Source organism: Ranitomeya imitator, chromosome 3, assembly GCF_032444005.1.
Source record: "Ranitomeya imitator isolate aRanImi1 chromosome 3, aRanImi1.pri, whole genome shotgun sequence".
Classification (NCBI taxonomy): Eukaryota; Metazoa; Chordata; class Amphibia; order Anura; family Dendrobatidae; genus Ranitomeya; species Ranitomeya imitator.
The window spans coordinates 314,181,739-314,316,570 of NC_091284.1; positions in this window are offsets into that span (position 1 = coordinate 314,181,739).

The following is a 134,832-nucleotide window of genomic DNA, read 5'->3' on the forward strand; positions in this document are numbered from 1 at the left end:
CCCGCACTTGTGCCCCGGCCTTAAGCCTAGCCCGCACTTGTGCCCAGGCCTTAAGCCTAGCCCGCACTTGTGCCCAGGCCTTATGCCTAGCCCGCACTTGTGCCCCGGCCTTATGCCTAGCCCGCACTTGTGCCCCGGCCTTAAGCCTAGCCCGCACTTGTGCCCCGGCCTTAAGCCTAGCCCGCACCTGTGCCCCGGCCTTAAGCCTAGCCCGCACTTGTGCCCCGGCCTTAAGCCTAGCCCGCACTTGTGCCCCGGCCTTAAGCCTAGCCCGCACTTGTGCCCCGGCCTTAAGCCTAGCCCGCACTTGTGCCCAGGCCTTAAGCCTAGCCCGCACTTGTGCCCAGGCCTTAAGCCTAGCCCGCACTTGTGCCCAGGCCTTAAGCCTAGTCTGCACTTGTGCCCAGGCCTTAAGACAAGCCCGCACTTGTGCCCCGGCCTTAAGCCTAGCCCGCACTTGTGCCCCGGCCTTAAGCCTAGCCCGCACTTGTGCCCCGGCCTTAAGCCTAGCCCGCACTTGTGCCCCGGCCTTAAGACTAGCCCGCACTTGTGCCCCGGCCTTAAGACTAGCCCGCACTTGTGCCCCGGCCTTAAGACTAGCCCGCACTTGTGCCCCGGCCTTCAGCCTAGCCCGCACTTGTGCCCCGGCCTTCAGCCTAGCCCGCACTTGTGCCCCGGCCTTCAGCCTAGCCCGCACTTGTGCCCCGGCCTTCAGCCTAGCCCCGGCCTTCAGCCTAGCCCGCACTTGTGCCCCGGCCTTAAGCCTAGCCCGCACTTGTGCCCAGGCCTTAAGCCTAGCCCGCACTTGTGCCCCGGCCTTAAGCCTAGCCCGCACTTGTGCCCCGGCCTTAAGCATAGCCCGCACTTGTGCCCCGGCCTTAAGACTAGCCCGCACTTGTGCCCTGGCCTTAAGCCTAGCCCGCACTTGTGCCCCGGCCTTAAGCCTAGCCCGCACTTGTGCCCCGGCCTTAAGCCTAGCCCGCACTTGTGCCCCGGCCTTAAGCCTAGCCCGCACTTGTGCCCCGGCCCTAAGCCTAGCCCGCACTTGTGCCCCGGCCTTAAGCCTAGCCCGCACTTGTGCCCAGGCCTTAAGCCTAGCCCGCACTTGTGCCCAGGCCTTAAGCCTAGCCCGCACTTGTGCCCAGGCCTTATGCCTAGCCCGCACTTGTGCCCAGGCCTTAAGCCTAGCCCGCACTTGTGCCCAGGCCTTAAGCCTAGCCCGCACTTGTGCCCAGGCCTTAAGCCTAGCAAGCACTTGTGCCCAGGCCTTAAGCCTAGCCCGCACTTGTGCCCAGGCCTTAAGCCTAGCCCGCACTTGTGCCCCGGCCTTAAGCCTAGCCCGCACTTGTGCCCCGCCTTCAGCCTAGCCCGCACTTGTGCCCCGGCCTTCAGCCTAGCCCGCACTTGTGCCCCGGCCTTCAGCCTAGCCCCGGCCTTCAGCCTAGCCCGCACTTGTGCCCCGGCCTTCAGCCTAGCCCGCACTTGTGCCCAGGCCTTCAGCCTAGCCCGCACTTGTGCCCCGGCCTTAAGCCTAGCCCGCACTTGTGCCCCGGCCTTAAGCCTAGCCCGCACCTGTGCCCCGGCCTTAAGCCTAGCCCGCACCTGTGCCCAGGCCTTAAGCCTAGCCCGCACCTGTGCCCAGGCCTTAAGCCTAGCCCGCACCTGTGCCCAGGCCTTAAGCCTAGCCTGCACTTTTGAGCCCCTTGAAAGCTTGTTTGTTTTTGTATTCAGCTTCATGTTGGTTATGCACATAGGGCCAGCTTTACGCTCTTCGCTCTTGTCCTGTCTGAATGCGCATGCACGACTGTAATTGGGGAAGAAGGCATTACCCATTTACGGAGGACAGACAAGAAGTGCCTGGTCGCTTGGAGCATGGGGTTATGGAGAGGCTCCGCACTGTACAACAAAGGATCTAGTCCTAAATGTCCAAGAACAGAGTAGAGGGGTGAAAGCTAGCTCTTCACCCCTATGGGTGCCTAACCCTTTATGCAAAGAGTGCAAAGAGTTAGCTGTATGCCTTAAGCCTAGCCCGCACTTGTGCCCCGGCCTTAAGCCTAGCCCGCACTTGTGCCCAGGCCTTAAGCCTAGCCCGCACTTGTGCCCAGGCCTTAAGCCTAGTCCGCACTTGTGCCCAGGCCTTAAGACAAGCCCGCACTTGTGCCCCGGCCTTAAGCCTAGCCCGCACTTGCGCCCGGCCTTAAGCCTAGCCCGCACTTGCGCCCGGCCTTAAGCCTAGCCCGCACTTGTGCCCCGGCCTTAAGCCTAGCCCGCACTTGTGCCCCAGCCTTAAGCCTAGCCCGCACTTGTGCCCCGGCCTTAAGCCTAGCCCGCACTTGTGCCCGGCCTTAAGCCTAGCCCGCACTTGTGCCCCGGCCTTAAGCCTAGCCCGCACTTGTGCCCCGGCCTTAAGCCTAGCCCGCACTTGTGCCCAGGCCTTAAGCCTAGTCCGCACTTGTGCCCAGGCCTTAAGCCTAGTCCGCACTTGTGCCCAGGCCTTAAGACAAGCCCGCACTTGTGCCCCGGCCTTAAGCCTAGCCCGCACTTGTGCCCGGCTTTAAGCCTAGCCCGCACTTGTGCCCCGGCCTTAAGCCTAGCCCGCACTTGTGCCCCGGCCTTAAGCCTAGCCCGCACTTGTGCCCCGGCCTTAAGCCTAGCCCGCACTTGTGCCCGGCCTTAAGCCTAGCCCGCACTTGTGCCCCGGCCTTAAGCCTAGCCTGCACTTGTGCCCCGGCCTTAAGCCTAGCCCGCACTTGTGCCCCGGCCTTAAGCCTAGCCCGCACTTGTGCCTCGGCCTTAAGCCTAGCCCGCACTTGTGCCCTGGCCTTAAGCCTATCCCGCACTTGTGCCACGGCCTTAAGCCTAGCCCGCACTTGTGCCCCGGCCTTAAGCTAAGCCCGCACTTGTGCCCCGGCCTTAAGCTAAGCCCGCACTTGTGCCCCGGCCTTAAGCCTAGCCCGCACTTGTGCCCCGGCCTTAAGCCTAGCCCGCACTTGTGCCCCGGCCTTAAGCCTAGCCCGCACTTGTGCCCCGGCCTTAAGCCTAGCCCGCACTTGTGCCCCGGCCTTAAGCCTAGCCCGCACTTGTGCCCAGGCCTTAAGCCTAGCCCGCACTTGTGCCCAGGCCTTATGCCTAGCCCGCACTTGTGCCCAGGCCTTAAGCCTAGCCCGCACTTGTGCCCAGGCCTCAAGCCTAGCTCGCACTTGTGCCCAGGCCTCAAGCCTAGCCCGCACTTGTGCCCAGGCCTCAAGCCTAGCCCGCACTTGTGCCCAGGCCTTAAGCCTAGCCCGCACTTGTGCCCAGGCCTTAAGCCTAGCCCGCACTTGTGCCCAGGCCATAAGCCTAGCCCGCACTTGTGCCCAGGCCTTAAGCCTAGCCCGCACTTGTGCCCAGACCTCAAGCCCAGCCCGCACTTGTGCCCAGGCCTTAAGCCTAGTCTGCACTTGTGCCCAGGCCTTAAGCCTAGCCCGCATTTGTGCACAGGCCTTAAGCCTAGCCCGCACTTTTGCCCCGGCCTTAAGCCTAGCCCGCACTTGTGCCCCGGCCTTAAGCCTAGCCCGCACTTGTGCCCCGGCCTTAAGCATAGCCCGCACTTGTGCCCCGGCCTTAAGCCTAGCCCGCACTTGTGCCCCGGCCTTAAGCTAAGCCCGCACTTGTGCCCCGGCCTTAAGCCTAGCCCGCACTTGTGCCCAGGCCTTAAGCCTAGCCCGCACTTGTGCCCAGGCCTTATGCCTAGCCCGCACTTGTGCCCCGGCCTTATGCCTAGCCCGCACTTGTGCCCCGGCCTTAAGCCTAGCCCGCACTTGTGCCCCGGCCTTAAGCCTAGCCCGCACCTGTGCCCCGGCCTTAAGCCTAGCCCGCACTTGTGCCCCGGCCTTAAGCCTAGCCCGCACTTGTGCCCCGGCCTTAAGCCTAGCCCGCACTTGTGCCCCGGCCTTAAGACTAGCCCGCACTTGTGCCCCGGCCTTAAGACTAGCCCGCACTTGTGCCCCGGCCTTAAGACTAGCCCGCACTTGTGCCCCGGCCTTCAGCCTAGCCCGCACTTGTGCCCCGGCCTTCAGCCTAGAACGCACTTGTGCCCCGGCCTTCAGCCTAGCCCGCACTTGTGCCCCGGCCTTCAGCCTAGCCCGCACTTGTGCCCAGGCCTTAAGCCTAGCCCGCACTTGTGCCCCGGCCTTAAGACTAGCCCGCACTTGTGCCCCGGCCTTAAGACTAGCCCGCACTTGTGCCCCGGCCTTCAGCCTAGCCCGCACTTGTGCCCCGGCCTTCAGCCTAGCCCGCACTTGTGCCCCGGCCTTCAGCCTAGCCCGCACTTGTGCCCCGGCCTTAAGCCTAGCCCGCACTTGTGCCCAGGCCTTAAGCCTAGCCCGCACTTGTGCCCCGGCCTTAAGCCTAGCCCGCACTTGTGCCCCGGCCTTAAGCATAGCCCGCACTTGTGCGCCGGCCTTAAGACTAGCCCGCACTTGTGCCCCGGCCTTAAGCCTAGCCCGCACTTGTGCCCCGGCCTTAAGCCTAGCCCGCACTTGTGCCCCGGCCTTAAGCCTAGCCCGCACTTGTGCCCCGGCCTTAAGCCTAGCCCGCACTTGTGCCCCGGCCTTAAGCCTAGCCCGCACTTGTGCCTCGGCCTTAAGCCTAGCCCGCACTTGTGCCCTGGCCTTAAGCCTATCCCGCACTTGTGCCACGGCCTTAAGCCTAGCCCGCACTTGTGCCCCGGCCTTAAGCTAAGCCCGCACTTGTGCCCCGGCCTTAAGCTAAGCCCGCACTTGTGCCCCGGCCTTAAGCCTAGCCCGCACTTGTGCCCAGGCCTTAAGCCTAGCCCGCACTTGTGCCCCGGCCTTAAGCCTAGCCCGCACTTGTGCCCCGCCTTCAGCCTAGCCCGCACTTGTGCCCCGGCCTTCAGCCTAGCCCGCACTTGTGCCCCGGCCTTCAGCCTAGCCCCGGCCTTCAGCCTAGCCCGCACTTGTGCCCCGGCCTTCAGCCTAGCCCGCACTTGTGCCCAGGCCTTCAGCCTAGCCCGCACTTGTGCCCCGGCCTTAAGCCTAGCCCGCACTTGTGCCCCGGCCTTAAGCCTAGCCCGCACCTGTGCCCCGGCCTTAAGCCTAGCCCGCACCTGTGCCCAGGCCTTAAGCCTAGCCCGCACCTGTGCCCAGGCCTTAAGCCTAGCCCGCACCTGTGCCCAGGCCTTAAGCCTAGCCTGCACTTTTGAGCCCCTTGAAAGCTTGTTTGTTTTTGTATTCAGCTTCATGTTGGTTATGCACATAGGGCCAGCTTTACGCTCTTCGCTCTTGTCCTGTCTGAATGCGCATGCACGACTGTAATTGGGGAAGAAGGCATTACCCATTTACGGAGGACAGACAAGAAGTGCCTGGTCGCTTGGAGCATGGGGTTATGGAGAGGCTCCGCACTGTACAACAAAGGATCTAGTCCTAAATGTCCAAGAACAGAGTAGAGGGGTGAAAGCTAGCTCTTCACCCCTATGGGTGCCTAACCCTTTATGCAAAGAGTGCAAAGAGTTAGCTGTATGCCTTAAGCCTAGCCCGCACTTGTGCCCCGGCCTTAAGCCTAGCCCGCACTTGTGCCCAGGCCTTAAGCCTAGCCCGCACTTGTGCCCAGGCCTTAAGCCTAGTCCGCACTTGTGCCCAGGCCTTAAGACAAGCCCGCACTTGTGCCCCGGCCTTAAGCCTAGCCCGCACTTGCGCCCGGCCTTAAGCCTAGCCCGCACTTGCGCCCGGCCTTAAGCCTAGCCCGCACTTGTGCCCCGGCCTTAAGCCTAGCCCGCACTTGTGCCCCAGCCTTAAGCCTAGCCCGCACTTGTGCCCCGGCCTTAAGCCTAGCCCGCACTTGTGCCCGGCCTTAAGCCTAGCCCGCACTTGTGCCCCGGCCTTAAGCCTAGCCCGCACTTGTGCCCCGGCCTTAATCCTAGCCCGCACTTGTGCCCAGGCCTTAAGCCTAGTCCGCACTTGTGCCCAGGCCTTAAGCCTAGTCCGCACTTGTGCCCAGGCCTTAAGACAAGCCCGCACTTGTGCCCCGGCCTTAAGCCTAGCCCGCACTTGTGCCCGGCTTTAAGCCTAGCCCGCACTTGTGCCCCGGCCTTAAGCCTAGCCCGCACTTGTGCCCCGGCCTTAAGCCTAGCCCGCACTTGTGCCCCGGCCTTAAGCCTAGCCCGCACTTGTGCCCGGCCTTAAGCCTAGCCCGCACTTGTGCCCCGGCCTTAAGCCTAGCCTGCACTTGTGCCCCGGCCTTAAGCCTAGCCCGCACTTGTGCCCCGGCCTTAAGCCTAGCCCGCACTTGTGCCTCGGCCTTAAGCCTAGCCCGCACTTGTGCCCTGGCCTTAAGCCTATCCCGCACTTGTGCCACGGCCTTAAGCCTAGCCCGCACTTGTGCCCCGGCCTTAAGCTAAGCCCGCACTTGTGCCCCGGCCTTAAGCTAAGCCCGCACTTGTGCCCCGGCCTTAAGCCTAGCCCGCACTTGTGCCCCGGCCTTAAGCCTAGCCCGCACTTGTGCCCCGGCCTTAAGCCTAGCCCGCACTTGTGCCCCGGCCTTAAGCCTAGCCCGCACTTGTGCCCCGGCCTTAAGCCTAGCCCGCACTTGTGCCCAGGCCTTAAGCCTAGCCCGCACTTGTGCCCAGGCCTTATGCCTAGCCCGCACTTGTGCCCAGGCCTTAAGCCTAGCCCGCACTTGTGCCCAGGCCTCAAGCCTAGCTCGCACTTGTGCCCAGGCCTCAAGCCTAGCCCGCACTTGTGCCCAGGCCTCAAGCCTAGCCCGCACTTGTGCCCAGGCCTTAAGCCTAGCCCGCACTTGTGCCCAGGCCTTAAGCCTAGCCCGCACTTGTGCCCAGGCCATAAGCCTAGCCCGCACTTGTGCCCAGGCCTTAAGCCTAGCCCGCACTTGTGCCCAGACCTCAAGCCCAGCCCGCACTTGTGCCCAGGCCTTAAGCCTAGTCTGCACTTGTGCCCAGGCCTTAAGCCTAGCCCGCATTTGTGCACAGGCCTTAAGCCTAGCCCGCACTTTTGCCCCGGCCTTAAGCCTAGCCCGCACTTGTGCCCCGGCCTTAAGCCTAGCCCGCACTTGTGCCCCGGCCTTAAGCATAGCCCGCACTTGTGCCCCGGCCTTAAGCCTAGCCCGCACTTGTGCCCCGGCCTTAAGCTAAGCCCGCACTTGTGCCCCGGCCTTAAGCCTAGCCCGCACTTGTGCCCAGGCCTTAAGCCTAGCCCGCACTTGTGCCCAGGCCTTATGCCTAGCCCGCACTTGTGCCCCGGCCTTATGCCTAGCCCGCACTTGTGCCCCGGCCTTAAGCCTAGCCCGCACTTGTGCCCCGGCCTTAAGCCTAGCCCGCACCTGTGCCCCGGCCTTAAGCCTAGCCCGCACTTGTGCCCCGGCCTTAAGCCTAGCCCGCACTTGTGCCCCGGCCTTAAGCCTAGCCCGCACTTGTGCCCCGGCCTTAAGACTAGCCCGCACTTGTGCCCCGGCCTTAAGACTAGCCCGCACTTGTGCCCCGGCCTTAAGACTAGCCCGCACTTGTGCCCCGGCCTTCAGCCTAGCCCGCACTTGTGCCCCGGCCTTCAGCCTAGCCCGCACTTGTGCCCCGGCCTTCAGCCTAGCCCGCACTTGTGCCCCGGCCTTCAGCCTAGCCCCGGCCTTCAGCCTAGCCCGCACTTGTGCCCCGGCCTTAAGCCTAGCCCGCACTTGTGCCCAGGCCTTAAGCCTAGCCCGCACTTGTGCCCCGGCCTTAAGCCTAGCCCGCACTTGTGCCCCGGCCTTAAGCATAGCCCGCACTTGTGCGCCGGCCTTAAGACTAGCCCGCACTTGTGCCCCGGCCTTAAGCCTAGCCCGCACTTGTGCCCCGGCCTTAAGCCTAGCCCGCACTTGTGCCCCGGCCTTAAGCCTAGCCCGCACTTGTGCCCCGGCCTTAAGCCTAGCCCGCACTTGTGCCCCGGCCTTAAGCCTAGCCCGCACTTGTGCCCCGGCCTTAAGCCTAGCCCGCACTTGTGCCCCGGCCTTAAGCCTAGCCCGCACTTGTGCCCAGGCCTTAAGCCTAGCCCGCACTTGTGCCCAGGCCTTAAGCCTAGCCCGCACTTGTGCCCAGGCCTTATGCCTAGCCCGCACTTGTGCCCAGGCCTTAAGCCTAGCCCGCACTTGTGCCCAGGCCTTAAGCCTAGCCCGCACTTGTGCCCAGGCCTTAAGCCTAGCAAGCACTTGTGCCCAGGCCTTAAGCCTAGCCCGCACTTGTGCCCAGGCCTTAAGCCTAGCCCGCACTTGTGCCCCGGCCTTAAGCCTAGCCCGCACTTGTGCCCCGCCTTCAGCCTAGCCCGCACTTGTGCCCCGGCCTTCAGCCTAGCCCGCACTTGTGCCCCGGCCTTCAGCCTAGCCCCGGCCTTCAGCCTAGCCCGCACTTGTGCCCCGGCCTTCAGCCTAGCCCGCACTTGTGCCCAGGCCTTCAGCCTAGCCCGCACTTGTGCCCCGGCCTTAAGCCTAGCCCGCACTTGTGCCCCGGCCTTAAGCCTAGCCCGCACCTGTGCCCCGGCCTTAAGCCTAGCCCGCACCTGTGCCCAGGCCTTAAGCCTAGCCCGCACCTGTGCCCAGGCCTTAAGCCTAGCCTGCACTTTTGAGCCCCTTGAAAGCTTGTTTGTTTTTGTATTCAGCTTCATGTTGGTTATGCACATAGGGCCAGCTTTACGCTCTTCGGTCTTGTCCTGTCTGAATGCGCATGCACGACTGTAATTGGGGAAGAAGGCATTACCCATTTACGGAGGACAGACAAGAAGTGCCTGGTCGCATGGAGCATGGGGTTATGGAGAGGCTCCGCACTGTACAACAAAGGATCTAGTCCTAAATGTCCAAGAACAGAGTAGAGGGGTGAAAGCTAGCTCTTCACCCCTATGGGTGCCTAACCCTTTATGCAAAGAGTGCAAAGAGTTAGCTGTATGCCTTAAGCCTAGCCCGCACTTGTGCCCCGGCCTTAAGCCTAGCCCGCACTTGTGCCCAGGCCTTAAGCCTAGCCCGCACTTGTGCCCAGGCCTTAAGCCTAGTCCGCACTTGTGCCCAGGCCTTAAGACAAGCCCGCACTTGTGCCCCGGCCTTAAGCCTAGCCCGCACTTGCGCCCGGCCTTAAGCCTAGCCCGCACTTGCGCCCGGCCTTAAGCCTAGCCCGCACTTGTGCCCCGGCCTTAAGCCTAGCCCGCACTTGTGCCCCAGCCTTAAGCCTAGCCCGCACTTGTGCCCCGGCCTTAAGCCTAGCCCGCACTTGTGCCCGGCCTTAAGCCTAGCCCGCACTTGTGCCCCGGCCTTAAGCCTAGCCCGCACTTGTGCCCCGGCCTTAAGCCTAGCCCGCACTTGTGCCCAGGCCTTAAGCCTAGTCCGCACTTGTGCCCAGGCCTTAAGCCTAGTCCGCACTTGTGCCCAGGCCTTAAGACAAGCCCGCACTTGTGCCCCGGCCTTAAGCCTAGCCCGCACTTGCGCCCGGCCTTAAGCCTAGCCCGCACTTGCGCCCGGCCTTAAGCCTAGCCCGCACTTGTGCCCCGGCCTTAAGCCTAGCCCGCACTTGTGCCCCGGCCTTAAGCCTAGCCCGCACTTGTGCCCCGGCCTTAAGCCTAGCCCGCACTTGTGCCCGGCCTTAAGCCTAGCCCGCACTTGTGCCCCGGCCTTAAGCCTAGCCTGCACTTGTGCCCCGGCCTTAAGCCTAGCCCGCACTTGTGCCCCGGCCTTAAGCCTAGCCCGCACTTGTGCCTCGGCCTTAAGCCTAGCCCGCACTTGTGCCCTGGCCTTAAGCCTATCCCGCACTTGTGCCACGGCCTTAAGCCTAGCCCGCACTTGTGCCCCGGCCTTAAGCTAAGCCCGCACTTGTGCCCCGGCCTTAAGCTAAGCCCGCACTTGTGCCCCGGCCTTAAGCCTAGCCCGCACTTGTGCCCCGGCCTTAAGCCTAGCCCGCACTTGTGCCCCGGCCTTAAGCCTAGCCCGCACTTGTGCCCCGGCCTTAAGCCTAGCCCGCACTTGTGCCCCGGCCTTAAGCCTAGCCCGCACTTGTGCCCAGGCCTTAAGCCTAGCCCGCACTTGTGCCCAGGCCTTATGCCTAGCCCGCACTTGTGCCCAGGCCTTAAGCCTAGCCCGCACTTGTGCCCAGGCCTCAAGCCTAGCTCGCACTTGTGCCCAGGCCTCAAGCCTAGCCCGCACTTGTGCCCAGGCCTCAAGCCTAGCCCGCACTTGTGCCCAGGCCTTAAGCCTAGCCCGCACTTGTGCCCAGGCCTTAAGCCTAGCCCGCACTTGTGCCCAGGCCATAAGCCTAGCCCGCACTTGTGCCCAGGCCTTAAGCCTAGCCCGCACTTGTGCCCAGACCTCAAGCCCAGCCCGCACTTGTGCCCAGGCCTTAAGCCTAGTCTGCACTTGTGCCCAGGCCTTAAGCCTAGCCCGCATTTGTGCACAGGCCTTAAGCCTAGCCCGCACTTTTGCCCCGGCCTTAAGCCTAGCCCGCACTTGTGCCCCGGCCTTAAGCCTAGCCCGCACTTGTGCCCCGGCCTTAAGCATAGCCCGCACTTGTGCCCCGGCCTTAAGCCTAGCCCGCACTTGTGCCCCGGCCTTAAGCTAAGCCCGCACTTGTGCCCCGGCCTTAAGCCTAGCCCGCACTTGTGCCCAGGCCTTAAGCCTAGCCCGCACTTGTGCCCAGGCCTTATGCCTAGCCCGCACTTGTGCCCCGGCCTTATGCCTAGCCCGCACTTGTGCCCCGGCCTTAAGCCTAGCCCGCACTTGTGCCCCGGCCTTAAGCCTAGCCCGCACCTGTGCCCCGGCCTTAAGCCTAGCCCGCACCTGTGCCCCGGCCTTAAGCCTAGCCCGCACCTGTGCCCCGGCCTTAAGCCTAGCCAGCACTTGTGCCCCGGCCTTAATCCTAGCCCGCACTTGTGCCCAGGCATTAAGCCTAGCCCGCACTTGTGCCCCGGCCTTAAGCCTAGCCCGCACTTGTGCCCCGGCCTTAAGCCTAGCCCGCACTTGTGCCCCGGCCTTAAGCCTAGCCCGCACTTGTGCCCAGGCCTTAAGCCTAGCCCGCACTTGTGCCCAGGCCTTAAGCCTAGCCCGCACTTGTGCCCCAGCCTCAAGCCTAGCCCGCACTTGTGCCCGGCCTCAAACCTAGCCCGCACTTGTGCCCCGGCCTTAAGCCTAGCCCGCACTTGTGCCCCGGCCTCAAGCCTTAACCGCATTTGTGCCCCGGCCTTAAGCCTAGCCCGCACTTGTACGCCGGCCTTAAGCCTAGCCCGCACTTGTGCCCCGGCCTTAAGCCTAGCCCGCACTTGTGCCCCGGCCTTAAGCCTAGCCCGCACTTGTGCCCCGGCCTTAAGCCTAGCCCGCACTTGTGCCCCGGCCTTAAGCCTAGCCCGCACTTGTGCCCCGGCCTTAAGCCTAGCCCGCACTTGTGCTCCGGCCTTAAGCCTAGCCCGCACTTGTGCCCAGGCCTTAAGCCTAGCCCGCACTTGTGCCCAGGCCTTATGCCTAGCCCGCACTTGTGCCCAGGCCTCAAGCCTAGCTCGCACTTGTGCCCAGGCCTCAAGCCTAGCTCGCACTTGTGCCCAGGCCTCAAGCCTAGCCCGCACTTGTGCCCAGGCCTCAAGCCTAGCCCGCACTTGTGCCCAGGCCTTAAGCCTAGCCCGCACTTGTGCCCAGGCCTTAAGCCTAGCCCGCACTTGTGCCCAGGCCATAAGCCTAGCCCGCACTTGTGCCCAGGCCTTAAGCCTAGCCCGCACTTGTGCCCAGACCTCAAGCCCAGCCCGCACTTGTGCCCAGGCCTTAAGCCTAGTCTGCACTTGTGCCCAGGCCTTAAGCCTAGCCCGCATTTGTGCACAGGCCTTAAGCCTAGCCCGCACTTTTGCCCCGGCCTTAAGAATAGCCCGCACTTGTGCCCCGGCCTTAAGCCTAGCCCGCACTTGTGCCCCGGCCTTAAGCATAGCCCGCACTTGTGCCCCGGCCTTAAGCCTAGCCCGCACTTGTGCCCCGGCCTTAAGCTAAGCCCGCACTTGTGCCCCGGCCTTAAGCCTAGCCCGCACTTGTGCCCAGGCCTTAAGCCTAGCCCGCACTTGTGCCCAGGCCTTATGCCTAGCCCGCACTTGTGCCCCGGCCTTATGCCTAGCCCGCACTTGTGCCCCGGCCTTAAGCCTAGCCCGCACCTGTGCCCCGGCCTTAAGCCTAGCCCGCACCTGTGCCCCGGCCTTAAGCCTAGCCCGCACCTGTGCCCCGGCCTTAAGCCTAGCCAGCACTTGTGCCCCGGCCTTAATCCTAGCCCGCACTTGTGCCCAGGCATTAAGCCTAGCCCGCACTTGTGCCCCGGCCTTAAGCCTAGCCCGCACTTGTGCCCCGGCCTTAAGCCTAGCCCGCACTTGTGCCCCGGCCTTAAGCCTAGCCCGCACTTGTGCCCCGGCCTTAAGCCTAGCCCGCACTTGTGCCCAGGCCTTAAGCCTAGCCCGCACTTGTGCCCAGGCCTTAAGCCTAGCCCGCACTTGTGCCCCAGCCTCAAGCCTAGCCCGCACTTTTGCCCGGCCTCAAACCTAGCCCGCACTTGTGCCCCGGCCTTAAGCCTAGCCCGCACTTGTGCCCCGGCCTCAAGCCTTAACCGCATTTGTGCCCCGGCCTTAAGCCTAGCCCGCACTTGTACGCCGGCCTTAAGCCTGGCCCGCACCTGTGCCCCGGCCTTAAGCCTAGCCCGCACCTGTGCCCAGGCCTTAAGCCTAGCCCGCACCTGTGCCCAGGCCTTAAGCCTAGCCCGCACCTGTGCCCAGGCCTTAAGCCTAGCCTGCACTTTTGAGCCCCTTGAAAGCTTGTTTGTTTTTGTATTCAGCTTCATGTTGGTTATGCACATAGGGCCAGTTTTATGCTCTTCGCTCTTGTCCCGTCTGAATGCGCATGCACGACTGTAATTGGGGAAGAAGGCATTACCCATTTACGGAGGACAGACAAGAAGTGCCTGGTCGCTTGGAGCATGGGGTTATGGAGAGGCTCCGCACTGTACAACAAAGGATCTAGTCCTAAATGTCCAAGTACAGAGTAGAGGGGTGAAAGCTAGCTCTTCACCCCTATGGGTGCCTAACCCTTTATGCAAAGAGTGCAAAGAGTTAGCTGTATGCCTTAAGCCTAGCCCGCACTTGTGCCCCGGCCTTAAGCCTAGCCCGCACTTGTGCCCAGGCCTTAAGCCTAGCCCGCACTTGTGCCCAGGCCTTAAGCCTAGTCCGCACTTGTGCCCAGGCCTTAAGACAAGCCCGCACTTGTGCCCCGGCCTTAAGCCTAGTCCGCACTTGTGCCCGGCCTTAAGCCTAGCCCGCACTTGTGCCCCGGCCTTAAGCCTAGCCCGCACTTGTGCCCCGGCCTTAAGCCTAGCCCGCACTTGTGCCCCAGCCTTAAGCCTAGCCCGCACTTGTGCCCGGCCTTAAGCCTAGCCCGCACTTGTGCCCCGGCCTTAAGCCTAGCCCGCACTTGTGCCCCGGCCTTAAGCCTAGCCCGCACTTGTGCCCAGGCCTTAAGCCTAGTCCGCACTTGTGCCCAGGCCTTAAGCCTAGTCCGCACTTGTGCCCAGGCCTTAAGACAAGCCCGCACTTGTGCCCCGGCCTTAAGCCTAGCCCGCACTTGTGCCCGGCCTTAAGCCTAGCCCGCACTTGTGCCCCGGCCTTAAGCCTAGCCCGCACTTGTGCCCCGGCCTTAAGCCTAGCCCGCACTTGTGCCAGGCCTTAAGCCTAGCCCGCACTTGTGCCCCGGCCTTAAGCCTAGCCCGCACTTTTGCCCCGGCCTTAAGCCTAGCCCGCACTTGTGCCCCGGCCTTAAGCCTAGCCCGCACTTGTGCCCCGGCCTTAAGCCTAGCCCCCACTTGTGCCCCGGCCTTAAGCCTAGCCCGCACTTGTGCCCTGGCCTTAAGCCTAGCCCGCACTTGTGCCCCGGCCTTAAGCCTAGCCCGCACTTGTGCCCCGGCCTTAAGCCTAGCCCGCACTTGTGCCCCGGCCTTAAGCCTAGCCCGCACTTGTGCCACGGCCTTAAGCCTAGCCCGCACTTGTGCCCCGGCCTTAAGCTAAGCCCGCACTTGTGCCCCGGCCTTAAGCTAAGCCCGCACTTGTGCCCCGGCCTTAAGCCTAGCCCGCACTTGTGCCCCGGCCTTAAACCTAGCCCGCACTTGTGCCCCGGCCTTAAGCCTAGCCCGCACTTGTGCCCCGGCCTTAAGCCTAGCCCGCACTTGTGCCCCGGCCTTAAGCCTAGCCCGCACTTGTGCCCCGGCCTTAAGCCTAGCCCGCAGTTGTGCCCCGGCCTTAAGCCTAGCCCGCACTTGTGCCCAGGCCTTATGCCTAGCCCGCACTTGTGCCCAGGCCTTAAGCCTAGCCCGCACTTGTGCCCAGGCCTCAAGCCTAGTCCGCACTTGTGCCCAGGCCTCAAGCCTAGCCCGCACTTGTGCCCAGGCCTCAAGCCTAGCCCGCACTTGTGCCCAGGCCTTAAGCCTAGCCCGCACTTGTGCCCAGGCCTTAAGCCTAGCCCGCACTTGTGCCCAGGCCATAAGCCTAGCCCGCACTTGTGCCCAGGCCTTAAGCCTAGCCCGCACTTGTGCCCAGACCTCAAGCCTAGCCCGCACTTGTGCCCAGGCCTTAAGCCTAGTCTGCACTTGTGCCCAGGCCTTAAGCCTAGCCCGCATTTGTGCCCAGGCCTTAAGCCTAGCCCGCACTTGTGCCCCGGCCTTAAGGCTAGCCCGCACTTGTGCCCCGGCCTTAAGCCTAGCCCGCACTTGTGCCCCGGCCTTAAGCCTAGCCCGCACTTGTGCCCCGGCCTTAAGCCTAGCCCGCACTTGTGCCCCGGCCTTAAGCCTAGCCTGCACTTGTGCCCCGGCCTTAAGCCTAGCCCGCACTTGTGCCCTGGCCTTAAGCCTAGCCCGCACTTGTGCCTCGGCCTTAAGCCTAGCCCGCACTTGTGCCCTGGCCTTAAGCCTATCCCGCACTTGTGCCACGGCCTTAAGCCTAGCCCGCACTTGTGCCCCGGCCTTAAGCTAAGCCCGCACTTGTGCCCCGGCCTTAAGCTAAGCCCGCACTTGTGCCCCGGCCTTAAGCCTAGCCCGCACTTGTGCCCCGGCCTTAAGCCTAGCCCGCACTTGTGCCCCGGCCTTAAGCCTAGCCCGCACTTGTGCCCCGGCCTTAAGCCTAGCCCGCACTTGTGCCCCGGCCTTAAGCCTAGCCCGCACTTGTGCCCAGGCCTTAAGCCTAGCCCGCACTTGTGCCCAGGCCTTATGCCTAGCCCGCACTTGTGCCCAGGCCTTAAGCCTAGCCCGCACTTGTGCCCAGGCCTCAAGCCTAGCTCGCACTTGTGCCCAGGCCTCAAGCCTAGCCCGCACTTGTGCCCAGGCCTCAAGCCTAGCCCGCACTTGTGCCCAGGCCTTAAGCCTAGCCCGCACTTGTGCCCAGGCCTTAAGCCTAGCCCGCACTTGTGCCCAGGCCATAAGCCTAGCCCGCACTTGTGCCCAGGCCTTAAGCCTAGCCCGCACTTGTGCCCAGACCTCAAGCCCAGCCCGCACTTGTGCCCAGGCCTTAAGCCTAGTCTGCACTTGTGCCCAGGCCTTAAGCCTAGCCCGCATTTGTGCACAGGCCTTAAGCCTAGCCCGCACTTTTGCCCCGGCCTTAAGCCTAGCCCGCACTTGTGCCCCGGCCTTAAGCCTAGCCCGCACTTGTGCCCCGGCCTTAAGCATAGCCCGCACTTGTGCCCCGGCCTTAAGCCTAGCCCGCACTTGTGCCCCGGCCTTAAGCTAAGCCCGCACTTGTGCCCCGGCCTTAAGCCTAGCCCGCACTTGTGCCCAGGCCTTAAGCCTAGCCCGCACTTGTGCCCAGGCCTTATGCCTAGCCCGCACTTGTGCCCCGGCCTTATGCCTAGCCCGCACTTGTGCCCCGGCCTTAAGCCTAGCCCGCACTTGTGCCCCGGCCTTAAGCCTAGCCCGCACCTGTGCCCCGGCCTTAAGCCTAGCCCGCACCTGTGCCCCGGCCTTAAGCCTAGCCCGCACCTGTGCCCCGGCCTTAAGCCTAGCCAGCACTTGTGCCCCGGCCTTAATCCTAGCCCGCACTTGTGCCCAGGCATTAAGCCTAGCCCGCACTTGTGCCCCGGCCTTAAGCCTAGCCCGCACTTGTGCCCCGGCCTTAAGCCTAGCCCGCACTTGTGCCCCGGCCTTAAGCCTAGCCCGCACTTGTGCCCAGGCCTAAAGCCTAGCCCGCACTTGTGCCCAGGCCTTAAGCCTAGCCCGCACTTGTGCCCCAGCCTCAAGCCTAGCCCGCACTTGTGCCCGGCCTCAAACCTAGCCCGCACTTGTGCCCCGGCCTTAAGCCTAGCCCGCACTTGTGCCCCGGCCTCAAGCCTTAACCGCATTTGTGCCCCGGCCTTAAGCCTAGCCCGCACTTGTACGCCGGCCTTAAGCCTAGCCCGCACTTGTGCCCCGGCCTTAAGCCTAGCCCGCACTTGTGCCCCGGCCTTAAGCCTAGCCCGCACTTGTGCCCCGGCCTTAAGCCTAGCCCACACTTGTGCCCCGGCCTTAAGCCTAGCCCGCACTTGTGCCCCGGCCTTAAGCCTAGCCCGCACTTGTGCCCCGGCCTTAAGCATAGCCCGCACTTGTGCCCCGGCCTTAAGCCTAGCCCGCACTTGTGCCCCGGCCTTAAGCTAAGCCCGCACTTGTGCCCCGGCCTTAAGCCTAGCCCGCACTTGGGCCCAGGCCTTAAGCCTAGCCCGCACTTGTGCCCAGGCCTTATGCCTAGCCCGCACTTGTGCCCCGGCCTTATGCCTAGCCCGCACTTGTGCCCCGGCCTTAAGCCTAGCCCGCACCTGTGCCCCGGCCTTAAGCCTAGCCCGCACCTGTGCCCCGGCCTTAAGCCTAGCCCGCACCTGTGCCCCGGCCTTAAGCCTAGCCAGCACTTGTGCCCCGGCCTTAATCCTAGCCCGCACTTGTGCCCAGGCATAAAGCCTAGCCCGCACTTGTGCCCCGGCCTTAAGCCTAGCCCGCACTTGTGCCCCGGCCTTAAGCCTAGCCCGCACTTGTGCCCCGGCCTTAAGCCTAGCCCGCACTTGTGCCCAGGCCTTAAGCCTAGCCCGCACTTGTGCCCAGGCCTTAAGCCTAGCCCGCACTTGTGCCCCAGCCTCAAGCCTAGCCCGCACTTGTGCCCGGCCTCAAACCTAGCCCGCACTTGTGCCCCGGCCTTAAGCCTAGCCCGCACTTGTGCCCCGGCCTCAAGCCTTAACCGCATTTGTGCCCCGGCCTTAAGCCTAGCCCGCACTTGTACGCCGGCCTTAAGCCTGGCCCGCACCTGTGCCCCGGCCTTAAGCCTAGCCCGCACCTGTGCCCAGGCCTTAAGCCCAGCCCGCACTTGTGCCCAGGCCTTAAGCCCAGCCCGCACTTGTGCCCAGGCCTTAAGCCTAGTCTGCACTTGTGCCCAGGCCTTAAGCCTAGCCCGCATTTGTGCACAGGCCTTAAGCCTAGCCCGCACTTTTGCCCCGGCCTTAAGCCTAGCCCGCACTTGTGCCCCGGCCTTAAGCCTAGCCCGCACTTGTGCCCCGGCCTTAAGCATAGCCCGCACTTGTGCCCCGGCCTTAAGCCTAGCCCGCACTTGTGCCCCGGCCTTAAGCTAAGCCCGCACTTGTGCCCCGGCCTTAAGCCTAGCCCGCACTTGTGCCCAGGCCTTAAGCCTAGCCCGCACTTGTGCCCAGGCCTTATGCCTAGCCCGCACTTGTGCCCCGGCCTTATGCCTAGCCCGCACTTGTGCCCCGGCCTTAAGCCTAGCCCGCACTTGTGCCCCGGCCTTAAGCCTAGCCCGCACCTGTGCCCCGGCCTTAAGCCTAGCCCGCACCTGTGCCCCGGCCTTAAGCCTAGCCCGCACCTGTGCCCCGGCCTTAAGCCTAGCCAGCACTTGTGCCCCGGCCTTAATCCTAGCCCGCACTTGTGCCCAGGCATTAAGCCTAGCCCGCACTTGTGCCCCGGCCTTAAGCCTAGCCCGCACTTGTGCCCCGGCCTTAAGCCTAGCCCGCACTTGTGCCCCGGCCTTAAGCCTAGCCCGCACTTGTGCCCAGGCCTTAAGCCTAGCCCGCACTTGTGCCCAGGCCTTAAGCCTAGCCCGCACTTGTGCCCCAGCCTCAAGCCTAGCCCGCACTTGTGCCCGGCCTCAAACCTAGCCCGCACTTGTGCCCCGGCCTTAAGCCTAGCCCGCACTTGTGCCCCGGCCTCAAGCCTTAACCGCATTTGTGCCCCGGCCTTAAGCCTAGCCCGCACTTGTACGCCGGCCTTAAGCCTAGCCCGCACTTGTGCCCCGGCCTTAAGCCTAGCCCGCACTTGTGCCCCGGCCTTAAGCCTAGCCCGCACTTGTGCCCCGGCCTTAAGCCTAGCCCGCACTTGTGCCCCGGCCTTAAGCCTAGCCCGCACTTGTGCCCCGGCCTTAAGCCTAGCCCGCACTTGTGCCCCGGCCTTAAGCCTAGCCCGCACTTGTGCCCAGGCCTTAAGCCTAGCCCGCACTTGTGCCCAGGCCTTATGCCTAGCCCGCACTTGTGCCCAGGCCTCAAGCCTAGCTCGCACTTGTGCCCAGGCCTCAAGCCTAGCTCGCACTTGTGCCCAGGCCTCAAGCCTAGCCCGCACTTGTGCCCAGGCCTCAAGCCTAGCCCGCACTTGTGCCCAGGCCTTAAGCCTAGCCCGCACTTGTGCCCAGGCCTTAAGCCTAGCCCGCACTTGTGCCCAGGCCATAAGCCTAGCCCGCACTTGTGCCCAGGCCTTAAGCCTAGCCCGCACTTGTGCCCAGACCTCAAGCCCAGCCCGCACTTGTGCCCAGGCCTTAAGCCTAGTCTGCACTTGTGCCCAGGCCTTAAGCCTAGCCCGCATTTGTGCACAGGCCTTAAGCCTAGCCCGCACTTTTGCCCCGGCCTTAAGCCTAGCCCGCACTTGTGCCCCGGCCTTAAGCTAAGCCCGCACTTGTGCCCCGGCCTTAAGCCTAGCCCGCACTTGTGCCCCGGCCTTAAGCTAAGCCCGCACTTGTGCCCCGGCCTTAAGCCTAGCCCGCACTTGTGCCCAGGCCTTAAGCCTAGCCCGCACTTGTGCCCAGGCCTTATGCCTAGCCCGCACTTGTGCCCCGGCCTTATGCCTAGCCCGCACTTGTGCCCCGGCCTTAAGCCTAGCCCGCACCTGTGCCCCGGCCTTAAGCCTAGCCCGCACCTGTGCCCCGGCCTTAAGCCTAGCCCGCACCTGTGCCCCGGCCTTAAGCCTAGCCAGCACTTGTGCCCCGGCCTTAATCCTAGCCCGCACTTGTGCCCAGGCATTAAGCCTAGCCCGCACTTGTGCCCCGGCCTTAAGCCTAGCCCGCACTTGTGCCCCGGCCTTAAGCCTAGCCCGCACTTGTGCCCCGGCCTTAAGCCTAGCCCGCACTTGTGCCCCGGCCTTAAGCCTAGCCCGCACTTGTGCCCAGGCCTTAAGCCTAGCCCGCACTTGTGCCCAGGCCTTAAGCCTAGCCCGCACTTGTGCCCCAGCCTCAAGCCTAGCCCGCACTTGTGCCCGGCCTCAAACCTAGCCCGCACTTGTGCCCCGGCCTTAAGCCTAGCCCGCACTTGTGCCCCGGCCTCAAGCCTTAACCGCATTTGTGCCCCGGCCTTAAGCCTAGCCCGCACTTGTACGCCGGCCTTAAGCCTGGCCCGCACCTGTGCCCCGGCCTTAAGCCTAGCCCGCACCTGTGCCCAGGCCTTAAGCCTAGCCCGCACCTGTGCCCAGGCCTTAAGCCTAGCCCGCACCTGTGCCCAGGCCTTAAGCCTAGCCTGCACTTTTGAGCCCCTTGAAAGCTTGTTTGTTTTTGTATTCAGCTTCATGTTGGTTATGCACATAGGGCCAGTTTTATGCTCTTCGCTCTTGTCCCGTCTGAATGCGCATGCACGACTGTAATTGGGGAAGAAGGCATTACCCATTTACGGAGGACAGACAAGAAGTGCCTGGTCGCTTGGAGCATGGGGTTATGGAGAGGCTCCGCACTGTACAACAAAGGATCTAGTCCTAAATGTCCAAGTACAGAGTAGAGGGGTGAAAGCTAGCTCTTCACCCCTATGGGTGCCTAACCCTTTATGCAAAGAGTGCAAAGAGTTAGCTGTATGCCTTAAGCCTAGCCCGCACTTGTGCCCCGGCCTTAAGCCTAGCCCGCACTTGTGCCCAGGCCTTAAGCCTAGCCCGCACTTGTGCCCAGGCCTTAAGCCTAGTCCGCACTTGTGCCCAGGCCTTAAGACAAGCCCGCACTTGTGCCCCGGCCTTAAGCCTAGTCCGCACTTGTGCCCGGCCTTAAGCCTAGCCCGCACTTGTGCCCCGGCCTTAAGCCTAGCCCGCACTTGTGCCCCGGCCTTAAGCCTAGCCCGCACTTGTGCCCCAGCCTTAAGCCTAGCCCGCACTTGTGCCCGGCCTTAAGCCTAGCCCGCACTTGTGCCCCGGCCTTAAGCCTAGCCCGCACTTGTGCCCCGGCCTTAAGCCTAGCCCGCACTTGTGCCCAGGCCTTAAGCCTAGTCCGCACTTGTGCCCAGGCCTTAAGCCTAGTCCGCACTTGTGCCCAGGCCTTAAGACAAGCCCGCACTTGTGCCCCGGCCTTAAGCCTAGCCCGCACTTGTGCCCGGCCTTAAGCCTAGCCCGCACTTGTGCCCCGGCCTTAAGCCTAGCCCGCACTTGTGCCCCGGCCTTAAGCCTAGCCCGCACTTGTGCCAGGCCTTAAGCCTAGCCCGCACTTGTGCCCCGGCCTTAAGCCTAGCCCGCACTTGTGCCCCGGCCTTAAGCCTAGCCCGCACTTGTGCCCCGGCCTTAAGCCTAGCCCGCACTTGTGCCCCGGCCTTAAGCCTAGCCCCCACTTGTGCCCCGGCCTTAAGCCTAGCCCGCACTTGTGCCCTGGCCTTAAGCCTAGCCCGCACTTGTGCCCCGGCCTTAAGCCTAGCCCGCACTTGTGCCCCGGCCTTAAGCCTAGCCCGCACTTGTGCCCCGGCCTTAAGCCTAGCCCGCACTTGTGCCACGGCCTTAAGCCTAGCCCGCACTTGTGCCCCGGCCTTAAGCTAAGCCCGCACTTGTGCCCCGGCCTTAAGCTAAGCCCGCACTTGTGCCCCGGCCTTAAGCCTAGCCCGCACTTGTGCCCCGGCCTTAAACCTAGCCCGCACTTGTGCCCCGGCCTTAAGCCTAGCCCGCACTTGTGCCCCGGCCTTAAGCCTAGCCCGCACTTGTGCCCCGGCCTTAAGCCTAGCCCGCACTTGTGCCCCGGCCTTAAGCCTAGCCCGCAGTTGTGCCCCGGCCTTAAGCCTAGCCCGCACTTGTGCCCAGGCCTTATGCCTAGCCCGCACTTGTGCCCAGGCCTTAAGCCTAGCCCGCACTTGTGCCCAGGCCTCAAGCCTAGTCCGCACTTGTGCCCAGGCCTCAAGCCTAGCCCGCACTTGTGCCCAGGCCTCAAGCCTAGCCCGCACTTGTGCCCAGGCCTTAAGCCTAGCCCGCACTTGTGCCCAGGCCTTAAGCCTAGCCCGCACTTGTGCCCAGGCCATAAGCCTAGCCCGCACTTGTGCCCAGGCCTTAAGCCTAGCCCGCACTTGTGCCCAGACCTCAAGCCTAGCCCGCACTTGTGCCCAGGCCTTAAGCCTAGTCTGCACTTGTGCCCAGGCCTTAAGCCTAGCCCGCATTTGTGCCCAGGCCTTAAGCCTAGCCCGCACTTGTGCCCCGGCCTTAAGGCTAGCCCGCACTTGTGCCCCGGCCTTAAGCCTAGCCCGCACTTGTGCCCCGGCCTTAAGCCTAGCCCGCACTTGTGCCCCGGCCTTAAGCCTAGCCCGCACTTGTGCCCCGGCCTTAAGCCTAGCCTGCACTTGTGCCCCGGCCTTAAGCCTAGCCCGCACTTGTGCCCTGGCCTTAAGCCTAGCCCGCACTTGTGCCTCGGCCTTAAGCCTAGCCCGCACTTGTGCCCTGGCCTTAAGCCTATCCCGCACTTGTGCCACGGCCTTAAGCCTAGCCCGCACTTGTGCCCCGGCCTTAAGCTAAGCCCGCACTTGTGCCCCGGCCTTAAGCTAAGCCCGCACTTGTGCCCCGGCCTTAAGCCTAGCCCGCACTTGTGCCCCGGCCTTAAGCCTAGCCCGCACTTGTGCCCCGGCCTTAAGCCTAGCCCGCACTTGTGCCCCGGCCTTAAGCCTAGCCCGCACTTGTGCCCCGGCCTTAAGCCTAGCCCGCACTTGTGCCCAGGCCTTAAGCCTAGCCCGCACTTGTGCCCAGGCCTTATGCCTAGCCCGCACTTGTGCCCAGGCCTTAAGCCTAGCCCGCACTTGTGCCCAGGCCTCAAGCCTAGCTCGCACTTGTGCCCAGGCCTCAAGCCTAGCCCGCACTTGTGCCCAGGCCTCAAGCCTAGCCCGCACTTGTGCCCAGGCCTTAAGCCTAGCCCGCACTTGTGCCCAGGCCTTAAGCCTAGCCCGCACTTGTGCCCAGGCCATAAGCCTAGCCCGCACTTGTGCCCAGGCCTTAAGCCTAGCCCGCACTTGTGCCCAGACCTCAAGCCCAGCCCGCACTTGTGCCCAGGCCTTAAGCCTAGTCTGCACTTGTGCCCAGGCCTTAAGCCTAGCCCGCATTTGTGCACAGGCCTTAAGCCTAGCCCGCACTTTTGCCCCGGCCTTAAGCCTAGCCCGCACTTGTGCCCCGGCCTTAAGCCTAGCCCGCACTTGTGCCCCGGCCTTAAGCATAGCCCGCACTTGTGCCCCGGCCTTAAGCCTAGCCCGCACTTGTGCCCCGGCCTTAAGCTAAGCCCGCACTTGTGCCCCGGCCTTAAGCCTAGCCCGCACTTGTGCCCAGGCCTTAAGCCTAGCCCGCACTTGTGCCCAGGCCTTATGCCTAGCCCGCACTTGTGCCCCGGCCTTATGCCTAGCCCGCACTTGTGCCCCGGCCTTAAGCCTAGCCCGCACTTGTGCCCCGGCCTTAAGCCTAGCCCGCACCTGTGCCCCGGCCTTAAGCCTAGCCCGCACCTGTGCCCCGGCCTTAAGCCTAGCCCGCACCTGTGCCCCGGCCTTAAGCCTAGCCAGCACTTGTGCCCCGGCCTTAATCCTAGCCCGCACTTGTGCCCAGGCATTAAGCCTAGCCCGCACTTGTGCCCCGGCCTTAAGCCTAGCCCGCACTTGTGCCCCGGCCTTAAGCCTAGCCCGCACTTGTGCCCCGGCCTTAAGCCTAGCCCGCACTTGTGCCCAGGCCTAAAGCCTAGCCCGCACTTGTGCCCAGGCCTTAAGCCTAGCCCGCACTTGTGCCCCAGCCTCAAGCCTAGCCCGCACTTGTGCCCGGCCTCAAACCTAGCCCGCACTTGTGCCCCGGCCTTAAGCCTAGCCCGCACTTGTGCCCCGGCCTCAAGCCTTAACCGCATTTGTGCCCCGGCCTTAAGCCTAGCCCGCACTTGTACGCCGGCCTTAAGCCTAGCCCGCACTTGTGCCCCGGCCTTAAGCCTAGCCCGCACTTGTGCCCCGGCCTTAAGCCTAGCCCGCACTTGTGCCCCGGCCTTAAGCCTAGCCCACACTTGTGCCCCGGCCTTAAGCCTAGCCCGCACTTGTGCCCCGGCCTTAAGCCTAGCCCGCACTTGTGCCCCGGCCTTAAGCATAGCCCGCACTTGTGCCCCGGCCTTAAGCCTAGCCCGCACTTGTGCCCCGGCCTTAAGCTAAGCCCGCACTTGTGCCCCGGCCTTAAGCCTAGCCCGCACTTGGGCCCAGGCCTTAAGCCTAGCCCGCACTTGTGCCCAGGCCTTATGCCTAGCCCGCACTTGTGCCCCGGCCTTATGCCTAGCCCGCACTTGTGCCCCGGCCTTAAGCCTAGCCCGCACCTGTGCCCCGGCCTTAAGCCTAGCCCGCACCTGTGCCCCGGCCTTAAGCCTAGCCCGCACCTGTGCCCCGGCCTTAAGCCTAGCCAGCACTTGTGCCCCGGCCTTAATCCTAGCCCGCACTTGTGCCCAGGCATAAAGCCTAGCCCGCACTTGTGCCCCGGCCTTAAGCCTAGCCCGCACTTGTGCCCCGGCCTTAAGCCTAGCCCGCACTTGTGCCCCGGCCTTAAGCCTAGCCCGCACTTGTGCCCAGGCCTTAAGCCTAGCCCGCACTTGTGCCCAGGCCTTAAGCCTAGCCCGCACTTGTGCCCCAGCCTCAAGCCTAGCCCGCACTTGTGCCCGGCCTCAAACCTAGCCCGCACTTGTGCCCCGGCCTTAAGCCTAGCCCGCACTTGTGCCCCGGCCTCAAGCCTTAACCGCATTTGTGCCCCGGCCTTAAGCCTAGCCCGCACTTGTACGCCGGCCTTAAGCCTGGCCCGCACCTGTGCCCCGGCCTTAAGCCTAGCCCGCACCTGTGCCCAGGCCTTAAGCCTAGCCCGCACCTGTGCCCAGGCCTTAAGCCTAGCCCGCACCTGTGCCCAGGCCTTAAGCCTAGCCTGCACTTTTGAGCCCCTTGAAAGCTTGTTTGTTTTTGTATTCAGCTTCATGTTGGTTATGCACATAGGGCCAGTTTTACGCTCTTCGCTCTTGTCCCGTCTGAATGCGCATGCACGACTGTAATTGGGGAAGAAGGCATTACCCATTTACGGAGGACAGACAAGAAGTGCCTGGTCGCTTGGAGCATGGGGTTATGGAGAGGCTCCGCACTGTACAACAAAGGATCTAGTCCTAAATGTCCAAGTACAGAGTAGAGGGGTGAAAGCTAGCTCTTCACCCCTATGGGTGCCTAACCCTTTATGCAAAGAGTGCAAAGAGTTAGCTGTATGCCTTAAGCCTAGCCCGCACTTGTGCCCCGGCCTTAAGACAAGCCCGCACTTGTGCCCCGGCCTTAAGCCTAGTCCGCACTTGTGCCCGGCCTTAAGCCTAGCCCGCACTTGTGCCCCGGCCTTAAGCCTAGCCCGCACTTGTGCCCCGGCCTTAAGCCTAGCCCGCACTTGTGCCCCAGCCTTAAGCCTAGCCCGCACTTGTGCCCGGCCTTAAGCCTAGCCCGCACTTGTGCCCCGGCCTTAAGCCTAGCCCGCACTTGTGCCCCGGCCTTAAGCCTAGCCCGCACTTGTGCCCAGGCCTTAAGCCTAGTCCGCACTTGTGCCCAGGCCTTAAGCCTAGTCCGCACTTGTGCCCAGGCCTTAAGACAAGCCCGCACTTGTGCCCCGGCCTTAAGCCTAGCCCGCACTTGTGCCCGGCCTTAAGCCTAGCCCGCACTTGTGCCCCGGCCTTAAGCCTAGCCCGCACTTGTGCCCCGGCCTTAAGCCTAGCCCGCACTTGTGCCCCGGCCTTAAGCCTAGCCCGCACTTGTGCCAGGCCTTATGCCTAGCCCGCACTTGTGCCCCGGCCTTAAGCCTAGCCCGCACTTGTGCCCCGGCCTTAAGCCTAGCCCGCACTTGTGCCCCGGCCTTAAGCCTAGCCCGCACTTGTGCCCCGGCCTTAAGCCTAGCCCGCACTTGTGCCCCGGCCTTAAGCCTAGCCCGCACTTGTGCCCTGGCCTTAAGCCTAGCCCGCACTTGTGCCCCGGCCTTAAGCCTAGCCCGCACTTGTGCCCCGGCCTTAAGCCTAGCCCGCACTTGTGCCCCGGCCTTAAGCCTAGCCCGCACTTGTGCCACGGCCTTAAGCCTAGCCCGCACTTGTGCCCCGGCCTTAAGCTAAGCCCGCACTTGTGCCCCGGCCTTAAGCTAAGCCCGCACTTGTGCCCCGGCCTTAAGCCTAGCCCGCACTTGTGCCCCGGCCTTAAACCTAGCCCGCACTTGTGCCCCGGCCTTAAGCCTAGCCCGCACTTGTGCCCCGGCCTTAAGCCTAGCCCGCACTTGTGCCCCGGCCTTAAGCCTAGCCCGCACTTGTGCCCCGGCCTTAAGCCTAGCCCGCACTTGTGCCCCGGCCTTAAGCCTAGCCCGCACTTGTGCCCAGGCCTTATGCCTAGCCCGCACTTGTGCCCAGGCCTTAAGCCTAGCCCGCACTTGTGCCCAGGCCTCAAGCCTAGTCCGCACTTGTGCCCAGGCCTCAAGCCTAGCCCGCACTTGTGCCCAGGCCTCAAGCCTAGCCCGCACTTGTGCCCAGGCCTTAAGCCTAGCCCGCACTTGTGCCCAGGCCTTAAGCCTAGCCCGCACTTGTGCCCAGGCCATAAGCCTAGCCCGCATTTGTGCCCAGGCCTTAAGCCTAGCCCGCACTTGTGCCCCGGCCTTAAGGCTAGCCCGCACTTGTGCCCAGACCTCAAGCCTAGCCCGCACTTGTGCCCAGGCCTTAAGCCTAGTCTGCACTTGTGCCCAGGCCTTAAGCCTAGCCCGCATTTGTGCCCAGGCCTTAAGCCTAGCCCGCACTTGTGCCCCGGCCTTAAGGCTAGCCCGCACTTGTGCCCCGGCCTTAAGCCTAGCCCGCACTTGTGCCCCGGCCTTAAGCCTAGCCCGCACTTGTGCCCCGGCCTTAAGCCTAGCCCGCACTTGTGCCCCGGCCTTAAGCCTAGCCTGCACTTGTGCCCCGGCCTTAAGCCTAGCCCGCACTTGTGCCCCGGCCTTAAGCCTAGCCCGCACTTGTGCCTCGGCCTTAAGCCTAGCCCGCACTTGTGCCCTGGCCTTAAGCCTATCCCGCACTTGTGCCACGGCCTTAAGCCTAGCCCGCACTTGTGCCCCGGCCTTAAGCTAAGCCCGCACTTGTGCCCCGGCCTTAAGCTAAGCCCGCACCTGTGCCCCGGCCTTAAGCCTAGCCCGCACCTGTGCCCAGGCCTTAAGCCTAGCCCGCACCTGTGCCCAGGCCTTAAGCCTAGCCCGCACCTGTGCCCAGGCCTTAAGCCTAGCCTGCACTTTTGAGCCCCTTGAAAGCTTGTTTGTTTTTGTATTCAGCTTCATGTTGGTTATGCACATAGGGCCAGCTTTACGCTCTTCGCTCTTGTCCTGTCTGAATGCGCATGCACGACTGTAATTGGGGAAGAAGGCATTACCCATTTACGGAGGACAGACAAGAAGTGCCTGGTCGCTTGGAGCATGGGGTTATGGAGAGGCTCCGCACTGTACAACAAAGGATCTAGTCCTAAATGTCCAAGAACAGAGTAGAGGGGTGAAAGCTAGCTCTTCACCCCTATGGGTGCCTAACCCTTTATGCAAAGAGTGCAAAGAGTTAGCTGTATGCCTTAAGCCTAGCCCGCACTTGTGCCCCGGCCTTAAGCCTAGCCCGCACTTGTGCCCAGGCCTTAAGCCTAGCCCGCACTTGCGCCCGGCCTTAAGCCTAGCCCGCACTTGCGCCCGGCCTTAAGCCTAGCCCGCACTTGTGCCCCGGCCTTAAGCCTAGCCCGCACTTGTGCCCCGGCCTTAAGCCTAGCCCGCACTTGTGCCCCGGCCTTAAGCCTAGCCCGCACTTGTGCCCGGCCTTAAGCCTAGCCCGCACTTGTGCCCCGGCCTTAAGCCTAGCCTGCACTTGTGCCCCGGCCTTAAGCCTAGCCCGCACTTGTGCCCCGGCCTTAAGCCTAGCCCGCACTTGTGCCTCGGCCTTAAGCCTAGCCCGCACTTGTGCCCTGGCCTTAAGCCTATCCCGCACTTGTGCCACGGCCTTAAGCCTAGCCCGCACTTGTGCCCCGGCCTTAAGCTAAGCCCGCACTTGTGCCCCGGCCTTAAGCTAAGCCCGCACTTGTGCCCCGGCCTTAAGCCTAGCCCGCACTTGTGCCCCGGCCTTAAGCCTAGCCCGCACTTGTGCCCAGGCCTTAAGCCTAGCCCGCACTTGTGCCCAGGCCTTATGCCTAGCCCGCACTTGTGCCCAGGCCTTAAGCCTAGCCCGCACTTGTGCCCAGGCCTCAAGCCTAGCTCGCACTTGTGCCCAGGCCTCAAGCCTAGCCCGCACTTGTGCCCAGGCCTCAAGCCTAGCCCGCACTTGTGCCCAGGCCTTAAGCCTAGCCCGCACTTGTGCCCAGGCCTTAAGCCTAGCCCGCACTTGTGCCCAGGCCATAAGCCTAGCCCGCACTTGTGCCCAGGCCTTAAGCCTAGCCCGCACTTGTGCCCAGACCTCAAGCCCAGCCCGCACTTGTGCCCAGGCCTTAAGCCTAGTCTGCACTTGTGCCCAGGCCTTAAGCCTAGCCCGCATTTGTGCACAGGCCTTAAGCCTAGCCCGCACTTTTGCCCCGGCCTTAAGCCTAGCCCGCACTTGTGCCCCGGCCTTAAGCCTAGCCCGCACTTGTGCCCCGGCCTTAAGCCTAGCCCGCACTTGTGCCCAGGCCTTAAGCCTAGCCCGCACTTGTGCCCAGGCCTTAAGCCTAGCCCGCACTTGTGCCCCAGCCTCAAGCCTAGCCCGCACTTGTGCCCGGCCTCAAACCTAGCCCGCACTTGTGCCCCGGCCTTAAGCCTAGCCCGCACTTGTGCCCCGGCCTCAAGCCTTAACCGCATTTGTGCCCCGGCCTTAAGCCTAGCCCGCACTTGTACGCCGGCCTTAAGCCTGGCCCGCACCTGTGCCCCGGCCTTAAGCCTAGCCCGCACCTGTGCCCAGGCCTTAAGCCTAGCCCGCACCTGTGCCCAGGCCTTAAGCCTAGCCCGCACCTGTGCCCAGGCCTTAAGCCTAGCCTGCACTTTTGAGCCCCTTGAAAGCTTGTTTGTTTTTGTATTCAGCTTCATGTTGGTTATGCACATAGGGCCAGTTTTACGCTCTTCGCTCTTGTCCCGTCTGAATGCGCATGCACGACTGTAATTGGGGAAGAAGGCATTACCCATTTACGGAGGACAGACAAGAAGTGCCTGGTCGCTTGGAGCATGGGGTTATGGAGAGGCTCCGCACTGTACAACAAAGGATCTAGTCCTAAATGTCCAAGTACAGAGTAGAGGGGTGAAAGCTAGCTCTTCACCCCTATGGGTGCCTAACCCTTTATGCAAAGAGTGCAAAGAGTTAGCTGTATGCCTTAAGCCTAGCCCGCACTTGTGCCCCGGCCTTAAGCCTAGCCCGCACTTGTGCCCAGGCCTTAAGCCTAGCCCGCACTTGTGCCCAGGCCTTAAGCCTAGTCCGCACTTGTGCCCAGGCCTTAAGACAAGCCCGCACTTGTGCCCCGGCCTTAAGCCTAGTCCGCACTTGTGCCCGGCCTTAAGCCTAGCCCGCACTTGTGCCCCGGCCTTAAGCCTAGCCCGCACTTGTGCCCCGGCCTTAAGCCTAGCCCGCACTTGTGCCCCAGCCTTAAGCCTAGCCCGCACTTGTGCCCGGCCTTAAGCCTAGCCCGCACTTGTGCCCCGGCCTTAAGCCTAGCCCGCACTTGTGCCCCGGCCTTAAGCCTAGCCCGCACTTGTGCCCAGGCCTTAAGCCTAGTCCGCACTTGTGCCCAGGCCTTAAGCCTAGTCCGCACTTGTGCCCAGGCCTTAAGACAAGCCCGCACTTGTGCCCCGGCCTTAAGCCTAGCCCGCACTTGTGCCCCGGCCTTAAGCCTAGCCCGCACTTGTGCCCTGGCCTTAAGCCTAGCCCGCACTTGTGCCCCGGCCTTAAGCCTAGCCCGCACTTGTGCCCCGGCCTTAAGCCTAGCCCGCACTTGTGCCCCGGCCTTAAGCCTAGCCCGCACTTGTGCCACGGCCTTAAGCCTAGCCCGCACTTGTGCCCCGGCCTTAAGCTAAGCCCGCACTTGTGCCCCGGCCTTAAGCCTAGCCCGCACTTGTGCCCAGGCCTTAAGCCTAGCCCGCACTTGTGCCCAGGCCTTATGCCTAGCCCGCACTTGTGCCCAAGCCTTAAGCCTAGCCCGCACTTGTGCCCAGGCCTCAAGCCTAGTCCGCACTTGTGCCCAGGCCTCAAGCCTAGCCCGCACTTGTGCCCAGGCCTCAAGCCTAGCCCGCACTTGTGCCCAGGCCTTAAGCCTAGCCCGCACTTGTGCCCAGGCCTTAAGCCTAGCCCGCACTTGTGCCCAGGCCATAAGCCTAGCCCGCACTTGTGCCTAGGCCTTAAGCCTAGCCCGCACTTGTGCCCAGACCTCAAGCCTAGCCCGCACTTGTGCCCAGGCCTTAAGCCTAGTCTGCACTTGTGCCCAGGCCTTAAGCCTAGCCCGCATTTGTGCCCAGGCCTTAAGCCTAGCCCGCACTTGTGCCCCGGCCTTAAGGCTAGCCCGCACTTGTGCCCCGGCCTTAAGCCTAGCCCGCACTTGTGCCCCGGCCTTAAGCCTAGCCCGCACTTGTGCCCCGGCCTTAAGCCTAGCCCGCACTTGTGCCCCGGCCTTAAGCCTAGCCCGCACTTGTGCCCCGGCCTTAAGCCTAGCCCACACTTGTGCCCCGGCCTTAAGCCTAGCCCGCACTTGTGCCCCGGCCTTAAGCCTAGCCCGCACTTGTGCCCCGGCCTTAAGCATAGCCCGCACTTGTGCCCCGGCCTTAAGCCTAGCCCGCACTTGTGCCCCGGCCTTAAGCTAAGCCCGCACTTGTGCCCCGGCCTTAAGCCTAGCCCGCACTTGTGCCCAGGCCTTAAGCCTAGCCCGCACTTGTGCCCAGGCCTTATGCCTAGCCCGCACTTGTGCCCCGGCCTTATGCCTAGCCCGCACTTGTGCCCCGGCCTTAAGCCTAGCCCGCACCTGTGCCCCGGCCTTAAGCCTAGCCCGCACCTGTGCCCCGGCCTTAAGCCTAGCCCGCACCTGTGCCCCGGCCTTAAGCCTAGCCAGCACTTGTGCCCCGGCCTTAATCCTAGCCCGCACTTGTGCCCAGGCATTAAGCCTAGCCCGCACTTGTGCCCCGGCCTTAAGCCTAGCCCGCACTTGTGCCCCGGCCTTAAGCCTAGCCCGCACTTGTGCCCCGGCCTTAAGCCTAGCCCGCACTTGTGCCCAGGCCTTAAGCCTAGCCCGCACTTGTGCCCAGGCCTTAAGCCTAGCCCGCACTTGTGCCCCAGCCTCAAGCCTAGCCCGCACTTGTGCCCGGCCTCAAACCTAGCCCGCTCTTGTGCCCCGGCCTTAAGCCTAGCCCGCACTTGTGCCCCGGCCTCAAGCCTTAACCGCATTTGTGCCCCGGCCTTAAGCCTAGCCCGCACTTGTACGCCGGCCTTAAGCCTGGCCCGCACCTGTGCCCCGGCCTTAAGCCTAGCCCGCACCTGTGCCCAGGCCTTAAGCCTAGCCCGCACCTGTGCCCAGGCCTTAAGCCTAGCCCGCACCTGTGCCCAGGCCTTAAGCCTAGCCTGCACTTTTGAGCCCCTTGAAAGCTTGTTTGTTTTTGTATTCAGCTTCATGTTGGTTATGCACATAGGGCCAGTTTTACGCTCTTCGCTCTTGTCCCGTCTGAATGCGCATGCACGACTGTAATTGGGGAAGAAGGCATTACCCATTTACGGAGGACAGACAAGAAGTGCCTGGTCGCTTGGAGCATGGGGTTATGGAGAGGCTCCGCACTGTACAACAAAGGATCTAGTCCTAAATGTCCAAGTACAGAGTAGAGGGGTGAAAGCTAGCTCTTCACCCCTATGGGTGCCTAACCCTTTATGCAAAGAGTGCAAAGAGTTAGCTGTATGCCTTAAGCCTAGCCCGCACTTGTGCCCCGGCCTTAAGCCTAGCCCGCACTTGTGCCCAGGCCTTAAGCCTAGCCCGCACTTGTGCCCAGGCCTTAAGCCTAGTCCGCACTTGTGCCCAGGCCTTAAGACAAGCCCGCACTTGTGCCCCGGCCTTAAGCCTAGTCCGCACTTGTGCCCCGGCCTTAAGCCTAGCCCGCACTTGTGCCCCGGCCTTAAGCCTAGCCCGCACTTGTGCCCCAGCCTTAAGCCTAGCCCGCACTTGTGCCCGGCCTTAAGCCTAGCCCGCACTTGTGCCCCGGCCTTAAGCCTAGCCCGCACTTGTGCCCCGGCCTTAAGCCTAGCCCGCACTTGTGCCCAGGCCTTAAGCCTAGTCCGCACTTGTGCCCAGGCCTTAAGCCTAGTCCGCACTTGTGCCCAGGCCTTAAGACAAGCCCGCACTTGTGCCCCGGCCTTAAGCCTAGCCCGCACTTGTGCCCGGCCTTAAGCCTAGCCCGCACTTGTGCCCCGGCCTTAAGCCTAGCCCGCACTTGTGCCCCGGCCTTAAGCCTAGCCCGCACTTGTGCCAGGCCTTAAGCCTAGCCCGCACTTGTGCCCCGGCCTTAAGCCTAGCCCGCACTTGTGCCCCGGCCTTAAGCCTAGCCCGCACTTGTGCCCCGGCCTTAAGCCTAGCCCGCACTTGTGCCCCGGCCTTAATCCTAGCCCGCACTTGTGCCCCGGCCTTAATCCTAGCCCGCACTTGTGCCCCGGCCTTAAGCCTAGCCCGCACTTGTGCCCTGGCCTTAAGCCTAGCCCGCACTTGTGCCCCGGCCTTAAGCCTAGCCCGCACTTGTGCCCCGGCCTTAAGACTAGCCCGCACTTGTGCCCCGGCCTTAAGCCTAGCCCGCACTTGTGCCACGGCCTTAAGCCTAGCCCGCACTTGTGCCCCGGCCTTAAGCTAAGCCCGCACTTGTGCCCCGGCCTTAAGCTAAGCCCGCACTTGTGCCCCGGCCTTAAGCCTAGCCCGCACTTGTGCCCCGGCCTTAAACCTAGCCCGCACTTGTGCCCCGGCCTTAAGCCTAGCCCGCACTTGTGCCCCGGCCTTAAGCCTAGCCCGCACTTGTGCCCCGGCCTTAAGCCTAGCCCGCACTTGTGCCCCGGCCTTAAGCCTAGCCCGCACTTGTGCCCCGGCCTTAAGCCTAGCCCGCACTTGTGCCCAGGCCTTATGCCTAGCCCGCACTTGTGCCCAGGCCTTAAGCCTAGCCCGCACTTGTGCCCAGGCCTCAAGCCTAGTCCGCACTTGTGCCCAGGCCTCAAGCCTAGCCCGCACTTGTGCCCAGGCCTCAAGCCTAGCCCGCACTTGTGCCCAGGCCTTAAGCCTAGCCCGCACTTGTGCCCAGGCCTTAAGCCTAGCCCGCACTTGTGCCCAGGCCATAAGCCTAGCCCGCACTTGTGCCCAGGCCTTAAGCCTAGCCCGCACTTGTGCCCAGACCTCAAGCCTAGCCCGCACTTGTGCCCAGGCCTTAAGCCTAGTCTGCACTTGTGCCCAGGCCTTAAGCCTAGCCCGCATTTGTGCCCAGGCCTTAAGCCTAGCCCGCACTTGTGCCCCGGCCTTAAGGCTAGCCCGCACTTGTGCCCCGGCCTTAAGCCTAGCCCGCACTTGTGCCCCGGCCTTAAGCCTAGCCCGCACTTGTGCCCCGGCCTTAAGCCTAGCCCGCACTTGTGCCCCGGCCTTAAGCCTAGCCTGCACTTGTGCCCCGGCCTTAAGCCTAGCCCGCACTTGTGCCCCGGCCTTAAGCCTAGCCCGCACTTGTGCCTCGGCCTTAAGCCTAGCCCGCACTTGTGCCCTGGCCTTAAGCCTATCCCGCACTTGTGCCACGGCCTTAAGCCTAGCCCGCACTTGTGCCCCGGCCTTAAGCTAAGCCCGCACTTGTGCCCCGGCCTTAAGCTAAGCCCGCACTTGTGCCCCGGCCTTAAGCCTAGCCCGCACTTGTGCCCCGGCCTTAAGCCTAGCCCGCACTTGTGCCCCGGCCTTAAGCCTAGCCCGCACTTGTGCCCCGGCCTTAAGCCTAGCCCGCACTTGTGCCCCGGCCTTAAGCCTAGCCCGCACTTGTGCCCAGGCCTTAAGCCTAGCCCGCACTTGTGCCCAGGCCTCAAGCCTAGTCCGCACTTGTGCCCAGGCCTCAAGCCTAGCCCGCACTTGTGCCCAGGCCTCAAGCCTAGCCCGCACTTGTGCCCAGGCCTTAAGCCTAGCCCGCACTTGTGCCCAGGCCTTAAGCCTAGCCCGCACTTGTGCCCAGGCCATAAGCCTAGCCCGCACTTGTGCCCAGGCCTTAAGCCTAGCCCGCACTTGTGCCCAGACCTCAAGCCTAGCCCGCACTTGTGCCCAGGCCTTAAGCCTAGTCTGCACTTGTGCCCAGGCCTTAAGCCTAGCCCGCATTTGTGCCCAGGCCTTAAGCCTAGCCCGCACTTGTGCCCCGGCCTTAAGGCTAGCCCACACTTGTGCCCCGGCCTTAAGCCTAGCCCGCACTTGTGCCCCGGCCTTAAGCCTAGCCCGCACTTGTGCCCCGGCCTTAAGCCTAGCCCGCACTTGTGCCCCGGCCTTAAGCCTAGCCTGCACTTGTGCCCCGGCCTTAAGCCTAGCCCGCACTTGTGCCCCGGCCTTAAGCCTAGCCCGCACTTGTGCCCTGGCCTTAAGCCTATCCCGCACTTGTGCCACGGCCTTAAGCCTAGCCCGCACTTGTGCCCTGGCCTTAAGCCTATCCCGCACTTGTGCCACGGCCTTAAGCCTAGCCCGCACTTGTGCCCCGGCCTTAAGCTAAGCCCGCACTTGTGCCCCGGCCTTAAGCTAAGCCCGCACCTGTGCCCCGGCCTTAAGCCTAGCCCGCACCTGTGCCCAGGCCTTAAGCCTAGCCCGCACCTGTGCCCAGGCCTTAAGCCTAGCCCGCACCTGTGCCCAGGCCTTAAGCCTAGCCTGCACTTTTGAGCCCCTTGAAAGCTTGTTTGTTTTTGTATTCAGCTTCATGTTGGTTATGCACATAGGGCCAGCTTTACGCTCTTCGCTCTTGTCCTGTCTGAATGCGCATGCACGACTGTAATTGGGGAAGAAGGCATTACCCATTTACGGAGGACAGACAAGAAGTGCCTGGTCGCTTGGAGCATGGGGTTATGGAGAGGCTCCGCACTGTACAACAAAGGATCTAGTCCTAAATGTCCAAGAACAGAGTAGAGGGGTGAAAGCTAGCTCTTCACCCCTATGGGTGCCTAACCCTTTATGCAAAGAGTGCAAAGAGTTAGCTGTATGCCTTAAGCCTAGCCCGCACTTGTGCCCCGGCCTTAAGCCTAGCCCGCACTTGTGCCCAGGCCTTAAGCCTAGCCCGCACTTGCGCCCGGCCTTAAGCCTAGCCCGCACTTGCGCCCGGCCTTAAGCCTAGCCCGCACTTGTGCCCCGGCCTTAAGCCTAGCCCGCACTTGTGCCCCGGCCTTAAGCCTAGCCCGCACTTGTGCCCCGGCCTTAAGCCTAGCCCGCACTTGTGCCCGGCCTTAAGCCTAGCCCGCACTTGTGCCCCGGCCTTAAGCCTAGCCTGCACTTGTGCCCCGGCCTTAAGCCTAGCCCGCACTTGTGCCCCGGCCTTAAGCCTAGCCCGCACTTGTGCCTCGGCCTTAAGCCTAGCCCGCACTTGTGCCCTGGCCTTAAGCCTATCCCGCACTTGTGCCACGGCCTTAAGCCTAGCCCGCACTTGTGCCCCGGCCTTAAGCTAAGCCCGCACTTGTGCCCCGGCCTTAAGCTAAGCCCGCACTTGTGCCCCGGCCTTAAGCCTAGCCCGCACTTGTGCCCCGGCCTTAAGCCTAGCCCGCACTTGTGCCCCGGCCTTAAGCCTAGCCCGCACTTGTGCCCCGGCCTTAAGCCTAGCCCGCACTTGTGCCCCGGCCTTAAGCCTAGCCCGCACTTGTGCCCAGGCCTTAAGCCTAGCCCGCACTTGTGCCCAGGCCTTATGCCTAGCCCGCACTTGTGCCCAGGCCTTAAGCCTAGCCCGCACTTGTGCCCAGGCCTCAAGCCTAGCTCGCACTTGTGCCCAGGCCTCAAGCCTAGCCCGCACTTGTGCCCAGGCCTCAAGCCTAGCCCGCACTTGTGCCCAGGCCTTAAGCCTAGCCCGCACTTGTGCCCAGGCCTTAAGCCTAGCCCGCACTTGTGCCCAGGCCATAAGCCTAGCCCGCACTTGTGCCCAGGCCTTAAGCCTAGCCCGCACTTGTGCCCAGACCTCAAGCCCAGCCCGCACTTGTGCCCAGGCCTTAAGCCTAGTCTGCACTTGTGCCCAGGCCTTAAGCCTAGCCCGCATTTGTGCACAGGCCTTAAGCCTAGCCCGCACTTTTGCCCCGGCCTTAAGCCTAGCCCGCACTTGTGCCCCGGCCTTAAGCCTAGCCCGCACTTGTGCCCCGGCCTTAAGCATAGCCCGCACTTGTGCCCCGGCCTTAAGCCTAGCCCGCACTTGTGCCCCGGCCTTAAGCTAAGCCCGCACTTGTGCCCCGGCCTTAAGCCTAGCCCGCACTTGTGCCCAGGCCTTAAGCCTAGCCCGCACTTGTGCCCAGGCCTTATGCCTAGCCCGCACTTGTGCCCCGGCCTTATGCCTAGCCCGCACTTGTGCCCCGGCCTTAAGCCTAGCCCGCACTTGTGCCCCGGCCTTAAGCCTAGCCCGCACCTGTGCCCCGGCCTTAAGCCTAGCCCGCACCTGTGCCCCGGCCTTAAGCCTAGCCCGCACCTGTGCCCCGGCCTTAAGCCTAGCCAGCACTTGTGCCCCGGCCTTAATCCTAGCCCGCACTTGTGCCCAGGCATTAAGCCTAGCCCGCACTTGTGCCCCGGCCTTAAGCCTAGCCCGCACTTGTGCCCCGGCCTTAAGCCTAGCCCGCACTTGTGCCCCGGCCTTAAGCCTAGCCCGCACTTGTGCCCAGGCCTTAAGCCTAGCCCGCACTTGTGCCCAGGCCTTAAGCCTAGCCCGCACTTGTGCCCCAGCCTCAAGCCTAGCCCGCACTTGTGCCCGGCCTCAAACCTAGCCCGCACTTGTGCCCTGGCCTTAAGCCTAGCCCGCACTTGTGCCCCGGCCTCAAGCCTTAACCGCATTTGTGCCCCGGCCTTAAGCCTAGCCCGCACTTGTGCCCCGGCCTTAAGCCTAGCCCGCACTTGTGCCCCGGCCTTAAGCCTAGCCCGCACTTGTGCCCCGGCCTTAAACCTAGCCCGCACTTGTGCCCCGGCCTTAAGCCTAGCCCGCACTTGTGCCCCGGCCTTAAGCCTAGCCCGCACTTGTGCCCCGGCCTTAAGCCTAGCCCGCACTTGTGCCCAGGCCTTAAGCCTAGCCCGCACTTGTGCCCAGGCCTTATGCCTAGCCCGCACTTGTGCCCAGGCCTTAAGCCTAGCCCGCACTTGTGCCCAGGCCTCAAGCCTAGCTCGCACTTGTGCCCAGGCCTCAAGCCTAGCTCGCACTTGTGCCCAGGCCTCAAGCCTAGCCCGCACTTGTGCCCAGGCCTCAAGCCTAGCCCGCACTTGTGCCCAGGCCTTAAGCCTAGCCCGCACTTGTGCCCAGGCCTTAAGCCTAGCCCGCACTTGTGCCCAGGCCTTAAGCCTAGCCCGCACTTGTGCCCAGACCTCAAGCCCAGCCCGCACTTGTGCCCAGGCCTTAAGCCTAGCTCGCACTTGTGCCCAGGCCTCAAGCCTAGCCCGCACTTGTGCCCAGGCCTCAAGCCTAGCCCGCACTTGTGCCCAGGCCTCAAGCCTAGCTCGCACTTGTGCCCAGGCCTCAAGCCTAGCCCGCACTTGTGCCCAGGCCTCAAGCCTAGCTCGCACTTGTGCCCAGGCCTCAAGCCTAGCTCGCACTTGTGCCCAGGCCTCAAGCCTAGCTCGCACTTGTGCCCAGGCCTCAAGCCTAGCTCGCACTTGTGCCCAGGCCTCAAGCCTAGCCCGCACTTGTGCCCAGGCCTCAAGCCTAGCCCGCACTTGTGCCCAGGCCTTAAGCCTAGCCCGCACTTGTGCCCAGGCCATAAGCCTAGCCCGCACTTGTGCCCAGGCCTTAAGCCTAGCCCGCACTTGTGCCCAGACCTCAAGCCCAGCCCGCACTTGTGCCCAGGCCTTAAGCCTAGTCTGCACTTGTGCCCAGGCCTTAAGCCTAGCCCGCATTTGTGCACAGGCCTTAAGCCTAGCCCGCACTTTTGCCCCGGCCTTAAGCCTAGCCCGCACTTGTGCCCCGGCCTTAAGCCTAGCCCGCACTTGTGCCCCGGCCTTAAGCATAGCCCGCACTTGTGCCCCGGCCTTAAGCCTAGCCCGCACTTGTGCCCCGGCCTTAAGCTAAGCCCGCACTTGTGCCCCGGCCTTAAGCCTAGCCCGCACTTGTGCCCAGGCCTTAAGCCTAGCCCGCACTTGTGCCCAGGCCTTATGCCTAGCCCGCACTTGTGCCCCGGCCTTATGCCTAGCCCGCACTTGTGCCCCGGCCTTAAGCCTAGCCCGCACCTGTGCCCCGGCCTTAAGCCTAGCCCGCACCTGTGCCCCGGCCTTAAGCCTAGCCCGCACCTGTGCCCCGGCCTTAAGCCTAGCCAGCACTTGTGCCCCGGCCTTAATCCTAGCCCGCACTTGTGCCCAGGCATTAAGCCTAGCCCGCACTTGTGCCCCGGCCTTAAGCCTAGCCCGCACTTGTGCCCCGGCCTTAAGCCTAGCCCGCACTTGTGCCCCGGCCTTAAGCCTAGCCCGCACTTGTGCCCAGGCCTTAAGCCTAGCCCGCACTTGTGCCCAGGCCTTAAGCCTAGCCCGCACTTGTGCCCCAGCCTCAAGCCTAGCCCGCACTTGTGCCCGGCCTCAAACCTAGCCCGCACTTGTGCCCCGGCCTTAAGCCTAGCCCGCACTTGTGCCCCGGCCTCAAGCCTTAACCGCATTTGTGCCCCGGCCTTAAGCCTAGCCCGCACTTGTACGCCGGCCTTAAGCCTGGCCCGCACCTGTGCCCCGGCCTTAAGCCTAGCCCGCACCTGTGCCCAGGCCTTAAGCCTAGCCCGCACCTGTGCCCAGGCCTTAAGCCTAGCCCGCACCTGTGCCCAGGCCTTAAGCCTAGCCTGCACTTTTGAGCCCCTTGAAAGCTTGTTTGTTTTTGTATTCAGCTTCATGTTGGTTATGCACATAGGGCCAGTTTTACGCTCTTCGCTCTTGTCCCGTCTGAATGCGCATGCACGACTGTAATTGGGGAAGAAGGCATTACCCATTTACGGAGGACAGACAAGAAGTGCCTGGTCGCTTGGAGCATGGGGTTATGGAGAGGCTCCGCACTGTACAACAAAGGATCTAGTCCTAAATGTCCAAGTACAGAGTAGAGGGGTGAAAGCTAGCTCTTCACCCCTATGGGTGCCTAACCCTTTATGCAAAGAGTGCAAAGAGTTAGCTGTATGCCTTAAGCCTAGCCCGCACTTGTGCCCCGGCCTTAAGCCTAGCCCGCACTTGTGCCCAGGCCTTAAGCCTAGCCCGCACTTGTGCCCAGGCCTTAAGCCTAGTCCGCACTTGTGCCCAGGCCTTAAGACAAGCCCGCACTTGTGCCCCGGCCTTAAGCCTAGCCCGCACTTGTGCCCAGGCCTTAAGCCTAGCCCGCACTTGTGCCCAGGCCTCAAGCCTAGTCCGCACTTGTGCCCAGGCCTCAAGCCTAGCCCGCACTTGTGCCCAGGCCTCAAGCCTAGCCCGCACTTGTGCCCAGGCCTTAAGCCTAGCCCGCACTTGTGCCCAGGCCTTAAGCCTAGCCCGCACTTGTGCCCAGGCCATAAGCCTAGCCCGCACTTGTGCCCAGGCCTTAAGCCTAGCCCGCACTTGTGCCCAGACCTCAAGCCTAGCCCGCACTTGTGCCCAGGCCTTAAGCCTAGTCTGCACTTGTGCCCAGGCCTTAAGCCTAGCCCGCATTTGTGCCCAGGCCTTAAGCCTAGCCCGCACTTGTGCCCCGGCCTTAAGGCTAGCCCGCACTTGTGCCCCGGCCTTAAGCCTAGCCCGCACTTGTGCCCCGGCCTTAAGCCTAGCCCGCACTTGTGCCCCGGCCTTAAGCCTAGCCCGCACTTGTGCCCCGGCCTTAAGCCTAGCCTGCACTTGTGCCCCGGCCTTAAGCCTAGCCCGCACTTGTGCCCCGGCCTTAAGCCTAGCCCGCACTTGTGCCTCGGCCTTAAGCCTAGCCCGCACTTGTGCCCTGGCCTTAAGCCTATCCCGCACTTGTGCCACGGCCTTAAGCCTAGCCCGCACTTGTGCCCCGGCCTTAAGCTAAGCCCGCACTTGTGCCCCGGCCTTAAGCTAAGCCCGCACCTGTGCCCCGGCCTTAAGCCTAGCCCGCACCTGTGCCCAGGCCTTAAGCCTAGCCCGCACCTGTGCCCAGGCCTTAAGCCTAGCCCGCACCTGTGCCCAGGCCTTAAGCCTAGCCTGCACTTTTGAGCCCCTTGAAAGCTTGTTTGTTTTTGTATTCAGCTTCATGTTGGTTATGCACATAGGGCCAGCTTTACGCTCTTCGCTCTTGTCCTGTCTGAATGCGCATGCACGACTGTAATTGGGGAAGAAGGCATTACCCATTTACGGAGGACAGACAAGAAGTGCCTGGTCGCTTGGAGCATGGGGTTATGGAGAGGCTCCGCACTGTACAACAAAGGATCTAGTCCTAAATGTCCAAGAACAGAGTAGAGGGGTGAAAGCTAGCTCTTCACCCCTATGGGTGCCTAACCCTTTATGCAAAGAGTGCAAAGAGTTAGCTGTATGCCTTAAGCCTAGCCCGCACTTGTGCCCCGGCCTTAAGCCTAGCCCGCACTTGTGCCCAGGCCTTAAGCCTAGCCCGCACTTGCGCCCGGCCTTAAGCCTAGCCCGCACTTGCGCCCGGCCTTAAGCCTAGCCCGCACTTGTGCCCCGGCCTTAAGCCTAGCCCGCACTTGTGCCCCGGCCTTAAGCCTAGCCCGCACTTGTGCCCCGGCCTTAAGCCTAGCCCGCACTTGTGCCCGGCCTTAAGCCTAGCCCGCACTTGTGCCCCGGCCTTAAGCCTAGCCTGCACTTGTGCCCCGGCCTTAAGCCTAGCCCGCACTTGTGCCCCGGCCTTAAGCCTAGCCCGCACTTGTGCCTCGGCCTTAAGCCTAGCCCGCACTTGTGCCCTGGCCTTAAGCCTATCCCGCACTTGTGCCACGGCCTTAAGCCTAGCCCGCACTTGTGCCCCGGCCTTAAGCTAAGCCCGCACTTGTGCCCCGGCCTTAAGCTAAGCCCGCACTTGTGCCCCGGCCTTAAGCCTAGCCCGCACTTGTGCCCCGGCCTTAAGCCTAGCCCGCACTTGTGCCCCGGCCTTAAGCCTAGCCCGCACTTGTGCCCCGGCCTTAAGCCTAGCCCGCACTTGTGCCCCGGCCTTAAGCCTAGCCCGCACTTGTGCCCAGGCCTTAAGCCTAGCCCGCACTTGTGCCCAGGCCTTATGCCTAGCCCGCACTTGTGCCCAGGCCTTAAGCCTAGCCCGCACTTGTGCCCAGGCCTCAAGCCTAGCTCGCACTTGTGCCCAGGCCTCAAGCCTAGCCCGCACTTGTGCCCAGGCCTCAAGCCTAGCCCGCACTTGTGCCCAGGCCTTAAGCCTAGCCCGCACTTGTGCCCAGGCCTTAAGCCTAGCCCGCACTTGTGCCCAGGCCATAAGCCTAGCCCGCACTTGTGCCCAGGCCTTAAGCCTAGCCCGCACTTGTGCCCAGACCTCAAGCCCAGCCCGCACTTGTGCCCAGGCCTTAAGCCTAGTCTGCACTTGTGCCCAGGCCTTAAGCCTAGCCCGCATTTGTGCACAGGCCTTAAGCCTAGCCCGCACTTTTGCCCCGGCCTTAAGCCTAGCCCGCACTTGTGCCCCGGCCTTAAGCCTAGCCCGCACTTGTGCCCCGGCCTTAAGCATAGCCCGCACTTGTGCCCCGGCCTTAAGCCTAGCCCGCACTTGTGCCCCGGCCTTAAGCTAAGCCCGCACTTGTGCCCCGGCCTTAAGCCTAGCCCGCACTTGTGCCCAGGCCTTAAGCCTAGCCCGCACTTGTGCCCAGGCCTTATGCCTAGCCCGCACTTGTGCCCCGGCCTTATGCCTAGCCCGCACTTGTGCCCCGGCCTTAAGCCTAGCCCGCACTTGTGCCCCGGCCTTAAGCCTAGCCCGCACCTGTGCCCCGGCCTTAAGCCTAGCCCGCACCTGTGCCCCGGCCTTAAGCCTAGCCCGCACCTGTGCCCCGGCCTTAAGCCTAGCCAGCACTTGTGCCCCGGCCTTAATCCTAGCCCGCACTTGTGCCCAGGCATTAAGCCTAGCCCGCACTTGTGCCCCGGCCTTAAGCCTAGCCCGCACTTGTGCCCCGGCCTTAAGCCTAGCCCGCACTTGTGCCCCGGCCTTAAGCCTAGCCCGCACTTGTGCCCAGGCCTTAAGCCTAGCCCGCACTTGTGCCCAGGCCTTAAGCCTAGCCCGCACTTGTGCCCCAGCCTCAAGCCTAGCCCGCACTTGTGCCCGGCCTCAAACCTAGCCCGCACTTGTGCCCTGGCCTTAAGCCTAGCCCGCACTTGTGCCCCGGCCTCAAGCCTTAACCGCATTTGTGCCCCGGCCTTAAGCCTAGCCCGCACTTGTGCCCCGGCCTTAAGCCTAGCCCGCACTTGTGCCCCGGCCTTAAGCCTAGCCCGCACTTGTGCCCCGGCCTTAAACCTAGCCCGCACTTGTGCCCCGGCCTTAAGCCTAGCCCGCACTTGTGCCCCGGCCTTAAGCCTAGCCCGCACTTGTGCCCCGGCCTTAAGCCTAGCCCGCACTTGTGCCCAGGCCTTAAGCCTAGCCCGCACTTGTGCCCAGGCCTTATGCCTAGCCCGCACTTGTGCCCAGGCCTTAAGCCTAGCCCGCACTTGTGCCCAGGCCTCAAGCCTAGCTCGCACTTGTGCCCAGGCCTCAAGCCTAGCTCGCACTTGTGCCCAGGCCTCAAGCCTAGCCCGCACTTGTGCCCAGGCCTCAAGCCTAGCCCGCACTTGTGCCCAGGCCTTAAGCCTAGCCCGCACTTGTGCCCAGGCCTTAAGCCTAGCCCGCACTTGTGCCCAGGCCATAAGCCTAGCCCGCACTTGTGCCCAGGCCTTAAGCCTAGCCCGCACTTGTGCCCAGACCTCAAGCCCAGCCCGCACTTGTGCCCAGGCCTTAAGCCTAGTCTGCACTTGTGCCCAGGCCTTAAGCCTAGCCCGCATTTGTGCACAGGCCTTAAGCCTAGCCCGCACTTTTGCCCCGGCCTTAAGCCTAGCCCGCACTTGTGCCCCGGCCTTAAGCCTAGCCCGCACTTGTGCCCCGGCCTTAAGCATAGCCCGCACTTGTGCCCCGGCCTTAAGCCTAGCCCGCACTTGTGCCCCGGCCTTAAGCTAAGCCCGCACTTGTGCCCCGGCCTTAAGCCTAGCCCGCACTTGTGCCCAGGCCTTAAGCCTAGCCCGCACTTGTGCCCAGGCCTTATGCCTAGCCCGCACTTGTGCCCCGGCCTTATGCCTAGCCCGCACTTGTGCCCCGGCCTTAAGCCTAGCCCGCACCTGTGCCCCGGCCTTAAGCCTAGCCCGCACCTGTGCCCCGGCCTTAAGCCTAGCCCGCACCTGTGCCCCGGCCTTAAGCCTAGCCAGCACTTGTGCCCCGGCCTTAATCCTAGCCCGCACTTGTGCCCAGGCATTAAGCCTAGCCCGCACTTGTGCCCCGGCCTTAAGCCTAGCCCGCACTTGTGCCCCGGCCTTAAGCCTAGCCCGCACTTGTGCCCCGGCCTTAAGCCTAGCCCGCACTTGTGCCCAGGCCTTAAGCCTAGCCCGCACTTGTGCCCAGGCCTTAAGCCTAGCCCGCACTTGTGCCCCAGCCTCAAGCCTAGCCCGCACTTGTGCCCGGCCTCAAACCTAGCCCGCACTTGTGCCCCGGCCTTAAGCCTAGCCCGCACTTGTGCCCCGGCCTCAAGCCTTAACCGCATTTGTGCCCCGGCCTTAAGCCTAGCCCGCACTTGTACGCCGGCCTTAAGCCTGGCCCGCACCTGTGCCCCGGCCTTAAGCCTAGCCCGCACCTGTGCCCAGGCCTTAAGCCTAGCCCGCACCTGTGCCCAGGCCTTAAGCCTAGCCCGCACCTGTGCCCAGGCCTTAAGCCTAGCCTGCACTTTTGAGCCCCTTGAAAGCTTGTTTGTTTTTGTATTCAGCTTCATGTTGGTTATGCACATAGGGCCAGTTTTACGCTCTTCGCTCTTGTCCCGTCTGAATGCGCATGCACGACTGTAATTGGGGAAGAAGGCATTACCCATTTACGGAGGACAGACAAGAAGTGCCTGGTCGCTTGGAGCATGGGGTTATGGAGAGGCTCCGCACTGTACAACAAAGGATCTAGTCCTAAATGTCCAAGTACAGAGTAGAGGGGTGAAAGCTAGCTCTTCACCCCTATGGGTGCCTAACCCTTTATGCAAAGAGTGCAAAGAGTTAGCTGTATGCCTTAAGCCTAGCCCGCACTTGTGCCCCGGCCTTAAGCCTAGCCCGCACTTGTGCCCAGGCCTTAAGCCTAGCCCGCACTTGTGCCCAGGCCTTAAGCCTAGTCCGCACTTGTGCCCAGGCCTTAAGACAAGCCCGCACTTGTGCCCCGGCCTTAAGCCTAGTCCGCACTTGTGCCCGGCCTTAAGCCTAGCCCGCACTTGTGCCCCGGCCTTAAGCCTAGCCCGCACTTGTGCCCCGGCCTTAAGCCTAGCCCGCACTTGTGCCCCAGCCTTAAGCCTAGCCCGCACTTGTGCCCGGCCTTAAGCCTAGCCCGCACTTGTGCCCCGGCCTTAAGCCTAGCCCGCACTTGTGCCCCGGCCTTAAGCCTAGCCCGCACTTGTGCCCAGGCCTTAAGCCTAGTCCGCACTTGTGCCCAGGCCTTAAGCCTAGTCCGCACTTGTGCCCAGGCCTTAAGACAAGCCCGCACTTGTGCCCCGGCCTTAAGCCTAGCCCGCACTTGTGCCCGGCCTTAAGCCTAGCCCGCACTTGTGCCCCGGCCTTAAGCCTAGCCCGCACTTGTGCCCCGGCCTTAAGCCTAGCCCGCACTTGTGCCAGGCCTTAAGCCTAGCCCGCACTTGTGCCCCGGCCTTAAGCCTAGCCCGCACTTGTGCCCCGGCCTTAAGCCTAGCCCGCACTTGTGCCCCGGCCTTAAGCCTAGCCCGCACTTGTGCCCCGGCCTTAAGCCTAGCCCGCACTTGTGCCCCGGCCTTAAGCCTAGCCCGCACTTGTGCCCTGGCCTTAAGCCTAGCCCGCACTTGTGCCCCGGCCTTAAGCCTAGCCCGCACTTGTGCCCCGGCCTTAAGCCTAGCCCGCACTTGTGCCCCGGCCTTAAGCCTAGCCCGCACTTGTGCCACGGCCTTAAGCCTAGCCCGCACTTGTGCCCCGGCCTTAAGCTAAGCCCGCACTTGTGCCCCGGCCTTAAGCTAAGCCCGCACTTGTGCCCCGGCCTTAAGCCTAGCCCGCACTTGTGCCCCGGCCTTAAACCTAGCCCGCACTTGTGCCCCGGCCTTAAGCCTAGCCCGCACTTGTGCCCCGGCCTTAAGCCTAGCCCGCACTTGTGCCCCGGCCTTAAGCCTAGCCCGCACTTGTGCCCCGGCCTTAAGCCTAGCCCGCACTTGTGCCCCGGCCTTAAGCCTAGCCCGCATTTGTGCCCAGGCCTTATGCCTAGCCCGCACTTGTGCCCAAGCCTCAAGCCTAGCCCGCACTTGTGCCCAGGCCTCAAGCCTAGTCCGCACTTGTGCCCAGGCCTCAAGCCTAGCCCGCACTTGTGCCCAGGCCTCAAGCCTAGCCCGCACTTGTGCCCAGGCCTTAAGCCTAGCCCGCACTTGTGCCCAGGCCTTAAGCCTAGCCCGCACTTGTGCCCAGGCCATAAGCCTAGCCCGCACTTGTGCCTAGGCCTTAAGCCTAGCCCGCACTTGTGCCCAGACCTCAAGCCTAGCCCGCACTTGTGCCCAGGCCTTAAGCCTAGTCTGCACTTGTGCCCAGGCCTTAAGCCTAGCCCGCATTTGTGCCCAGGCCTTAAGCCTAGCCCGCACTTGTGCCCCGGCCTTAAGGCTAGCCCGCTCTTGTGCCCCGGCCTTAAGCCTAGCCCGCACTTGTGCCCCGGCCTTAAGCCTAGCCCGCACTTGTGCCCCGGCCTTAAGCCTAGCCCGCACTTGTGCCCCGGCCTTAAGCCTAGCCTGCACTTGTGCCCCGGCCTTAAGCCTAGCCCGCACTTGTGCCCCGGCCTTAAGCCTAGCCCGCACTTGTGCCTCGGCCTTAAGCCTAGCCCGCACTTGTGCCCTGGCCTTAAGCCTATCCCGCACTTGTGCCACGGCCTTAAGCCTAGCCCGCACTTGTGCCCCGGCCTTAAGCTAAGCCCGCACTTGTGCCCCGGCCTTAAGCTAAGCCCGCACTTGTGCCCCGGCCTTAAGCCTAGCCCGCACTTGTGCCCCGGCCTTAAGCCTAGCCCGCACTTGTGCCCCGGCCTTAAGCCTAGCCCGCACTTGTGCCCCGGCCTTAAGCCTAGCCCGCACTTGTGCCCCGGCCTTAAGCCTAGCCCGCACTTGTGCCCAGGCCTTAAGCCTAGCCCGCACTTGTGCCCAGGCCTTATGCCTAGCCCGCACTTGTGCCCAGGCCTTAAGCCTAGCCCGCACTTGTGCCCAGGCCTCAAGCCTAGCCCGCACTTGTGCCCAGGCCTTAAGCCTAGCCCGCACTTGTGCCCAGGCCTTAAGCCTAGCCCGCACTTGTGCCCAGGCCTCAAGCCTAGCCCGCACTTGTGCCCAGGCCTCAAGCCTAGCCCGCACTTGTGCCCAGGCCTTAAGCCTAGCCCGCACTTGTGCCCAGGCCTTAAGCCTAGCCCGCACTTGTGCCCAGGCCATAAGCCTAGCCCGCACTTGTGCCCAGGCCTTAAGCCTAGCCCGCACTTGTGCCCAGACCTCAAGCCCAGCCCGCACTTGTGCCCAGGCCTTAAGCCTAGTCTGCACTTGTGCCCAGGCCTTAAGCCTAGCCCGCATTTGTGCACAGGCCTTAAGCCTAGCCCGCACTTTTGCCCCGGCCTTAAGCCTAGCCCGCACTTGTGCCCCGGCCTTAAGCCTAGCCCGCACTTGTGCCCCGGCCTTAAGCATAGCCCGCACTTGTGCCCCGGCCTTAAGCCTAGCCCGCACTTGTGCCCCGGCCTTAAGCTAAGCCCGCACTTGTGCCCCGGCCTTAAGCCTAGCCCGCACTTGTGCCCAGGCCTTAAGCCTAGCCCGCACTTGTGCCCAGGCCTTATGCCTAGCCCGCACTTGTGCCCCGGCCTTATGCCTAGCCCGCACTTGTGCCCCGGCCTTAAGCCTAGCCCGCACTTGTGCCCCGGCCTTAAGCCTAGCCCGCACCTGTGCCCCGGCCTTAAGCCTAGCCCGCACCTGTGCCCCGGCCTTAAGCCTAGCCCGCACCTGTGCCCCGGCCTTAAGCCTAGCCAGCACTTGTGCCCCGGCCTTAATCCTAGCCCGCACTTGTGCCCAGGCATTAAGCCTAGCCCGCACTTGTGCCCCGGCCTTAAGCCTAGCCCGCACTTGTGCCCCGGCCTTAAGCCTAGCCCGCACTTGTGCCCCGGCCTTAAGCCTAGCCCGCACTTGTGCCCAGGCCTAAAGCCTAGCCCGCACTTGTGCCCAGGCCTTAAGCCTAGCCCGCACTTGTGCCCCAGCCTCAAGCCTAGCCCGCACTTGTGCCCGGCCTCAAACCTAGCCCGCACTTGTGCCCCGGCCTTAAGCCTAGCCCGCACTTGTGCCCCGGCCTCAAGCCTTAACCGCATTTGTGCCCCGGCCTTAAGCCTAGCCTGCACTTGTACGCCGGCCTTAAGCCTAGCCCGCACTTGTGCCCCGGCCTTAAGCCTAGCCCGCACTTGTGCCCCGGCCTTAAGCCTAGCCCGCACTTGTGCCCCGGCCTTAAGCCTAGCCCACACTTGTGCCCCGGCCTTAAGCCTAGCCCGCACTTGTGCCCCGGCCTTAAGCCTAGCCCGCACTTGTGCCCCGGCCTTAAGCATAGCCCGCACTTGTGCCCCGGCCTTAAGCCTAGCCCGCACTTGTGCCCCGGCCTTAAGCTAAGCCCGCACTTGTGCCCCGGCCTTAAGCCTAGCCCGCACTTGTGCCCAGGCCTTAAGCCTAGCCCGCACTTGTGCCCAGGCCTTATGCCTAGCCCGCACTTGTGCCCCGGCCTTATGCCTAGCCCGCACTTGTGCCCCGGCCTTAAGCCTAGCCCGCACCTGTGCCCCGGCCTTAAGGCTAGCCCGCACCTGTGCCCCGGCCTTAAGCCTAGCCCGCACCTGTGCCCCGGCCTTAAGCCTAGCCAGCACTTGTGCCCCGGCCTTAATCCTAGCCCGCACTTGTGCCCAGGCATTAAGCCTAGCCCGCACTTGTGCCCCGGCCTTAAGCCTAGCCCGCACTTGTGCCCCGGCCTTAAGCCTAGCCCGCACTTGTGCCCCGGCCTTAAGCCTAGCCCGCACTTGTGCCCAGGCCTTAAGCCTAGCCCGCACTTGTGCCCAGGCCTTAAGCCTAGCCCGCACTTGTGCCCCAGCCTCAAGCCTAGCCCGCACTTGTGCCCGGCCTCAAACCTAGCCCGCACTTGTGCCCCGGCCTTAAGCCTAGCCCGCACTTGTGCCCCGGCCTCAAGCCTTAACCGCATTTGTGCCCCGGCCTTAAGCCTAGCCCGCACTTGTACGCCGGCCTTAAGCCTGGCCCGCACCTGTGCCCCGGCCTTAAGCCTAGCCCGCACCTGTGCCCAGGCCTTAAGCCTAGCCCGCACCTGTGCCCAGGCCTTAAGCCTAGCCCGCACCTGTGCCCAGGCCTTAAGCCTAGCCTGCACTTTTGAGCCCCTTGAAAGCTTGTTTGTTTTTGTATTCAGCTTCATGTTGGTTATGCACATAGGGCCAGTTTTACGCTCTTCGCTCTTGTCCCGTCTGAATGCGCATGCACGACTGTAATTGGGGAAGAAGGCATTACCCATTTACGGAGGACAGACAAGAAGTGCCTGGTCGCTTGGAGCATGGGGTTATGGAGAGGCTCCGCACTGTACAACAAAGGATCTAGTCCTAAATGTCCAAGTACAGAGTAGAGGGGTGAAAGCTAGCTCTTCACCCCTATGGGTGCCTAACCCTTTATGCAAAGAGTGCAAAGAGTTAGCTGTATGCCTTAAGCCTAGCCCGCACTTGTGCCCCGGCCTTAAGCCTAGCCCGCACTTGTGCCCAGGCCTTAAGCCTAGCCCGCACTTGTGCCCAGGCCTTAAGCCTAGTCCGCACTTGTGCCCAGGCCTTAAGACAAGCCCGCACTTGTGCCCCGGCCTTAAGCCTAGTCCGCACTTGTGCCCGGCCTTAAGCCTAGCCCGCACTTGTGCCCCGGCCTTAAGCCTAGCCCGCACTTGTGCCCCGGCCTTAAGCCTAGCCCGCACTTGTGCCCCAGCCTTAAGCCTAGCCCGCACTTGTGCCCGGCCTTAAGCCTAGCCCGCACTTGTGCCCCGGCCTTAAGCCTAGCCCGCACTTGTGCCCCGGCCTTAAGCCTAGCCCGCACTTGTGCCCAGGCCTTAAGCCTAGTCCGCACTTGTGCCCAGGCCTTAAGCCTAGTCCGCACTTGTGCCCAGGCCTTAAGACAAGCCCGCACTTGTGCCCCGGCCTTAAGCCTAGCCCGCACTTGTGCCCGGCCTTAAGCCTAGCCCGCACTTGTGCCCCGGCCTTAAGCCTAGCCCGCACTTGTGCCCCGGCCTTAAGCCTAGCCCGCACTTGTGCCAGGCCTTAAGCCTAGCCCGCACTTGTGCCCCGGCCTTAAGCCTAGCCCGCACTTGTGCCCCGGCCTTAAGCCTAGCCCGCACTTGTGCCCCGGCCTTAAGCCTAGCCCGCACTTGTGCCCCGGCCTTAATCCTAGCCCGCACTTGTGCCCCGGCCTTAATCCTAGCCCGCACTTGTGCCCCGGCCTTAAGCCTAGCCCGCACTTGTGCCCTGGCCTTAAGCCTAGCCCGCACTTGTGCCCCGGCCTTAAGCCTAGCCCGCACTTGTGCCCCGGCCTTAAGCCTAGCCCGCACTTGTGCCCCGGCCTTAAGCCTAGCCCGCACTTGTGCCACGGCCTTAAGCCTAGCCCGCACTTGTGCACCGGCCTTAAGCTAAGCCCGCACTTGTGCCCCGGCCTTAAGCTAAGCCCGCACTTGTGCCCCGGCCTTAAGCCTAGCCCGCACTTGTGCCCCGGCCTTAAACCTAGCCCGCACTTGTGCCCCGGCCTTAAGCCTAGCCCGCACTTGTGCCCCGGCCTTAAGCCTAGCCCGCACTTGTGCCCCGGCCTTAAGCCTAGCCCGCACTTGTGCCCCGGCCTTAAGCCTAGCCCGCACTTGTGCCCCGGCCTTAAGCCTAGCCCGCACTTGTGCCCAGGCCTTATGCCTAGCCCGCACTTGTGCCCAGGCCTTAAGCCTAGCCCGCACTTGTGCCCAGGCCTCAAGCCTAGTCCGCACTTGTGCCCAGGCCTCAAGCCTAGCCCGCACTTGTGCCCAGGCCTCAAGCCTAGCCCGCACTTGTGCCCAGGCCTTAAGCCTAGCCCGCACTTGTGCCCAGGCCTTAAGCCTAGCCCGCACTTGTGCCCAGGCCATAAGCCTAGCCCGCACTTGTGCCCCGGCCTTAAGCCTAGCCCGCACTTGTGCCCCGGCCTCAAGCCTTAACCGCATTTGTGCCCCGGCCTTAAGCCTAGCCCGCACTTGTACGCCGGCCTTAAGCCTGGCCCGCACCTGTGCCCCGGCCTTAAGCCTAGCCCGCACCTGTGCCCAGGCCTTAAGCCTAGCCCGCACCTGTGCCCAGGCCTTAAGCCTAGCCCGCACCTGTGCCCAGGCCTTAAGCCTAGCCTGCACTTTTGAGCCCCTTGAAAGCTTGTTTGTTTTTGTATTCAGCTTCATGTTGGTTATGCACATAGGGCCAGTTTTACGCTCTTCGCTCTTGTCCCGTCTGAATGCGCATGCACGACTGTAATTGGGGAAGAAGGCATTACCCATTTACGGAGGACAGACAAGAAGTGCCTGGTCGCTTGGAGCATGGGGTTATGGAGAGGCTCCGCACTGTACAACAAAGGATCTAGTCCTAAATGTCCAAGTACAGAGTAGAGGGGTGAAAGCTAGCTCTTCACCCCTATGGGTGCCTAACCCTTTATGCAAAGAGTGCAAAGAGTTAGCTGTATGCCTTAAGCCTAGCCCGCACTTGTGCCCCGGCCTTAAGCCTAGCCCGCACTTGTGCCCAGGCCTTAAGCCTAGCCCGCACTTGTGCCCAGGCCTTAAGCCTAGTCCGCACTTGTGCCCAGGCCTTAAGACAAGCCCGCACTTGTGCCCCGGCCTTAAGCCTAGCCCGCACTTGTGCCCAGGCCTTAAGCCTAGCCCGCACTTGTGCCCAGGCCTCAAGCCTAGTCCGCACTTGTGCCCAGGCCTCAAGCCTAGCCCGCACTTGTGCCCAGGCCTCAAGCCTAGCCCGCACTTGTGCCCAGGCCTTAAGCCTAGCCCGCACTTGTGCCCAGGCCTTAAGCCTAGCCCGCACTTGTGCCCAGGCCATAAGCCTAGCCCGCACTTGTGCCCAGGCCTTAAGCCTAGCCCGCACTTGTGCCCAGACCTCAAGCCTAGCCCGCACTTGTGCCCAGGCCTTAAGCCTAGTCTGCACTTGTGCCCAGGCCTTAAGCCTAGCCCGCATTTGTGCCCAGGCCTTAAGCCTAGCCCGCACTTGTGCCCCGGCCTTAAGGCTAGCCCGCACTTGTGCCCCGGCCTTAAGCCTAGCCCGCACTTGTGCCCCGGCCTTAAGCCTAGCCCGCACTTGTGCCCCGGCCTTAAGCCTAGCCCGCACTTGTGCCCCGGCCTTAAGCCTAGCCTGCACTTGTGCCCCGGCCTTAAGCCTAGCCCGCACTTGTGCCCCGGCCTTAAGCCTAGCCCGCACTTGTGCCTCGGCCTTAAGCCTAGCCCGCACTTGTGCCCTGGCCTTAAGCCTATCCCGCACTTGTGCCACGGCCTTAAGCCTAGCCCGCACTTGTGCCCCGGCCTTAAGCTAAGCCCGCACTTGTGCCCCGGCCTTAAGCTAAGCCCGCACCTGTGCCCCGGCCTTAAGCCTAGCCCGCACCTGTGCCCAGGCCTTAAGCCTAGCCCGCACCTGTGCCCAGGCCTTAAGCCTAGCCCGCACCTGTGCCCAGGCCTTAAGCCTAGCCTGCACTTTTGAGCCCCTTGAAAGCTTGTTTGTTTTTGTATTCAGCTTCATGTTGGTTATGCACATAGGGCCAGCTTTACGCTCTTCGCTCTTGTCCTGTCTGAATGCGCATGCACGACTGTAATTGGGGAAGAAGGCATTACCCATTTACGGAGGACAGACAAGAAGTGCCTGGTCGCTTGGAGCATGGGGTTATGGAGAGGCTCCGCACTGTACAACAAAGGATCTAGTCCTAAATGTCCAAGAACAGAGTAGAGGGGTGAAAGCTAGCTCTTCACCCCTATGGGTGCCTAACCCTTTATGCAAAGAGTGCAAAGAGTTAGCTGTATGCCTTAAGCCTAGCCCGCACTTGTGCCCCGGCCTTAAGCCTAGCCCGCACTTGTGCCCAGGCCTTAAGCCTAGCCCGCACTTGCGCCCGGCCTTAAGCCTAGCCCGCACTTGCGCCCGGCCTTAAGCCTAGCCCGCACTTGTGCCCCGGCCTTAAGCCTAGCCCGCACTTGTGCCCCGGCCTTAAGCCTAGCCCGCACTTGTGCCCCGGCCTTAAGCCTAGCCCGCACTTGTGCCCGGCCTTAAGCCTAGCCCGCACTTGTGCCCCGGCCTTAAGCCTAGCCTGCACTTGTGCCCCGGCCTTAAGCCTAGCCCGCACTTGTGCCCCGGCCTTAAGCCTAGCCCGCACTTGTGCCTCGGCCTTAAGCCTAGCCCGCACTTGTGCCCTGGCCTTAAGCCTATCCCGCACTTGTGCCACGGCCTTAAGCCTAGCCCGCACTTGTGCCCCGGCCTTAAGCTAAGCCCGCACTTGTGCCCCGGCCTTAAGCTAAGCCCGCACTTGTGCCCCGGCCTTAAGCCTAGCCCGCACTTGTGCCCCGGCCTTAAGCCTAGCCCGCACTTGTGCCCCGGCCTTAAGCCTAGCCCGCACTTGTGCCCCGGCCTTAAGCCTAGCCCGCACTTGTGCCCCGGCCTTAAGCCTAGCCCGCACTTGTGCCCAGGCCTTAAGCCTAGCCCGCACTTGTGCCCAGGCCTTATGCCTAGCCCGCACTTGTGCCCAGGCCTTAAGCCTAGCCCGCACTTGTGCCCAGGCCTCAAGCCTAGCTCGCACTTGTGCCCAGGCCTCAAGCCTAGCCCGCACTTGTGCCCAGGCCTCAAGCCTAGCCCGCACTTGTGCCCAGGCCTTAAGCCTAGCCCGCACTTGTGCCCAGGCCTTAAGCCTAGCCCGCACTTGTGCCCAGGCCATAAGCCTAGCCCGCACTTGTGCCCAGGCCTTAAGCCTAGCCCGCACTTGTGCCCAGACCTCAAGCCCAGCCCGCACTTGTGCCCAGGCCTTAAGCCTAGTCTGCACTTGTGCCCAGGCCTTAAGCCTAGCCCGCATTTGTGCACAGGCCTTAAGCCTAGCCCGCACTTTTGCCCCGGCCTTAAGCCTAGCCCGCACTTGTGCCCCGGCCTTAAGCCTAGCCCGCACTTGTGCCCCGGCCTTAAGCATAGCCCGCACTTGTGCCCCGGCCTTAAGCCTAGCCCGCACTTGTGCCCCGGCCTTAAGCTAAGCCCGCACTTGTGCCCCGGCCTTAAGCCTAGCCCGCACTTGTGCCCAGGCCTTAAGCCTAGCCCGCACTTGTGCCCAGGCCTTATGCCTAGCCCGCACTTGTGCCCCGGCCTTATGCCTAGCCCGCACTTGTGCCCCGGCCTTAAGCCTAGCCCGCACTTGTGCCCCGGCCTTAAGCCTAGCCCGCACCTGTGCCCCGGCCTTAAGCCTAGCCCGCACCTGTGCCCCGGCCTTAAGCCTAGCCCGCACCTGTGCCCCGGCCTTAAGCCTAGCCAGCACTTGTGCCCCGGCCTTAATCCTAGCCCGCACTTGTGCCCAGGCATTAAGCCTAGCCCGCACTTGTGCCCCGGCCTTAAGCCTAGCCCGCACTTGTGCCCCGGCCTTAAGCCTAGCCCGCACTTGTGCCCCGGCCTTAAGCCTAGCCCGCACTTGTGCCCAGGCCTTAAGCCTAGCCCGCACTTGTGCCCAGGCCTTAAGCCTAGCCCGCACTTGTGCCCCAGCCTCAAGCCTAGCCCGCACTTGTGCCCGGCCTCAAACCTAGCCCGCACTTGTGCCCTGGCCTTAAGCCTAGCCCGCACTTGTGCCCCGGCCTCAAGCCTTAACCGCATTTGTGCCCCGGCCTTAAGCCTAGCCCGCACTTGTGCCCCGGCCTTAAGCCTAGCCCGCACTTGTGCCCCGGCCTTAAGCCTAGCCCGCACTTGTGCCCCGGCCTTAAACCTAGCCCGCACTTGTGCCCCGGCCTTAAGCCTAGCCCGCACTTGTGCCCCGGCCTTAAGCCTAGCCCGCACTTGTGCCCCGGCCTTAAGCCTAGCCCGCACTTGTGCCCAGGCCTTAAGCCTAGCCCGCACTTGTGCCCAGGCCTTATGCCTAGCCCGCACTTGTGCCCAGGCCTTAAGCCTAGCCCGCACTTGTGCCCAGGCCTCAAGCCTAGCTCGCACTTGTGCCCAGGCCTCAAGCCTAGCTCGCACTTGTGCCCAGGCCTCAAGCCTAGCCCGCACTTGTGCCCAGGCCTCAAGCCTAGCCCGCACTTGTGCCCAGGCCTTAAGCCTAGCCCGCACTTGTGCCCAGGCCTTAAGCCTAGCCCGCACTTGTGCCCAGGCCATAAGCCTAGCCCGCACTTGTGCCCAGGCCTTAAGCCTAGCCCGCACTTGTGCCCAGACCTCAAGCCCAGCCCGCACTTGTGCCCAGGCCTTAAGCCTAGTCTGCACTTGTGCCCAGGCCTTAAGCCTAGCCCGCATTTGTGCACAGGCCTTAAGCCTAGCCCGCACTTTTGCCCCGGCCTTAAGCCTAGCCCGCACTTGTGCCCCGGCCTTAAGCCTAGCCCGCACTTGTGCCCCGGCCTTAAGCATAGCCCGCACTTGTGCCCCGGCCTTAAGCCTAGCCCGCACTTGTGCCCCGGCCTTAAGCTAAGCCCGCACTTGTGCCCCGGCCTTAAGCCTAGCCCGCACTTGTGCCCAGGCCTTAAGCCTAGCCCGCACTTGTGCCCAGGCCTTATGCCTAGCCCGCACTTGTGCCCCGGCCTTATGCCTAGCCCGCACTTGTGCCCCGGCCTTAAGCCTAGCCCGCACCTGTGCCCCGGCCTTAAGCCTAGCCCGCACCTGTGCCCCGGCCTTAAGCCTAGCCCGCACCTGTGCCCCGGCCTTAAGCCTAGCCAGCACTTGTGCCCCGGCCTTAATCCTAGCCCGCACTTGTGCCCAGGCATTAAGCCTAGCCCGCACTTGTGCCCCGGCCTTAAGCCTAGCCCGCACTTGTGCCCCGGCCTTAAGCCTAGCCCGCACTTGTGCCCCGGCCTTAAGCCTAGCCCGCACTTGTGCCCAGGCCTTAAGCCTAGCCCGCACTTGTGCCCAGGCCTTAAGCCTAGCCCGCACTTGTGCCCCAGCCTCAAGCCTAGCCCGCACTTGTGCCCGGCCTCAAACCTAGCCCGCACTTGTGCCCCGGCCTTAAGCCTAGCCCGCACTTGTGCCCCGGCCTCAAGCCTTAACCGCATTTGTGCCCCGGCCTTAAGCCTAGCCCGCACTTGTACGCCGGCCTTAAGCCTGGCCCGCACCTGTGCCCCGGCCTTAAGCCTAGCCCGCACCTGTGCCCAGGCCTTAAGCCTAGCCCGCACCTGTGCCCAGGCCTTAAGCCTAGCCCGCACCTGTGCCCAGGCCTTAAGCCTAGCCTGCACTTTTGAGCCCCTTGAAAGCTTGTTTGTTTTTGTATTCAGCTTCATGTTGGTTATGCACATAGGGCCAGTTTTACGCTCTTCGCTCTTGTCCCGTCTGAATGCGCATGCACGACTGTAATTGGGGAAGAAGGCATTACCCATTTACGGAGGACAGACAAGAAGTGCCTGGTCGCTTGGAGCATGGGGTTATGGAGAGGCTCCGCACTGTACAACAAAGGATCTAGTCCTAAATGTCCAAGTACAGAGTAGAGGGGTGAAAGCTAGCTCTTCACCCCTATGGGTGCCTAACCCTTTATGCAAAGAGTGCAAAGAGTTAGCTGTATGCCTTAAGCCTAGCCCGCACTTGTGCCCCGGCCTTAAGCCTAGCCCGCACTTGTGCCCAGGCCTTAAGCCTAGCCCGCACTTGTGCCCAGGCCTTAAGCCTAGTCCGCACTTGTGCCCAGGCCTTAAGACAAGCCCGCACTTGTGCCCCGGCCTTAAGCCTAGTCCGCACTTGTGCCCGGCCTTAAGCCTAGCCCGCACTTGTGCCCCGGCCTTAAGCCTAGCCCGCACTTGTGCCCCGGCCTTAAGCCTAGCCCGCACTTGTGCCCCAGCCTTAAGCCTAGCCCGCACTTGTGCCCGGCCTTAAGCCTAGCCCGCACTTGTGCCCCGGCCTTAAGCCTAGCCCGCACTTGTGCCCCGGCCTTAAGCCTAGCCCGCACTTGTGCCCAGGCCTTAAGCCTAGTCCGCACTTGTGCCCAGGCCTTAAGCCTAGTCCGCACTTGTGCCCAGGCCTTAAGACAAGCCCGCACTTGTGCCCCGGCCTTAAGCCTAGCCCGCACTTGTGCCCGGCCTTAAGCCTAGCCCGCACTTGTGCCCCGGCCTTAAGCCTAGCCCGCACTTGTGCCCCGGCCTTAAGCCTAGCCCGCACTTGTGCCAGGCCTTAAGCCTAGCCCGCACTTGTGCCCCGGCCTTAAGCCTAGCCCGCACTTGTGCCCCGGCCTTAAGCCTAGCCCGCACTTGTGCCCCGGCCTTAAGCCTAGCCCGCACTTGTGCCCCGGCCTTAAGCCTAGCCCGCACTTGTGCCCCGGCCTTAAGCCTAGCCCGCACTTGTGCCCTGGCCTTAAGCCTAGCCCGCACTTGTGCCCCGGCCTTAAGCCTAGCCCGCACTTGTGCCCCGGCCTTAAGCCTAGCCCGCACTTGTGCCCCGGCCTTAAGCCTAGCCCGCACTTGTGCCACGGCCTTAAGCCTAGCCCGCACTTGTGCCCCGGCCTTAAGCTAAGCCCGCACTTGTGCCCCGGCCTTAAGCTAAGCCCGCACTTGTGCCCCGGCCTTAAGCCTAGCCCGCACTTGTGCCCCGGCCTTAAACCTAGCCCGCACTTGTGCCCCGGCCTTAAGCCTAGCCCGCACTTGTGCCCCGGCCTTAAGCCTAGCCCGCACTTGTGCCCCGGCCTTAAGCCTAGCCCGCACTTGTGCCCCGGCCTTAAGCCTAGCCCGCACTTGTGCCCCGGCCTTAAGCCTAGCCCGCATTTGTGCCCAGGCCTTATGCCTAGCCCGCACTTGTGCCCAAGCCTCAAGCCTAGCCCGCACTTGTGCCCAGGCCTCAAGCCTAGTCCGCACTTGTGCCCAGGCCTCAAGCCTAGCCCGCACTTGTGCCCAGGCCTCAAGCCTAGCCCGCACTTGTGCCCAGGCCTTAAGCCTAGCCCGCACTTGTGCCCAGGCCTTAAGCCTAGCCCGCACTTGTGCCCAGGCCATAAGCCTAGCCCGCACTTGTGCCTAGGCCTTAAGCCTAGCCCGCACTTGTGCCCAGACCTCAAGCCTAGCCCGCACTTGTGCCCAGGCCTTAAGCCTAGTCTGCACTTGTGCCCAGGCCTTAAGCCTAGCCCGCATTTGTGCCCAGGCCTTAAGCCTAGCCCGCACTTGTGCCCCGGCCTTAAGGCTAGCCCGCACTTGTGCCCCGGCCTTAAGCCTAGCCCGCACTTGTGCCCCGGCCTTAAGCCTAGCCCGCACTTGTGCCCCGGCCTTAAGCCTAGCCCGCACTTGTGCCCCGGCCTTAAGCCTAGCCTGCACTTGTGCCCCGGCCTTAAGCCTAGCCCGCACTTGTGCCCCGGCCTTAAGCCTAGCCCGCACTTGTGCCTCGGCCTTAAGCCTAGCCCGCACTTGTGCCCTGGCCTTAAGCCTATCCCGCACTTGTGCCACGGCCTTAAGCCTAGCCCGCACTTGTGCCCCGGCCTTAAGCTAAGCCCGCACTTGTGCCCCGGCCTTAAGCTAAGCCCGCACTTGTGCCCCGGCCTTAAGCCTAGCCCGCACTTGTGCCCCGGCCTTAAGCCTAGCCCGCACTTGTGCCCCGGCCTTAAGCCTAGCCCGCACTTGTGCCCCGGCCTTAAGCCTAGCCCGCACTTGTGCCCCGGCCTTAAGCCTAGCCCGCACTTGTGCCCAGGCCTTAAGCCTAGCCCGCACTTGTGCCCAGGCCTTATGCCTAGCCCGCACTTGTGCCCAGGCCTTAAGCCTAGCCCGCACTTGTGCCCAGGCCTCAAGCCTAGCCCGCACTTGTGCCCAGGCCTTAAGCCTAGCCCGCACTTGTGCCCAGGCCTTAAGCCTAGCCCGCACTTGTGCCCAGGCCTCAAGCCTAGCCCGCACTTGTGCCCAGGCCTCAAGCCTAGCCCGCACTTGTGCCCAGGCCTTAAGCCTAGCCCGCACTTGTGCCCAGGCCTTAAGCCTAGCCCGCACTTGTGCCCAGGCCATAAGCCTAGCCCGCACTTGTGCCCAGGCCTTAAGCCTAGCCCGCACTTGTGCCCAGACCTCAAGCCCAGCCCGCACTTGTGCCCAGGCCTTAAGCCTAGTCTGCACTTGTGCCCAGGCCTTAAGCCTAGCCCGCATTTGTGCACAGGCCTTAAGCCTAGCCCGCACTTTTGCCCCGGCCTTAAGCCTAGCCCGCACTTGTGCCCCGGCCTTAAGCCTAGCCCGCACTTGTGCCCCGGCCTTAAGCATAGCCCGCACTTGTGCCCCGGCCTTAAGCCTAGCCCGCACTTGTGCCCCGGCCTTAAGCTAAGCCCGCACTTGTGCCCCGGCCTTAAGCCTAGCCCGCACTTGTGCCCAGGCCTTAAGCCTAGCCCGCACTTGTGCCCAGGCCTTATGCCTAGCCCGCACTTGTGCCCCGGCCTTATGCCTAGCCCGCACTTGTGCCCCGGCCTTAAGCCTAGCCCGCACTTGTGCCCCGGCCTTAAGCCTAGCCCGCACCTGTGCCCCGGCCTTAAGCCTAGCCCGCACCTGTGCCCCGGCCTTAAGCCTAGCCCGCACCTGTGCCCCGGCCTTAAGCCTAGCCAGCACTTGTGCCCCGGCCTTAATCCTAGCCCGCACTTGTGCCCAGGCATTAAGCCTAGCCCGCACTTGTGCCCCGGCCTTAAGCCTAGCCCGCACTTGTGCCCCGGCCTTAAGCCTAGCCCGCACTTGTGCCCCGGCCTTAAGCCTAGCCCGCACTTGTGCCCAGGCCTAAAGCCTAGCCCGCACTTGTGCCCAGGCCTTAAGCCTAGCCCGCACTTGTGCCCCAGCCTCAAGCCTAGCCCGCACTTGTGCCCGGCCTCAAACCTAGCCCGCACTTGTGCCCCGGCCTTAAGCCTAGCCCGCACTTGTGCCCCGGCCTCAAGCCTTAACCGCATTTGTGCCCCGGCCTTAAGCCTAGCCCGCACTTGTACGCCGGCCTTAAGCCTAGCCCGCACTTGTGCCCCGGCCTTAAGCCTAGCCCGCACTTGTGCCCCGGCCTTAAGCCTAGCCCGCACTTGTGCCCCGGCCTTAAGCCTAGCCCACACTTGTGCCCCGGCCTTAAGCCTAGCCCGCACTTGTGCCCCGGCCTTAAGCCTAGCCCGCACTTGTGCCCCGGCCTTAAGCATAGCCCGCACTTGTGCCCCGGCCTTAAGCCTAGCCCGCACTTGTGCCCCGGCCTTAAGCTAAGCCCGCACTTGTGCCCCGGCCTTAAGCCTAGCCCGCACTTGTGCCCAGGCCTTAAGCCTAGCCCGCACTTGTGCCCAGGCCTTATGCCTAGCCCGCACTTGTGCCCCGGCCTTATGCCTAGCCCGCACTTGTGCCCCGGCCTTAAGCCTAGCCCGCACCTGTGCCCCGGCCTTAAGGCTAGCCCGCACCTGTGCCCCGGCCTTAAGCCTAGCCCGCACCTGTGCCCCGGCCTTAAGCCTAGCCAGCACTTGTGCCCCGGCCTTAATCCTAGCCCGCACTTGTGCCCAGGCATTAAGCCTAGCCCGCACTTGTGCCCCGGCCTTAAGCCTAGCCCGCACTTGTGCCCCGGCCTTAAGCCTAGCCCGCACTTGTGCCCCGGCCTTAAGCCTAGCCCGCACTTGTGCCCAGGCCTTAAGCCTAGCCCGCACTTGTGCCCAGGCCTTAAGCCTAGCCCGCACTTGTGCCCCAGCCTCAAGCCTAGCCCGCACTTGTGCCCGGCCTCAAACCTAGCCCGCACTTGTGCCCCGGCCTTAAGCCTAGCCCGCACTTGTGCCCCGGCCTCAAGCCTTAACCGCATTTGTGCCCCGGCCTTAAGCCTAGCCCGCACTTGTACGCCGGCCTTAAGCCTGGCCCGCACCTGTGCCCCGGCCTTAAGCCTAGCCCGCACCTGTGCCCAGGCCTTAAGCCTAGCCCGCACCTGTGCCCAGGCCTTAAGCCTAGCCCGCACCTGTGCCCAGGCCTTAAGCCTAGCCTGCACTTTTGAGCCCCTTGAAAGCTTGTTTGTTTTTGTATTCAGCTTCATGTTGGTTATGCACATAGGGCCAGTTTTACGCTCTTCGCTCTTGTCCCGTCTGAATGCGCATGCACGACTGTAATTGGGGAAGAAGGCATTACCCATTTACGGAGGACAGACAAGAAGTGCCTGGTCGCTTGGAGCATGGGGTTATGGAGAGGCTCCGCACTGTACAACAAAGGATCTAGTCCTAAATGTCCAAGTACAGAGTAGAGGGGTGAAAGCTAGCTCTTCACCCCTATGGGTGCCTAACCCTTTATGCAAAGAGTGCAAAGAGTTAGCTGTATGCCTTAAGCCTAGCCCGCACTTGTGCCCCGGCCTTAAGCCTAGCCCGCACTTGTGCCCAGGCCTTAAGCCTAGCCCGCACTTGTGCCCAGGCCTTAAGCCTAGTCCGCACTTGTGCCCAGGCCTTAAGACAAGCCCGCACTTGTGCCCCGGCCTTAAGCCTAGTCCGCACTTGTGCCCGGCCTTAAGCCTAGCCCGCACTTGTGCCCCGGCCTTAAGCCTAGCCCGCACTTGTGCCCCGGCCTTAAGCCTAGCCCGCACTTGTGCCCCAGCCTTAAGCCTAGCCCGCACTTGTGCCCGGCCTTAAGCCTAGCCCGCACTTGTGCCCCGGCCTTAAGCCTAGCCCGCACTTGTGCCCCGGCCTTAAGCCTAGCCCGCACTTGTGCCCAGGCCTTAAGCCTAGTCCGCACTTGTGCCCAGGCCTTAAGCCTAGTCCGCACTTGTGCCCAGGCCTTAAGACAAGCCCGCACTTGTGCCCCGGCCTTAAGCCTAGCCCGCACTTGTGCCCGGCCTTAAGCCTAGCCCGCACTTGTGCCCCGGCCTTAAGCCTAGCCCGCACTTGTGCCCCGGCCTTAAGCCTAGCCCGCACTTGTGCCAGGCCTTAAGCCTAGCCCGCACTTGTGCCCCGGCCTTAAGCCTAGCCCGCACTTGTGCCCCGGCCTTAAGCCTAGCCCGCACTTGTGCCCCGGCCTTAAGCCTAGCCCGCACTTGTGCCCCGGCCTTAATCCTAGCCCGCACTTGTGCCCCGGCCTTAATCCTAGCCCGCACTTGTGCCCCGGCCTTAAGCCTAGCCCGCACTTGTGCCCTGGCCTTAAGCCTAGCCCGCACTTGTGCCCCGGCCTTAAGCCTAGCCCGCACTTGTGCCCCGGCCTTAAGCCTAGCCCGCACTTGTGCCCCGGCCTTAAGCCTAGCCCGCACTTGTGCCACGGCCTTAAGCCTAGCCCGCACTTGTGCCCCGGCCTTAAGCTAAGCCCGCACTTGTGCCCCGGCCTTAAGCTAAGCCCGCACTTGTGCCCCGGCCTTAAGCCTAGCCCGCACTTGTGCCCCGGCCTTAAACCTAGCCCGCACTTGTGCCCCGGCCTTAAGCCTAGCCCGCACTTGTGCCCCGGCCTTAAGCCTAGCCCGCACTTGTGCCCCGGCCTTAAGCCTAGCCCGCACTTGTGCCCCGGCCTTAAGCCTAGCCCGCACTTGTGCCCCGGCCTTAAGCCTAGCCCGCACTTGTGCCCAGGCCTTATGCCTAGCCCGCACTTGTGCCCAGGCCTTAAGCCTAGCCCGCACTTGTGCCCAGGCCTCAAGCCTAGTCCGCACTTGTGCCCAGGCCTCAAGCCTAGCCCGCACTTGTGCCCAGGCCTCAAGCCTAGCCCGCACTTGTGCCCAGGCCTTAAGCCTAGCCCGCACTTGTGCCCAGGCCTTAAGCCTAGCCCGCACTTGTGCCCAGGCCATAAGCCTAGCCCGCACTTGTGCCCAGGCCTTAAGCCTAGCCCGCACTTGTGCCCAGACCTCAAGCCTAGCCCGCACTTGTGCCCAGGCCTTAAGCCTAGTCTGCACTTGTGCCCAGGCCTTAAGCCTAGCCCGCATTTGTGCCCAGGCCTTAAGCCTAGCCCGCACTTGTGCCCCGGCCTTAAGGCTAGCCCGCACTTGTGCCCCGGCCTTAAGCCTAGCCCGCACTTGTGCCCCGGCCTTAAGCCTAGCCCGCACTTGTGCCCCGGCCTTAAGCCTAGCCCGCACTTGTGCCCCGGCCTTAAGCCTAGCCTGCACTTGTGCCCCGGCCTTAAGCCTAGCCCGCACTTGTGCCCCGGCCTTAAGCCTAGCCCGCACTTGTGCCTCGGCCTTAAGCCTAGCCCGCACTTGTGCCCTGGCCTTAAGCCTATCCCGCACTTGTGCCACGGCCTTAAGCCTAGCCCGCACTTGTGCCCCGGCCTTAAGCTAAGCCCGCACTTGTGCCCCGGCCTTAAGCTAAGCCCGCACTTGTGCCCCGGCCTTAAGCCTAGCCCGCACTTGTGCCCCGGCCTTAAGCCTAGCCCGCACTTGTGCCCCGGCCTTAAGCCTAGCCCGCACTTGTGCCCCGGCCTTAAGCCTAGCCCGCACTTGTGCCCCGGCCTTAAGCCTAGCCCGCACTTGTGCCCAGGCCTTAAGCCTAGCCCGCACTTGTGCCCAGGCCTTATGCCTAGCCCGCACTTGTGCCCAGGCCTTAAGCCTAGCCCGCACTTGTGCCCAGGCCTCAAGCCTAGCTCGCACTTGTGCCCAGGCCTCAAGCCTAGCCCGCACTTGTGCCCAGGCCTCAAGCCTAGCCCGCACTTGTGCCCAGGCCTTAAGCCTAGCCCGCACTTGTGCCCAGGCCTTAAGCCTAGCCCGCACTTGTGCCCAGGCCATAAGCCTAGCCCGCACTTGTGCCCAGGCCTTAAGCCTAGCCCGCACTTGTGCCCAGACCTCAAGCCCAGCCCGCACTTGTGCCCAGGCCTTAAGCCTAGTCTGCACTTGTGCCCAGGCCTTAAGCCTAGCCCGCATTTGTGCACAGGCCTTAAGCCTAGCCCGCACTTTTGCCCCGGCCTTAAGCCTAGCCCGCACTTGTGCCCCGGAATTAAGCCTAGCCCGCACTTGTGCCCCGGCCTTAAGCATAGCCCGCACTTGTGCCCCGGCCTTAAGCCTAGCCCGCACTTGTGCCCCGGCCTTAAGCTAAGCCCGCACTTGTGCCCCGGCCTTAAGCCTAGCCCGCACTTGTGCCCAGGCCTTAAGCCTAGCCCGCACTTGTGCCCAGGCCTTATGCCTAGCCCGCACTTGTGCCCCGGCCTTAAGCTAAGCCCGCACTTGTGCCCCGGCCTTAAGCTAAGCCCGCACTTGTGCCCCGGCCTTAAGCCTAGCCCGCACTTGTGCCCCGGCCTTAAGCCTAGCCCGCACTTGTGCCCCGGCCTTAAGCCTAGCCCGCACTTGTGCCCCGGCCTTAAGCCTAGCCCGCACTTGTGCCCCGGCCTTAAGCCTAGCCCGCACTTGTGCCCAGGCCTTAAGCCTAGCCCGCACTTGTGCCCAGGCCTTATGCCTAGCCCGCACTTGTGCCCAGGCCTTAAGCCTAGCCCGCACTTGTGCCCAGGCCTCAAGCCTAGCTCGCACTTGTGCCCAGGCCTCAAGCCTAGCCCGCACTTGTGCCCAGGCCTCAAGCCTAGCCCGCACTTGTGCCCAGGCCTTAAGCCTAGCCCGCACTTGTGCCCAGGCCTTAAGCCTAGCCCGCACTTGTGCCCAGGCCATAAGCCTAGCCCGCACTTGTGCCCAGGCCTTAAGCCTAGCCCGCACTTGTGCCCAGACCTCAAGCCCAGCCCGCACTTGTGCCCAGGCCTTAAGCCTAGTCTGCACTTGTGCCCAGGCCTTAAGCCTAGCCCGCATTTGTGCACAGGCCTTAAGCCTAGCCCGCACTTTTGCCCCGGCCTTAAGCCTAGCCCGCACTTGTGCCCCGGCCTTAAGCCTAGCCCGCACTTGTGCCCCGGCCTTAAGCATAGCCCGCACTTGTGCCCCGGCCTTAAGCCTAGCCCGCACTTGTGCCCCGGCCTTAAGCTAAGCCCGCACTTGTGCCCCGGCCTTAAGCCTAGCCCGCACTTGTGCCCAGGCCTTAAGCCTAGCCCGCACTTGTGCCCAGGCCTTATGCCTAGCCCGCACTTGTGCCCCGGCCTTATGCCTAGCCCGCACTTGTGCCCCGGCCTTAAGCCTAGCCCGCACTTGTGCCCCGGCCTTAAGCCTAGCCCGCACTTGTGCCCCGGCCTTAAGCCTAGCCCGCACCTGTGCCCCGGCCTTAAGCCTAGCCCGCACCTGTGCCCCGGCCTTAAGCCTAGCCCGCACCTGTGCCCCGGCCTTAAGCCTAGCCAGCACTTGTGCCCCGGCCTTAATCCTAGCCCGCACTTGTGCCCAGGCATTAAGCCTAGCCCGCACTTGTGCCCCGGCCTTAAGCCTAGCCCGCACTTGTGCCCCGGCCTTAAGCCTAGCCCGCACTTGTGCCCAGGCCTTAAGCCTAGCCCGCACTTGTGCCCAGGCCTTAAGCCTAGCCCGCACTTGTGCCCCAGCCTCAAGCCTAGCCCGCACTTGTGCCCGGCCTCAAACCTAGCCCGCACTTGTGCCCCGGCCTTAAGCCTAGCCCGCACTTGTGCCCCGGCCTCAAGCCTTAACCGCATTTGTGCCCCGGCCTTAAGCCTAGCCCGCACTTGTACGCCGGCCTTAAGCCTAGCCCGCACTTGTGCCCCGGCCTTAAGCCTAGCCCGCACTTGTGCCCCGGCCTTAAGCCTAGCCCGCACTTGTGCCCCGGCCTTAAGCCTAGCCCGCACTTGTGCCCCGGCCTTAAGCCTAGCCCGCACTTGTGCCCCGGCCTTAAGCCTAGCCCGCACTTGTGCCCCGGCCTTAAGCCTAGCCCGCACTTGTGCCCAGGCCTTAAGCCTAGCCCGCACTTGTGCCCAGGCCTTATGCCTAGCCCGCACTTGTGCCCAGGCCTTAAGCCTAGCCCGCACTTGTGCCCAGGCCTCAAGCCTAGCTCGCACTTGTGCCCAGGCCTCAAGCCTAGCCCGCACTTGTGCCCAGGCCTCAAGCCTAGCCCGCACTTGTGCCCAGGCCTTAAGCCTAGCCCGCACTTGTGCCCAGGCCTTAAGCCTAGCCCGCACTTGTGCCCAGGCCATAAGCCTAGCCCGCACTTGTGCCCAGGCCTTAAGCCTAGCCCGCACTTGTGCCCAGACCTCAAGCCCAGCCCGCACTTGTGCCCAGGCCTTAAGCCTAGTCTGCACTTGTGCCCAGGCCTTAGGCCTAGCCCGCATTTGTGCACAGGCCTTAAGCCTAGCCCGCACTTTTGCCCCGGCCTTAAGCCTAGCCCGCACTTGTGCCCCGGCCTTAAGCCTAGCCCGCACTTGTGCCCCGGCCTTAAGCCTAGCCCGCACTTGTGCCCCGGCCTTAAGCATAGCCCGCACTTGTGCCCCGGCCTTAAGCCTAGCCCGCACTTGTGCCCCGGCCTTAAGCTAAGCCCGCACTTGTGCCCCGGCCTTAAGCCTAGCCCGCACTTGTGCCCAGGCCTTAAGCCTAGCCCGCACTTGTGCCCAGGCCTTATGCCTAGCCCGCACTTGTGCCCCGGCCTTATGCCTAGCCCGCACTTGTGCCCCGGCCTTAAGCCTAGCCCGCACCTGTGCCCCGGCCTTAAGCCTAGCCCGCACCTGTGCCCCGGCCTTAAGCCTAGCCCGCACCTGTGCCCCGGCCTTAAGCCTAGCCAGCACTTGTGCCCCGGCCTTAATCCTAGCCCGCACTTGTGCCCAGGCATTAAGCCTAGCCCGCACTTGTGCCCCGGCCTTAAGCCTAGCCCGCACTTGTGCCCCGGCCTTAAGCCTAGCCCGCACTTGTGCCCCGGCCTTAAGCCTAGCCCGCACTTGTGCCCAGGCCTTAAGCCTAGCCCGCACTTGTACGCCGGCCTTAAGCCTGGCCCGCACCTGTGCCCCGGCCTTAAGCCTAGCCCGCACCTGTGCCCAGGCCTTAAGCCTAGCCCGCACCTGTGCCCAGGCCTTAAGCCTAGCCCGCACCTGTGCCCAGGCCTTAAGCCTAGCCTGCACTTTTGAGCCCCTTGAAAGCTTGTTTGTTTTTGTATTCAGCTTCATGTTGGTTATGCACATAGGGCCAGTTTTACGCTCTTCGCTCTTGTCCCGTCTGAATGCGCATGCACGACTGTAATTGGGGAAGAAGGCATTACCCATTTACGGAGGACAGACAAGAAGTGCCTGGTCGCTTGGAGCATGGGGTTATGGAGAGGCTCCGCACTGTACAACAAAGGATCTAGTCCTAAATGTCCAAGTACAGAGTAGAGGGGTGAAAGCTAGCTCTTCACCCCTATGGGTGCCTAACCCTTTATGCAAAGAGTGCAAAGAGTTAGCTGTATGCCTTAAGCCTAGCCCGCACTTGTGCCCCGGCCTTAAGCCTAGCCCGCACTTGTGCCCAGGCCTTAAGCCTAGCCCGCACTTGTGCCCAGGCCTTAAGCCTAGTCCGCACTTGTGCCCAGGCCTTAAGACAAGCCCGCACTTGTGCCCCGGCCTTAAGCCTAGTCCGCACTTGTGCCCGGCCTTAAGCCTAGCCCGCACTTGTGCCCCGGCCTTAAGCCTAGCCCGCACTTGTGCCCCGGCCTTAAGCCTAGCCCGCACTTGTGCCCCAGCCTTAAGCCTAGCCCGCACTTGTGCCCGGCCTTAAGCCTAGCCCGCACTTGTGCCCCGGCCTTAAGCCTAGCCCGCACTTGTGCCCCGGCCTTAAGCCTAGCCCGCACTTGTGCCCCGGCCTTAAGCCTAGCCCGCACTTGTGCCCAGGCCTTAAGCCTAGTCCGCACTTGTGCCCAGGCCTTAAGCCTAGTCCGCACTTGTGCCCAGGCCTTAAGCCTAGTCCGCACTTGTGCCCAGGCCTTAAGACAAGCCCGCACTTGTGCCCCGGCCTTAAGCCTAGCCCGCACTTGTGCCCGGCCTTAAACCTAGCCCGCACTTGTGCCCCGGCCTTAAGCCTAGCCCGCACTTGTGCCCCGGCCTTAAGCCTAGCCCGCACTTGTGCCAGGCCTTAAGCCTAGCCCGCACTTGTGCCCCGGCCTTAAGCCTAGCCCGCACTTGTGCCCCGGCCTTAAGCCTAGCCCGCACTTGTGCCCCGGCCTTAAGCCTAGCCCGCACTTGTGCCCCGGCCTTAAGCCTAGCCCGCACTTGTGCCCCGGCCTTAAGCCTAGCCCGCACTTGTGCCCTGGCCTTAAGCCTAGCCCGCACTTGTGCCCCGGCCTTAAGCCTAGCCCGCACTTGTGCCCCGGCCTTAAGCCTAGCCCGCACTTGTGCCCCGGCCTTAAGCCTAGCCCGCACTTGTGCCCAGGCCTTAAGCCTAGCCCGCACTTGTGCCCCGGCCTTAAGCCTAGTCCGCACTTGTGCCCAGGCCTTAAGCCTAGTCCGCACTTGTGCCCAGGCCTTAAGACAAGCCCGCACTTGTGCCCCGGCCTTAAGCCTAGCCCGCACTTGTGCCCGGCCTTAAGCCTAGCCCGCACTTGTGCCCCGGCCTTAAGCCTAGCCCGCACTTGTGCCCCGGCCTTAAGCCTAGCCCGCACTTGTGCCAGGCCTTAAGCCTAGCCCGCACTTGTGCCCCGGCCTTAAGCCTAGCCCGCACTTGTGCCCCGGCCTTAAGCCTAGCCCGCACTTGTGCCCCGGCCTTAAGCCTAGCCCGCACTTGTGCCCCGGCCTTAAGCCTAGCCCGCACTTGTGCCCCGGCCTTAAGCCTAGCCCGCACTTGTGCCCCGGCCTTAAGCCTAGCCCGCACTTGTGCCCCGGCCTTAAGCCTAGCCCGCACTTGTGCCCCGGCCTTAAGCCTAGTCCGCACTTGTGCCCGGCCTTAAGCCTAGCCCGCACCTGTGCCCAGGCCTTAAGCCTAGCCTGCACTTTTGAGCCCCTTGAAAGCTTGTTTGTTTTTGTCTTCAGGTTCATGTTGGTTATGCACATAGGGTCAGCTTTACGCTCTTCGCTCTTGTCCCGTCTGAATGCGCATGCACGACTGTAATTGGGGAAGAAGGCATTACCCATTTACGGAGGACAGACAAGAAGTGCCTGGTCGCTTGGAGCATGGGGTTATGGAGAGGCTCCGCACTGTACAACAAAGGATCTAGTCCTAAATGTCCAAGTACAGAGTAGAGGGGTGAAAGCTAGCTCTTCACCCCTATGGGTGCCTAACCCTTTATGCAAAGAGTGCAAAGAGTTAGCTGTATGCCTTAAGCCTAACCCGCACTTGTGCCCAGGCCTTAAGCCTAGCCCGCACTTGTGCCCCGGCTTTTAGCCTAGCCCGCCCTTGTGCCCAGGCCTTAAGCCTAGCCCGCACTTGTGCCCAGGCCTAAAGCCTAGCCCGCACTTGTGCCCAGGCCTAAAGCCTAGCCCGCACTTGTGCCAAGGCCTTAAGCCTAGCCCGCACTTGTGCCCAGACCTCAAGCCTAGCCCGGACTTGTGCCTAGGCCTTAAGCCTAGTCTGCACTTGTGCCCAGGCCTTAAGCCTAGCCCGCATTTGTGCCCAGGCCTTAAGCCTAGCCCGCACTTGTGCCCCGGCCTTAAGCCTAGCCCGCACATGTGCCCCGGCCTTAAGCCTACCCCGCACAGGCCTTAAGCCTAGCCCGCACTTGTGCCCCGGCCTTAAGCCTAGCCCGCACTTGTGCCCCGGCCTTAAGCCTAGCCCGCACTTGTGCCCAGGCCTTAAGCCTAGCCCGCACTTGTGCCCCCGCCTTAAGCCTAGCCCGCACATGTGCCCCGGCCTTAAGCCTAGCCCTCACTTTTGCCCAGGCCTTAAGCCTAGCTTGCAATTGTGCCCAGGCCTTAAGCCTAGCCCGCACTTGTGCCCAGGCCTTAAGCCTAGCCCGCACTTGTGCCCCGGCCTTAAGCCTAGCCCGCACTTGTGCCCCGGCCTTCAGCCTAGCCCGCATTTGTGCCCAGGCCTTAAGCCTAGCCCGCATTTGTGCCCAGGCCTTAAGCCTAGGCTGCACTTGTGCCCAGGCCTTAAGCCTAGCCCGCACTTGTGCCCAGGCCTTAAGCCTAGCCCGCACTTGTGCCCCGGCCTCAAGCCTTAACCGCATTTGTGCCCTGGCCTCAAGCCTAGCCCGCACTTGTGCCCCGGCTTTAAGCCTGGCCCGCACCTGTGCCCCGGCCTTAAGCCTGGCCCGCACCTGTGCCCCGGCCTTAAGCCTGGCCCGCACCTGTGCCCCGGCCTTAAGCCTGGCCCGCACCTGTGCCCCGGCCTTAAGCCTGGCCCGCACCTGTGCCCCGGCCTTAAACCTGCCCGCACCTGTGCCCAGGCCTTAAGCCTAGCCCGCACCTGTGCCCAGGCCTTAAGCCTAGCCCGCACCTGTGCCCAGGCCTTAAGGCTAGCCCGCACCTGTGCCCAGGCCTTAAGCCTAGCCCGCACCTGTGCCCAGGCCTTAAGCCTAGCCCGCACCTGTGCCCAGGCCTTAAGCCTAGCCCGCACCTGTGCCCAGGCCTTAAGCCTAGCCCGCACCTGTGCCCAGGCCTTAAGCCTAGCCTGCACTTTTGAGCCCCTTGAAAGCTTGTTTGTTTTTGTCTTCAGGTTCATGTTGGTTATGCACATAGGGCCAGCTTTACGCTCTTCGCTCTTGTCCCGTCTGAATGCGCATGCACGACTGTAATTGGGGAAGAAGGCATTACCCATTTACGGAGGACAGACAAGAAGTGCCTGGTCGCTTGGAGCATGGGGTTATGGAGAGGCTCCGCACTGTACAACAAAGGATCTAGTCCTAAATGTCCAAGTACAGAGTAGAGGGGTGAAAGCTAGCTCTTCACCCCTATGGGTGCCTAACCCTTTATGCAAAGAGTGCAAAGAGTTAGCTGTATGCCTTAAGCCTAACCCGCACTTGTGCCCAGGCCTTAAGCCTAGCCCGCACTTGTGCCCCGGCTTTTAGCCTAGCCCGCCCTTGTGCCCAGGCCTTAAGCCTAGCCCGCACTTGTGCCCAGGCCTAAAGCCTAGCCCGCACTTGTACCCAGGCCTAAAGCCTAGCCCGCACTTGTGCCCTGGCCTTAAGCCTAGCCCGCACTTGTGCCCCGGCCTTAAGCCTAGCCCACACTTGTGACCCGGCCTTAAGCCTAGCCCGCACTTGTGCCCTGGCCTTAAGCCTAGCCCGCACTTGTGCCCTGGCCTTAAGCCTAGCCCGCACTTGTGCCCCGGCCTTAAGCCTAGCCCGCACTTGTGCCCCGGCCTTAAGCCTAGTCCGCACTTGTGCCCGGCCTTAAGCCTAGCCCGCACTTGTGCCCCGGCCTTAAGCCTAGCCCGCACTTGTGCCCCGGCCTTAAGCCTAGCCCGCACTTGTGCCCCAGCCTTAAGCCTAGCCCGCACTTGTGCCCGGCCTTAAGCCTAGCCCGCACTTGTGCCCCGGCCTTAAGCCTAGCCCGCACTTGTGCCCCGGCCTTAAGCCTAGCCCGCACTTGTGCCCCGGCCTTAAGCCTAGCCCGCACTTGTGCCCAGGCCTTAAGCCTAGTCCGCACTTGTGCCCAGGCCTTAAGCCTAGTCCGCACTTGTGCCCAGGCCTTAAGACAAGCCCGCACTTGTGCCCCGGCCTTAAGCCTAGCCCGCACTTGTGCCCCGGCCTTAAGCCTAGCCCGCACTTGTGCCCCGGCCTTAAGCCTAGCCCGCACTTGTGCCCCGGCCTTAAGCCTAGCCCGCACTTGTGCCCCGGCCTTAAGCCTAGCCCGCACTTGTGCCCTGGCCTTAAGCCTAGCCCGCACTTGTGCCCCGGCCTTAAGCCTAGCCCGCACTTGTGCCCCGGCCTTAAGCCTAGCCCGCACTTGTGCCCCGGCCTTAAGCCTAGCCCGCACTTGTGCCACGGCCTTAAGCCTAGCCCGCACTTGTGCCCCGGCCTTAAGCTAAGCCCGCACTTGTGCCCCGGCCTTAAGCTAAGCCCGCACTTGTGCCCCGGCCTTAAGCCTAGCCCGCACTTGTGCCCCGGCCTTAAACCTAGCCCACACTTGTGCCCCGGCCTTAAGCCTAGCCCGCACTTGTGCCCCGGCCTTAAGCCTAGCCCGCACTTGTGCCCCGGCCTTAAGCCTAGCCCGCACTTGTGCCCCGGCCTTAAGCCTAGCCCGCACTTGTGCCCCGGCCTTAAGCCTAGCCCGCACTTGTGCCCAGGCCTTAAGCCTAGCCCGCACTTGTGCCCCGGCCTTAAGCCTAGTCCGCACTTGTGCCCAGGCCTTAAGCCTAGTCCGCACTTGTGCCCAGGCCTTAAGACAAGCCCGCACTTGTGCCCCGGCCTTAAGCCTAGCCCGCACTTGTGCCCGGCCTTAAGCCTAGCCCGCACTTGTGCCCCGGCCTTAAGCCTAGCCCGCACTTGTGCCCCGGCCTTAAGCCTAGCCCGCACTTGTGCCAGGCCTTAAGCCTAGCCCGCACTTGTGCCCCGGCCTTAAGCCTAGCCCGCACTTGTGCCCCGGCCTTAAGCCTAGCCCGCACTTGTGCCCCGGCCTTAAGCCTAGCCCGCACTTGTGCCCCGGCCTTAAGCCTAGCCCGCACTTGTGCCCCGGCCTTAAGCCTAGCCCGCACTTGTGCCCTGGCCTTAAGCCTAGCCCGCACTTGTGCCCCGGCCTTAAGCCTAGCCCGCACTTGTGCCCCGGCCTTAAGCCTAGCCCGCACTTGTGCCCCGGCCTTAAGCCTAGCCCGCACTTGTGCCACGGCCTTAAGCCTAGCCCGCACTTGTGCCCCGGCCTTAAGCTAAGCCCGCACTTGTGCCCCGGCCTTAAGCTAAGCCCGCACTTGTGCCCCGGCCTTAAGCCTAGCCCGCACTTGTGCCCCGGCCTTAAACCTAGCCCACACTTGTGCCCCGGCCTTAAGCCTAGCCCGCACTTGTGCCCCGGCCTTAAGCCTAGCCCGCACTTGTGCCCCGGCCTTAAGCCTAGCCCGCACTTGTGCCCCGGCCTTAAGCCTAGCCCGCACTTGTGCCCCGGCCTTAAGCCTAGCCCGCACTTGTGCCCAGGCCTTATGCCTAGCCCGCACTTGTGCCCAGGCCTTAAGCCTAGCCCGCACTTGTGCCCAGGCCTCAAGCCTAGTCCGCACTTGTGCCCAGGCCTCAAGCCTAGGCCGCACTTGTGCCCAGGCCTCAAGCCTAGCCCGCACTTGTGCCCAGGCCTTAAGCCTAGCCCGCACTTGTGCCCAGGCCTTAAGCCTAGCCCGCACTTGTGCCCAGGCCATAAGCCTAGCCCGCACTTGTGCCCAGGCCTTAAGCCTAGCCCGCACTTGTGCCCAGACCTCAAGCCTAGCCCGCACTTGTGCCCAGGCCTTAAGCCTAGTCTGCACTTGTGCCCAGGCCTTAAGCCTAGCCCGCATTTGTGCCCAGGCCTTAAGCCTAGCCCGCACTTGTGCCCCGGCCTTAAGGCTAGCCCGCACTTGTGCCCCGGCCTTAAGCCTAGCCCGCACTTGTGCCCCGGCCTTAAGCCTAGCCCGCACTTGTGCCCCGGCCTTAAGCCTAGCCCGCACTTGTGCCCCGGCCTTAAGCCTAGCCCGCACTTGTGCCCCGGCCTTAAGCCTAGCCCGCACTTGTGCCCCGGCCTTAAGCCTAGCCCGCACTTGTGCCTCGGCCTTAAGCCTAGCCCGCACTTGTGCCCTGGCCTTAAGCCTATCCCGCACTTGTGCCACGGCCTTAAGCCTAGCCCGCACTTGTGCCCCGGCCTTAAGCTAAGCCCGCACTTGTGCCCCGGCCTTAAGCTAAGCCCGCACTTGTGCCCCGGCCTTAAGCCTAGCCCGCACTTGTGCCCCGGCCTTAAGCCTAGCCCGCACTTGTGCCCCGGCCTTAAGCCTAGCCCGCACTTGTGCCCCGGCCTTAAGCCTAGCCCGCACTTGTGCCCCGGCCTTAAGCCTAGCCCGCACTTGTGCCCAGGCCTTAAGCCTAGCCCGCACTTGTGCCCAGGCCTTATGCCTAGCCCGCACTTGTGCCCAGGCCTTAAGCCTAGCCCGCACTTGTGCCCAGGCCTCAAGCCTAGCTCGCACTTGTGCCCAGGCCTCAAGCCTAGCCCGCACTTGTGCCCAGGCCTCAAGCCTAGCCCGCACTTGTGCCCAGGCCTTAAGCCTAGCCCGCACTTGTGCCCAGGTTTTAAGCCTAGCCCGCACTTGTGCCCAGGCCATAAGCCTAGCCCGCACTTGTGCCCAGGCCTTAAGCCTAGCCCGCACTTGTGCCCAGACCTCAAGCCCAGCCCGCACTTGTGCCCAGGCCTTAAGCCTAGTCTGCACTTGTGCCCAGGCCTTAAGCCTAGCCCGCATTTGTGCACAGGCCTTAAGCCTAGCCCGCACTTTTGCCCCGGCCTTAAGCCTAGCCCGCACTTGTGCCCCGGCCTTAAGCCTAGCCCGCACTTGTGCCCCGGCCTTAAGCATAGCCCGCACTTGTGCCCCGGCCTTAAGCCTAGCCCGCACTTGTGCCCCGGCCTTAAGCTAAGCCCGCACTTGTGCCCCGGCCTTAAGCCTAGCCCGCACTTGTGCCCAGGCCTTAAGCCTAGCCCGCACTTGTGCCCAGGCCTTATGCCTAGCCCGCACTTGTGCCCCGGCCTTATGCCTAGCCCGCACTTGTGCCCCGGCCTTAAGCCTAGCCCGCACTTGTGCCCCGGCCTTAAGCCTAGCCCGCACCTGTGCCCCGGCCTTAAGCCTAGCCCGCACCTGTGCCCCGGCCTTAAGCCTAGCCCGCACCTGTGCCCCGGCCTTAAGCCTAGCCAGCACTTGTGCCCCGGCCTTAATCCTAGCCCGCACTTGTGCCCAGGCATTAAGCCTAGCCCGCACTTGTGCCCCGGCCTTAAGCCTAGCCCGCACTTGTGCCCCGGCCTTAAGCCTAGCCCGCACTTGTGCCCCGGCCTTAAGCCTAGCCCGCACTTGTGCCCAGGCCTTAAGCCTAGCCCGCACTTGTGCCCAGGCCTTAAGCCTAGCCCGCACTTGTGCCCCGGCCTTAAGCCTAGCCCGCACTTGTGCCCGGCCTTAAGCCTAGCCCGCACTTGTGCCCCGGCCTTAAGCCTAGCCCGCACTTGTGCCCCGGCCTTAAGCCTAGCCCGCACTTGTGCCCCGGCCTTAAGCCTAGCCCGCACTTGTGCCCCGGCCTTAAGCCTAGCCCGCACTTGTGCCCCGGCCTTAAGCCTAGCCCGCACTTGTGCCCCGGCCTTAAGCCTAGCCCGCACTTGTGCCCCGGCCTTAAGCCTAGCCCTTACTTGTGCCCCGGCCTTAAGCCTAGCCCGCACTTGTGCCCAGGCCTTAAGCCTAGCCCGCACTTGTGCCCAGGCCTTATGCCTAGCCCGCACTTGTGCCCAGGCCTTAAGCCTAGCCCGCACTTGTGCCCAGGCCTTAAGCCTAGCCCGCACTTGTGCCCAGGCCTTAAGCCTAGCAAGCACATGTGCCCAGGCCTTAAGCCTAGCCCGCACTTGTGCCCAGGCCTTAAGCCTAGCCCGCCCTTGTGCCCAGGCCTTAAGCCTAGCCCGCATTTGTGCCCAGGCCTTAAGCCTAGCCCGCACTTGTGCCCAGGCCTTAAGCCTAGCCCGCACTTGTGCCCCGGCCTTAAGCCTAGCCCGCACTTGTGCCCCGGCCTTAAGCCTAGCCCGCACTTGTGCCCAGGCCTTATGCCTAGCCCGCACTTGTGCCCAGGCCTTAAGCCTAGCCCGCACTTGTGCCCAGGCCTCAAGCCTAGTCCGCACTTGTGCCCAGGCCTCAAGCCTAGCCCGCACTTGTGCCCAGGCCTTATGCCTAGCCCGCACTTGTGCCCCGGCCTTATGCCTAGCCCGCACTTGTGCCCCGGCCTTAAGCCTAGCCCGCACTTGTGCCCCGGCCTTAAGCCTAGCCCGCACCTGTGCCCCGGCCTTAAGCCTAGCCCGCACCTGTGCCCCGGCCTTAAGCCTAGCCCGCACCTGTGCCCCGGCCTTAAGCCTAGCCAGCACTTGTGCCCCGGCCTTAATCCTAGCCCGCACTTGTGCCCAGGCATTAAGCCTAGCCCGCACTTGTGCCCCGGCCTTAAGCCTAGCCCGCACTTGTGCCCCGGCCTTAAGCCTAGCCCGCACTTGTGCCCCGGCCTTAAGCCTAGCCCGCACTTGTGCCCAGGCCTTAAGCCTAGCCCGCACTTGTGCCCCGGCCTTAAGCCTAGCCCGCACTTGTGCCCCGGCCTTAAGCCTAGCCCTTACTTGTGCCCCGGCCTTAAGCCTAGCCCGCACTTGTGCCCAGGCCTTAAGCCTAGCCCGCACTTGTGCCCAGGCCTTATGCCTAGCCCGCACTTGTGCCCAGGCCTTAAGCCTAGCCCGCACTTGTGCCCAGGCCTTAAGCCTAGCCCGCACTTGTGCCCAGGCCTTAAGCCTAGCAAGCACATGTGCCCAGGCCTTAAGCCTAGCCCGCACTTGTGCCCAGGCCTTAAGCCTAGCCCGCCCTTGTGCCCAGGCCTTAAGCCTAGCCCGCATTTGTGCCCAGGCCTTAAGCCTAGCCCGCACTTGTGCCCAGGCCTTAAGCCTAGCCCGCACTTGTGCCCCGGCCTTAAGCCTAGCCCGCACTTGTGCCCCGGCCTTAAGCCTAGCCCGCACTTGTGCCCAGGCCTTATGCCTAGCCCGCACTTGTGCCCAGGCCTTAAGCCTAGCCCGCACTTGTGCCCAGGCCTCAAGCCTAGTCCGCACTTGTGCCCAGGCCTCAAGCCTAGCCCGCACTTGTGCCCAGGCCTTATGCCTAGCCCGCACTTGTGCCCCGGCCTTATGCCTAGCCCGCACTTGTGCCCCGGCCTTAAGCCTAGCCCGCACTTGTGCCCCGGCCTTAAGCCTAGCCCGCACCTGTGCCCCGGCCTTAAGCCTAGCCCGCACCTGTGCCCCGGCCTTAAGCCTAGCCCGCACCTGTGCCCCGGCCTTAAGCCTAGCCCGCACTTGTGCCCAGGCCTTAAGCCTAGCCCGCACTTGTGCCCAGGCCTCAAGCCTAGTCCGCACTTGTGCCCAGGCCTCAAGCCTAGCCCGCACTTGTGCCCAGGCCTTATGCCTAGCCCGCACTTGTGCCCCGGCCTTATGCCTAGCCCGCACTTGTGCCCCGGCCTTAAGCCTAGCCCGCACTTGTGCCCCGGCCTTAAGCCTAGCCCGCACCTGTGCCCCGGCCTTAAGCCTAGCCCGCACCTGTGCCCCGGCCTTAAGCCTAGCCCGCACCTGTGCCCCGGCCTTAAGCCTAGCCCGCACCTGTGCCCCGGCCTTAAGCCTAGCCCGCACCTGTGCCCCGGCCTTAAGCCTAGCCCGCACCTGTGCCCCGGCCTTAAGCCTAGCCAGCACTTGTGCCCCGGCCTTAATCCTAGCCCGCACTTGTGCCCAGGCATTAAGCCTAGCCCGCACTTGTGCCCCGGCCTTAAGCCTAGCCCGCACTTGTGCCCCGGCCTTAAGCCTAGCCCGCACTTGTGCCCCGGCCTTAAGCCTAGCCCGCACTTGTGCCCAGGCCTTAAGCCTAGCCCGCACTTGTGCCCCGGCCTTAAGCCTAGCCCGCACTTGTGCCCCGGCCTTAAGCCTAGCCCTTACTTGTGCCCCGGCCTTAAGCCTAGCCCGCACTTGTGCCCAGGCCTTAAGCCTAGCCCGCACTTGTGCCCAGGCCTTATGCCTAGCCCGCACTTGTGCCCAGGCCTTAAGCCTAGCCCGCACTTGTGCCCAGGCCTTAAGCCTAGCCCGCACTTGTGCCCAGGCCTTAAGCCTAGCAAGCACATGTGCCCAGGCCTTAAGCCGAGCCCGCACTTGTGCCCAGGCCTTAAGCCTAGCCCGCCCTTGTGCCCAGGCCTTAAGCCTAGCCCGCATTTGTGCCCAGGCCTTAAGCCTAGCCCGCACTTGTGCCCAGGCCTTAAGCCTAGCCCGCACTTGTGCCCCGGCCTTAAGCCTAGCCCGCACTTGTGCCCCGGCCTTAAGCCTAGCCCGCACTTGTGCCCAGGCCTTATGCCTAGCCCGCACTTGTGCCCAGGCCTTAAGCCTAGCCCGCACTTGTGCCCAGGCCTCTAGCCTAGGCCGCACTTGTGCCCAGGCCTCAAGCCTAGCCCGCACTTGTGCCCAGGCCTTATGCCTAGCCCGCACTTGTGCCCCGGCCTTATGCCTAGCCCGCACTTGTGCCCCGGCCTTAAGCCTAGCCCGCACTTGTGCCCCGGCCTTAAGCCTAGCCCGCACCTGTGCCCCGGCCTTAAGCCTAGCCCGCACCTGTGCCCCGGCCTTAAGCCTAGCCCGCACCTGTGCCCCGGCCTTAAGCCTAGCCCGCACCTGTGCCCCGGCCTTAAGCCTAGCCAGCACTTGTGCCCCGGCCTTAATCCTAGCCCGCACTTGTGCCCAGGCATTAAGCCTAGCCCGCACTTGTGCCCCGGCCTTAAGCCTAGCCCGCACTTGTGCCCCGGCCTTAAGCCTAGCCCGCACTTGTGCCCCGGCCTTAAGCCTAGCCCGCACTTGTGCCCCGGCCTTAAGCCTAGCCCGCACTTGTGCCCAGGCCTTAAGCCTAGCCCGCACTTGTGCCCAGGCCTTAAGCCTAGCCCGCACTTGTGCCCCAGCCTCAAGCCTAGCCCGCACTTGTGCCCGGCCTCAAACCTAGCCCGCACTTGTGCCCCGGCCTTAAGCCTAGCCCGCACTTGTGCCCCGGCCTCAAGCCTTAACCGCATTTGTGCCCCGGCCTTAAGCCTAGCCCGCACTTGTACGCCGGCCTTAAGCCTAGCCCGCACTTGTGCCCAGGCCTTAAGCCTAGCCCGCACTTGTGCCCCGGCCTTAAGCCTAGCCCGCACTTGTGCCCCGGCCTTAAGCCTAGCCCGCACTTGTGCCCCGGCCTTAAGCCTAGCCCGCACTTGTGCCCCGGCCTTAAGCCTAGCCCGCACTTGTGCCCCGGCCTTAAGCCTAGCCCGCACTTGTGCCCAGGCCTTAAGCCTAGCCCGCACTTGTGCCCAGGCCTTATGCCTAGCCCGCACTTGTGCCCAGGCCTTAAGCCTAGCCCGCACTTGTGCCCAGGCCTCAAGCCTAGCTCGCACTTGTGCCCAGGCCTCAAGCCTAGCCCGCACTTGTGCCCAGGCCTCAAGCCTAGCCCGCACTTGTGCCCAGGCCTTAAGCCTAGCCCGCACTTGTGCCCAGGCCTTAAGCCTAGCCCGCACTTGTGCCCAGGCCATAAGCCTAGCCCGCACTTGTGCCCAGGCCTTAAGCCTAGCCCGCACTTGTGCCCAGACCTCAAGCCCAGCCCGCACTTGTGCCCAGGCCTTAAGCCTAGTCTGCACTTGTGCCCAGGCCTTAAGCCTAGCCCGCATTTGTGCACAGGCCTTAAGCCTAGCCCGCACTTTTGCCCCGGCCTTAAGCCTAGCCCGCACTTGTGCCCCGGCCTTAAGCCTAGCCCGCACTTGTGCCCCGGCCTTAAGCATAGCCCGCACTTGTGCCCCGGCCTTAAGCCTAGCCCGCACTTGTGCCCCGGCCTTAAGCTAAGCCCGCACTTGTGCCCCGGCCTTAAGCCTAGCCCGCACTTGTGCCCAGGCCTTAAGCCTAGCCCGCACTTGTGCCCAGGCCTTATGCCTAGCCCGCACTTGTGCCCCGGCCTTATGCCTAGCCCGCACTTGTGCCCCGGCCTTAAGCCTAGCCCGCACCTGTGCCCCGGCCTTAAGCCTAGCCCGCACCTGTGCCCCGGCCTTAAGCCTAGCCCGCACCTGTGCCCCGGCCTTAAGCCTAGCCAGCACTTGTGCCCCGGCCTTAATCCTAGCCCGCACTTGTGCCCAGGCATTAAGCCTAGCCCGCACTTGTGCCCCGGCCTTAAGCCTAGCCCGCACTTGTGCCCCGGCCTTAAGCCTAGCCCGCACTTGTGCCCCGGCCTTAAGCCTAGCCCGCACTTGTGCCCAGGCCTTAAGCCTAGCCCGCACTTGTGCCCAGGCCTTAAGCCTAGCCCGCACTTGTGCCCCAGCCTCAAGCCTAGCCCGCACTTGTGCCCGGCCTCAAACCTAGCCCGCACTTGTGCCCCGGCCTTAAGCCTAGCCCGCACTTGTGCCCCGGCCTCAAGCCTTAACCGCATTTGTGCCCCGGCCTTAAGCCTAGCCCGCACTTGTACGCCGGCCTTAAGCCTGGCCCGCACCTGTGCCCCGGCCTTAAGCCTAGCCCGCACCTGTGCCCAGGCCTTAAGCCTAGCCCGCACCTGTGCCCAGGCCTTAAGCCTAGCCCGCACCTGTGCCCAGGCCTTAAGCCTAGCCTGCACTTTTGAGCCCCTTGAAAGCTTGTTTGTTTTTGTATTCAGCTTCATGTTGGTTATGCACATAGGGCCAGTTTTACGCTCTTCGCTCTTGTCCCGTCTGAATGCGCATGCACGACTGTAATTGGGGAAGAAGGCATTACCCATTTACGGAGGACAGACAAGAAGTGCCTGGTCGCTTGGAGCATGGGGTTATGGAGAGGCTCCGCACTGTACAACAAAGGATCTAGTCCTAAATGTCCAAGTACAGAGTAGAGGGGTGAAAGCTAGCTCTTCACCCCTATGGGTGCCTAACCCTTTATGCAAAGAGTGCAAAGAGTTAGCTGTATGCCTTAAGCCTAGCCCGCACTTGTGCCCCGGCCTTAAGCCTAGCCCGCACTTGTGCCCAGGCCTTAAGCCTAGCCCGCACTTGTGCCCAGGCCTTAAGCATAGTCCGCACTTGTGCCCAGGCCTTAAGACAAGCCCGCACTTGTGCCCCGGCCTTAAGCCTAGTCCGCACTTGTGCCCGGCCTTAAGCCTAGCCCGCACTTGTGCCCCGGCCTTAAGCCTAGCCCGCACTTGTGCCCCGGCCTTAAGCCTAGCCCGCACTTGTGCCCCAGCCTTAAGCCTAGCCCGCACTTGTGCCCGGCCTTAAGCCTAGCCCGCACTTGTGCCCCGGCCTTAAGCCTAGCCCGCACTTGTGCCCCGGCCTTAAGCCTAGCCCGCACTTGTGCCCAGGCCTTAAGCCTAGTCCGCACTTGTGCCCAGGCCTTAAGCCTAGTCCGCACTTGTGCCCAGGCCTTAAGACAAGCCCGCACTTGTGCCCCGGCCTTAAGCCTAGCCCGCACTTGTGCCCGGCCTTAAGCCTAGCCCGCACTTGTGCCCCGGCCTTAAGCCTAGCCCGCACTTGTGCCCCGGCCTTAAGCCTAGCCCGCACTTGTGCCAGGCCTTAAGCCTAGCCCGCACTTGTGCCCCGGCCTTAAGCCTAGCCCGCACTTGTGCCCCGGCCTTAAGCCTAGCCCGCACTTGTGCCCCGGCCTTAAGCCTAGCCCGCACTTGTGCCCCGGCCTTAAGCCTAGCCCGCACTTGTGCCCCGGCCTTAAGCCTAGCCCGCACTTGTGCCCCGGCCTTAAGCCTAGCCCGCACTTGTGCCCCGGCCTTCAGCCTAGCCCGCACTTGTGCCCCGGCCTTAAGCCTAGCCCGCACTTGTGCCCCGGCCTTAAGCCTAGCCCGCACTTGTGCCACGGCCTTAAGCTAAGCCCGCACTTGTGCCCCGGCCTTAAGCTAAGCCCGCACTTGTGCCCCGGCCTTAAGCCTAGCCCGCACTTGTGCCCCGGCCTTAAACCTAGCCCACACTTGTGCCCCGGCCTTAAGCCTAGCCCGCACTTGTGCCCCGGCCTTAAGCCTAGCCCGCACTTGTGCCCCGGCCTTAAGCCTAGCCCGCACTTGTGCCCCGGCCTTAAGCCTAGCCCGCACTTGTGCCCCGGCCTTAAGCCTAGCCCGCACTTGTGCCCAGGCCTTATGCCTAGCCCGCACTTGTGCCCAGGCCTTAAGCCTAGCCCGCACTTGTGCCCAGGCCTCAAGCCTAGTCCGCACTTGTGCCCAGGCCTCAAGCCTAGGCCGCACTTGTGCCCAGGCCTCAAGCCTAGCCCGCACTTGTGCCCAGGCCTTAAGCCTAGCCCGCACTTGTGCCCAGGCCTTAAGCCTAGCCCGCACTTGTGCCCAGGCCATAAGCCTAGCCCGCACTTGTGCCCAGGCCTTAAGCCTAGCCCGCACTTGTGCCCAGACCTCAAGCCTAGCCCGCACTTGTGCCCAGGCCTTAAGCCTAGTCTGCACTTGTGCCCAGGCCTTAAGCCTAGCCCGCATTTGTGCCCAGGCCTTAAGCCTAGCCCGCACTTGTGCCCCGGCCTTAAGGCTAGCCCGCACTTGTGCCCCGGCCTTAAGCCTAGCCCGCACTTGTGCCCCGGCCTTAAGCCTAGCCCGCACTTGTGCCCCGGCCTTAAGCCTAGCCCGCACTTGTGCCCCGGCCTTAAGCCTAGCCCGCACTTGTGCCCCGGCCTTAAGCCTAGCCCGCACTTGTGCCCCGGCCTTAAGCCTAGCCCGCACTTGTGCCTCGGCCTTAAGCCTAGCCCGCACTTGTGCCCTGGCCTTAAGCCTATCCCGCACTTGTGCCACGGCCTTAAGCCTAGCCCGCACTTGTGCCCCGGCCTTAAGCTAAGCCCGCACTTGTGCCCCGGCCTTAAGCTAAGCCCGCACTTGTGCCCCGGCCTTAAGCCTAGCCCGCACTTGTGCCCCGGCCTTAAGCCTAGCCCGCACTTGTGCCCCGGCCTTAAGCCTAGCCCGCACTTGTGCCCCGGCCTTAAGCCTAGCCCGCACTTGTGCCCCGGCCTTAAGCCTAGCCCGCACTTGTGCCCAGGCCTTAAGCCTAGCCCGCACTTGTGCCCAGGCCTTATGCCTAGCCCGCACTTGTGCCCAGGCCTTAAGCCTAGCCCGCACTTGTGCCCAGGCCTCAAGCCTAGCTCGCACTTGTGCCCAGGCCTCAAGCCTAGCCCGCACTTGTGCCCAGGCCTCAAGCCTAGCCCGCACTTGTGCCCAGGCCTTAAGCCTAGCCCGCACTTGTGCCCAGGTTTTAAGCCTAGCCCGCACTTGTGCCCAGGCCATAAGCCTAGCCCGCACTTGTGCCCAGGCCTTAAGCCTAGCCCGCACTTGTGCCCAGACCTCAAGCCCAGCCCGCACTTGTGCCCAGGCCTTAAGCCTAGTCTGCACTTGTGCCCAGGCCTTAAGCCTAGCCCGCATTTGTGCACAGGCCTTAAGCCTAGCCCGCACTTTTGCCCCGGCCTTAAGCCTAGCCCGCACTTGTGCCCCGGCCTTAAGCCTAGCCCGCACTTGTGCCCCGGCCTTAAGCATAGCCCGCACTTGTGCCCCGGCCTTAAGCCTAGCCCGCACTTGTGCCCCGGCCTTAAGCTAAGCCCGCACTTGTGCCCCGGCCTTAAGCCTAGCCCGCACTTGTGCCCAGGCCTTAAGCCTAGCCCGCACTTGTGCCCAGGCCTTATGCCTAGCCCGCACTTGTGCCCCGGCCTTATGCCTAGCCCGCACTTGTGCCCCGGCCTTAAGCCTAGCCCGCACTTGTGCCCCGGCCTTAAGCCTAGCCCGCACCTGTGCCCCGGCCTTAAGCCTAGCCCGCACCTGTGCCCCGGCCTTAAGCCTAGCCCGCACCTGTGCCCCGGCCTTAAGCCTAGCCAGCACTTGTGCCCCGGCCTTAATCCTAGCCCGCACTTGTGCCCAGGCATTAAGCCTAGCCCGCACTTGTGCCCCGGCCTTAAGCCTAGCCCGCACTTGTGCCCCGGCCTTAAGCCTAGCCCGCACTTGTGCCCCGGCCTTAAGCCTAGCCCGCACTTGTGCCCAGGCCTTAAGCCTAGCCCGCACTTGTGCCCAGGCCTTAAGCCTAGCCCGCACTTGTGCCCCGGCCTTAAGCCTAGCCCGCACTTGTGCCCGGCCTTAAGCCTAGCCCGCACTTGTGCCCCGGCCTTAAGCCTAGCCCGCACTTGTGCCCCGGCCTTAAGCCTAGCCCGCACTTGTGCCCCGGCCTTAAGCCTAGCCCGCACTTGTGCCCCGGCCTTAAGCCTAGCCCGCACTTGTGCCCCGGCCTTAAGCCTAGCCCGCACTTGTGCCCCGGCCTTAAGCCTAGCCCGCACTTGTGCCCCGGCCTTAAGCCTAGCCCTTACTTGTGCCCCGGCCTTAAGCCTAGCCCGCACTTGTGCCCAGGCCTTAAGCCTAGCCCGCACTTGTGCCCAGGCCTTATGCCTAGCCCGCACTTGTGCCCAGGCCTTAAGCCTAGCCCGCACTTGTGCCCAGGCCTTAAGCCTAGCCCGCACTTGTGCCCAGGCCTTAAGCCTAGCAAGCACATGTGCCCAGGCCTTAAGCCTAGCCCGCACTTGTGCCCAGGCCTTAAGCCTAGCCCGCCCTTGTGCCCAGGCCTTAAGCCTAGCCCGCATTTGTGCCCAGGCCTTAAGCCTAGCCCGCACTTGTGCCCAGGCCTTAAGCCTAGCCCGCACTTGTGCCCCGGCCTTAAGCCTAGCCCGCACTTGTGCCCCGGCCTTAAGCCTAGCCCGCACTTGTGCCCAGGCCTTATGCCTAGCCCGCACTTGTGCCCAGGCCTTAAGCCTAGCCCGCACTTGTGCCCAGGCCTCAAGCCTAGTCCGCACTTGTGCCCAGGCCTCAAGCCTAGCCCGCACTTGTGCCCAGGCCTTATGCCTAGCCCGCACTTGTGCCCCGGCCTTATGCCTAGCCCGCACTTGTGCCCCGGCCTTAAGCCTAGCCCGCACTTGTGCCCCGGCCTTAAGCCTAGCCCGCACCTGTGCCCCGGCCTTAAGCCTAGCCCGCACCTGTGCCCCGGCCTTAAGCCTAGCCCGCACCTGTGCCCCGGCCTTAAGCCTAGCCAGCACTTGTGCCCCGGCCTTAATCCTAGCCCGCACTTGTGCCCAGGCATTAAGCCTAGCCCGCACTTGTGCCCCGGCCTTAAGCCTAGCCCGCACTTGTGCCCCGGCCTTAAGCCTAGCCCGCACTTGTGCCCCGGCCTTAAGCCTAGCCCGCACTTGTGCCCAGGCCTTAAGCCTAGCCCGCACTTGTGCCCCGGCCTTAAGCCTAGCCCGCACTTGTGCCCCGGCCTTAAGCCTAGCCCTTACTTGTGCCCCGGCCTTAAGCCTAGCCCGCACTTGTGCCCAGGCCTTAAGCCTAGCCCGCACTTGTGCCCAGGCCTTATGCCTAGCCCGCACTTGTGCCCAGGCCTTAAGCCTAGCCCGCACTTGTGCCCAGGCCTTAAGCCTAGCCCGCACTTGTGCCCAGGCCTTAAGCCTAGCAAGCACATGTGCCCAGGCCTTAAGCCTAGCCCGCACTTGTGCCCAGGCCTTAAGCCTAGCCCGCCCTTGTGCCCAGGCCTTAAGCCTAGCCCGCATTTGTGCCCAGGCCTTAAGCCTAGCCCGCACTTGTGCCCAGGCCTTAAGCCTAGCCCGCACTTGTGCCCCGGCCTTAAGCCTAGCCCGCACTTGTGCCCCGGCCTTAAGCCTAGCCCGCACTTGTGCCCAGGCCTTATGCCTAGCCCGCACTTGTGCCCAGGCCTTAAGCCTAGCCCGCACTTGTGCCCAGGCCTCAAGCCTAGTCCGCACTTGTGCCCAGGCCTCAAGCCTAGCCCGCACTTGTGCCCAGGCCTTATGCCTAGCCCGCACTTGTGCCCCGGCCTTATGCCTAGCCCGCACTTGTGCCCCGGCCTTAAGCCTAGCCCGCACTTGTGCCCCGGCCTTAAGCCTAGCCCGCACCTGTGCCCCGGCCTTAAGCCTAGCCCGCACCTGTGCCCCGGCCTTAAGCCTAGCCCGCACCTGTGCCCCGGCCTTAAGCCTAGCCCGCACTTGTGCCCAGGCCTTAAGCCTAGCCCGCACTTGTGCCCAGGCCTCAAGCCTAGTCCGCACTTGTGCCCAGGCCTCAAGCCTAGCCCGCACTTGTGCCCAGGCCTTATGCCTAGCCCGCACTTGTGCCCCGGCCTTATGCCTAGCCCGCACTTGTGCCCCGGCCTTAAGCCTAGCCCGCACTTGTGCCCCGGCCTTAAGCCTAGCCCGCACCTGTGCCCCGGCCTTAAGCCTAGCCCGCACCTGTGCCCCGGCCTTAAGCCTAGCCCGCACCTGTGCCCCGGCCTTAAGCCTAGCCCGCACCTGTGCCCCGGCCTTAAGCCTAGCCCGCACCTGTGCCCCGGCCTTAAGCCTAGCCCGCACCTGTGCCCCGGCCTTAAGCCTAGCCAGCACTTGTGCCCCGGCCTTAATCCTAGCCCGCACTTGTGCCCAGGCATTAAGCCTAGCCCGCACTTGTGCCCCGGCCTTAAGCCTAGCCCGCACTTGTGCCCCGGCCTTAAGCCTAGCCCGCACTTGTGCCCCGGCCTTAAGCCTAGCCCGCACTTGTGCCCAGGCCTTAAGCCTAGCCCGCACTTGTGCCCCGGCCTTAAGCCTAGCCCGCACTTGTGCCCCGGCCTTAAGCCTAGCCCTTACTTGTGCCCCGGCCTTAAGCCTAGCCCGCACTTGTGCCCAGGCCTTAAGCCTAGCCCGCACTTGTGCCCAGGCCTTATGCCTAGCCCGCACTTGTGCCCAGGCCTTAAGCCTAGCCCGCACTTGTGCCCAGGCCTTAAGCCTAGCCCGCACTTGTGCCCAGGCCTTAAGCCTAGCAAGCACATGTGCCCAGGCCTTAAGCCGAGCCCGCACTTGTGCCCAGGCCTTAAGCCTAGCCCGCCCTTGTGCCCAGGCCTTAAGCCTAGCCCGCATTTGTGCCCAGGCCTTAAGCCTAGCCCGCACTTGTGCCCAGGCCTTAAGCCTAGCCCGCACTTGTGCCCCGGCCTTAAGCCTAGCCCGCACTTGTGCCCCGGCCTTAAGCCTAGCCCGCACTTGTGCCCAGGCCTTATGCCTAGCCCGCACTTGTGCCCAGGCCTTAAGCCTAGCCCGCACTTGTGCCCAGGCCTCTAGCCTAGGCCGCACTTGTGCCCAGGCCTCAAGCCTAGCCCGCACTTGTGCCCAGGCCTTATGCCTAGCCCGCACTTGTGCCCCGGCCTTATGCCTAGCCCGCACTTGTGCCCCGGCCTTAAGCCTAGCCCGCACTTGTGCCCCGGCCTTAAGCCTAGCCCGCACCTGTGCCCCGGCCTTAAGCCTAGCCCGCACCTGTGCCCCGGCCTTAAGCCTAGCCCGCACCTGTGCCCCGGCCTTAAGCCTAGCCCGCACCTGTGCCCCGGCCTTAAGCCTAGCCAGCACTTGTGCCCCGGCCTTAATCCTAGCCCGCACTTGTGCCCAGGCATTAAGCCTAGCCCGCACTTGTGCCCCGGCCTTAAGCCTAGCCCGCACTTGTGCCCCGGCCTTAAGCCTAGCCCGCACTTGTGCCCCGGCCTTAAGCCTAGCCCGCACTTGTGCCCCGGCCTTAAGCCTAGCCCGCACTTGTGCCCAGGCCTTAAGCCTAGCCCGCACTTGTGCCCAGGCCTTAAGCCTAGCCCGCACTTGTGCCCCAGCCTCAAGCCTAGCCCGCACTTGTGCCCGGCCTCAAACCTAGCCCGCACTTGTGCCCCGGCCTTAAGCCTAGCCCGCACTTGTGCCCCGGCCTCAAGCCTTAACCGCATTTGTGCCCCGGCCTTAAGCCTAGCCCGCACTTGTACGCCGGCCTTAAGCCTAGCCCGCACTTGTGCCCAGGCCTTAAGCCTAGCCCGCACTTGTGCCCCGGCCTTAAGCCTAGCCCGCACTTGTGCCCCGGCCTTAAGCCTAGCCCGCACTTGTGCCCCGGCCTTAAGCCTAGCCCGCACTTGTGCCCCGGCCTTAAGCCTAGCCCGCACTTGTGCCCCGGCCTTAAGCCTAGCCCGCACTTGTGCCCAGGCCTTAAGCCTAGCCCGCACTTGTGCCCAGGCCTTATGCCTAGCCCGCACTTGTGCCCAGGCCTTAAGCCTAGCCCGCACTTGTGCCCAGGCCTCAAGCCTAGCTCGCACTTGTGCCCAGGCCTCAAGCCTAGCCCGCACTTGTGCCCAGGCCTCAAGCCTAGCCCGCACTTGTGCCCAGGCCTTAAGCCTAGCCCGCACTTGTGCCCAGGCCTTAAGCCTAGCCCGCACTTGTGCCCAGGCCATAAGCCTAGCCCGCACTTGTGCCCAGGCCTTAAGCCTAGCCCGCACTTGTGCCCAGACCTCAAGCCCAGCCCGCACTTGTGCCCAGGCCTTAAGCCTAGTCTGCACTTGTGCCCAGGCCTTAAGCCTAGCCCGCATTTGTGCACAGGCCTTAAGCCTAGCCCGCACTTTTGCCCCGGCCTTAAGCCTAGCCCGCACTTGTGCCCCGGCCTTAAGCCTAGCCCGCACTTGTGCCCCGGCCTTAAGCATAGCCCGCACTTGTGCCCCGGCCTTAAGCCTAGCCCGCACTTGTGCCCCGGCCTTAAGCTAAGCCCGCACTTGTGCCCCGGCCTTAAGCCTAGCCCGCACTTGTGCCCAGGCCTTAAGCCTAGCCCGCACTTGTGCCCAGGCCTTATGCCTAGCCCGCACTTGTGCCCCGGCCTTATGCCTAGCCCGCACTTGTGCCCCGGCCTTAAGCCTAGCCCGCACCTGTGCCCCGGCCTTAAGCCTAGCCCGCACCTGTGCCCCGGCCTTAAGCCTAGCCCGCACCTGTGCCCCGGCCTTAAGCCTAGCCAGCACTTGTGCCCCGGCCTTAATCCTAGCCCGCACTTGTGCCCAGGCATTAAGCCTAGCCCGCACTTGTGCCCCGGCCTTAAGCCTAGCCCGCACTTGTGCCCCGGCCTTAAGCCTAGCCCGCACTTGTGCCCCGGCCTTAAGCCTAGCCCGCACTTGTGCCCAGGCCTTAAGCCTAGCCCGCACTTGTGCCCAGGCCTTAAGCCTAGCCCGCACTTGTGCCCCAGCCTCAAGCCTAGCCCGCACTTGTGCCCGGCCTCAAACCTAGCCCGCACTTGTGCCCCGGCCTTAAGCCTAGCCCGCACTTGTGCCCCGGCCTCAAGCCTTAACCGCATTTGTGCCCCGGCCTTAAGCCTAGCCCGCACTTGTACGCCGGCCTTAAGCCTGGCCCGCACCTGTGCCCCGGCCTTAAGCCTAGCCCGCACCTGTGCCCAGGCCTTAAGCCTAGCCCGCACCTGTGCCCAGGCCTTAAGCCTAGCCCGCACCTGTGCCCAGGCCTTAAGCCTAGCCTGCACTTTTGAGCCCCTTGAAAGCTTGTTTGTTTTTGTATTCAGCTTCATGTTGGTTATGCACATAGGGCCAGTTTTACGCTCTTCGCTCTTGTCCCGTCTGAATGCGCATGCACGACTGTAATTGGGGAAGAAGGCATTACCCATTTACGGAGGACAGACAAGAAGTGCCTGGTCGCTTGGAGCATGGGGTTATGGAGAGGCTCCGCACTGTACAACAAAGGATCTAGTCCTAAATGTCCAAGTACAGAGTAGAGGGGTGAAAGCTAGCTCTTCACCCCTATGGGTGCCTAACCCTTTATGCAAAGAGTGCAAAGAGTTAGCTGTATGCCTTAAGCCTAGCCCGCACTTGTGCCCCGGCCTTAAGCCTAGCCCGCACTTGTGCCCAGGCCTTAAGCCTAGCCCGCACTTGTGCCCAGGCCTTAAGCATAGTCCGCACTTGTGCCCAGGCCTTAAGACAAGCCCGCACTTGTGCCCCGGCCTTAAGCCTAGTCCGCACTTGTGCCCGGCCTTAAGCCTAGCCCGCACTTGTGCCCCGGCCTTAAGCCTAGCCCGCACTTGTGCCCCGGCCTTAAGCCTAGCCCGCACTTGTGCCCCAGCCTTAAGCCTAGCCCGCACTTGTGCCCGGCCTTAAGCCTAGCCCGCACTTGTGCCCCGGCCTTAAGCCTAGCCCGCACTTGTGCCCCGGCCTTAAGCCTAGCCCGCACTTGTGCCCAGGCCTTAAGCCTAGTCCGCACTTGTGCCCAGGCCTTAAGCCTAGTCCGCACTTGTGCCCAGGCCTTAAGACAAGCCCGCACTTGTGCCCCGGCCTTAAGCCTAGCCCGCACTTGTGCCCGGCCTTAAGCCTAGCCCGCACTTGTGCCCCGGCCTTAAGCCTAGCCCGCACTTGTGCCCCGGCCTTAAGCCTAGCCCGCACTTGTGCCAGGCCTTAAGCCTAGCCCGCACTTGTGCCCCGGCCTTAAGCCTAGCCCGCACTTGTGCCCCGGCCTTAAGCCTAGCCCGCACTTGTGCCCCGGCCTTAAGCCTAGCCCGCACTTGTGCCCCGGCCTTAAGCCTAGCCCGCACTTGTGCCCCGGCCTTAAGCCTAGCCCGCACTTGTGCCCCGGCCTTAAGCCTAGCCCGCACTTGTGCCCCGGCCTTCAGCCTAGCCCGCACTTGTGCCCCGGCCTTAAGCCTAGCCCGCACTTGTGCCCCGGCCTTAAGCCTAGCCCGCACTTGTGCCACGGCCTTAAGCCTAGCCCGCACTTGTGCCCCGGCCTTAAGCTAAGCCCGCACTTGTGCCCCGGCCTTAAGCTAAGCCCGCACTTGTGCCCCGGCCTTAAGCCTAGCCCGCACTTGTGCCCCGGCCTTAAACCTAGCCCGCACTTGTGCCCCGGCCTTAAGCCTAGCCCGCACTTGTGCCCCGGCCTTAAGCCTAGCCCGCACTTGTGCCCCGGCCTTAAGCTAAGCCCGCACTTGTGCCCCGGCCTTAAGCCTAGCCCGCACTTGTGCCCAGGCCTTAAGCCTAGCCCGCACTTGTGCCCAGGCCTTATGCCTAGCCCGCACTTGTGCCCCGGCCTTATGCCTAGCCCGCACTTGTGCCCCGGCCTTAAGCCTAGCCCGCACTTGTGCCCCGGCCTTAAGCCTAGCCCGCACCTGTGCCCCGGCCTTAAGCCTAGCCCGCACCTGTGCCCCGGCCTTAAGCCTAGCCCGCACCTGTGCCCCGGCCTTAAGCCTAGCCCGCACCTGTGCCCCGGCCTTAAGCCTAGCCAGCACTTGTGCCCCGGCCTTAATCCTAGCCCGCACTTGTGCCCAGGCATTAAGCCTAGCCCGCACTTGTGCCCCGGCCTTAAGCCTAGCCCGCACTTGTGCCCCGGCCTTAAGCCTAGCCCGCACTTGTGCCCAGGCCTTAAGCCTAGCCCGCACTTGTGCCCAGGCCTTAAGCCTAGCCCGCACTTGTGCCCCAGCCTCAAGCCTAGCCCGCACTTGTGCCCGGCCTCAAACCTAGCCCGCACTTGTGCCCCGGCCTTAAGCCTAGCCCGCACTTGTGCCCCGGCCTCAAGCCTTAACCGCATTTGTGCCCCGGCCTTAAGCCTAGCCCGCACTTGTACGCCGGCCTTAAGCCTAGCCCGCACTTGTGCCCCGGCCTTAAGCCTAGCCCGCACTTGTGCCCCGGCCTTAAGCCTAGCCCGCACTTGTGCCCTGGCCTTAAGCCTAGCCCGCACTTGTGCCCCGGCCTTAAGCCTAGCCCGCACTTGTGCCCCGGCCTTAAGCCTAGCCCGCACTTGTGCCCCGGCCTTAAGCCTAGCCCGCACTTGTGCCCAGGCCTTAAGCCTAGCCCGCACTTGTGCCCAGGCCTTATGCCTAGCCCGCACTTGTGCCCAGGCCTTAAGCCTAGCCCGCACTTGTGCCCAGGCCTCAAGCCTAGCTCGCACTTGTGCCCAGGCCTCAAGCCTAGCCCGCACTTGTGCCCAGGCCTCAAGCCTAGCCCGCACTTGTGCCCAGGCCTTAAGCCTAGCCCGCACTTGTGCCCAGGCCTTAAGCCTAGCCCGCACTTGTGCCCAGGCCATAAGCCTAGCCCGCACTTGTGCCCAGGCCTTAAGCCTAGCCCGCACTTGTGCCCAGACCTCAAGCCCAGCCCGCACTTGTGCCCAGGCCTTAAGCCTAGTCTGCACTTGTGCCCAGGCCTTAGGCCTAGCCCGCATTTGTGCACAGGCCTTAAGCCTAGCCCGCACTTTTGCCCCGGCCTTAAGCCTAGCCCGCACTTGTGCCCCGGCCTTAAGCCTAGCCCGCACTTGTGCCCCGGCCTTAAGCATAGCCCGCACTTGTGCCCCGGCCTTAAGCCTAGCCCGCACTTGTGCCCCGGCCTTAAGCTAAGCCCGCACTTGTGCCCCGGCCTTAAGCCTAGCCCGCACTTGTGCCCAGGCCTTAAGCCTAGCCCGCACTTGTGCCCAGGCCTTATGCCTAGCCCGCACTTGTGCCCCGGCCTTATGCCTAGCCCGCACTTGTGCCCCGGCCTTAAGCCTAGCCCGCACCTGTGCCCCGGCCTTAAGCCTAGCCCGCACCTGTGCCCCGGCCTTAAGCCTAGCCCGCACCTGTGCCCCGGCCTTAAGCCTAGCCAGCACTTGTGCCCCGGCCTTAATCCTAGCCCGCACTTGTGCCCAGGCATTAAGCCTAGCCCGCACTTGTGCCCCGGCCTTAAGCCTAGCCCGCACTTGTGCCCCGGCCTTAAGCCTAGCCCGCACTTGTGCCCCGGCCTTAAGCCTAGCCCGCACTTGTGCCCAGGCCTTAAGCCTAGCCCGCACTTGTGCCCAGGCCTTAAGCCTAGCCCGCACTTGTGCCCCAGCCTCAAGCCTAGCCCGCACTTGTGCCCGGCCTCAAACCTAGCCCGCACTTGTGCCCCGGCCTTAAGCCTAGCCCGCACTTGTGCCCCGGCCTCAAGCCTTAACCGCATTTGTGCCCCGGCCTTAAGCCTAGCCCGCACTTGTACGCCGGCCTTAAGCCTGGCCCGCACCTGTGCCCCGGCCTTAAGCCTAGCCCGCACCTGTGCCCAGGCCTTAAGCCTAGCCCGCACCTGTGCCCAGGCCTTAAGCCTAGCCCGCACCTGTGCCCAGGCCTTAAGCCTAGCCTGCACTTTTGAGCCCCTTGAAAGCTTGTTTGTTTTTGTATTCAGCTTCATGTTGGTTATGCACATAGGGCCAGTTTTACGCTCTTCGCTCTTGTCCCGTCTGAATGCGCATGCACGACTGTAATTGGGGAAGAAGGCATTACCCATTTACGGAGGACAGACAAGAAGTGCCTGGTCGCTTGGAGCATGGGGTTATGGAGAGGCTCCGCACTGTACAACAAAGGATCTAGTCCTAAATGTCCAAGTACAGAGTAGAGGGGTGAAAGCTAGCTCTTCACCCCTATGGGTGCCTAACCCTTTATGCAAAGAGTGCAAAGAGTTAGCTGTATGCCTTAAGCCTAGCCCGCACTTGTGCTCCGGCCTTAAGCCTAGCCCGCACTTGTGCCCAGGCCTTAAGCCTAGCCCGCACTTGTGCCCAGGCCTTAAGCCTAGTCCGCACTTGTGCCCAGGCCTTAAGACAAGCCCGCACTTGTGCCCCGGCCTTAAGCCTAGTCCGCACTTGTGCCCGGCCTTAAGCCTAGCCCGCACTTGTGCCCCGGCCTTAAGCCTAGCCCGCACTTGTGCCCCGGCCTTAAGCCTAGCCCGCACTTGTGCCCCAGCCTTAAGCCTAGCCCGCACTTGTGCCCGGCCTTAAGCCTAGCCCGCACTTGTGCCCCGGCCTTAAGCCTAGCCCGCACTTGTGCCCCGGCCTTAAGCCTAGCCCGCACTTGTGCCCAGGCCTTAAGCCTAGTCCGCACTTGTGCCCAGGCCTTAAGCCTAGTCCGCACTTGTGCCCAGGCCTTAAGACAAGCCCGCACTTGTGCCCCGGCCTTAAGCCTAGCCCGCACTTGTGCCCGGCCTTAAGCCTAGCCCGCACTTGTGCCCCGGCCTTAAGCCTAGCCCGCACTTGTGCCCCGGCCTTAAGCCTAGCCCGCACTTGTGCCAGGCCTTAAGCCTAGCCCGCACTTGTGCCCCGGCCTTAAGCCTAGCCCGCACTTGTGCCCCGGCCTTAAGCCTAGCCCGCACTTGTGCCCCGGCCTTAAGCCTAGCCCGCACTTGTGCCCCGGCCTTAAGCCTAGCCCGCACTTGTGCCCCGGCCTTAAGCCTAGCCCGCACTTGTGCCCCGGCCTTAAGCCTAGCCCGCACTTGTGCCCCGGCCTTAAGCCTAGCCCGCACTTGTGCCCCGGCCTTAAGCCTAGCCCGCACTTGTGCCCCGGCCTTAAGCCTAGCCCGCACTTGTGCCACGGCCTTAAGCCTAGCCCGCACTTGTGCCCCGGCCTTAAGCTAAGCCCGCACTTGTGCCCCGGCCTTAAGCTAAGCCCGCACTTGTGCCCCGGCCTTAAGCCTAGCCCGCACTTGTGCCCCGGCCTTAAACCTAGCCCACACTTGTGCCCCGGCCTTAAGCCTAGCCCGCACTTGTGCCCAGGCCTTAAGCATAGTCCGCACTTGTGCCCAGGCCTTAAGACAAGCCCGCACTTGTGCCCCGGCCTTAAGCCTAGTCCGCACTTGTGCCCGGCCTTAAGCCTAGCCCGCACTTGTGCCCCGGCCTTAAGCCTAGCCCGCACTTGTGCCCCGGCCTTAAGCCTAGCCCGCACTTGTGCCCCAGCCTTAAGCCTAGCCCGCACTTGTGCCCGGCCTTAAGCCTAGCCCGCACTTGTGCCCCGGCCTTAAGCCTAGCCCGCACTTGTGCCCCGGCCTTAAGCCTAGCCCGCACTTGTGCCCCGGCCTTAAGCCTAGCCCGCACTTGTGCCCGGCCTTAAGCCTAGCCCGCACTTGTGCCCCGGCCTTAAGCCTAGCCCGCACTTGTGCCCCGGCCTTAAGCCTAGCCCGCACTTGTGCCCAGGCCTTAAGCCTAGTCCGCACTTGTGCCCAGGCCTTAAGCCTAGTCCGCACTTGTGCCCAGGCCTTAAGACAAGCCCGCACTTGTGCCCCGGCCTTAAGCCTAGCCCGCACTTGTGCCCGGCCTTAAGCCTAGCCCGCACTTGTGCCCCGGCCTTAAGCCTAGCCCGCACTTGTGCCCCGGCCTTAAGCCTAGCCCGCACTTGTGCCAGGCCTTAAGCCTAGCCCGCACTTGTGCCCCGGCCTTAAGCCTAGCCCGCACTTGTGCCCCGGCCTTAAGCCTAGCCCGCACTTGTGCCCCGGCCTTAAGCCTAGCCCGCACTTGTGCCCCGGCCTTAAGCCTAGCCCGCACTTGTGCCCCGGCCTTAAGCCTAGCCCGCACTTGTGCCCCGGCCTTAAGCCTAGCCCGCACTTGTGCCCCGGCCTTCAGCCTAGCCCGCACTTGTGCCCCGGCCTTAAGCCTAGCCCGCACTTGTGCCCCGGCCTTAAGCCTAGCCCGCACTTGTGCCACGGCCTTAAGCCTAGCCCGCACTTGTGCCCCGGCCTTAAGCTAAGCCCGCACTTGTGCCCCGGCCTTAAGCTAAGCCCGCACTTGTGCCCCGGCCTTAAGCCTAGCCCGCACTTGTGCCCCGGCCTTAAACCTAGCCCGCACTTGTGCCCCGGCCTTAAGCCTAGCCCGCACTTGTGCCCCGGCCTTAAGCCTAGCCCGCACTTGTGCCCCGGCCTTAAGCTAAGCCCGCACTTGTGCCCCGGCCTTAAGCCTAGCCCGCACTTGTGCCCAGGCCTTAAGCCTAGCCCGCACTTGTGCCCAGGCCTTATGCCTAGCCCGCACTTGTGCCCCGGCCTTATGCCTAGCCCGCACTTGTGCCCCGGCCTTAAGCCTAGCCCGCACTTGTGCCCCGGCCTTAAGCCTAGCCCGCACCTGTGCCCCGGCCTTAAGCCTAGCCCGCACCTGTGCCCCGGCCTTAAGCCTAGCCCGCACCTGTGCCCCGGCCTTAAGCCTAGCCCGCACCTGTGCCCCGGCCTTAAGCCTAGCCAGCACTTGTGCCCCGGCCTTAATCCTAGCCCGCACTTGTGCCCAGGCATTAAGCCTAGCCCGCACTTGTGCCCCGGCCTTAAGCCTAGCCCGCACTTGTGCCCCGGCCTTAAGCCTAGCCCGCACTTGTGCCCAGGCCTTAAGCCTAGCCCGCACTTGTGCCCAGGCCTTAAGCCTAGCCCGCACTTGTGCCCCAGCCTCAAGCCTAGCCCGCACTTGTGCCCGGCCTCAAACCTAGCCCGCACTTGTGCCCCGGCCTTAAGCCTAGCCCGCACTTGTGCCCCGGCCTCAAGCCTTAACCGCATTTGTGCCCCGGCCTTAAGCCTAGCCCGCACTTGTACGCCGGCCTTAAGCCTAGCCCGCACTTGTGCCCCGGCCTTAAGCCTAGCCCGCACTTGTGCCCCGGCCTTAAGCCTAGCCCGCACTTGTGCCCTGGCCTTAAGCCTAGCCCGCACTTGTGCCCCGGCCTTAAGCCTAGCCCGCACTTGTGCCCCGGCCTTAAGCCTAGCCCGCACTTGTGCCCCGGCCTTAAGCCTAGCCCGCACTTGTGCCCAGGCCTTAAGCCTAGCCAGCACTTGTGCCCAGGCCTTATGCCTAGCCCGCACTTGTGCCCAGGCCTTAAGCCTAGCCCGCACTTGTGCCCAGGCCTCAAGCCTAGCTCGCACTTGTGCCCAGGCCTCAAGCCTAGCCCGCACTTGTGCCCAGGCCTCAAGCCTAGCCCGCACTTGTGCCCAGGCCTTAAGCCTAGCCCGCACTTGTGCCCAGGCCTTAAGCCTAGCCCGCACTTGTGCCCAGGCCATAAGCCTAGCCCGCACTTGTGCCCAGGCCTTAAGCCTAGCCCGCACTTGTGCCCAGACCTCAAGCCCAGCCCGCACTTGTGCCCAGGCCTTAAGCCTAGTCTGCACTTGTGCCCAGGCCTTAGGCCTAGCCCGCATTTGTGCACAGGCCTTAAGCCTAGCCCGCACTTTTGCCCCGGCCTTAAGCCTAGCCCGCACTTGTGCCCCGGCCTTAAGCCTAGCCCGCACTTGTGCCCCGGCCTTAAGCATAGCCCGCACTTGTGCCCCGGCCTTAAGCCTAGCCCGCACTTGTGCCCCGGCCTTAAGCTAAGCCCGCACTTGTGCCCCGGCCTTAAGCCTAGCCCGCACTTGTGCCCAGGCCTTAAGCCTAGCCCGCACTTGTGCCCAGGCCTTATGCCTAGCCCGCACTTGTGCCCCGGCCTTATGCCTAGCCCGCACTTGTGCCCCGGCCTTAAGCCTAGCCCGCACCTGTGCCCCGGCCTTAAGCCTAGCCCGCACCTGTGCCCCGGCCTTAAGCCTAGCCCGCACCTGTGCCCCGGCCTTAAGCCTAGCCAGCACTTGTGCCCCGGCCTTAATCCTAGCCCGCACTTGTGCCCAGGCATTAAGCCTAGCCCGCACTTGTGCCCCGGCCTTAAGCCTAGCCCGCACTTGTGCCCCGGCCTTAAGCCTAGCCCGCACTTGTGCCCCGGCCTTAAGCCTAGCCCGCACTTGTGCCCAGGCCTTAAGCCTAGCCCGCACTTGTGCCCAGGCCTTAAGCCTAGCCCGCACTTGTGCCCCAGCCTCAAGCCTAGCCCGCACTTGTGCCCGGCCTCAAACCTAGCCCGCACTTGTGCCCCGGCCTTAAGCCTAGCCCGCACTTGTGCCCCGGCCTCAAGCCTTAACCGCATTTGTGCCCCGGCCTTAAGCCTAGCCCGCACTTGTACGCCGGCCTTAAGCCTGGCCCGCACCTGTGCCCCGGCCTTAAGCCTAGCCCGCACCTGTGCCCAGGCCTTAAGCCTAGCCCGCACCTGTGCCCAGGCCTTAAGCCTAGCCCGCACCTGTGCCCAGGCCTTAAGCCTAGCCTGCACTTTTGAGCCCCTTGAAAGCTTGTTTGTTTTTGTATTCAGCTTCATGTTGGTTATGCACATAGGGCCAGTTTTACGCTCTTCGCTCTTGTCCCGTCTGAATGCGCATGCACGACTGTAATTGGGGAAGAAGGCATTACCCATTTACGGAGGACAGACAAGAAGTGCCTGGTCGCTTGGAGCATGGGGTTATGGAGAGGCTCCGCACTGTACAACAAAGGATCTAGTCCTAAATGTCCAAGTACAGAGTAGAGGGGTGAAAGCTAGCTCTTCACCCCTATGGGTGCCTAACCCTTTATGCAAAGAGTGCAAAGAGTTAGCTGTATGCCTTAAGCCTAGCCCGCACTTGTGCTCCGGCCTTAAGCCTAGCCCGCACTTGTGCCCAGGCCTTAAGCCTAGCCCGCACTTGTGCCCAGGCCTTAAGCCTAGTCCGCACTTGTGCCCAGGCCTTAAGACAAGCCCGCACTTGTGCCCCGGCCTTAAGCCTAGTCCGCACTTGTGCCCGGCCTTAAGCCTAGCCCGCACTTGTGCCCCGGCCTTAAGCCTAGCCCGCACTTGTGCCCCGGCCTTAAGCCTAGCCCGCACTTGTGCCCCAGCCTTAAGCCTAGCCCGCACTTGTGCCCGGCCTTAAGCCTAGCCCGCACTTGTGCCCCGGCCTTAAGCCTAGCCCGCACTTGTGCCCCGGCCTTAAGCCTAGCCCGCACTTGTGCCCAGGCCTTAAGCCTAGTCCGCACTTGTGCCCAGGCCTTAAGCCTAGTCCGCACTTGTGCCCAGGCCTTAAGACAAGCCCGCACTTGTGCCCCGGCCTTAAGCCTAGCCCGCACTTGTGCCCGGCCTTAAGCCTAGCCCGCACTTGTGCCCCGGCCTTAAGCCTAGCCCGCACTTGTGCCCCGGCCTTAAGCCTAGCCCGCACTTGTGCCAGGCCTTAAGCCTAGCCCGCACTTGTGCCCCGGCCTTAAGCCTAGCCCGCACTTGTGCCCCGGCCTTAAGCCTAGCCCGCACTTGTGCCCCGGCCTTAAGCCTAGCCCGCACTTGTGCCCCGGCCTTAAGCCTAGCCCGCACTTGTGCCCCGGCCTTAAGCCTAGCCCGCACTTGTGCCCCGGCCTTAAGCCTAGCCCGCACTTGTGCCCCGGCCTTAAGCCTAGCCCGCACTTGTGCCCCGGCCTTAAGCCTAGCCCGCACTTGTGCCCCGGCCTTAAGCCTAGCCCGCACTTGTGCCACGGCCTTAAGCCTAGCCCGCACTTGTGCCCCGGCCTTAAGCTAAGCCCGCACTTGTGCCCCGGCCTTAAGCTAAGCCCGCACTTGTGCCCCGGCCTTAAGCCTAGCCCGCACTTGTGCCCCGGCCTTAAACCTAGCCCACACTTGTGCCCCGGCCTTAAGCCTAGCCCGCACTTGTGCCCCGGCCTTAAGCCTAGCCCGCACTTGTGCCCCGGCCTTAAGCCTAGCCCGCACTTGTGCCCCGGCCTTAAGCCTAGCCCGCACTTGTGCCCCGGCCTTAAGCCTAGCCCGCACTTGTGCCCAGGCCTTATGCCTAGCCCGCACTTGTGCCCAGGCCTTAAGCCTAGCCCGCACTTGTGCCCAGGCCTCAAGCCTAGTCCGCACTTGTGCCCAGGCCTCAAGCCTAGGCCGCACTTGTGCCCAGGCCTCAAGCCTAGCCCGCACTTGTGCCCAGGCCTTAAGCCTAGCCCGCACTTGTGCCCAGGCCTTAAGCCTAGCCCGCACTTGTGCCCAGGCCATAAGCCTAGCCCGCACTTGTGCCCAGGCCTTAAGCCTAGCCCGCACTTGTGCCCAGACCTCAAGCCTAGCCCGCACTTGTGCCCAGGCCTTAAGCCTAGTCTGCACTTGTGCCCAGGCCTTAAGCCTAGCCCGCATTTGTGCCCAGGCCTTAAGCCTAGCCCGCACTTGTGCCCAGACCTCAAGCCTAGCCCGCACTTGTGCCCAGGCCTTAAGCCTAGTCTGCACTTGTGCCCCGGCCTTAAGCCTAGCCCGCACTTGTGCCCAGGCCTTAAGCCTAGCCCGCACTTGTGCCCAGGCCTTATGCCTAGCCCGCACTTGTGCCCCGGCCTTATGCCTAGCCCGCACTTGTGCCCCGGCCTTAAGCCTAGCCCGCACTTGTGCCCCGGCCTTAAGCCTAGCCCGCACCTGTGCCCCGGCCTTAAGCCTAGCCCGCACCTGTGCCCCGGCCTTAAGCCTAGCCCGCACCTGTGCCCCGGCCTTAAGCCTAGCCAGCACTTGTGCCCCGGCCTTAATCCTAGCCCGCACTTGTGCCCAGGCATTAAGCCTAGCCCGCACTTGTGCCCCGGCCTTAAGCCTAGCCCGCACTTGTGCCCTGGCCTTAAGCCTATCCCGCACTTGTGCCACGGCCTTAAGCCTAGCCCGCACTTGTGCCCCGGCCTTAAGCTAAGCCCGCACTTGTGCCCCGGCCTTAAGCTAAGCCCGCACTTGTGCCCCGGCCTTAAGCCTAGCCCGCACTTGTGCCCCGGCCTTAAGCCTAGCCCGCACTTGTGCCCCGGCCTTAAGCCTAGCCCGCACTTGTGCCCCGGCCTTAAGCCTAGCCCGCACTTGTGCCCCGGCCTTAAGCCTAGCCCGCACTTGTGCCCAGGCCTTAAGCCTAGCCCGCACTTGTGCCCAGGCCTTATGCCTAGCCCGCACTTGTGCCCAGGCCTTAAGCCTAGCCCGCACTTGTGCCCAGGCCTCAAGCCTAGCTCGCACTTGTGCCCAGGCCTCAAGCCTAGCCCGCACTTGTGCCCAGGCCTCAAGCCTAGCCCGCACTTGTGCCCAGGCCTTAAGCCTAGCCCGCACTTGTGCCCAGGCCTTAAGCCTAGCCCGCACTTGTGCCCAGGCCATAAGCCTAGCCCGCACTTGTGCCCAGGCCTTAAGCCTAGCCCGCACTTGTGCCCAGACCTCAAGCCCAGCCCGCACTTGTGCCCAGGCCTTAAGCCTAGTCTGCACTTGTGCCCAGGCCTTAAGCCTAGCCCGCATTTGTGCACAGGCCTTAAGCCTAGCCCGCACTTTTGCCCCGGCCTTAAGCCTAGCCCGCACTTGTGCCCCGGCCTTAAGCCTAGCCCGCACTTGTGCCCCGGCCTTAAGCCTAGCCCGCACTTGTGCCCCGGCCTTAAGCCTAGCCCGCACTTGTGCCCCGGCCTTAAGCCTAGCCCGCACTTGTGCCCCGGCCTTAAGCCTAGCCCGCACTTGTGCCCCGGCCTTAAGCCTAGCCCGCACTTGTGCCCCGGCCTTCAGCCTAGCCCGCACTTGTGCCCCGGCCTTAAGCCTAGCCCGCACTTGTGCCCCGGCCTTAAGCCTAGCCCGCACTTGTGCCACGGCCTTAAGCCTAGCCCGCACTTGTGCCCCGGCCTTAAGCTAAGCCCGCACTTGTGCCCCGGCCTTAAGCTAAGCCCGCACTTGTGCCCCGGCCTTAAGCCTAGCCCGCACTTGTGCCCCGGCCTTAAACCTAGCCCGCACTTGTGCCCCGGCCTTAAGCCTAGCCCGCACTTGTGCCCCGGCCTTAAGCCTAGCCCGCACTTGTGCCCCGGCCTTAAGCTAAGCCCGCACTTGTGCCCCGGCCTTAAGCCTAGCCCGCACTTGTGCCCAGGCCTTAAGCCTAGCCCGCACTTGTGCCCAGGCCTTATGCCTAGCCCGCACTTGTGCCCCGGCCTTATGCCTAGCCCGCACTTGTGCCCCGGCCTTAAGCCTAGCCCGCACTTGTGCCCCGGCCTTAAGCCTAGCCCGCACCTGTGCCCCGGCCTTAAGCCTAGCCCGCACCTGTGCCCCGGCCTTAAGCCTAGCCCGCACCTGTGCCCCGGCCTTAAGCCTAGCCCGCACCTGTGCCCCGGCCTTAAGCCTAGCCAGCACTTGTGCCCCGGCCTTAATCCTAGCCCGCACTTGTGCCCAGGCATTAAGCCTAGCCCGCACTTGTGCCCCGGCCTTAAGCCTAGCCCGCACTTGTGCCCCGGCCTTAAGCCTAGCCCGCACTTGTGCCCAGGCCTTAAGCCTAGCCCGCACTTGTGCCCAGGCCTTAAGCCTAGCCCGCACTTGTGCCCCAGCCTCAAGCCTAGCCCGCACTTGTGCCCGGCCTCAAACCTAGCCCGCACTTGTGCCCCGGCCTTAAGCCTAGCCCGCACTTGTGCCCCGGCCTCAAGCCTTAACCGCATTTGTGCCCCGGCCTTAAGCCTAGCCCGCACTTGTACGCCGGCCTTAAGCCTAGCCCGCACTTGTGCCCCGGCCTTAAGCCTAGCCCGCACTTGTGCCCCGGCCTTAAGCCTAGCCCGCACTTGTGCCCCGGCCTTAAGCCTAGCCCGCACTTGTGCCCCGGCCTTAAGCCTAGCCCGCACTTGTGCCCCGGCCTTAAGCCTAGCCCGCACTTGTGCCCCGGCCTTAAGCCTAGCCCGCACTTGTGCCCAGGCCTTAAGCCTAGCCCGCACTTGTGCCCAGGCCTTATGCCTAGCCCGCACTTGTGCCCAGGCCTTAAGCCTAGCCCGCACTTGTGCCCAGGCCTCAAGCCTAGCTCGCACTTGTGCCCAGGCCTCAAGCCTAGCCCGCACTTGTGCCCAGGCCTCAAGCCTAGCCCGCACTTGTGCCCAGGCCTTAAGCCTAGCCCGCACTTGTGCCCAGGCCTTAAGCCTAGCCCGCACTTGTGCCCAGGCCATAAGCCTAGCCCGCACTTGTGCCCAGGCCTTAAGCCTAGCCCGCACTTGTGCCCAGACCTCAAGCCCAGCCCGCACTTGTGCCCAGGCCTTAAGCCTAGTCTGCACTTGTGCCCAGGCCTTAGGCCTAGCCCGCATTTGTGCACAGGCCTTAAGCCTAGCCCGCACTTTTGCCCCGGCCTTAAGCCTAGCCCGCACTTGTGCCCCGGCCTTAAGCCTAGCCCGCACTTGTGCCCCGGCCTTAAGCATAGCCCGCACTTGTGCCCCGGCCTTAAGCCTAGCCCGCACTTGTGCCCCGGCCTTAAGCTAAGCCCGCACTTGTGCCCCGGCCTTAAGCCTAGCCCGCACTTGTGCCCAGGCCTTAAGCCTAGCCCGCACTTGTGCCCAGGCCTTATGCCTAGCCCGCACTTGTGCCCCGGCCTTATGCCTAGCCCGCACTTGTGCCCCGGCCTTAAGCCTAGCCCGCACCTGTGCCCCGGCCTTAAGCCTAGCCCGCACCTGTGCCCCGGCCTTAAGCCTAGCCCGCACCTGTGCCCCGGCCTTAAGCCTAGCCAGCACTTGTGCCCCGGCCTTAATCCTAGCCCGCACTTGTGCCCAGGCATTAAGCCTAGCCCGCACTTGTGCCCCGGCCTTAAGCCTAGCCCGCACTTGTGCCCCGGCCTTAAGCCTAGCCCGCACTTGTGCCCCGGCCTTAAGCCTAGCCCGCACTTGTGCCCAGGCCTTAAGCCTAGCCCGCACTTGTGCCCAGGCCTTAAGCCTAGCCCGCACTTGTGCCCCAGCCTCAAGCCTAGCCCGCACTTGTGCCCGGCCTCAAACCTAGCCCGCACTTGTGCCCCGGCCTTAAGCCTAGCCCGCACTTGTGCCCCGGCCTCAAGCCTTAACCGCATTTGTGCCCCGGCCTTAAGCCTAGCCCGCACTTGTACGCCGGCCTTAAGCCTGGCCCGCACCTGTGCCCCGGCCTTAAGCCTAGCCCGCACCTGTGCCCAGGCCTTAAGCCTAGCCCGCACCTGTGCCCAGGCCTTAAGCCTAGCCCGCACCTGTGCCCAGGCCTTAAGCCTAGCCTGCACTTTTGAGCCCCTTGAAAGCTTGTTTGTTTTTGTATTCAGCTTCATGTTGGTTATGCACATAGGGCCAGTTTTACGCTCTTCGCTCTTGTCCCGTCTGAATGCGCATGCACGACTGTAATTGGGGAAGAAGGCATTACCCATTTACGGAGGACAGACAAGAAGTGCCTGGTCGCTTGGAGCATGGGGTTATGGAGAGGCTCCGCACTGTACAACAAAGGATCTAGTCCTAAATGTCCAAGTACAGAGTAGAGGGGTGAAAGCTAGCTCTTCACCCCTATGGGTGCCTAACCCTTTATGCAAAGAGTGCAAAGAGTTAGCTGTATGCCTTAAGCCTAGCCCGCACTTGTGCCCCGGCCTTAAGCCTAGCCCGCACTTGTGCCCAGGCCTTAAGCCTAGCCCGCACTTGTGCCCAGGCCTTAAGCCTAGTCCGCACTTGTGCCCAGGCCTTAAGACAAGCCCGCACTTGTGCCCCGGCCTTAAGCCTAGTCCACACTTGTGCCCGGCCTTAAGCCTAGCCCGCACTTGTGCCCCGGCCTTAAGCCTAGCCCGCACTTGTGCCCCGGCCTTAAGCCTAGCCCGCACTTGTGCCCCAGCCTTAAGCCTAGCCCGCACTTGTGCCCGGCCTTAAGCCTAGCCCGCACTTGTGCCCCGGCCTTAAGCCTAGCCCGCACTTGTGCCCCGGCCTTAAGCCTAGCCCGCACTTGTGCCCAGGCCTTAAGCCTAGTCCGCACTTGTGCCCAGGCCTTAAGCCTAGTCCGCACTTGTGCCCAGGCCTTAAGACAAGCCCGCACTTGTGCCCCGGCCTTAAGCCTAGCCCGCACTTGTGCCCGGCCTTAAGCCTAGCCCGCACTTGTGCCCCGGCCTTAAGCCTAGCCCGCACTTGTGCCCCGGCCTTAAGCCTAGCCCGCACTTGTGCCAGGCCTTAAGCCTAGCCCGCACTTGTGCCCCGGCCTTAAGCCTAGCCCGCACTTGTGCCCCGGCCTTAAGCCTAGCCCGCACTTGTGCCCCGGCCTTAAGCCTAGCCCGCACTTGTGCCCCGGCCTTAAGCCTAGCCCGCACTTGTGCCCCGGCCTTAAGCCTAGCCCGCACTTGTGCCCCGGCCTTAAGCCTAGCCCGCACTTGTGCCCCGGCCTTAAGCCTAGCCCGCACTTGTGCCCCGGCCTTAAGCCTAGCCCGCACTTGTGCCACGGCCTTAAGCCTAGCCCGCACTTGTGCCCCGGCCTTAAGCTAAGCCCGCACTTGTGCCCCGGCCTTAAGCTAAGCCCGCACTTGTGCCCCGGCCTTAAGCCTAGCCCGCACTTGTGCCCCGGCCTTAAACCTAGCCCACACTTGTGCCCCGGCCTTAAGCCTAGCCCGCACTTGTGCCCCGGCCTTAAGCCTAGCCCGCACTTGTGCCCCGGCCTTAAGCCTAGCCCGCACTTGTGCCCCGGCCTTAAGCCTAGCCCGCACTTGTGCCCCGGCCTTAAGCCTAGCCCGCACTTGTGCCCAGGCCTTATGCCTAGCCCGCACTTGTGCCCAGGCCTTAAGCCTAGCCCGCACTTGTGCCCAGGCCTCAAGCCTAGTCCGCACTTGTGCCCAGGCCTCAAGCCTAGGCCGCACTTGTGCCCAGGCCTCAAGCCTAGCCCGCACTTGTGCCCAGGCCTTAAGCCTAGCCCGCACTTGTGCCCAGGCCTTAAGCCTAGCCCGCACTTGTGCCCAGGCCATAAGCCTAGCCCGCACTTGTGCCCAGGCCTTAAGCCTAGCCCGCACTTGTGCCCAGACCTCAAGCCTAGCCCGCACTTGTGCCCAGGCCTTAAGCCTAGTCTGCACTTGTGCCCAGGCCTTAAGCCTAGCCCGCATTTGTGCCCAGGCCTTAAGCCTAGCCCGCACTTGTGCCCAGACCTCAAGCCTAGCCCGCACTTGTGCCCAGGCCTTAAGCCTAGTCTGCACTTGTGCCCCGGCCTTAAGCCTAGCCCGCACTTGTGCCCAGGCCTTAAGCCTAGCCCGCACTTGTGCCCAGGCCTTATGCCTAGCCCGCACTTGTGCCCCGGCCTTATGCCTAGCCCGCACTTGTGCCCCGGCCTTAAGCCTAGCCCGCACTTGTGCCCCGGCCTTAAGCCTAGCCCGCACCTGTGCCCCGGCCTTAAGCCTAGCCCGCACCTGTGCCCCGGCCTTAAGCCTAGCCCGCACCTGTGCCCCGGCCTTAAGCCTAGCCAGCACTTGTGCCCCGGCCTTAATCCTAGCCCGCACTTGTGCCCAGGCATTAAGCCTAGCCCGCACTTGTGCCCCGGCCTTAAGCCTAGCCCGCACTTGTGCCCTGGCCTTAAGCCTATCCCGCACTTGTGCCACGGCCTTAAGCCTAGCCCGCACTTGTGCCCCGGCCTTAAGCTAAGCCCGCACTTGTGCCCCGGCCTTAAGCTAAGCCCGCACTTGTGCCCCGGCCTTAAGCCTAGCCCGCACTTGTGCCCCGGCCTTAAGCCTAGCCCGCACTTGTGCCCCGGCCTTAAGCCTAGCCCGCACTTGTGCCCCGGCCTTAAGCCTAGCCCGCACTTGTGCCCCGGCCTTAAGCCTAGCCCGCACTTGTGCCCAGGCCTTAAGCCTAGCCCGCACTTGTGCCCAGGCCTTATGCCTAGCCCGCACTTGTGCCCAGGCCTTAAGCCTAGCCCGCACTTGTGCCCAGGCCTCAAGCCTAGCTCGCACTTGTGCCCAGGCCTCAAGCCTAGCCCGCACTTGTGCCCAGGCCTCAAGCCTAGCCCGCACTTGTGCCCAGGCCTTAAGCCTAGCCCGCACTTGTGCCCAGGCCTTAAGCCTAGCCCGCACTTGTGCCCAGGCCATAAGCCTAGCCCGCACTTGTGCCCAGGCCTTAAGCCTAGCCCGCACTTGTGCCCAGACCTCAAGCCCAGCCCGCACTTGTGCCCAGGCCTTAAGCCTAGTCTGCACTTGTGCCCAGGCCTTAAGCCTAGCCCGCATTTGTGCACAGGCCTTAAGCCTAGCCCGCACTTTTGCCCCGGCCTTAAGCCTAGCCCGCACTTGTGCCCCGGCCTTAAGCCTAGCCCGCACTTGTGCCCCGGCCTTAAGCATAGCCCGCACTTGTGCCCCGGCCTTAAGCCTAGCCCGCACTTGTGCCCCGGCCTTAAGCTAAGCCCGCACTTGTGCCCCGGCCTTAAGCCTAGCCCGCACTTGTGCCCAGGCCTTAAGCCTAGCCCGCACTTGTGCCCAGGCCTTATGCCTAGCCCGCACTTGTGCCCCGGCCTTATGCCTAGCCCGCACTTGTGCCCCGGCCTTAAGCCTAGCCCGCACTTGTGCCCCGGCCTTAAGCCTAGCCCGCACCTGTGCCCCGGCCTTAAGCCTAGCCCGCACCTGTGCCCCGGCCTTAAGCCTAGCCCGCACCTGTGCCCCGGCCTTAAGCCTAGCCAGCACTTGTGCCCCGGCCTTAATCCTAGCCCGCACTTGTGCCCAGGCATTAAGCCTAGCCCGCACTTGTGCCCCGGCCTTAAGCCTAGCCCGCACTTGTGCCCCGGCCTTAAGCCTAGCCCGCACTTGTGCCCAGGCCTTAAGCCTAGCCCGCACTTGTGCCCAGGCCTTAAGCCTAGCCCGCACTTGTGCCCCAGCCTCAAGCCTAGCCCGCACTTGTGCCCGGCCTCAAACCTAGCCCGCACTTGTGCCCCGGCCTTAAGCCTAGCCCGCACTTGTGCCCCGGCCTCAAGCCTTAACCGCATTTGTGCCCCGGCCTTAAGCCTAGCCCGCACTTGTACGCCGGCCTTAAGCCTAGCCCGCACTTGTGCCCCGGCCTTAAGCCTAGCCCGCACTTGTGCCCCGGCCTTAAGCCTAGCCCGCACTTGTGCCCCGGCCTTAAGCCTAGCCCGCACTTGTGCCCCGGCCTTAAGCCTAGCCCGCACTTGTGCCCCGGCCTTAAGCCTAGCCCGCACTTGTGCCCCGGCCTTAAGCCTAGCCCGCACTTGTGCCCAGGCCTTAAGCCTAGCCCGCACTTGTGCCCAGGCCTTATGCCTAGCCCGCACTTGTGCCCAGGCCTTAAGCCTAGCCCGCACTTGTGCCCAGGCCTCAAGCCTAGCTCGCACTTGTGCCCAGGCCTCAAGCCTAGCCCGCACTTGTGCCCAGGCCTCAAGCCTAGCCCGCACTTGTGCCCAGGCCTTAAGCCTAGCCCGCACTTGTGCCCAGGCCTTAAGCCTAGCCCGCACTTGTGCCCAGGCCATAAGCCTAGCCCGCACTTGTGCCCAGGCCTTAAGCCTAGCCCGCACTTGTGCCCAGACCTCAAGCCCAGCCCGCACTTGTGCCCAGGCCTTAAGCCTAGTCTGCACTTGTGCCCAGGCCTTAGGCCTAGCCCGCATTTGTGCACAGGCCTTAAGCCTAGCCCGCACTTTTGCCCCGGCCTTAAGCCTAGCCCGCACTTGTGCCCCGGCCTTAAGCCTAGCCCGCACTTGTGCCCCGGCCTTAAGCCTAGCCCGCACTTGTGCCCCGGCCTTAAGCATAGCCCGCACTTGTGCCCCGGCCTTAAGCCTAGCCCGCACTTGTGCCCCGGCCTTAAGCTAAGCCCGCACTTGTGCCCCGGCCTTAAGCCTAGCCGCACTTGTGCCCAGGCCTTAAGCCTAGCCCGCACTTGTGCCCAGGCCTTATGCCTAGCCCGCACTTGTGCCCCGGCCTTATGCCTAGCCCGCACTTGTGCCCCGGCCTTAAGCCTAGCCCGCACCTGTGCCCCGGCCTTAAGCCTAGCCCGCACCTGTGCCCCGGCCTTAAGCCTAGCCCGCACCTGTGCCCCGGCCTTAAGCCTAGCCAGCACTTGTGCCCCGGCCTTAATCCTAGCCCGCACTTGTGCCCAGGCATTAAGCCTAGCCCGCACTTGTGCCCCGGCCTTAAGCCTAGCCCGCACTTGTGCCCCGGCCTTAAGCCTAGCCCGCACTTGTGCCCCGGCCTTAAGCCTAGCCCGCACTTGTGCCCAGGCCTTAAGCCTAGCCCGCACTTGTACGCCGGCCTTAAGCCTGGCCCGCACCTGTGCCCCGGCCTTAAGCCTAGCCCGCACCTGTGCCCAGGCCTTAAGCCTAGCCCGCACCTGTGCCCAGGCCTTAAGCCTAGCCCGCACCTGTGCCCAGGCCTTAAGCCTAGCCTGCACTTTTGAGCCCCTTGAAAGCTTGTTTGTTTTTGTATTCAGCTTCATGTTGGTTATGCACATAGGGCCAGTTTTACGCTCTTCGCTCTTGTCCCGTCTGAATGCGCATGCACGACTGTAATTGGGGAAGAAGGCATTACCCATTTACGGAGGACAGACAAGAAGTGCCTGGTCGCTTGGAGCATGGGGTTATGGAGAGGCTCCGCACTGTACAACAAAGGATCTAGTCCTAAATGTCCAAGTACAGAGTAGAGGGGTGAAAGCTAGCTCTTCACCCCTATGGGTGCCTAACCCTTTATGCAAAGAGTGCAAAGAGTTAGCTGTATGCCTTAAGCCTAGCCCGCACTTGTGCCCCGGCCTTAAGCCTAGCCCGCACTTGTGCCCAGGCCTTAAGCCTAGCCCGCACTTGTGCCCAGGCCTTAAGCCTAGCCCGCACTTGTACGCCGGCCTTAAGCCTGGCCCGCACCTGTGCCCCGGCCTTAAGCCTAGCCCGCACCTGTGCCCAGGCCTTAAGCCTAGCCCGCACCTGTGCCCAGGCCTTAAGCCTAGCCCGCACCTGTGCCCAGGCCTTAAGCCTAGCCTGCACTTTTGAGCCCCTTGAAAGCTTGTTTGTTTTTGTATTCAGCTTCATGTTGGTTATGCACATAGGGCCAGTTTTACGCTCTTCGCTCTTGTCCCGTCTGAATGCGCATGCACGACTGTAATTGGGGAAGAAGGCATTACCCATTTACGGAGGACAGACAAGAAGTGCCTGGTCGCTTGGAGCATGGGGTTATGGAGAGGCTCCGCACTGTACAACAAAGGATCTAGTCCTAAATGTCCAAGTACAGAGTAGAGGGGTGAAAGCTAGCTCTTCACCCCTATGGGTGCCTAACCCTTTATGCAAAGAGTGCAAAGAGTTAGCTGTATGCCTTAAGCCTAGCCCGCACTTGTGCCCCGGCCTTAAGCCTAGCCCGCACTTGTGCCCAGGCCTTAAGCCTAGCCCGCACTTGTGCCCAGGCCTTAAGCCTAGTCCGCACTTGTGCCCAGGCCTTAAGACAAGCCCGCACTTGTGCCCCGGCCTTAAGCCTAGTCCACACTTGTGCCCGGCCTTAAGCCTAGCCCGCACTTGTGCCCCGGCCTTAAGCCTAGCCCGCACTTGTGCCCCGGCCTTAAGCCTAGCCCGCACTTGTGCCCCAGCCTTAAGCCTAGCCCGCACTTGTGCCCGGCCTTAAGCCTAGCCCGCACTTGTGCCCCGGCCTTAAGCCTAGCCCGCACTTGTGCCCCGGCCTTAAGCCTAGCCCGCACTTGTGCCCAGGCCTTAAGCCTAGTCCGCACTTGTGCCCAGGCCTTAAGCCTAGTCCGCACTTGTGCCCAGGCCTTAAGACAAGCCCGCACTTGTGCCCCGGCCTTAAGCCTAGCCCGCACTTGTGCCCGGCCTTAAGCCTAGCCCGCACTTGTGCCCCGGCCTTAAGCCTAGCCCGCACTTGTGCCCCGGCCTTAAGCCTAGCCCGCACTTGTGCCAGGCCTTAAGCCTAGCCCGCACTTGTGCCCCGGCCTTAAGCCTAGCCCGCACTTGTGCCCCGGCCTTAAGCCTAGCCCGCACTTGTGCCCCGGCCTTAAGCCTAGCCCGCACTTGTGCCCCGGCCTTAAGCCTAGCCCGCACTTGTGCCCCGGCCTTAAGCCTAGCCCGCACTTGTGCCCCGGCCTTAAGCCTAGCCCGCACTTGTGCCCCGGCCTTAAGCCTAGCCCGCACTTGTGCCCCGGCCTTAAGCCTAGCCCGCACTTGTGCCCCGGCCTTAAGCCTAGCCCGCACTTGTGCCACGGCCTTAAGCCTAGCCCGCACTTGTGCCCCGGCCTTAAGCTAAGCCCGCACTTGTGCCACGGCCTTAAGCTAAGCCCGCACTTGTGCCCCGGCCTTAAGCCTAGCCCGCACTTGTGCCCCGGCCTTAAACCTAGCCCACACTTGTGCCCCGGCCTTAAGCCTAGCCCGCACTTGTGCCCCGGCCTTAAGCCTAGCCCGCACTTGTGCCCCGGCCTTAAGCCTAGCCCGCACTTGTGCCCCGGCCTTAAGCCTAGCCCGCACTTGTGCCCCGGCCTTAAGCCTAGCCCGCACTTGTGCCCAGGCCTTATGCCTAGCCCGCACTTGTGCCCAGGCCTTAAGCCTAGCCCGCACTTGTGCCCAGGCCTCAAGCCTAGTCCGCACTTGTGCCCAGGCCTCAAGCCTAGGCCGCACTTGTGCCCAGGCCTCAAGCCTAGCCCGCACTTGTGCCCAGGCCTTAAGCCTAGCCCGCACTTGTGCCCAGGCCTTAAGCCTAGCCCGCACTTGTGCCCAGGCCATAAGCCTAGCCCGCACTTGTGCCCAGGCCTTAAGCCTAGCCCGCACTTGTGCCCAGACCTCAAGCCTAGCCCGCACTTGTGCCCAGGCCTTAAGCCTAGTCTGCACTTGTGCCCAGGCCTTAAGCCTAGCCCGCATTTGTGCCCAGGCCTTAAGCCTAGCCCGCACTTGTGCCCAGACCTCAAGCCTAGCCCGCACTTGTGCCCAGGCCTTAAGCCTAGTCTGCACTTGTGCCCCGGCCTTAAGCCTAGCCCGCACTTGTGCCCAGGCCTTAAGCCTAGCCCGCACTTGTGCCCAGGCCTTATGCCTAGCCCGCACTTGTGCCCCGGCCTTATGCCTAGCCCGCACTTGTGCCCCGGCCTTAAGCCTAGCCCGCACTTGTGCCCCGGCCTTAAGCCTAGCCCGCACCTGTGCCCCGGCCTTAAGCCTAGCCCGCACCTGTGCCCCGGCCTTAAGCCTAGCCCGCACCTGTGCCCCGGCCTTAAGCCTAGCCAGCACTTGTGCCCCGGCCTTAATCCTAGCCCGCACTTGTGCCCAGGCATTAAGCCTAGCCCGCACTTGTGCCCCGGCCTTAAGCCTAGCCCGCACTTGTGCCCTGGCCTTAAGCCTATCCCGCACTTGTGCCACGGCCTTAAGCCTAGCCCGCACTTGTGCCCCGGCCTTAAGCTAAGCCCGCACTTGTGCCCCGGCCTTAAGCTAAGCCCGCACTTGTGCCCCGGCCTTAAGCCTAGCCCGCACTTGTGCCCCGGCCTTAAGCCTAGCCCGCACTTGTGCCCCGGCCTTAAGCCTAGCCCGCACTTGTGCCCCGGCCTTAAGCCTAGCCCGCACTTGTGCCCCGGCCTTAAGCCTAGCCCGCACTTGTGCCCAGGCCTTAAGCCTAGCCCGCACTTGTGCCCAGGCCTTATGCCTAGCCCGCACTTGTGCCCAGGCCTTAAGCCTAGCCCGCACTTGTGCCCAGGCCTCAAGCCTAGCTCGCACTTGTGCCCAGGCCTCAAGCCTAGCCCGCACTTGTGCCCAGGCCTCAAGCCTAGCCCGCACTTGTGCCCAGGCCTTAAGCCTAGCCCGCACTTGTGCCCAGGCCTTAAGCCTAGCCCGCACTTGTGCCCAGGCCATAAGCCTAGCCCGCACTTGTGCCCAGGCCTTAAGCCTAGCCCGCACTTGTGCCCAGACCTCAAGCCCAGCCCGCACTTGTGCCCAGGCCTTAAGCCTAGTCTGCACTTGTGCCCAGGCCTTAAGCCTAGCCCGCATTTGTGCACAGGCCTTAAGCCTAGCCCGCACTTTTGCCCCGGCCTTAAGCCTAGCCCGCACTTGTGCCCCGGCCTTAAGCCTAGCCCGCACTTGTGCCCCGGCCTTAAGCATAGCCCGCACTTGTGCCCCGGCCTTAAGCCTAGCCCGCACTTGTGCCCCGGCCTTAAGCTAAGCCCGCACTTGTGCCCCGGCCTTAAGCCTAGCCCGCACTTGTGCCCAGGCCTTAAGCCTAGCCCGCACTTGTGCCCAGGCCTTATGCCTAGCCCGCACTTGTGCCCCGGCCTTATGCCTAGCCCGCACTTGTGCCCCGGCCTTAAGCCTAGCCCGCACTTGTGCCCCGGCCTTAAGCCTAGCCCGCACCTGTGCCCCGGCCTTAAGCCTAGCCCGCACCTGTGCCCCGGCCTTAAGCCTAGCCCGCACCTGTGCCCCGGCCTTAAGCCTAGCCAGCACTTGTGCCCCGGCCTTAATCCTAGCCCGCACTTGTGCCCAGGCATTAAGCCTAGCCCGCACTTGTGCCCCGGCCTTAAGCCTAGCCCGCACTTGTGCCCCGGCCTTAAGCCTAGCCCGCACTTGTGCCCAGGCCTTAAGCCTAGCCCGCACTTGTGCCCAGGCCTTAAGCCTAGCCCGCACTTGTGCCCCAGCCTCAAGCCTAGCCCGCACTTGTGCCCGGCCTCAAACCTAGCCCGCACTTGTACCCCGGCCTTAAGCCTAGCCCGCACTTGTGCCCCGGCCTCAAGCCTTAACCGCATTTGTGCCCCGGCCTTAAGCCTAGCCCGCACTTGTACGCCGGCCTTAAGCCTAGCCCGCACTTGTGCCCCGGCCTTAAGCCTAGCCCGCACTTGTGCCCCGGCCTTAAGCCTAGCCCGCACTTGTGCCCCGGCCTTAAGCCTAGCCCGCACTTGTGCCCCGGCCTTAAGCCTAGCCCGCACTTGTGCCCCGGCCTTAAGCCTAGCCCGCACTTGTGCCCCGGCCTTAAGCCTAGCCCGCACTTGTGCCCAGGCCTTAAGCCTAGCCCGCACTTGTGCCCAGGCCTTATGCCTAGCCCGCACTTGTGCCCAGGCCTTAAGCCTAGCCCGCACTTGTGCCCAGGCCTCAAGCCTAGCTCGCACTTGTGCCCAGGCCTCAAGCCTAGCCCGCACTTGTGCCCAGGCCTCAAGCCTAGCCCGCACTTGTGCCCAGGCCTTAAGCCTAGCCCGCACTTGTGCCCAGGCCTTAAGCCTAGCCCGCACTTGTGCCCAGGCCATAAGCCTAGCCCGCACTTGTGCCCAGGCCTTAAGCCTAGCCCGCACTTGTGCCCAGACCTCAAGCCCAGCCCGCACTTGTGCCCAGGCCTTAAGCCTAGTCTGCACTTGTGCCCAGGCCTTAGGCCTAGCCCGCATTTGTGCACAGGCCTTAAGCCTAGCCCGCACTTTTGCCCCGGCCTTAAGCCTAGCCCGCACTTGTGCCCCGGCCTTAAGCCTAGCCCGCACTTGTGCCCCGGCCTTAAGCCTAGCCCGCACTTGTGCCCCGGCCTTAAGCATAGCCCGCACTTGTGCCCCGGCCTTAAGCCTAGCCCGCACTTGTGCCCCGGCCTTAAGCTAAGCCCGCACTTGTGCCCCGGCCTTAAGCCTAGCCGCACTTGTGCCCAGGCCTTAAGCCTAGCCCGCACTTGTGCCCAGGCCTTATGCCTAGCCCGCACTTGTGCCCCGGCCTTATGCCTAGCCCGCACTTGTGCCCCGGCCTTAAGCCTAGCCCGCACCTGTGCCCCGGCCTTAAGCCTAGCCCGCACCTGTGCCCCGGCCTTAAGCCTAGCCCGCACCTGTGCCCCGGCCTTAAGCCTAGCCAGCACTTGTGCCCCGGCCTTAATCCTAGCCCGCACTTGTGCCCAGGCATTAAGCCTAGCCCGCACTTGTGCCCCGGCCTTAAGCCTAGCCCGCACTTGTGCCCCGGCCTTAAGCCTAGCCCGCACTTGTGCCCCGGCCTTAAGCCTAGCCCGCACTTGTGCCCAGGCCTTAAGCCTAGCCCGCACTTGTACGCCGGCCTTAAGCCTGGCCCGCACCTGTGCCCCGGCCTTAAGCCTAGCCCGCACCTGTGCCCAGGCCTTAAGCCTAGCCCGCACCTGTGCCCAGGCCTTAAGCCTAGCCCGCACCTGTGCCCAGGCCTTAAGCCTAGCCTGCACTTTTGAGCCCCTTGAAAGCTTGTTTGTTTTTGTATTCAGCTTCATGTTGGTTATGCACATAGGGCCAGTTTTACGCTCTTCGCTCTTGTCCCGTCTGAATGCGCATGCACGACTGTAATTGGGGAAGAAGGCATTACCCATTTACGGAGGACAGACAAGAAGTGCCTGGTCGCTTGGAGCATGGGGTTATGGAGAGGCTCCGCACTGTACAACAAAGGATCTAGTCCTAAATGTCCAAGTACAGAGTAGAGGGGTGAAAGCTAGCTCTTCACCCCTATGGGTGCCTAACCCTTTATGCAAAGAGTGCAAAGAGTTAGCTGTATGCCTTAAGCCTAGCCCGCACTTGTGCCCCGGCCTTAAGCCTAGCCCGCACTTGTGCCCAGGCCTTAAGCCTAGCCCGCACTTGTGCCCAGGCCTTAAGCCTAGCCCGCACTTGTACGCCGGCCTTAAGCCTGGCCCGCACCTGTGCCCCGGCCTTAAGCCTAGCCCGCACCTGTGCCCAGGCCTTAAGCCTAGCCCGCACCTGTGCCCAGGCCTTAAGCCTAGCCCGCACCTGTGCCCAGGCCTTAAGCCTAGCCTGCACTTTTGAGCCCCTTGAAAGCTTGTTTGTTTTTGTATTCAGCTTCATGTTGGTTATGCACATAGGGCCAGTTTTACGCTCTTCGCTCTTGTCCCGTCTGAATGCGCATGCACGACTGTAATTGGGGAAGAAGGCATTACCCATTTACGGAGGACAGACAAGAAGTGCCTGGTCGCTTGGAGCATGGGGTTATGGAGAGGCTCCGCACTGTACAACAAAGGATCTAGTCCTAAATGTCCAAGTACAGAGTAGAGGGGTGAAAGCTAGCTCTTCACCCCTATGGGTGCCTAACCCTTTATGCAAAGAGTGCAAAGAGTTAGCTGTATGCCTTAAGCCTAGCCCGCACTTGTGCCCCGGCCTTAAGCCTAGCCCGCACTTGTGCCCAGGCCTTAAGCCTAGCCCGCACTTGTGCCCAGGCCTTAAGCCTAGTCCGCACTTGTGCCCAGGCCTTAAGACAAGCCCGCACTTGTGCCCCGGCCTTAAGCCTAGTCCACACTTGTGCCCGGCCTTAAGCCTAGCCCGCACTTGTGCCCCGGCCTTAAGCCTAGCCCGCACTTGTGCCCCGGCCTTAAGCCTAGCCCGCACTTGTGCCCCAGCCTTAAGCCTAGCCCGCACTTGTGCCCGGCCTTAAGCCTAGCCCGCACTTGTGCCCCGGCCTTAAGCCTAGCCCGCACTTGTGCCCCGGCCTTAAGCCTAGCCCGCACTTGTGCCCAGGCCTTAAGCCTAGTCCGCACTTGTGCCCAGGCCTTAAGCCTAGTCCGCACTTGTGCCCAGGCCTTAAGACAAGCCCGCACTTGTGCCCCGGCCTTAAGCCTAGCCCGCACTTGTGCCCGGCCTTAAGCCTAGCCCGCACTTGTGCCCCGGCCTTAAGCCTAGCCCGCACTTGTGCCCCGGCCTTAAGCCTAGCCCGCACTTGTGCCAGGCCTTAAGCCTAGCCCGCACTTGTGCCCCGGCCTTAAGCCTAGCCCGCACTTGTGCCCCGGCCTTAAGCCTAGCCCGCACTTGTGCCCCGGCCTTAAGCCTAGCCCGCACTTGTGCCCCGGCCTTAAGCCTAGCCCGCACTTGTGCCCCGGCCTTAAGCCTAGCCCGCACTTGTGCCCCGGCCTTAAGCCTAGCCCGCACTTGTGCCCCGGCCTTAAGCCTAGCCCGCACTTGTGCCCCGGCCTTAAGCCTAGCCCGCACTTGTGCCCCGGCCTTAAGCCTAGCCCGCACTTGTGCCACGGCCTTAAGCCTAGCCCGCACTTGTGCCCCGGCCTTAAGCTAAGCCCGCACTTGTGCCCCGGCCTTAAGCTAAGCCCGCACTTGTGCCCCGGCCTTAAGCCTAGCCCGCACTTGTGCCCCGGCCTTAAACCTAGCCCACACTTGTGCCCCGGCCTTAAGCCTAGCCCGCACTTGTGCCCCGGCCTTAAGCCTAGCCCGCACTTGTGCCCCGGCCTTAAGCCTAGCCCGCACTTGTGCCCCGGCCTTAAGCCTAGCCCGCACTTGTGCCCCGGCCTTAAGCCTAGCCCGCACTTGTGCCCAGGCCTTATGCCTAGCCCGCACTTGTGCCCAGGCCTTAAGCCTAGCCCGCACTTGTGCCCAGGCCTCAAGCCTAGTCCGCACTTGTGCCCAGGCCTCAAGCCTAGGCCGCACTTGTGCCCAGGCCTCAAGCCTAGCCCGCACTTGTGCCCAGGCCTTAAGCCTAGCCCGCACTTGTGCCCAGGCCTTAAGCCTAGCCCGCACTTGTGCCCAGGCCATAAGCCTAGCCCGCACTTGTGCCCAGGCCTTAAGCCTAGCCCGCACTTGTGCCCAGACCTCAAGCCTAGCCCGCACTTGTGCCCAGGCCTTAAGCCTAGTCTGCACTTGTGCCCAGGCCTTAAGCCTAGCCCGCATTTGTGCCCAGGCCTTAAGCCTAGCCCGCACTTGTGCCCAGACCTCAAGCCTAGCCCGCACTTGTGCCCAGGCCTTAAGCCTAGTCTGCACTTGTGCCCCGGCCTTAAGCCTAGCCCGCACTTGTGCCCAGGCCTTAAGCCTAGCCCGCACTTGTGCCCAGGCCTTATGCCTAGCCCGCACTTGTGCCCCGGCCTTATGCCTAGCCCGCACTTGTGCCCCGGCCTTAAGCCTAGCCCGCACTTGTGCCCCGGCCTTAAGCCTAGCCCGCACCTGTGCCCCGGCCTTAAGCCTAGCCCGCACCTGTGCCCCGGCCTTAAGCCTAGCCCGCACCTGTGCCCCGGCCTTAAGCCTAGCCAGCACTTGTGCCCCGGCCTTAATCCTAGCCCGCACTTGTGCCCAGGCATTAAGCCTAGCCCGCACTTGTGCCCCGGCCTTAAGCCTAGCCCGCACTTGTGCCCTGGCCTTAAGCCTATCCCGCACTTGTGCCACGGCCTTAAGCCTAGCCCGCACTTGTGCCCCGGCCTTAAGCTAAGCCCGCACTTGTGCCCCGGCCTTAAGCTAAGCCCGCACTTGTGCCCCGGCCTTAAGCCTAGCCCGCACTTGTGCCCCGGCCTTAAGCCTAGCCCGCACTTGTGCCCCGGCCTTAAGCCTAGCCCGCACTTGTGCCCCGGCCTTAAGCCTAGCCCGCACTTGTGCCCCGGCCTTAAGCCTAGCCCGCACTTGTGCCCAGGCCTTAAGCCTAGCCCGCACTTGTGCCCAGGCCTTATGCCTAGCCCGCACTTGTGCCCAGGCCTTAAGCCTAGCCCGCACTTGTGCCCAGGCCTCAAGCCTAGCTCGCACTTGTGCCCAGGCCTCAAGCCTAGCCCGCACTTGTGCCCAGGCCTCAAGCCTAGCCCGCACTTGTGCCCAGGCCTTAAGCCTAGCCCGCACTTGTGCCCAGGCCTTAAGCCTAGCCCGCACTTGTGCCCAGGCCATAAGCCTAGCCCGCACTTGTGCCCAGGCCTTAAGCCTAGCCCGCACTTGTGCCCAGACCTCAAGCCCAGCCCGCACTTGTGCCCAGGCCTTAAGCCTAGTCTGCACTTGTGCCCAGGCCTTAAGCCTAGCCCGCATTTGTGCACAGGCCTTAAGCCTAGCCCGCACTTTTGCCCCGGCCTTAAGCCTAGCCCGCACTTGTGCCCCGGCCTTAAGCCTAGCCCGCACTTGTGCCCCGGCCTTAAGCATAGCCCGCACTTGTGCCCCGGCCTTAAGCCTAGCCCGCACTTGTGCCCCGGCCTTAAGCTAAGCCCGCACTTGTGCCCCGGCCTTAAGCCTAGCCCGCACTTGTGCCCAGGCCTTAAGCCTAGCCCGCACTTGTGCCCAGGCCTTATGCCTAGCCCGCACTTGTGCCCCGGCCTTATGCCTAGCCCGCACTTGTGCCCCGGCCTTAAGCCTAGCCCGCACTTGTGCCCCGGCCTTAAGCCTAGCCCGCACCTGTGCCCCGGCCTTAAGCCTAGCCCGCACCTGTGCCCCGGCCTTAAGCCTAGCCCGCACCTGTGCCCCGGCCTTAAGCCTAGCCAGCACTTGTGCCCCGGCCTTAATCCTAGCCCGCACTTGTGCCCAGGCATTAAGCCTAGCCCGCACTTGTGCCCCGGCCTTAAGCCTAGCCCGCACTTGTGCCCCGGCCTTAAGCCTAGCCCGCACTTGTGCCCAGGCCTTAAGCCTAGCCCGCACTTGTGCCCAGGCCTTAAGCCTAGCCCGCACTTGTGCCCCAGCCTCAAGCCTAGCCCGCACTTGTGCCCGGCCTCAAACCTAGCCCGCACTTGTACCCCGGCCTTAAGCCTAGCCCGCACTTGTGCCCCGGCCTCAAGCCTTAACCGCATTTGTGCCCCGGCCTTAAGCCTAGCCCGCACTTGTACGCCGGCCTTAAGCCTAGCCCGCACTTGTGCCCCGGCCTTAAGCCTAGCCCGCACTTGTGCCCCGGCCTTAAGCCTAGCCCGCACTTGTGCCCCGGCCTTAAGCCTAGCCCGCACTTGTGCCCCGGCCTTAAGCCTAGCCCGCACTTGTGCCCCGGCCTTAAGCCTAGCCCGCACTTGTGCCCCGGCCTTAAGCCTAGCCCGCACTTGTGCCCAGGCCTTAAGCCTAGCCCGCACTTGTGCCCAGGCCTTATGCCTAGCCCGCACTTGTGCCCAGGCCTTAAGCCTAGCCCGCACTTGTGCCCAGGCCTCAAGCCTAGCTCGCACTTGTGCCCAGGCCTCAAGCCTAGCCCGCACTTGTGCCCAGGCCTCAAGCCTAGCCCGCACTTGTGCCCAGGCCTTAAGCCTAGCCCGCACTTGTGCCCAGGCCTTAAGCCTAGCCCGCACTTGTGCCCAGGCCATAAGCCTAGCCCGCACTTGTGCCCAGGCCTTAAGCCTAGCCCGCACTTGTGCCCAGACCTCAAGCCCAGCCCGCACTTGTGCCCAGGCCTTAAGCCTAGTCTGCACTTGTGCCCAGGCCTTAGGCCTAGCCCGCATTTGTGCACAGGCCTTAAGCCTAGCCCGCACTTTTGCCCCGGCCTTAAGCCTAGCCCGCACTTGTGCCCCGGCCTTAAGCCTAGCCCGCACTTGTGCCCCGGCCTTAAGCCTAGCCCGCACTTGTGCCCCGGCCTTAAGCATAGCCCGCACTTGTGCCCCGGCCTTAAGCCTAGCCCGCACTTGTGCCCCGGCCTTAAGCTAAGCCCGCACTTGTGCCCCGGCCTTAAGCCTAGCCGCACTTGTGCCCAGGCCTTAAGCCTAGCCCGCACTTGTGCCCAGGCCTTATGCCTAGCCCGCACTTGTGCCCCGGCCTTATGCCTAGCCCGCACTTGTGCCCCGGCCTTAAGCCTAGCCCGCACCTGTGCCCCGGCCTTAAGCCTAGCCCGCACCTGTGCCCCGGCCTTAAGCCTAGCCCGCACCTGTGCCCCGGCCTTAAGCCTAGCCAGCACTTGTGCCCCGGCCTTAATCCTAGCCCGCACTTGTGCCCAGGCATTAAGCCTAGCCCGCACTTGTGCCCCGGCCTTAAGCCTAGCCCGCACTTGTGCCCCGGCCTTAAGCCTAGCCCGCACTTGTGCCCCGGCCTTAAGCCTAGCCCGCACTTGTGCCCAGGCCTTAAGCCTAGCCCGCACTTGTACGCCGGCCTTAAGCCTGGCCCGCACCTGTGCCCCGGCCTTAAGCCTAGCCCGCACCTGTGCCCAGGCCTTAAGCCTAGCCCGCACCTGTGCCCAGGCCTTAAGCCTAGCCCGCACCTGTGCCCAGGCCTTAAGCCTAGCCTGCACTTTTGAGCCCCTTGAAAGCTTGTTTGTTTTTGTATTCAGCTTCATGTTGGTTATGCACATAGGGCCAGTTTTACGCTCTTCGCTCTTGTCCCGTCTGAATGCGCATGCACGACTGTAATTGGGGAAGAAGGCATTACCCATTTACGGAGGACAGACAAGAAGTGCCTGGTCGCTTGGAGCATGGGGTTATGGAGAGGCTCCGCACTGTACAACAAAGGATCTAGTCCTAAATGTCCAAGTACAGAGTAGAGGGGTGAAAGCTAGCTCTTCACCCCTATGGGTGCCTAACCCTTTATGCAAAGAGTGCAAAGAGTTAGCTGTATGCCTTAAGCCTAGCCCGCACTTGTGCCCCGGCCTTAAGCCTAGCCCGCACTTGTGCCCAGGCCTTAAGCCTAGCCCGCACTTGTGCCCAGGCCTTAAGCCTAGCCCGCACTTGTACGCCGGCCTTAAGCCTGGCCCGCACCTGTGCCCCGGCCTTAAGCCTAGCCCGCACCTGTGCCCAGGCCTTAAGCCTAGCCCGCACCTGTGCCCAGGCCTTAAGCCTAGCCCGCACCTGTGCCCAGGCCTTAAGCCTAGCCTGCACTTTTGAGCCCCTTGAAAGCTTGTTTGTTTTTGTATTCAGCTTCATGTTGGTTATGCACATAGGGCCAGTTTTACGCTCTTCGCTCTTGTCCCGTCTGAATGCGCATGCACGACTGTAATTGGGGAAGAAGGCATTACCCATTTACGGAGGACAGACAAGAAGTGCCTGGTCGCTTGGAGCATGGGGTTATGGAGAGGCTCCGCACTGTACAACAAAGGATCTAGTCCTAAATGTCCAAGTACAGAGTAGAGGGGTGAAAGCTAGCTCTTCACCCCTATGGGTGCCTAACCCTTTATGCAAAGAGTGCAAAGAGTTAGCTGTATGCCTTAAGCCTAGCCCGCACTTGTGCCCCGGCCTTAAGCCTAGCCCGCACTTGTGCCCAGGCCTTAAGCCTAGCCCGCACTTGTGCCCAGGCCTTAAGCCTAGTCCGCACTTGTGCCCAGGCCTTAAGACAAGCCCGCACTTGTGCCCCGGCCTTAAGCCTAGTCCGCACTTGTGCCCGGCCTTAAGCCTAGCCCGCACTTGTGCCCCGGCCTTAAGCCTAGCCCGCACTTGTGCCCCGGCCTTAAGCCTAGCCCGCACTTGTGCCCCAGCCTTAAGCCTAGCCCGCACTTGTGCCCGGCCTTAAGCCTAGCCCGCACTTGTGCCCCGGCCTTAAGCCTAGCCCGCACTTGTGCCCCGGCCTTAAGCCTAGCCCGCACTTGTGCCCAGGCCTTAAGCCTAGTCCGCACTTGTGCCCAGGCCTTAAGCCTAGTCCGCACTTGTGCCCAGGCCTTAAGACAAGCCCGCACTTGTGCCCCGGCCTTAAGCCTAGCCCGCACTTGTGCCCGGCCTTAAGCCTAGCCCGCACTTGTGCCCCGGCCTTAAGCCTAGCCCGCACTTGTGCCCCGGCCTTAAGCCTAGCCCGCACTTGTGCCAGGCCTTAAGCCTAGCCCGCACTTGTGCCCCGGCCTTAAGCCTAGCCCGCACTTGTGCCCCGGCCTTAAGCCTAGCCCGCACTTGTGCCCCGGCCTTAAGCCTAGCCCGCACTTGTGCCCCGGCCTTAAGCCTAGCCCGCACTTGTGCCCCGGCCTTAAGCCTAGCCCGCACTTGTGCCCTGGCCTTAAGCCTAGCCCGCACTTGTGCCCCGGCCTTAAGCCTAGCCCGCACTTGTGCCCCGGCCTTAAGCCTAGCCCGCACTTGTGCCCCGGCCTTAAGCCTAGCCCGCACTTGTGCCACGGCCTTAAGCCTAGCCCGCACTTGTGCCCCGGCCTTAAGCTAAGCCCGCACTTGTGCCCCGGCCTTAAGCCTAGCCCGCACTTGTGCCCCGGCCTTAAACCTAGCCCACACTTGTGCCCCGGCCTTAAGCCTAGCCCGCACTTGTGCCCCGGCCTTAAGCCTAGCCCGCACTTGTGCCCCGGCCTTAAGCCTAGCCCGCACTTGTGCCCCGGCCTTAAGCCTAGCCCGCACTTGTGCCCCGGCCTTAAGCCTAGCCCGCACTTGTGCCCAGGCCTTATGCCTAGCCCGCACTTGTGCCCAGGCCTTAAGCCTAGCCCGCACTTGTGCCCAGGCCTCAAGCCTAGTCCGCACTTGTGCCCAGGCCTCAAGCCTAGGCCGCACTTGTGCCCAGGCCTCAAGCCTAGCCCGCACTTGTGCCCAGGCATTAAGCCTAGCCCGCACTTGTGCCCAGGCCTTAAGCCTAGCCCGCACTTGTGCCCAGGCCATAAGCCTAGCCCGCACTTGTGCCCAGGCCTTAAGCCTAGCCCGCACTTGTGCCCAGACCTCAAGCCTAGCCCGCACTTGTGCCCAGGCCTTAAGCCTAGTCTGCACTTGTGCCCAGGCCTTAAGCCTAGCCCGCATTTGTGCCCAGGCCTTAAGCCTAGCCCGCACTTGTGCCCCGGCCTTAAGGCTAGCCCGCACTTGTGCCCCGGCCTTAAGCCTAGCCCGCACTTGTGCCCCGGCCTTAAGCCTAGCCCGCACTTGTGCCCCGGCCTTAAGCCTAGCCCGCACTTGTGCCCCGGCCTTAAGCCTAGCCTGCACTTGTGCCCCGGCCTTAAGCCTAGCCCGCACTTGTGCCCCGGCCTTAAGCCTAGCCCGCACTTGTGCCTCGGCCTTAAGCCTAGCCCGCACTTGTGCCCTGGCCTTAAGCCTATCCCGCACTTGTGCCACGGCCTTAAGCCTAGCCCGCACTTGTGCCCCGGCCTTAAGCTAAGCCCGCACTTGTGCCCCGGCCTTAAGCTAAGCCCGCACTTGTGCCCCGGCCTTAAGCCTAGCCCGCACTTGTGCCCCGGCCTTAAGCCTAGCCCGCACTTGTGCCCCGGCCTTAAGCCTAGCCCGCACTTGTGCCCCGGCCTTAAGCCTAGCCCGCACTTGTGCCCCGGCCTTAAGCCTAGCCCGCACTTGTGCCCAGGCCTTAAGCCTAGCCCGCACTTGTGCCCAGGCCTTATGCCTAGCCCGCACTTGTGCCCAGGCCTTAAGCCTAGCCCGCACTTGTGCCCAGGCCTCAAGCCTAGCTCGCACTTGTGCCCAGGCCTCAAGCCTAGCCCGCACTTGTGCCCAGGCCTCAAGCCTAGCCCGCACTTGTGCCCAGGCCTTAAGCCTAGCCCGCACTTGTGCCCAGGTTTTAAGCCTAGCCCGCACTTGTGCCCAGGCCATAAGCCTAGCCCGCACTTGTGCCCAGGCCTTAAGCCTAGCCCGCACTTGTGCCCAGACCTCAAGCCCAGCCCGCACTTGTGCCCAGGCCTTAAGCCTAGTCTGCACTTGTGCCCAGGCCTTAAGCCTAGCCCGCATTTGTGCACAGGCCTTAAGCCTAGCCCGCACTTTTGCCCCGGCCTTAAGCCTAGCCCGCACTTGTGCCCCGGCCTTAAGCCTAGCCCGCACTTGTGCCCCGGCCTTAAGCATAGCCCGCACTTGTGCCCCGGCCTTAAGCCTAGCCCGCACTTGTGCCCCGGCCTTAAGCTAAGCCCGCACTTGTGCCCCGGCCTTAAGCCTAGCCCGCACTTGTGCCCAGGCCTTAAGCCAAGCCCGCACTTGTGCCCAGGCCTTATGCCTAGCCCGCACTTGTGCCCCGGCCTTATGCCTAGCCCGCACTTGTGCCCCGGCCTTAAGCCTAGCCCGCACTTGTGCCCCGGCCTTAAGCCTAGCCCGCACCTGTGCCCCGGCCTTAAGCCTAGCCCGCACCTGTGCCCCGGCCTTAAGCCTAGCCCGCACCTGTGCCCCGGCCTTAAGCCTAGCCAGCACTTGTGCCCCGGCCTTAATCCTAGCCCGCACTTGTGCCCAGGCATTAAGCCTAGCCCGCACTTGTGCCCCGGCCTTAAGCCTAGCCCGCACTTGTGCCCCGGCCTTAAGCCTAGCCCGCACTTGTGCCCCGGCCTTAAGCCTAGCCCGCACTTGTGCCCAGGCCTTAAGCCTAGCCCGCACTTGTGCCCAGGCCTTAAGCCTAGCCCGCACTTGTGCCCCGGCCTTAAGCCTAGCCCGCACTTGTGCCCGGCCTTAAGCCTAGCCCGCACTTGTGCCCCGGCCTTAAGCCTAGCCCGCACTTGTGCCCCGGCCTTAAGCCTAGCCCGCACTTGTGCCCCGGCCTTAAGCCTAGCCCGCACTTGTGCCCCGGCCTTAAGCCTAGCCCGCACTTGTGCCCCGGCCTTAAGCCTAGCCCGCACTTGTGCCCCGGCCTTAAGCCTAGCCCGCACTTGTGCCCCGGCCTTAAGCCTAGCCCTTACTTGTGCCCCGGCCTTAAGCCTAGCCCGCACTTGTGCCCAGGCCTTAAGCCTAGCCCGCACTTGTGCCCAGGCCTTATGCCTAGCCCGCACTTGTGCCCAGGCCTTAAGCCTAGCCCGCACTTGTGCCCAGGCCTTAAGCCTAGCCCGCACTTGTGCCCAGGCCTTAAGCCTAGCAAGCACATGTGCCCAGGCCTTAAGCCTAGCCCGCACTTGTGCCCAGGCCTTAAGCCTAGCCCGCCCTTGTGCCCAGGCCTTAAGCCTAGCCCGCATTTGTGCCCAGGCCTTAAGCCTAGCCCGCACTTGTGCCCAGGCCTTAAGCCTAGCCCGCACTTGTGCCCAGGCCTTAAGCCTAGCCCGCACTTGTGCCCCGGCCTTAAGCCTAGCCCGCACTTGTGCCCCGGCCTTAAGCCTAGCCCGCACTTGTGCCCAGGCCTTATGCCTAGCCCGCACTTGTGCCCAGGCCTTAAGCCTAGCCCGCACTTGTGCCCAGGCCTCAAGCCTAGTCCGCACTTGTGCCCAGGCCTCAAGCCTAGCCCGCACTTGTGCCCCAGCCTCAAGCCTAGCCCGCACTTGTGCCCGGCCTCAAACCTAGCCCGCACTTGTGCCCCGGCCTTAAGCCTAGCCCGCACTTGTGCCCCGGCCTCAAGCCTTAACCGCATTTGTGCCCCGGCCTTAAGCCTAGCCCGCACTTGTACGCCGGCCTTAAGCCTAGCCCGCACTTGTGCCCCGGCCTTAAGCCTAGCCCGCACTTGTGCCCCGGCCTTAAGCCTAGCCCGCACTTGTGCCCCGGCCTTAAGCCTAGCCCGCACTTGTGCCCCGGCCTTAAGCCTAGCCCGCACTTGTGCCCCGGCCTTAAGCCTAGCCCGCACTTGTGCCCCGGCCTTAAGCCTAGCCCGCACTTGTGCCCAGGCCTTAAGCCTAGCCCGCACTTGTGCCCAGGCCTTATGCCTAGCCCGCACTTGTGCCCAGGCCTTAAGCCTAGCCCGCACTTGTGCCCAGGCCTCAAGCCTAGCTCGCACTTGTGCCCAGGCCTCAAGCCTAGCCCGCACTTGTGCCCAGGCCTCAAGCCTAGCCCGCACTTGTGCCCAGGCCTTAAGCCTAGCCCGCACTTGTGCCCAGGCCTTAAGCCTAGCCCGCACTTGTGCCCAGGCCATAAGCCTAGCCCGCACTTGTGCCCAGGCCTTAAGCCTAGCCCGCACTTGTGCCCAGACCTCAAGCCCAGCCCGCACTTGTGCCCAGGCCTTAAGCCTAGTCTGCACTTGTGCCCAGGCCTTAAGCCTAGCCCGCATTTGTGCACAGGCCTTAAGCCTAGCCCGCACTTTTGCCCCGGCCTTAAGCCTAGCCCGCACTTGTGCCCCGGCCTTAAGCCTAGCCCGCACTTGTGCCCCGGCCTTAAGCATAGCCCGCACTTGTGCCCCGGCCTTAAGCCTAGCCCGCACTTGTGCCCCGGCCTTAAGCTAAGCCCGCACTTGTGCCCCGGCCTTAAGCCTAGCCCGCACTTGTGCCCAGGCCTTAAGCCTAGCCCGCACTTGTGCCCAGGCCTTATGCCTAGCCCGCACTTGTGCCCCGGCCTTATGCCTAGCCCGCACTTGTGCCCCGGCCTTAAGCCTAGCCCGCACCTGTGCCCCGGCCTTAAGCCTAGCCCGCACCTGTGCCCCGGCCTTAAGCCTAGCCCGCACCTGTGCCCCGGCCTTAAGCCTAGCCAGCACTTGTGCCCCGGCCTTAATCCTAGCCCGCACTTGTGCCCAGGCATTAAGCCTAGCCCGCACTTGTGCCCCGGCCTTAAGCCTAGCCCGCACTTGTGCCCCGGCCTTAAGCCTAGCCCGCACTTGTGCCCCGGCCTTAAGCCTAGCCCGCACTTGTGCCCAGGCCTTAAGCCTAGCCCGCACTTGTGCCCAGGCCTTAAGCCTAGCCCACACTTGTGCCCCAGCCTCAAGCCTAGCCCGCACTTGTGCCCGGCCTCAAACCTAGCCCGCACTTGTGCCCCGGCCTTAAGCCTAGCCCGCACTTGTGCCCCGGCCTCAAGCCTTAACCGCATTTGTGCCCCGGCCTTAAGCCTAGCCCGCACTTGTACGCCGGCCTTAAGCCTGGCCCGCACCTGTGCCCCGGCCTTAAGCCTAGCCCGCACCTGTGCCCAGGCCTTAAGCCTAGCCCGCACCTGTGCCCAGGCCTTAAGCCTAGCCCGCACCTGTGCCCAGGCCTTAAGCCTAGCCTGCACTTTTGAGCCCCTTGAAAGCTTGTTTGTTTTTGTATTCAGCTTCATGTTGGTTATGCACATAGGGCCAGTTTTACGCTCTTCGCTCTTGTCCCGTCTGAATGCGCATGCACGACTGTAATTGGGGAAGAAGGCATTACCCATTTACGGAGGACAGACAAGAAGTGCCTGGTCGCTTGGAGCATGGGGTTATGGAGAGGCTCCGCACTGTACAACAAAGGATCTAGTCCTAAATGTCCAAGTACAGAGTAGAGGGGTGAAAGCTAGCTCTTCACCCCTATGGGTGCCTAACCCTTTATGCAAAGAGTGCAAAGAGTTAGCTGTATGCCTTAAGCCTAGCCCGCACTTGTGCCCCGGCCTTAAGCCTAGCCCGCACTTGTGCCCAGGCCTTAAGCCTAGCCCGCACTTGTGCCCAGGCCTTAAGCATAGTCCGCACTTGTGCCCAGGCCTTAAGACAAGCCCGCACTTGTGCCCCGGCCTTAAGCCTAGTCCGCACTTGTGCCCGGCCTTAAGCCTAGCCCGCACTTGTGCCCCGGCCTTAAGCCTAGCCCGCACTTGTGCCCCGGCCTTAAGCCTAGCCCGCACTTGTGCCCCAGCCTTAAGCCTAGCCCGCACTTGTGCCCGGCCTTAAGCCTAGCCCGCACTTGTGCCCCGGCCTTAAGCCTAGCCCGCACTTGTGCCCCGGCCTTAAGCCTAGCCCGCACTTGTGCCCAGGCCTTAAGCCTAGTCCGCACTTGTGCCCAGGCCTTAAGCCTAGTCCGCACTTGTGCCCAGGCCTTAAGACAAGCCCGCACTTGTGCCCCGGCCTTAAGCCTAGCCCGCACTTGTGCCCGGCCTTAAGCCTAGCCCGCACTTGTGCCCCGGCCTTAAGCCTAGCCCGCACTTGTGCCCCGGCCTTAAGCCTAGCCCGCACTTGTGCCAGGCCTTAAGCCTAGCCCGCACTTGTGCCCCGGCCTTAAGCCTAGCCCGCACTTGTGCCCCGGCCTTAAGCCTAGCCCGCACTTGTGCCCCGGCCTTAAGCCTAGCCCGCACTTGTGCCCCGGCCTTAAGCCTAGCCCGCACTTGTGCCCCGGCCTTAAGCCTAGCCCGCACTTGTGCCCCGGCCTTAAGCCTAGCCCGCACTTGTGCCCCGGCCTTCAGCCTAGCCCGCACTTGTGCCCCGGCCTTAAGCCTAGCCCGCACTTGTGCCCCGGCCTTAAGCCTAGCCCGCACTTGTGCCACGGCCTTAAGCCTAGCCCGCACTTGTGCCCCGGCCTTAAGCTAAGCCCGCACTTGTGCCCCGGCCTTAAGCTAAGCCCGCACTTGTGCCCCGGCCTTAAGCCTAGCCCGCACTTGTGCCCCGGCCTTAAACCTAGCCCGCACTTGTGCCCCGGCCTTAAGCCTAGCCCGCACTTGTGCCCCGGCCTTAAGCCTAGCCCGCACTTGTGCCCCGGCCTTAAGCTAAGCCCGCACTTGTGCCCCGGCCTTAAGCCTAGCCCGCACTTGTGCCCAGGCCTTAAGCCTAGCCCGCACTTGTGCCCAGGCCTTATGCCTAGCCCGCACTTGTGCCCCGGCCTTATGCCTAGCCCGCACTTGTGCCCCGGCCTTAAGCCTAGCCCGCACTTGTGCCCCGGCCTTAAGCCTAGCCCGCACCTGTGCCCCGGCCTTAAGCCTAGCCCGCACCTGTGCCCCGGCCTTAAGCCTAGCCCGCACCTGTGCCCCGGCCTTAAGCCTAGCCAGCACTTGTGCCCCGGCCTTAATCCTAGCCCGCACTTGTGCCCAGGCATTAAGCCTAGCCCGCACTTGTGCCCCGGCCTTAAGCCTAGCCCGCACTTGTGCCCCGGCCTTAAGCCTAGCCCGCACTTGTGCCCAGGCCTTAAGCCTAGCCCGCACTTGTGCCCAGGCCTTAAGCCTAGCCCGCACTTGTGCCCCAGCCTCAAGCCTAGCCCGCACTTGTGCCCGGCCTCAAACCTAGCCCGCACTTGTGCCCCGGCCTTAAGCCTAGCCCGCACTTGTGCCCCGGCCTCAAGCCTTAACCGCATTTGTGCCCCGGCCTTAAGCCTAGCCCGCACTTGTACGCCGGCCTTAAGCCTAGCCCGCACTTGTGCCCCGGCCTTAAGCCTAGCCCGCACTTGTGCCCCGGCCTTAAGCCTAGCCCGCACTTGTGCCCCGGCCTTAAGCCTAGCCCGCACTTGTGCCCCGGCCTTAAGCCTAGCCCGCACTTGTGCCCCGGCCTTAAGCCTAGCCCGCACTTGTGCCCCGGCCTTAAGCCTAGCCCGCACTTGTGCCCAGGCCTTAAGCCTAGCCCGCACTTGTGCCCAGGCCTTATGCCTAGCCCGCACTTGTGCCCAGGCCTTAAGCCTAGCCCGCACTTGTGCCCAGGCCTCAAGCCTAGCTCGCACTTGTGCCCAGGCCTCAAGCCTAGCCCGCACTTGTGCCCAGGCCTCAAGCCTAGCCCGCACTTGTGCCCAGGCCTTAAGCCTAGCCCGCACTTGTGCCCAGGCCTTAAGCCTAGCCCGCACTTGTGCCCAGGCCATAAGCCTAGCCCGCACTTGTGCCCAGGCCTTAAGCCTAGCCCGCACTTGTGCCCAGACCTCAAGCCCAGCCCGCACTTGTGCCCAGGCCTTAAGCCTAGTCTGCACTTGTGCCCAGGCCTTAGGCCTAGCCCGCATTTGTGCACAGGCCTTAAGCCTAGCCCGCACTTTTGCCCCGGCCTTAAGCCTAGCCCGCACTTGTGCCCCGGCCTTAAGCCTAGCCCGCACTTGTGCCCCGGCCTTAAGCATAGCCCGCACTTGTGCCCCGGCCTTAAGCCTAGCCCGCACTTGTGCCCCGGCCTTAAGCTAAGCCCGCACTTGTGCCCCGGCCTTAAGCCTAGCCCGCACTTGTGCCCAGGCCTTAAGCCTAGCCCGCACTTGTGCCCAGGCCTTATGCCTAGCCCGCACTTGTGCCCCGGCCTTATGCCTAGCCCGCACTTGTGCCCCGGCCTTAAGCCTAGCCCGCACCTGTGCCCCGGCCTTAAGCCTAGCCCGCACCTGTGCCCCGGCCTTAAGCCTAGCCCGCACCTGTGCCCCGGCCTTAAGCCTAGCCAGCACTTGTGCCCCGGCCTTAATCCTAGCCCGCACTTGTGCCCAGGCATTAAGCCTAGCCCGCACTTGTGCCCCGGCCTTAAGCCTAGCCCGCACTTGTGCCCCGGCCTTAAGCCTAGCCCGCACTTGTGCCCCGGCCTTAAGCCTAGCCCGCACTTGTGCCCAGGCCTTAAGCCTAGCCCGCACTTGTGCCCAGGCCTTAAGCCTAGCCCGCACTTGTGCCCCAGCCTCAAGCCTAGCCCGCACTTGTGCCCGGCCTCAAACCTAGCCCGCACTTGTGCCCCGGCCTTAAGCCTAGCCCGCACTTGTGCCCCGGCCTCAAGCCTTAACCGCATTTGTGCCCCGGCCTTAAGCCTAGCCCGCACTTGTACGCCGGCCTTAAGCCTGGCCCGCACCTGTGCCCCGGCCTTAAGCCTAGCCCGCACCTGTGCCCAGGCCTTAAGCCTAGCCCGCACCTGTGCCCAGGCCTTAAGCCTAGCCCGCACCTGTGCCCAGGCCTTAAGCCTAGCCTGCACTTTTGAGCCCCTTGAAAGCTTGTTTGTTTTTGTATTCAGCTTCATGTTGGTTATGCACATAGGGCCAGTTTTACGCTCTTCGCTCTTGTCCCGTCTGAATGCGCATGCACGACTGTAATTGGGGAAGAAGGCATTACCCATTTACGGAGGACAGACAAGAAGTGCCTGGTCGCTTGGAGCATGGGGTTATGGAGAGGCTCCGCACTGTACAACAAAGGATCTAGTCCTAAATGTCCAAGTACAGAGTAGAGGGGTGAAAGCTAGCTCTTCACCCCTATGGGTGCCTAACCCTTTATGCAAAGAGTGCAAAGAGTTAGCTGTATGCCTTAAGCCTAGCCCGCACTTGTGCCCCGGCCTTAAGCCTAGCCCGCACTTGTGCCCAGGCCTTAAGCCTAGCCCGCACTTGTGCCCAGGCCTTAAGCCTAGTCCGCACTTGTGCCCAGGCCTTAAGACAAGCCCGCACTTGTGCCCCGGCCTTAAGCCTAGTCCGCACTTGTGCCCGGCCTTAAGCCTAGCCCGCACTTGTGCCCCGGCCTTAAGCCTAGCCCGCACTTGTGCCCCGGCCTTAAGCCTAGCCCGCACTTGTGCCCCAGCCTTAAGCCTAGCCCGCACTTGTGCCCGGCCTTAAGCCTAGCCCGCACTTGTGCCCCGGCCTTAAGCCTAGCCCGCACTTGTGCCCCGGCCTTAAGCCTAGCCCGCACTTGTGCCCAGGCCTTAAGCCTAGTCCGCACTTGTGCCCAGGCCTTAAGCCTAGTCCGCACTTGTGCCCAGGCCTTAAGACAAGCCCGCACTTGTGCCCCGGCCTTAAGCCTAGCCCGCACTTGTGCCCGGCCTTAAGCCTAGCCCGCACTTGTGCCCCGGCCTTAAGCCTAGCCCGCACTTGTGCCCCGGCCTTAAGCCTAGCCCGCACTTGTGCCAGGCCTTAAGCCTAGCCCGCACTTGTGCCACGGCCTTAAGCCTAGCCCGCACTTGTGCCCCGGCCTTAAGCCTAGCCCGCACTTGTGCCCCGGCCTTAAGCCTAGCCCGCACTTGTGCCCCGGCCTTAAGCCTAGCCCGCACTTGTGCCCCGGCCTTAAGCCTAGCCCGCACTTGTGCCCCGGCCTTAAGCCTAGCCCGCACTTGTGCCCCGGCCTTAAGCCTAGCCCGCACTTGTGCCCCGGCCTTAAGCCTAGCCCGCACTTGTGCCCCGGCCTTAAGCCTAGCCCGCACTTGTGCCACGGCCTTAAGCCTAGCCCGCACTTGTGCCCCGGCCTTAAGCTAAGCCCGCACTTGTGCCCCGGCCTTAAGCTAAGCCCGCACTTGTGCCCCGGCCTTAAGCCTAGCCCGCACTTGTGCCCCGGCCTTAAACCTAGCCCACACTTGTGCCCCGGCCTTAAGCCTAGCCCGCACTTGTGCCCCGGCCTTAAGCCTAGCCCGCACTTGTGCCCCGGCCTTAAGCCTAGCCCGCACTTGTGCCCCGGCCTTAAGCCTAGCCCGCACTTGTGCCCCGGCCTTAAGCCTAGCCCGCACTTGTGCCCAGGCCTTATGCCTAGCCCGCACTTGTGCCCAGGCCTTAAGCCTAGCCCGCACTTGTGCCCAGGCCTCAAGCCTAGTCCGCACTTGTGCCCAGGCCTCAAGCCTAGGCCGCACTTGTGCCCAGGCCTCAAGCCTAGCCCGCACTTGTGCCCAGGCCTTAAGCCTAGCCCGCACTTGTGCCCAGGCCTTAAGCCTAGCCCGCACTTGTGCCCAGGCCATAAGCCTAGCCCGCACTTGTGCCCAGGCCTTAAGCCTAGCCCGCACTTGTGCCCAGACCTCAAGCCTAGCCCGCACTTGTGCCCAGGCCTTAAGCCTAGTCTGCACTTGTGCCCAGGCCTTAAGCCTAGCCCGCATTTGTGCCCAGGCCTTAAGCCTAGCCCGCACTTGTGCCCCGGCCTTAAGGCTAGCCCGCACTTGTGCCCCGGCCTTAAGCCTAGCCCGCACTTGTGCCCCGGCCTTAAGCCTAGCCCGCACTTGTGCCCCGGCCTTAAGCCTAGCCCGCACTTGTGCCCCGGCCTTAAGCCTAGCCTGCACTTGTGCCCCGGCCTTAAGCCTAGCCCGCACTTGTGCCCCGGCCTTAAGCCTAGCCCGCACTTGTGCCTCGGCCTTAAGCCTAGCCCGCACTTGTGCCCTGGCCTTAAGCCTATCCCGCACTTGTGCCACGGCCTTAAGCCTAGCCCGCACTTGTGCCCCGGCCTTAAGCTAAGCCCGCACTTGTGCCCCGGCCTTAAGCTAAGCCCGCACTTGTGCCCCGGCCTTAAGCCTAGCCCGCACTTGTGCCCCGGCCTTAAGCCTAGCCCGCACTTGTGCCCCGGCCTTAAGCCTAGCCCGCACTTGTGCCCCGGCCTTAAGCCTAGCCCGCACTTGTGCCCCGGCCTTAAGCCTAGCCCGCACTTGTGCCCAGGCCTTAAGCCTAGCCCGCACTTGTGCCCAGGCCTTATGCCTAGCCCGCACTTGTGCCCAGGCCTTAAGCCTAGCCCGCACTTGTGCCCCGGCCTTAAGCCTAGCCCGCACTTGTGCCCCGGCCTTAAGCATAGCCCGCACTTGTGCGCCGGCCTTAAGACTAGCCCGCACTTGTGCCCCGGCCTTAAGCCTAGCCCGCACTTGTGCCCCGGCCTTAAGCCTAGCCCGCACTTGTGCCCCGGCCTTAAGCCTAGCCCGCACTTGTGCCCCGGCCTTAAGCCTAGCCCGCACTTGTGCCCCGGCCTTAAGCCTAGCCCGCACTTGTGCCCCGGCCTTAAGCCTAGCCCGCACTTGTGCCCAGGCCTTAAGCCTAGCCCGCACTTGTGCCCAGGCCTTAAGCCTAGCCCGCACTTGTGCCCAGGCCTTATGCCTAGCCCGCACTTGTGCCCAGGCCTTAAGCCTAGCCCGCACTTGTGCCCAGGCCTTAAGCCTAGCCCGCACTTGTGCCCAGGCCTTAAGCCTAGCAAGCACTTGTGCCCAGGCCTTAAGCCTAGCCCGCACTTGTGCCCAGGCCTTAAGCCTAGCCCGCACTTGTGCCCCGGCCTTAAGCCTAGCCCGCACTTGTGCCCCGGCCTTAAGCCTAGCCCGCACTTGTGCCACGGCCTTAAGCCTAGCCCGCACTTGTGCCCCGGCCTTAAGCTAAGCCCGCACTTGTGCCCCGGCCTTAAGCTAAGCCCGCACTTGTGCCCCGGCCTTAAGCCTAGCCCGCACTTGTGCCCCGGCCTTAAACCTAGCCCACACTTGTGCCCCGGCCTTAAGCCTAGCCCGCACTTGTGCCCCGGCCTTAAGCCTAGCCCGCACTTGTGCCCCGGCCTTAAGCCTAGCCCGCACTTGTGCCCCGGCCTTAAGCCTAGCCCGCACTTGTGCCCCGGCCTTAAGCCTAGCCCGCACTTGTGCCCAGGCCTTATGCCTAGCCCGCACTTGTGCCCAGGCCTTAAGCCTAGCCCGCACTTGTGCCCAGGCCTCAAGCCTAGTCCGCACTTGTGCCCAGGCCTCAAGCCTAGGCCGCACTTGTGCCCAGGCCTCAAGCCTAGCCCGCACTTGTGCCCAGGCCTTAAGCCTAGCCCGCACTTGTGCCCAGGCCTTAAGCCTAGCCCGCACTTGTGCCCAGGCCATAAGCCTAGCCCGCACTTGTGCCCAGGCCTTAAGCCTAGCCCGCACTTGTGCCCAGACCTCAAGCCTAGCCCGCACTTGTGCCCAGGCCTTAAGCCTAGTCTGCACTTGTGCCCAGGCCTTAAGCCTAGCCCGCATTTGTGCCCAGGCCTTAAGCCTAGCCCGCACTTGTGCCCCGGCCTTAAGGCTAGCCCGCACTTGTGCCCCGGCCTTAAGCCTAGCCCGCACTTGTGCCCCGGCCTTAAGCCTAGCCCGCACTTGTGCCCCGGCCTTAAGCCTAGCCCGCACTTGTGCCCCGGCCTTAAGCCTAGCCTGCACTTGTGCCCCGGCCTTAAGCCTAGCCCGCACTTGTGCCCCGGCCTTAAGCCTAGCCCGCACTTGTGCCTCGGCCTTAAGCCTAGCCCGCACTTGTGCCCTGGCCTTAAGCCTATCCCGCACTTGTGCCACGGCCTTAAGCCTAGCCCGCACTTGTGCCCCGGCCTTAAGCTAAGCCCGCACTTGTGCCCCGGCCTTAAGCTAAGCCCGCACTTGTGCCCCGGCCTTAAGCCTAGCCCGCACTTGTGCCCCGGCCTTAAGCCTAGCCCGCACTTGTGCCCCGGCCTTAAGCCTAGCCCGCACTTGTGCCCCGGCCTTAAGCCTAGCCCGCACTTGTGCCCCGGCCTTAAGCCTAGCCCGCACTTGTGCCCAGGCCTTAAGCCTAGCCCGCACTTGTGCCCAGGCCTTATGCCTAGCCCGCACTTGTGCCCAGGCCTTAAGCCTAGCCCGCACTTGTGCCCCGGCCTTAAGCCTAGCCCGCACTTGTGCCCCGGCCTTAAGCATAGCCCGCACTTGTGCGCCGGCCTTAAGACTAGCCCGCACTTGTGCCCCGGCCTTAAGCCTAGCCCGCACTTGTGCCCCGGCCTTAAGCCTAGCCCGCACTTGTGCCCCGGCCTTAAGCCTAGCCCGCACTTGTGCCCAGGCCTTAAGCCTAGCAAGCACTTGTGCCCAGGCCTTAAGCCTAGCCCGCACTTGTGCCCAGGCCTTAAGCCTAGCCCGCACTTGTGCCCCGGCCTTAAGCCTAGCCCGCACTTGTGCCCCGCCTTCAGCCTAGCCCGCACTTGTGCCCCGGCCTTCAGCCTAGCCCGCACTTGTGCCCCGGCCTTCAGCCTAGCCCCGGCCTTCAGCCTAGCCCGCACTTGTGCCCCGGCCTTCAGCCTAGCCCGCACTTGTGCCCAGGCCTTCAGCCTAGCCCGCACTTGTGCCCCGGCCTTAAGCCTAGCCCGCACTTGTGCCCCGGCCTTAAGCCTAGCCCGCACCTGTGCCCCGGCCTTAAGCCTAGCCCGCACCTGTGCCCAGGCCTTAAGCCTAGCCCGCACCTGTGCCCAGGCCTTAAGCCTAGCCCGCACCTGTGCCCAGGCCTTAAGCCTAGCCTGCACTTTTGAGCCCCTTGAAAGCTTGTTTGTTTTTGTATTCAGCTTCATGTTGGTTATGCACATAGGGCCAGCTTTACGCTCTTCGCTCTTGTCCTGTCTGAATGCGCATGCACGACTGTAATTGGGGAAGAAGGCATTACCCATTTACGGAGGACAGACAAGAAGTGCCTGGTCGCATGGAGCATGGGGTTATGGAGAGGCTCCGCACTGTACAACAAAGGATCTAGTCCTAAATGTCCAAGAACAGAGTAGAGGGGTGAAAGCTAGCTCTTCACCCCTATGGGTGCCTAACCCTTTATGCAAAGAGTGCAAAGAGTTAGCTGTATGCCTTAAGCCTAGCCCGCACTTGTGCCCCGGCCTTAAGCCTAGCCCGCACTTGTGCCCAGGCCTTAAGCCTAGCCCGCACTTGTGCCCAGGCCTTAAGCCTAGTCCGCACTTGTGCCCAGGCCTTAAGACAAGCCCGCACTTGTGCCCCGGCCTTAAGCCTAGCCCGCACTTGCGCCCGGCCTTAAGCCTAGCCCGCACTTGCGCCCGGCCTTAAGCCTAGCCCGCACTTGTGCCCCGGCCTTAAGCCTAGCCCGCACTTGTGCCCCAGCCTTAAGCCTAGCCCGCACTTGTGCCCCGGCCTTAAGCCTAGCCCGCACTTGTGCCCGGCCTTAAGCCTAGCCCGCACTTGTGCCCCGGCCTTAAGCCTAGCCCGCACTTGTGCCCCGGCCTTAAGCCTAGCCCGCACTTGTGCCCAGGCCTTAAGCCTAGTCCGCACTTGTGCCCAGGCCTTAAGCCTAGTCCGCACTTGTGCCCAGGCCTTAAGACAAGCCCGCACTTGTGCCCCGGCCTTAAGCCTAGCCCGCACTTGCGCCCGGCCTTAAGCCTAGCCCGCACTTGCGCCCGGCCTTAAGCCTAGCCCGCACTTGTGCCCCGGCCTTAAGCCTAGCCCGCACTTGTGCCCCGGCCTTAAGCCTAGCCCGCACTTGTGCCCCGGCCTTAAGCCTAGCCCGCACTTGTGCCCGGCCTTAAGCCTAGCCCGCACTTGTGCCCCGGCCTTAAGCCTAGCCTGCACTTGTGCCCCGGCCTTAAGCCTAGCCCGCACTTGTGCCCCGGCCTTAAGCCTAGCCCGCACTTGTGCCTCGGCCTTAAGCCTAGCCCGCACTTGTGCCCTGGCCTTAAGCCTATCCCGCACTTGTGCCACGGCCTTAAGCCTAGCCCGCACTTGTGCCCCGGCCTTAAGCTAAGCCCGCACTTGTGCCCCGGCCTTAAGCTAAGCCCGCACTTGTGCCCCGGCCTTAAGCCTAGCCCGCACTTGTGCCCCGGCCTTAAGCCTAGCCCGCACTTGTGCCCCGGCCTTAAGCCTAGCCCGCACTTGTGCCCCGGCCTTAAGCCTAGCCCGCACTTGTGCCCCGGCCTTAAGCCTAGCCCGCACTTGTGCCCAGGCCTTAAGCCTAGCCCGCACTTGTGCCCAGGCCTTATGCCTAGCCCGCACTTGTGCCCAGGCCTTAAGCCTAGCCCGCACTTGTGCCCAGGCCTCAAGCCTAGCTCGCACTTGTGCCCAGGCCTCAAGCCTAGCCCGCACTTGTGCCCAGGCCTCAAGCCTAGCCCGCACTTGTGCCCAGGC